The following is a 144,179-nucleotide window of genomic DNA, read 5'->3' on the forward strand; positions in this document are numbered from 1 at the left end:
TTCTGAAAAACTTTGTTTTATTGGATAGTGCTGGCAATAGAAACATTTGGATTCTGCTGATAAAAGCCTTACCTACATTTGTTCCTGTAAGTATTTACATAGTGGGAATTATGTGTATTTTCTACTGGAGAAAACACAAATCGGAGTACATCCCTGTCTCTACGTACATTACCAAATTCCTCAAGAACAGGAATATCATAAAATTACAGTCCGGCTTTAAAGAAATCAAATTACAGGATTTTAATATTCAAAGACATTTCACAGAATATCAACTATATTCTGTTCATTCTCAATGTTCATGGCAAACGGATAGAAGATGCATTTATTTATTCCAGGTTAATTTTTGGAGTTGGCGAGATGTGGAAACTTTTTTTCCAAGGCAAGCTTTTCTTCCTTTTTTGCTCTTTCCTTCCTTGTTTTCATCCGTAATGTTTTTTCTATATTTAATCTTGTGAAACTGTCCACATATGGTAAAGCAAAGAATTTTTTTTGCTTGTATCTTCTGTTAAGGAACCACGGTATTGGCCATTCACTGAATTTGTACCATGTCGTTATTTCAAAGCAGTCGCGCCTCCAGTCCCCTGGTCTTGCCTTTTCTTGGCCAGTCTGTAAGAGCCGTAAAGCTGTTTCTCGCTCCTGAAGTACGGTGTCTAATCTTTCTATAGAATCATCCACCTTGTCTAACCGTTCTGGACTTGGCATAGCAACCCTTTGTCTCTTGGATTCCTGTTCCAATGTGAGAAGCATGTTTTTTTCTTTCAGCAAAACATACCAAAGTTTATGCAAATCTTCACTGCTTTTGGCTCTTAGCTAAGCTGTACTCCATGCATCACCAGATTTGACGGTAGCCTCTCCCCAGTTCGTTGGGTCATCAAAAAACTCTTCAAGACCTTTCAGTGATTGAGATGTTTGAAGGGTTCTGCACTGGATGAAGGGTGCTGACTGTGGTGTGCTCCTGTGCATACCACAAAGGCTTGGTCCAGATTCGACTCACATGCCCCGGGCTCTTGTTCCCCAGCCCCGCAGGACAGTTGTGATTTAATATACTGTAATCTTGCTCCAGCTGTAACAAGAATCTAGGACACATTTTGGGTTTACATAACTACTAACTTGTCTCTTAGTTCACTAATGGCATTGTCATGGGGGGTGAACCAAGAATGTGTCTAAATGTTTCACTTCATATATAATATGTATATTATAAATGTCCATCTATGTAGCGATATAATCTGATGTACTAAGGTGAAAAACTTCTGCATGTTAAAGAAATACACTTTCATGGATTAAGACGAGATTGTATCATGTTTTTAAATTATGTTTGTTGCACGATGTACATGCCAAACATTTTAATGGCTCGCCTTGTTCATGGACTCTTAGAGTCAACCCAGACTCATGGCTCTGCTTGCCCTACTAATTTGCCTGCACGACCTACTCTATTTGTGACTCAGGCTTAGTACAAGGGGACATTAGTCATTTGAAAAATGTATTTGTAAAAGGCAAGGACTAGAGACATGGAGGCTGCCCACATGCACCTAATTGACAACTTTACCTTCAAGGCTTCTTGTAGCAGATACGAAGAAGAGGGGATGCAGTGAAAATATGTTTAAAATAAATTATCCCAGTGCAGGTACTCCTGGCCATTGTGCTGTACATGACCATAGCGATGAGTTAGTTCCCAGGGAGAACTACCAGGGGGAGATGGGACGGGCTGGGGCATAGCTTTAGCTGGGTTGTTTGGGGTGTGACACTCCTCAAATGCATTCTTGTTTTGGTAGATGGGTCTGGGGGACCTAAGTTTAGTCTGCTGTGTCGGTTTTTCGCGTCCTAATTTCATTAAGTGGTTTTAACATGTAAATTTTGTGATTCGGTTCTTAAAAATACATAGTGACCAGTTTACCGAAATAGTAGTAAATATGCATTCACAGAAGTACTCTTTTATTGTTTCTAACTTTACTAATTTTTGGACTTCACAAACATTGGCAGTAGTAGGCTTGGAGATTTGTGCCAGTCTCAAGTTTCCAGGCATCCTACTGGCAATCAAATGCCCAAAAAACAATGGGATGAATGCTTGAACATAGTCTAACCAGTGGCAGTCACTTGGGTTAGCATTCCAGCCCATCGTTTTTCACCTACTGTGCCACTCTAGACAGAGGCCCACCTAATAACCGTATTCCTCACAGAAATAGTCCATCCTGAACTTTGGTCATCTCAGGTCTCCACACTGCAGCCCATTACTTTTTTAGTTGGGAAATTTGGGATTCACATCCCCCGAATCTCAAAGACTAAGCTACGCCCCTGAAGGCAACTTCGTTCTTCTCTCTGTCCTGGTTGAATGCACTCTCGCCTTTTGGCACTGGCAGTAAACCACACTCCTTCACCTTTCAGTCACATCTTTCTCCTCAGCGGCTTAATTTGCATGTGCATGATTTCTAAATTTAGAGTCCAGTAATTCAAACAGGCATGTTTTCTTCTTTTATTTCTTTAGACTTCTTTCTTCTCATTGAAAAAACCAAGATAAGAACAGTAGCCAACACGTGTTTCGTCTCGGGTAAATTGCCCGGCGACTTCCTCAGGGCTACAACAACAACAATAAAGAGTATTCTATTCAGAATATTTACCACTTATAAGTTTCTCACAAAATCTGAGTACAAATAAAAACAAGCTATTAGTAAAAATGTGACTCAGATAGAGAGAAATAGGAAAACATAAGTTGAAGAGAACAAAAACTTTTTTCACCCAGTGAAAAGTAACTGAAAAATGATGGTGTTAACCCACACCAAAGATCAGGAAAAAGACACTCACAACAGAGGATCACCTTTAAAGAAGGAAGCGACTTTTTACTACGCCTCCAGTAGGTACCCATCATTGTGGAATTAAAAAGGAGGCCAAAACGTACTTAATATATCGCAGAAGGTAGCAAAGAAAATCCAATAACAGCCAGAAAGAATTCTTTCCAAACTTTTACTCACCATAAATGTAGTCACATAAAAAATGTGTATTTATATGTCCGCCACACCTATGGTATGTTATTGGTGTGAATCCATACACTTTCATTCATAAATGTACAGAAGTCTGAAAGGGAAAAGGGTACAAGGAAAAGGCATCAGTATGAGTCCTGTTCCACCCTTGTCAAGACACAACCCAGATCAGGCAACCATGATTTTCCTCAGTCCCAATGCGAAAAGAAGGACCCTTTCTGTGAAGGCATAGTACTCCCAATCACATAAAGATAATACTAAGATTGAGAACAACTTGGAATGGACATATTGTAAACATTATAAAGGAATTTACCTTAATCAACTTCACAGTCCCGATCAAAGTATCGGATGAAAGGGAAGGTCAGTATCTAAAAATAAAAGACCAAAAAATAGGTCAAGCATAGCTATCGTAAGCGCTGTCCCGACTATCTACAACGTGAATTCATAAGATGAGTATGTCAGACTTATAAGTTTCACTAACACGCAGCATCTACTATTATCTACAGTAAAGGTTCATGGGCATCAGAGTTCAGTATTAGCATGTTATTTAAGACACGCTGTTACGCGCCATTACTAGTTTAAAAACAAAACCCAATCATCGGCTACACACAAACGCAAAAAGAGCCGAGGGTTTTACAAGGTCCCACACTGTCTATAAAGTATTCTGATATACATTGACGTTTCTTTTCCAGGTTGCGGAAAAGAAATTTTAAAAAGGAAGAACTCACCTAGGTCCAAAAAGCGAGAAAGGAGAGTACACCGATCATCGTCTGTATTCAGTTAGCGTGTGAAACCGGGCGCTCCCTTGGATTCCATTTTATCTGCATACACGCCAATCAGACCTGGGACGGCTCCGACAAGTGATTAAAAGAAGGACCAGTCATTACGACCTCTATATTGGCCGCCATCTTAAAAGATGCAACCGCTCCGTATTTAACTATCAAAATATATTTAAAAGGCGAAAAGAACACTCGACAAAATCAGTATTATGTGTAAAACACAATCTTCCAAGTTCAATAATCTGATGCCTCAAACACAAAAAGACCGATCAGGTTACTAATTTCTGTGTCGGTACCGTAACCAATCAATCTGTCAGATAGACCGGGGCTCCATCATGTAATCAGAGAGGTGACCAGTCATTTAAACATCTATACTGGCCGCCATCTTGCAGTATGTAGATATCCCATGTGTAAATCCCAGTTCATTGGTACCGCATCGTGTCATCGGCAACCTAATTAGGGCCGTGTTTCAAGTTGCCAAGAATACCTGATGCATTAGGCTATTGTCCCCATTATTTATCAAACAGTACTAGAAATATTCTGATGCCCGATCAGCCGATCACGCATCAAAAGCAAAAATGCAAATTGCTGTACAGTGCCTAAGTGTGAGCAATAAATAACGGTATCAATAGTCAGGGATCGTCCTTACCGCAATAAAAAAAGTGCCAGGGGGGTCCAGGGAGAAAAGAAAGTGGAGCAAAAAAAGCACAGGAAGGTGCAGAAGATAGGTAATAGAATTTTTAATGCAAGAAACGGGAAAGGTAAAGCTGGAAGGTAATACTTGTGTTGTATAGGATCATTAGACCATAAAGCCCAAGAGATCGGTTAGTATTACAAATTCTGTTAATCAAAATAGTGCATCGGATCAATCACTGTCATCCGCAAAAACCCAATGATGCATATTGTTAAAGACAAAAAGTATATGGGAATGCAGTAATGCCCATAAGTTGTTGCATACATGTAAATACATAAATCCATACTCCCATACGAGCAAGTGTAATTAAGGCATGTTGTTATAAGCAGGAGCAAATAATACAGTACAACACAAGATATAATTAGTCGTGAAGGAAATAATGTAATTCATGGTCGACATTGATCCCACATTCCACTGCCCGCAGCTCCATGGAAACGAAAACCAAATACCAGATTTATGACCACATAGATTGTCTGACTAAATATACGGTCTATGCTATTCAGTGTAAATGTAAGAAAATATATGTTGGCAGCACCATTTGCCCACTTAAAGAACGGATGGCTGAACACCCTTGGGGTATCATGCCTCCATTTGCCCTAAACAGGATAAATCGCTTGGTTTTCGTTTCCATGGAATAGAGGTTGTTAAGTCTGACTCACGGGGCGGTAATAGGGAGTTAAGATTACGCCAATGTGAGGCCCGATGGATTCTTAAGCTGCGGGCAGTGGAATGTGGGATCAATGTCGACCATGAATTACATTATTTCCTTCACGACTAATTATATCTTGTGTTGTACTGTATTATTTGCTCCTGCTTATAACAACATGCCTTAATTACACTTGCTCGTATGGGAGTATGGATTTATGTATTTACATGTATGCAACAAATTATGGGCATTACTGCATTCCCATATACTTTTTGTCTTTAACAATATGCATCATTGGGTTTTGCAGATGACAGTGATTGATCCGATGCACTATTTTGATTAACAGAATTTGTAATACTAACCGATCTCTTGGGCTTTATGGTCTAATGATCCTATACAACACAAGTATTACCTTCCAGCTTTACCTTTCCCGTTTCTTGCATTAAAAATTCTATTACCTATCTTCTGCACCTTCCTGTGCTTTTTTTGCTCCACTTTCTTTTCTCCCTGGACCCCCCTGGCACTTTTTTTATTGCGGTAAGGACGATCCCTGACTATTGATACCGTTATTTATTGCTCACACTTAGGCACTGTACAGCAATTTGCATTTTTGCTTTTGATGCGTGATCGGCTGATCGGGCATCAGAATATTTCTAGTACTGTTTGATAAATAATGGGGACAATAGCCTAATGCATCAGGTATTCTTGGCAACTTGAAACACGGCCCTAATTAGGTTGCCGATGACACGATGCGGTACCAATGAACTGGGATTTACACAAGGGATAGCTACATACTGCAAGATGGCGGCCAGTATAGATGTTTAAATGACTGGTCACCTCTCTGATTACATGATGGAGCCCCGGTCTATCTGACAGATTGATTGGTTACGGTACCGACACAGAAATTAGTAACCTGATCGGTCTTTTTGTGTTTGAGGCATCAGATTATTGAACTTGGAAGATTGTGTTTTACACATAATACTGATTTTGTTGAGTGTTCTTTTCGCCTTTTAAATATATTTTGATAGTTAAATACGGAGCGGTTGCATCTTTTAAGATGGCGGCCAATATAGAGGTCGTAATGACTGGTCCTTCTTTTAATCACTTGTCGGAGCCGTCCCAGGTCTGATTGGCGTGTATGCAGATAAAATGGAATCCAAGGGAGCGCCCGGTTTCACACGCTAACTGAATACAGACGATGATCGGTGTACTCTCCTTTCTCGCTTTTCGGACCTAGGTGAGTTCTTCCTTTTAAAAATTTATTTTCCGCAACCTGGAAAAGAAACGTCAATGTATATCAGAATACTTTATAGACAGTGTGGGACCTTGTAAAACCCTCGGCTCTTTTTGCGTTTGTGTGTAGCCGATGATTGGGTTTTGTTTTTAATCCAGTAATGGCGCGTAACAGCGTGTCTTAAATAACATGCTAATACTGAACTCTGATGCCCATGAACCTTTACTGTAGATAATAGTAGATGCTGCGTGTTAGTGAAACTTATAAGTCTGACATACTCATCTTATGAATTCACGTTGTAGATAGTCGGGACAGCGCTTACGATAGCTATGCTTGACCTATTTTTTGGTCTTTTATTTTTAGATACTGACCTTCCCTTTCATCCGATACTTTGATCGGGACTGTGAAGTTGTTTAAGGTAAATTCCTTTATAATGTTTACATTATGTCCATTCCAAGTTGTTCTCAATCTTAGTATTATCTTTATGTGATTGGGAGTACTATGCCTTCACAGAAAGGGTCCTTCTTTTCGCATTGGGACTGAGGAAAATCATGGTTGCCTGATCTGGGTTGTGTCTTGACAAGGGTGGAACAGGACTCATACTGATGCCTTTTCCTTGTACCCTTTTCCCTTTCAGACTTCTGTACATTTATGAATGAAAGTGTATGGATTCACACCAATAACATACCATAGGTGTGGCGGACATATAAATACACATTTTTTATGTGACTACATTTATGGTGAGTAAAAGTTTGGAAAGAATTCTTTCTGGCTGTTATTGGATTTTCTTTGCTACCTTCTGCGATATATTAAGTAAGTTTTGGCCTCCTTTTTAATTCCACAATGATGGGTACCTACTGGAGGCGTAATAAAAAGTCGCTTCCTTCTTTAAAGGTGATCCTCTGTTGTGAGTGTCTTTTTCCTGATCTTTGGTGTGGGTTAACACCATAATTTTTCGGTTACTTTTCACTGGGTGAAAAAAAATTTTGTTCTCTTCAACTTATGTTTTCCTATTTCTCTCTATCTGAGTCACATTTTTACTAATAGCTTGTTTTTATTTGTACTCAGATTTTGTGAGAAACTTATAAGTGGTAAATATTCTGAATAGAATACTCTTTATTGTTGTTGTTGTAGCCCTGAGGAAGTCGCCGGGCAATTTACCCGAGACGAAACACATGTTGGCTACTGTTCTTATCTTGGTGCTTTCAATGAGAAGAAAGAAGACTAAAGAAATAAAAGAAGAAAACATGCCTGTTTGAATTACTGGACTCTAAATTACTTCTAGGATTATTGCTTACAGGCTCAACTGCCTTGCTTTTGCTCGGGAACGTCTATTTGTTTTTTCAGTTTTTCCTTTGTCACCTCTGTGACGGAGGAATATTGGGGCATAGGTGGCTGTCCCCCTTGATGTTCCCTAGAGCACTTTTCTAATAATTGAGTTATACTATTGACAGGAATTTGGATGTGCGCAAGGTTGTAACCCTGCCATGGTTCGAAGTTATATTGATTTCTAAATTTAATTAAAAGTAGTTGGCTTGTAAATATTTGTATGCTTGGGAGAATGATCAGCAGGTGGAGTCAGTAATTTTCCTGAATGATTTTATGGGGTAAACATGGCAGAGCAAATTTGATGGTGTCATTACGCCAAAACATAAAAAAGAAACAGCTTGTGTTCTGATAGTAGTGTCATGAAGCCAACTGGGCATCCAAGCACTTTGGGAAGGAATGCCTTACTTTCTAGTGCTGTGACATCATAATCTTAAGGCTCACTCGTTTACATAGTGACAGAACTTCTCCAGATCCCTGCAGTATCCGTCTAGAGTATGGCACATGGTACATTACTACATATCTAACTTTGCGCATTCAAATTAGTTTAGAGAACTCCGGCCAACTTCATCTAGAAAATGTACACATAGAAGGTTTTCTCTTCATATCCACAGCAGTGATTCACTCTTACGAGACAAACTCCTTTATATTCATGAAAATGATGCCTGCAGTAAACAAACCAGTCCTTGTGTTGTCATGCAAAATGGTTTATTTCAGTTTAAAAAGAAATTATCTAAGATTTCGTATACCTGAAGGAAATAGGAAAAATGCATCATACACAAGTGCCTTGATTTCAAACCCCAAGACTGAGAACAATCTTGCTTTAAAAACAGACATTAAAATATTCCAATTTATGGTTTGCCTGTGGTCAAGTCTTCAGAGTGTTTAAGATTTGTGGTAGTAGCAGGTGCTGCAGTGACAGTCCGTGTGATTCTCAATATTCATCCTGTCTAAGTGAGAAACCTGGAAGAGAAAGAGACCAAATTATTGCCAGAGCATTGCTAAATATGCTGTCAGCTGCGAACAATTGCAGTAAAATGGACCATTAGTTGGTGTCCAACCAATAACATTCGTGTACAATGACTCTCTACAGATAAAATGAATGAAGGCAAATGAGTACACATTTTTATTTCTCCTTTTTGTACCGAAATCAATCAATGTCAAACATATTACCAGTGTTGCATTAGAGTGCATAGTGTGTGTGTCCCTTTTGTTTAGCAGAATACATTACCATTTCCATCTAAAAGGCAAACCTTTGTATATTATTTCGGTACATTTTGTTATATGGTTCTATATGGCGTAATATCCAACACTCACATGTCCTCTTGACATTGCTGGGTACAATGTTGGTAAACCCTGACAGAATCAGACAAAGACTATCTTTATGGGGACCAGTGGGCTATGAGGACCGGTCCCTGAGATGTTTTAGGTAATTTCGAGCGAGTGAATCAAAAAATTAAAAGTGCAGGTATTTTGGCCCCGGTCCGTTTTCTAACTTGCCCATTATCAATGTCTGCAGGGAGTTAAAATAGTAAGTACAGACTATAGAATGGTCAATGGCTGGTCCTCTTAAAGGTAGGTATGAAATGTAGTGTGACTATTTCCGTGCCCCACTGTGTTCAATAGCTCCTCTGTCAGTGTGTGCATCAGTATCTCCCTTTCTCCATGTGCGATTTTCCTGTGTATCCTTGTTTCAGTGGAAGTGACAGTCTCTCCCTGTTTGCTCCAGGGTCTTTGTTTCCCTGTCCTAATATCTGTGTCCATGTTTCTCTCTCATCGAGCCATGTCATACGTCTCATGTCGCGATTTACTAGTATCTGTGTCCACATGTCCTATTCCCTGTCCCAATGCCCTTGTGCTATTGCATTCATTATCCCTTGTTTTGGTTCCTGTTTCATTCTGTTCACTTTCCTATTGTCAGTGTATTCTCTCTCAGAGTCCATGCATTGCAAACAAAGTGCTTGTGTTTTCTTTATCCGAGTGTCTGTTTATTACAGTCTGTTACTGTGTTAGAGTTTTCTCTTTGTCCCATTGTCAATGCATCCCTGTACTCAGCCACACCCCTTCAACTTTTTCAGAGAAGAAGAGTGTCTGTCAGGCTGAGCAAAGGTCAGCCTGACAGACACTCTTTTTGTTCAGGTCAGACAGCCAGGAGCTAAAACACGCACTAAATGTGCAGGCTCCTGGCTGCCTGAGCTGAACTTTTCCAGGCAGAGGATTTCACAGCCCTGTGGGCGCGACCTCCTCAGTGTGACAAAAGTACCGCCTAGCCCTCCCCCTAATGACAAGGGGATGCGTCACTGATTGCCTCGGACCTGGGAGCTTCAGTTTTAAACTATGAAGTGCCCAGGGCTGAGTGTCAATCAGTGACAGCTCCTCCCAGAGTGCGGTGGGGTCATCAGTCTCACTGACCTCATCCCACTCTTTGAGGAGTGAAGGACTGCTGCCTCTGCTTATTGGCTGATTCTCCTGGGACCTCCGAGGCGTATGAACAGTAGCACAAACAATGGTGCCAGATCTCCATAGAGTTGACAGACTTAAGACAGACTTAAGACAGTCTTAAGACAGACTTAAGACAGACTTAAGACAGTCTTAAGACAAACTTAAGACAAACTTAGGACAGACTTAAGACAGACTTAAAGCAGACTTAAAGCAGACTTAAAGCAGACTTAAGACAGACTTAAGACAAAATCCTAACTTTAATACTACTAAATTCCTTCTGTGAATACCAAAAGTAGTAAGTTTAGGATTTTGTCTTAAGTTAGTTCTGTGAATCGGGCCCTGAGTTTGTTTCACAATAATGATGTCTGGATGTGCGACATTACACTTACATTTCCACCTCATTTCTCACACCTCCCTGGTCGAGTATAACTGTGTTCCCTGTCCCACTGTTAGTGCATTCCATCCCTCACTCAGTAAATCGCATATTCCGTTGTAAGCATATTTCCTGTTTGCCCAAAGATGCTGCGATGGGCAGGGAGGCGGCAGAGGAGTTTGCAGAACTACAACCGCAACAAGCCTGACCACAAGCTATATGGACGCCATTCAGACAATACTTGATGGGTCAGGATGGAGAGGGATAGCCTGGCTCACAGACTGTCACTACAAAAGGATCCTACAGCAGAACTATACTTGTACCTATCTCCATAGACAGCCTGTCCTAAGAGCCATCAAGTTTGGTAGTTAATGCTCTCCTGTAATACTAATATGCATTTGGTAGCTGACCTCTGTGCTGTCGCTAACTGACTGCTCCTCACCAGACGTTATTGATGTGTATACTCATTAAGGTGTGTAACCTAAGGCCAAAAAGAGTGGCTTATGCAACTTGCCTATGTTCCTTGATGTAATATTATTACACTATATACAAGGAAACTAATAAACAGATTTAAAAAAAGCATATTCCCTGTCCAAAGATATGAGACTGTCTGTTTCAGTGTACGTGCCTTGTCTGTCTCAGTTAGTGCCTGAGTTACAATAACTACCAAAAACAGGGGCAGCCCAAAAAACACCAGGAACCAAGGGTGTATGAACAGTAGCACAAACAATGGTGCCAGATCTCCATAGAGTTGAGAATAACTAACAAAGGTTTTCAAATATCAAAACGGTAAAAGTGACACAAAGAACACAATTACAGCAAAACTTGGTCAGTTTACAAAAAATATACTTGTATTAAATCCATACAGTATCACAGTTTCCAAAGATAAGTGTGCAGTGCTCTTTGCTCAATTGATCCCACTGTGAGAGACCTAATGTCTGTGTATGGTGTGGTATGTAGAAGTCCTGGCAGCAATGGAACAATATTCAAAATACAGAGTTAATAATTTTCTACAAGAATGGGTCTTCAACATTCAAACTCCAATGCAACTCAAGTATTGTCCTCATAGCCTAAAGTCGATATTTACCTCAGAAAAGCATGAACATGTTGGACTGGCTGCATGTGAAGAAAAATGCAAGTAAAAAAAAGTCAATATGCCAAAGCACCAAAGTCATTTAAATATTGTGCAAAGATTACACTGAAGATAAGTGGTTGTTAGATACCTTTCATTATTGACAGTGGCAACAATAAACATTTTGCCTAAGGAGAAATATAATGAATTGTCTCCATTAACGCAACTTATGCCATCGAAAACTAAGGTGTATACATGGATTGCATGGGCGCCTTTAAAAAGTCAAGATTCATTGTAGCAACAATGAAACCATAGAAAACTAAGATACAAGCACCCATCATTGTTCTTCAAGGCACAGCGTCAAGCGACTATTTACTCAGTTTCAACACAGCTGCTGATATGGGAATGATTTCCGTAGACTACAACATGAATGCTCACCATGAAATAGTAAGTCAATTACCTTAATTGTTCCATGGTTTAGGAAAGCATAAGACTATGAAAGTAAAGTTAATGAAGATACCTGTCCTGTTGGTCAAAGACATAGAAAAACAGTTTTTCATTTATGAGAAGCTGTTGGAAAAGAACATGAATCATTACTTAAGAATGATATTGAGTATTCTACTGCTCCAACGTCATGGGTTTCTACCATAGTGGTGTGCCCAAAAAGGACAGTGAAGGAGCTATACGCATATGCATTGACATGCACTAGGCAAACAAAGCAATTGAACGAGAACGACATTCAGGTTCATACATTGTTGACATGATTACACAATTAAATTGTGCAAAGGTCTTCTCTCGCCTTGATTTGAATAAAGGTAATCATCAGTTGGAACTCAAAGAAAATTACAGGTACATTACAACTTTTCTATTTCAATACAAAACACTAAGGGCCTCATTATGATGTAAGCCAGAAAGGCTCTGAATGGCATTTGGATTTTTCACAATCTGAGTCAGAACCCATTTGTCCGACTCGCCCATAAACTTTTCTGACCGACCGATTATGATGGCAGGTAACCGTTTGGACTGTCCGACTCGGTTCCGGCCGGCATTCGGAGACTCCAAGTCTGTCAGCTCTATGGACCGTGTTTCCGACCAGTGTATTACGATGTCACATTCAGACAGCCTCTCCGACTCAGTTTGTCCGACATGAAACAGCTGACGGAAACGGACTTTGGGGCCCGTAGTAGGCCCCCCTTCACCCGTAGGAGGCCTCCGGTTGTGGCTCATGGGGGAACCCATGGGACCCCTCTTTGCAACCATGCACAGTGTGGCAGGCACCATGGGGTGCCTGCGACAGGGTGCAAGGTTTTCCGCAACCACCCTTTCTTCAATGGGAGCCTGTGTTGTCGATCGGAACACAGGCTCCCATTGAAGTCAATGGGAGTCCACCAGAACGGTGTTCGGAACCATCATAATCGTTTGGTCAGACCCCCCCGAACCCGAGTCGGTCGGAAACGATTTTGACAAGGAGTCGGTCAGAATGCTTTCTGATCGACATCATGGTGAGACATCATGGTGTGTCATTGGCTGCAGAACTGTTTCAAGACATCATTCAACATATCATACAGCCTTTCGTGAATGTGTTCAACTATAGCGATGATATATTGGTTTCAGAGCCACACAAAAACAACATGATAAAGCTCTCATACAAGTAGGTCATTTACTTGCTGATGCAGGTTTGACTTTGAATGCAGACAAGTGGAGTTCCGTAAGTCAAAGCTAAAATTATTTGGCCATATCTTTTGTGATGGGGGTATGACACCTGATCATGTTAAAGTACAAGTTCTGTCAAATGCTGATCCCCCACAAGATGTTTCTAAGGTGCATTAATTTCTTGGCATGGCCAGTTACTGTTCCAGATATATACGATACTTTGCCACTATAAGTGCTCCAATGAGAGATTTGACGAAAAAGAATGATTAATTTTATTGGTCACATGAATGTGAGAAAAGTTTTACGAAAATCAAACACGCCATTAAGAATGCTACTGAAATACTATACTTCGGTCGAAAGCTTCATAGAAATGTGGTTGTTGACGCTAGCCTGGTTGGGTTAGGCGCTATCCTTGCACAGCATAACAGACACCCAGATGCTCAAAGGCATATTGTGGCATATGCAAGTAGAAGTCTGTCACAAGCCAAACGTGCTTATTCACAGCCTGAAAACGAAAGTTTAGCTTTGGTACTGGCTTGTGAACATTTACATGTATTCCTGTATGGAAAGCCATTTACACTGGTAACTGATTATCAAGCTTTACTGACTATATATGGCAATCCAAAGATCAACATGCCTCTTCACACTGAACGATGGGGAATACGAATACAAGAGTACAATTATACCTTGGTGCATCCTCCAGGGAAGCATCAGAACCCTTCTGACTACTTTTCCAGAGTGCCTGTACAAGGTCAACTGAAGCCTATATCCATTTCATTGTAATATCAAATACACCAGCTGTAATTTCATTAGCCCAGATTATCATTGCCATGAGCCATGATAGTAACATGCTAAAATTGAAAGATATAATTACACATCAGTCATGGAGCCAACACACTCAACCTCTCACCTGTGATGGTGAATATCAAAAATACAAAAATCTCAAAGATGAACTGTCTATAACAAAGGAAGGAGTTATATTGTGAGGGTCGAGAATCGTTATTCTGGAGAGTCTGCAACAGAAAATAATTGAAGTGGCCCATGAAGGACATTGTAGAATTGCCACAAAACGAGCTCTCCAAGACAGAGTATTGTTTTCTTGTCTCAATTAGAGAGTTGAAAAGGAATTAAAGGCCTATCATCTATGCAACTGCCTCTCTACAAAAATGACTCAGCACACTTTAAACATGTCAGAACTCCCGAAGCATGCATGGGAGAGAGTAGCCATTGACTTTTTTTCAGTCCACTTGACAATGGACATCATCTGATGGTGATTGTTGATGAATACTCACATTTCCCCTTAATTAAAGATCTCTCATCTACCACTCAAGATCGAGTAATTGGCAGACTGGATGGCATCTTTGCGACATGGGGTATTCCAGTTAAAGTGAAACCTGACAATGGTCCGCCTTTCAACAGTCAAGAGTTCAGAGGTTTCTTAGATCATCTGAATATAAATCATCAGAAGAGCACACCGCTGTGGCCACAGGCCAATGGACTTGTTCAGCGCCTTATGAGTACGCTAAAGAAAGCATTTCAGCATGTTACTCTTGAAAAGCTTGATTTTAAAACTGTGTTAAACTCTACTCTGAAAGCTTCACTCGACCACAGGTAAAAAAAAAAAACTGCGGCATTGATGTTCGGGAGAGCAATGACAACCAAGTTGCCTCAATGGACCAATCTGAGAGAGAAAAATGAGAATGCAACTTGTGAGAAGGATTTGGTTCATAAGCAAAAAATGTAAAGCTTACGCTGACAAAAGACGACACGCAAAGAACATCATTTTTAAGAAAGGAGATCGAGTGCTCACCAGCCAAATGTGGAAAAGAAAATCTTATGCTCTTCATTTGATGCTGAATCTTTTTAAGTGGTGTCTACCAAGGGACACGTGGTAACTGCCCAACGCCCTGGTAAGTCTATTATCAGAGACTCTTCTAATTTTCAGCATTTAACTCATAGTTCACAAGATCTACATGTTGAAGGAGAGACTGGTTCTGAAACATTAGGGACTGCTGGCGCCTCTACACCGTTGATGCAGATCCTGGACATTGAGGGTGACAGTTCCCAGTTTCCCATGACAAGATGAGGTCGAACAATTAAAGCGTCAAAGAGACTGATTGAAGAGATTCAATTATATATATATATATATATTTTTTTTTCGGAAGAAAATGTAATTTTTCATTTAACAGCGGGGGAAATGTAGTGTCTTACTGGTTAGCAATGCCAAAACTCTTTTGAGTCCTGATTGACTCAGTGGAGCTGTGACGTAAGTATTAGAGCGGAATGGAATGAAGGCTGGTATAGAATGTTGAGTTCGCAGTTATATGCAGAAGAATAAAGGCAGGTAATACTAGGCTCCAAGTGTGGCGTAGTCATTAGCGGGTACCCAGGATGGGGAGGACGCTACACCTACAACAGACTTTTGCTTACTGTACTTCCAAATGTGTCTGTTAACGCCCAAGTGGAATCCATTTGTCCTGGCACAGGCTATCATTTGGTTCAATTGTGAATGAATCGAAAGGCTTTGCTTTAAAACTAGTCTCATAAATCAATGGCACATACATTTCTATTAAAATACAATAAGCACAATAAAAAATAAATCTGGTATAATTTAATTTTACACGTTGTTTGTTTGTAGGAATTTCTTAAACAATTGTGTTTATTGAATATAATTTAGAATGTAAAGTAAAACAAGGATATAAATGATACAATAAAAAAGCAACAGGGCTAAATAGTGTAAAACAGCTAAAGTGTCACTTGTAATAGATAGAAACATCCACATCCTCCCTTATTGCACTATAGCTCCAGCACAAAAACAAGGTTTAAGCCATAATTTCCGAAGCTGGCCTACCAGCTGGTAAAAAAGCCAAGCATGGTTAAACTGTATAGTCTGGCTCTATTGTGTTAAAGCATGCAAACATAGGCATGAACAGATGAAGTTAACATGCCTTAGCACACTAAAGTCAATATTATTGGCATAGCAGTAGTGCTGTGAGATGGGGGTGAATCAGTGTTACCCTTGTAGCTTTAAAGAACCAAAAGCAGAGCTCGCCCCCGAAGAAGATGTCTCACTAGAACAAGCACTGCAGTCCATAGGTACACTTGTTAATAAGGTACCTGAAATCAAAGAAGCAGAGAGAGAGTGTGTGTGTTTGTGAGTGCTGGCATACATCTGTGTGTGAGAGAGAGAGAGATGTACAGAAAAAGAAGACAGAGAGCGGGGTGGGTGTGATTGGGGTGGGTGTGATAGCATGTGTGTAGACGTGAAAGAGCGTACATGTGTGTGAAAATGGGAGCGAGACCGTGGGTGTGAGTTTGTTTGGGAATTGTAGAGTGCACAGTTTTAGGTATGGATTCAAATCATCATATACACTTACTGCTCAGCAAAAAGTTTCCATATGCCACTGGTCAGCCATGCGTTCTAGAGGTGGGGAAGTCAGAAAATGTATGGGAAGAACCAAGCTACGGACAAGGCATTGTTCTAATAGCCAAAACACGAGCCATTACAGGAAAAATATCACATTATAGTGGGCCGGGAAAGGCGGAGCTGGTTGTACAGACTAGGTGAAGTCCAGCCCATGGCTGGGGATGGGTGTACTCTGACTGGTGGATGCCCCTGACGGCTCGGTAGTGCAGACAGTCACAGTGAGGCATGTCACACTATTGACTCTTCCCAGACCAACTGGTCTTTCACACAGCCCTCAACCCCCTTCCTTGGGAATTCTTTCCTCTCCTGCGTTCTGTCCTATTTATCACTGCTCCCCATGCAAAAATCATCTATGTCCCACTCTGCCCTGTATCTTCCTGACAACTATCCACCTTCCTCTGACCTACCTTTCTTCTTCTCCACTGTTTCTTTCTCTCCGTTTTCTGTCTCCTCTTTCACTCAAGTCAAGTGCTGCCAAAGTAATTGGTAGCCACTTGAAAGGGGAGTGCATGGAAGCAGCAACAGCATTGGCGGGGCTTAATCGCTGAAAGGATTAGATTGGCTGAGTGTCTTGGACCGGTTGCACTTGAAGCTCAGCTTGGCTCGCTTTTGATTCAAGAGTCTAGAGGCCCTCCATGTTGAATCAGACCAGGCCATCTGGTTTGAGCAGTGGAGTAGCAAGGGTACCATGGACCCCAGTGCAAAGAAGAAAAAAAAGGGTCCCACATCAACTGGTTTGTAAGGTAAATAACATTTATAATTGGTTGCAGCGGGCTCCTCACCACCCTGGGTCTCGGTGCCACTGCACTTGTTGCATTATTGGTAGCTATGCCCCTGGGCTTGACTCAGTTCAAAGCCTACAGTGGCTTTCCGCTTTCCCTCCTCTACTGCTTACAGTGAAGGCATTATTTTTCTCCTCAACAATATCAATCACAATGATTGAACATTATTTTTAGACGAGAATGCCCTGGATACTTTTAGTTGCAATTTCAACAAGGTGATAGATGAAATGCTTGAATTAATCTCAGCCACTGTCAATCACTCTGAGCCGCATTCCAGTTTATCGTTTGTTGCCCGCAGTGCCACTCTAGACATAGACCTGCCTGATGCAAATCAATAAAGACCCTGCTCCTCATTGGAACAGTTTGTCCTGAACTACCAGGCAAGGCCCCCTCCAAAAGGAACCTCCACAATTAACCCCAGACAGGTTTTGACCTAGATAGGTCTAATCAGTGAGTTATAGGTTGAGTCCTATGGCATAGTGAGCATTAGACCCACATCCGGGCATACTCTTTGCACTTAAGGTGTCAACTACAACAACAACAACAAGATGAGGGATGGAATTCTTAAATTAATCTCAGCCACTGGCAAGTGCTCTGGCCACATTCCAGTGCATCGTTTCTCACCCACTATGTCACTAAAAACAACAGCCTGCTTATGCGAATCAGTATTGACCCTCCTACTAATGGGAACAGTCAATCTTCAACTGCCAGACAAGGTCCCCTTGAGAAAGGATCACAAGCAGCCACAGGCCATTTTCAAACTACGTAGGTCTTATCAATAAGAGATGGCTTGATTCCTATGGTACAATGAGGGGTAAACTGGAACAAAAACAAGCTGATGGGTGGAACGTTTGAAATAATCTCAGCCACTGACAATGGCTCTGGGTTGCATTCCAGGACATAGTTTTTCACACACCATGCTAGTCTAGACAAAGGCCCACTGTATGCAAATCAGTGCTGACACTGCTCCTCATGGGCAAAATCTGTCTCGAACTGCCAGGTGATGCCCCCTTCAGAAGGGACCATAAGCAGCCCCAGGTTGTTTGGTGTACTTCCCTAAGTGGCAGTGGTATGCCCAGAAGTGGGCTCCTTGCTCGCTGTGCCACTGGAACCAAGCTACACCCTACTGATGAGCCCCAGTCAGGGTAAAACTGGCCTTTGGTTGCTTGTTTTCTAGTTCAGGGAGGGCCTGATCTGGCCATTTGGACTGGATTGTTATTATTGGAGCAGGGTGGAGACGGATTTGCAAATGGCTGAGTCCAATCAGAGGTGGCATGGTGGACATAAAACAGTGGGTTGGCATGCTAACTCACAAGATTGCCAGTGGCTAGACAAAGTATTCCTCCCATAACTGTTTGTTTGTTTGATCTGGCTACTTTTTGAGCCGGTTTATAGGAAATAGTGCAGCTACTCAGAAAAAGGTTCCTGGCAATACAGAACTATTTTATGGACCACAGAGGCCTCAATGAATAAAAAGGAAGTTTGAAAAGGTAGAGGGATTATATTTGCTCACTCTGCAAATAATGTAAATGTTCACTCAGCTGTGCAAGACAGGAATCAATTTAACAACTGATTGCTTCTAATGCAGGAGTGCAATATCAACACAGATTGCCCGTCTGAGCTCTGATTGGTATAGAAATGGCAGCAGCAGTTGCTGTTGCTTTTCAAATGTTATTTTGCTTGGAAAATATGGTGACAAGCATAACCATTTACTTTTCAGATGTCTGGGATGTTATAGAAGCAAAGTTTGTAGAATGTCTTTTCTTAAGAGTTCCAAATCGATGATGTTGTTTGGTGTTAGTTTTGTTCTGACTGTTGTTTTCATCGTGGTTTGGGTGAAAGTCATGGCGTTCTGATACTGTGCCCATTCGACTGTCCCTGTGACAACTCTTTCAAAGAAGACATGAGAACCAGACATAAGGCTGAGACTGGCAGAAACATCTTGAAAGCCCTTAGGGAGATATCAGTTAGCTTACCAGGTAAAATGGGTGTGGGAAATTGGTTATTACTTGTGTGGAGTGCACAAGTAATAGGTCTACAATTTCCTCTCAATGGGAACCAAGCACCCCATTGTAGCGCTTGACTCTCTGGGCCCGATTCACAGAATTAATTTAAGACAAAATCCTAAACGTACTACTTTTGGTATTCACAGAATGCACTTACTACTTTTGGTATTCACAGAATGGATTTACGACTACTAACTGTACGTCCGCACACGGGCCGTAGATTCCAGCCCGGAGGCGGAGATTCAGGCCCGGAGGTAGGACTTCTGGCATGGAGGTGGGGATTCCGGCCCAGAGGAGGAGATTCCGGCCCAGATGTGGAGATTTCGGCAATGGCTAAATCTCCGCCACCGGCCGCAATCCCCCCCCTCCGGGCCTGAATCCCCACCTCCGGGCCGGAATCCCCACCTTTGGGCCGGAAGTCCCCCGTCCGGGCCAGAATCTCCAGCCCAAGTGCGGACGTAAAGTTAGTAGTCGTAAATCCATTCTGTGAATACCAAAAGTAGTAAGTGCAATCTGTGAATACCAAAAGTAGTACGTTTAGGATTTTGTCTTAAGTTAGTTCTGTGAATCGGGCCCTCTGAGGGTAGCGAAGCAGAGTATCCAAGGCCTACTCAGGAGAGGTGCTGTGGACTAGTAATAACCATTCACTGGCCCGCAATAATAACACTCAAAAAATTATTTTATATACATTAGGCAGTCTGAAAATACATTGGATACCATCATGAAATCACATTTGACCCCCCTAAAGGGTCATTCTAACATATAAGGTAAGTCTATTGGCATGGTCAAAGATTCAAGATCAACAAACCACATGTTAAAAACCCCATCATTGGTTGCGTAATTGCAATAATCACTAATAACCATGTGTAAATGTACTTATTAGTGTTAATAAAGTATATCCACTTTGATCAATAATCATTGTCAACATCATTACATCAACACAGCATTATAAAATTAACACAATATGTGTCTGTGTGCTTTATATACACTTTCGAACCACAAAATTGCAATGATAAAAACAACCCTGAGAGGGTGTCACTTTCTGATCACATAAAATCCAACTATAGATTCTGCCATGTATCTTTCTTATACACCTTCAGACTACATTTTAGGCAGCCATAAAACAAGCCCCTAGATGATGCTGCATGCCCAACTATAAAGTAGAAGCTAGAGTCTTGGAAGTGCTTGAAAAAGTAAGCAACATTTCTAGAAGGTCATGGATTTCTGGATCCCGCGAGCATAGTGTCAGTTGTTCAGTATTACTCCTGGGGAGTGGCTGTCACTCCTTCAGCCCTCCACAACAGTTTCTATCTCTGTTGGTGGTGCCCCTGGCCTCCTGTGGCCACCACAAAGCAATACAAATATGCAATTGTTAAGCCCTGCAGGGCATGATGGGGCCCTTCAGCCGGGAGCAGTGAAAATTAAATGAGCGGCTCTCCTGCTGTACCAGGGAGAGACACTATTTGTTTCCTTGGCATGCGGCCTTGCGCCGCATGACTCTTTTCCATTATTTCTCTTTATTTTTCATTTTGGGGGTGCCAAGTCCCACCTTGGCAACCTGCATGCCTTTTCTGTTGGGTGAAGCTTGGGGAGTGTGGCCCCAGCTGCCCAGCTCAGCGAGCAGTCTTCTGTGCTGCCACTGGAGAGGGCAGCACTTATCCCCAGCCCACTTCTGTGAGCTGGGTGTTCTCATTGTGGTGGCTGCCCCCTTCCCCCAAGACACGGGCACAGGATACCTCCTAGGTAACAGAAAAATAATTCTTTGAAACGGGCCGCCACCATTGAGGGGTGGGCTGAGGGGCTCCTCCTTTCTTTCCGCCGGCCCCTGGGGAGATGGGGTCCCCGCAGACAAAACTCAAATCCAGGAGGGCGCCCCATGCACGCCTCCTCCCTTGAGAAATTCAATAAATACATTCCAAGCAGACCCCTGGGCACCTGCCCATCCCGGGGGTAAAGTCAGGAAACACAGCAGAGCCCCACACTTCATTTTTCTCAAAAGGTCAAAGGTCATCATTCTTAAGAACTCCATAACTTGGTGCCCATTGGGTCGATTGGGATGATCTTGGGCTCATTTCCTCCTGGTGGTGAGGTCCTCACCCCCAAAGTGGTGCACTGTACAGGGAGCAGGTTCTACCCATTGAAACATGACAATCCTGGAGACCCATATGTTGTACAGATATCCTCTTAGAACTCTCAGATTTGGTTTTCTCGCTCAGGTTGCACCCCATTTTGTTATGTCACTGGACTTTGAAGGTTAAAGGGGAGAACAAAATGTACTCTAAGGGAGTTTTCCCACCATATGTAAGATAAAGTTTCACTACAGACAAAACAGTAAGTCATGCTGACTTTCCCTATGAGTGTAAATTAACATTATAAGGCCTACCCCAGGTCAATATCTAATCCTGCAGAGTCCCCTCTGCGCCAGGCTACCTGTGCGCAGTTACCAGGCTGAGCGCAACAGTAGTTTTACACACTCAGCCATTACACATGTGTTTACACATGTTCATGTGTAACGATCCAAGTGCCTGTTGGACCCGGCCTCGTGGCGTGGCCCATCCAGACCCGTAGCGACACCAGACTAACCTCTACACCCCACACACGCGTAGCCTACCCGACCCAGAACCCGGGGTTACCCACGTCCTCCCCTCCATCTTCCCGACACCGGGCATCCTTCCCCTTCCATCGGCCTCGCGGCCTCCAGTGACCCGGCCCAGCACCCCAGATGGCCGCCCTCGACTCAAGCGCAACCCCGGCCTAGTCGCGCCATGCCGGCTGGGGGGAGAGAGAGCTCCTGGCGAGCAGGAGAGGGAGGAGTGGTTTCATTCACACCTAACCTCCTCCCAAGAGATGGTTTCGATCGGCCCTCCGGCCACCCTGAGGGCTGGCTCCACGCCTGCTGCGTGTCTGGGATCCCTCCCGAAACCGCTTTGAAAGGATCAAAGGGCCGCGTGGCAGGAACCCCCAACAAACGACCCCCAGGCACTAAGACCCCTGCCCGTGAGGGCTCCGGACATCAAAGAGGAGTCACCCTATAACAAGGGGCGCTCTGGGACCCTCGGCAGTTGAATCCTGGAACGAAACGAGCCCTGCTGACGTGGTCGCGGCTGAAGAACATCCTCCCAAAATCCGACTGAACTTTTGGAACTTCGGTGAGCCCTGCAGACAGCGTCGCGGCTCCACCTGGAAGAGACGGACTTCTGCCTAAAAACATCCGAGCCCTGCTGACGTGGTCGCGGCTCACCTTGCACCCTGGAGAACTCTGAGCCCTGCTGAGCGACTCGCGGCTCCTGGAAGATTGTCCGACCTCCGACACCCGGACTCGAGTCCTGCAGATTTGGTCACACTCAAGAGACATTCCGGTCCGGCTGGGCCCCAAAGATCGTCTCATATCCCCCGGCTCGAGGATTGAGAGCCGTGCGCCGGATACGCTCCCGCATTGACCCCGATCCTAGACTGTCCCGCTACCCCTACCCTAACCGAGACTTTGTGAGCCCTTGCTCTACTTGTACATACGCCTCTGCGGATCATAAAGATCCTGATATTTCTAGATAAAGCAAACGTACTCCAGAATCTACGGTGTGGTGTCTCTGTGTTGCCTGGTGCTGAATCAGCGTGTACGATGCTAGGTACGAGACCCAGCCCTGAGGGGGTCTCCGGCCAGTGCTCGACTATTTCTCCCGGAAGGATGGGGCGCAGGGTGGTCAGGTACATATTCTGTCCTCCCCTGAGGCAAGCCCTTCTAACAGTGCCCTTTACCCAAGCTGCATCGCAGTGGCCTTACCTTAAAAGGTAGGCACTGGCAGTAAACACTTGCTGTCCATTTGACATGTGATTACTGTGGGTTTGACACATTTAATGAGACTCACCCACAGAAAAGAAGTTCAAATTTGGGTATACCAAAAATCAAAAAATCCTGCCAACTGATTGGGCACAACCCAATTGCAGCAACAGGCATCTTCCTACCATTGCTCACTTTCCTTCAGTGCAGGCGACAAATCTAGAAGTCTGCTATTCTTTCACATCACCATCATGTAACCAATTATAGCAAGATTAAAACTGAGATATATAATGGATGTAATAAGTTTATTTTTAAAGCATTATGTCAGGACTCAAATAGAAGCCTAACCTTAAAATGCTCTCCCTTATGCATAACCTTATATAGTGCCATTTTAAGGTCAGGTGCTCGCAATTGGCAAAAGTATTACGAAACATGGCCTCTTCTGTGAAAAAAGAATAAAAAATGATAACTGTGTGGGAGATAAAGGATTATATATCACCAAATTTTACATTTAACATATAATATAGTCTTTCATGCATTGTAATGCAACACTCCTTAGTAGGCGCAACGGCACTTTCAGTGGCCAGTAGCGTGACTATATTGTAAGCAAAACGTCTTTTGGCACCTAAAAAATGGGTTAAAAGTCCTAGAGAGTTGAGAGCACACAAATATATCTCCACATATAGTAGTTGATTCATTTGGCCCAATCCAATTCAGTCCCCACCTGTTAGAGGTCATGGATGACTACTCCTGGGGCCATATTATGGAAGTGCCCCAGGGGTGCATCTGGTGTTGCACTCTCAGGGCACTTTGGTATTGCGGTAGGTACCGCAAATGCTTGTGCAGCCCCTTCTGTAATACAAATAGCACTGACGCACATGTAGCGGCAGTGCTGTCTGAATGCAAATGAGGGAATCTCTTTGCCTCTGTGCTCACAACATATTATGGATGTGGGCGCAGAGGTTAACATGCATTTAGGAGGCGCACTGAAAGTGTGCTACAAAAAGGTGCCACACTTTCAGTGTGCCTCCTAAAGGCAGCCCTCTGGAGGGATGGAAGGGGTCCCGTAGACCCCCCAGGCATCCTTTTGCAGGTAGGTGCAGTCACTCACTGCACCAGCCTACAAGGGGATCTCAAAACCATCTTTAAAGTGCAGGTGGGTTGCCACATGCACAGAGGAACACAGAGTAGCTTTTAAACAGCTGCTCTGGATTTCTCTTGAATGTGCTGCCCTGTGGGCAGTGCACGTTCGCTGCTGCCCTGAGGACAGGGTATTCTACATGATAGGGAGCTCTTTTCCTCTTTGCACCCGGCATTCATGCTTACATGTGCGCCATTGCGCAAACAGGAAAAGTTTGCCCTATCTATAATAGGGCCCCAGATCTCCTGAAGTGCAGCCAGTACTCAGCAATGATACATTCCCATTATGCAGATGGGTTGTAATTCTATTACTAAAACAGAATGTTCTTGTTCTATGCTATTCTATGCACTGTCATATCTGAGAATGGACCTCCCTTCAATGAAACAAATACTTGTGATTTTGCGGATTGTTTGGGTTTCAACCCCTGCAGGGTTGCGTACCTGTGACCTCAAACTAATGGTAAGGTTGAGATCTTTATGGTCAAACAGAGATTTGAAGGGTCATTTTCAGAGATGAACAAGCTGGTCTCAAAGATCTAATGTCAAAGTTTGAAAGATTATTAGACAGCCCACATAGGACAACTTGAAGAGCCCCTACTAAGCAAATATTTAGAGGACATTATTTTACTGACTTATATAAGCCAATTAACAGATTGTAATATCTGAGGTCATAGGCAGTGCATGATGGGGTGTGAGTTATAGTTACTTCAGTTAACTATAACTGGTGAGTTTCAATTTCATTTTAGTTTAAAATGTTGCATTTTAACTGAAATTTTCACCTCAGACCCCCTGCCCCCAGCACAGCTTAATACCCTGAACCCTGATATTTTGAGGCTGTTGGTGGGACTCCTCAGTTCCTCCTTACAGGCAGGGTACATTCCTCAGCCGTGGAAACATGCCATGGTTCGGCTCCTCCTAAAGAAACCCGATCGGGATCCCTCTAATTGGTCCAACTACAGACCAATCTTCATGCTTCCTATTATGGCCAAAATCATGGCTAAGAATGTCAACAGGCAACTCTCTACTTTTGTGGAGATCTACAAATTGCTCCACCCCTCACAGTCGGGGTACAGATCAGGCCACTATATGGAATCCGCCCTTCTAGGAGTCACAGCACATCTCAGACAGCTCGTGGATTATGGTGAGATGGCAGCACTAATTATACTAGACCTCAGTGCTACTTTCGATACTGTGTCACACAACACACTGTTGGAGAGACTGGCCTGCCTAGGTGTACAAGGTGCGGCCTTGTCTTGGATGGCATCATTCACCGAACCTTCCAGGTCTCCTCAGCAAATGCCTTCACCACACGACTTCCCCTTACCTCATGGGTTCCTCAAGGCTCAGCCCTAACTCCGGCCTTTTTTAATATCTATGTCCACCCCCTGGCTGACCTGATTGAAGGCTTTGGCCTACTATGCGAATGACACACAGATTATCTTTTCTCTGTCATCCGCTCAGGTCCATAACTCTGAGACCCTGAAATCCTATCTGAGCCACGTTGAAGCGTGGATGAACACAAACTCTATGAAACCTAACGCAAAACAACTGAGGTACTGGTGTTGGTGGGAAAGGACCTGTCTCTATGGGACCTTCAGCCCTGGTCTGAAAATCTGGGTGCTTCTCTTACTCCGGCCCAAAAGGTGAAGAATCTAGGCTTCCTGTTAGAGGAAAAGCTGTCCATGAATCTCCAGGTTGTGAAGGTGCTGCTACCGGTTTTGCCATTCTTAGATGTCTGTGGAAAATACTTTGGACTTTTCCATTTCCAGCCCATAAGGAAAATTATTCAGGCACTCATCCTTTCTAGACTGGACTACGGCAATGTCCTCTGTTTGGGAGTGGATAAAGCCTCCATAAGAAGGATGCAAGTGGTCCACAACTTGGCCCTCAGACTGCTTCACAGGCTCCCAAAAAGCGCATCAGCCTCCTCTCTTCTGCAGGAGTTGCACTGGCTCATGATGGAGAAATGGATCCAATTGAAGGCCCTGTGCTTTGTGCACAGAGTTAGATAAGAAGCTGGCCCTTGATCTCTCTATGGAATAGTGAGACCTTATCAGTCAGCTCGCGCCATACCTTCCAGTGATCTCACCTTATGCTTGCTTCTGAAAGTTTAGCGGACCCATATGGGAGCCAGTCTTTTGCCTACCAGGGCCCTAAGTTTGGAATGACCTTCCACTAACCTAGAGAACCTGTACCTCTCTGACCACTTTTGAAGACCTGGATGTGTTGAGTTAGTAGCCTCTGAATACACTTATTCATATCTAAGCACCAGGAAACCCTGTGTGGGTGCTATATAAGAATTAATAATAATAACTATAACATCATTTTAACTTTTGGTTTTCTTAGTGAAGTTCTGAGGTTTTTTTTTCATGTAAAGTATATTACCAGACAGATCCATAACATCACTTTAACCTTTGTTTTTTTCAGTAAATTTCTGAGGATTTTCTTAACGTAAAGTAACAATATAAAGAGATGTTGTTTTAAGTCAGGCAGTCCTACTGGATTTGTCAAAGAGTAGAACACCACAATATAAAAAGCTGCCCTATTGACTTTAGCAAGGGGTCAGCACATCAGCTTACATAAAGCAGACCTATTGGCTTTGTCAAAAAACCCTCAAAATAGTTTATCACTATTCATATTCCAAAGTAGTCCTGTGTAATGCATAATAAATATTTTCTCAAAAAATATTTAAAATAGAGCATTTTTATTCCAAACAAATTTAAAGGTGTATATGAGTCTTTCTTCAACACTCTCATCAGGCCACAAAATGCAGCCCTAGAACTAACCACAAGAGGTCTCACACTCCAGCTGAAGAGTATACAGCTCCAGCTTGGAGTGCTTTAAAAACAATGGTAAGCTCTCCTAGGATCGTGCATTGAAAGACCCAGAAGACTCTCTTTGAACAAAAATAATTGTGGGCTTCTACTGTGCTCCTTGCAGCCCTGGCCCACCACACAAGACTTTTGTAACATGTTGCTGGTGTCCACGCCAGACAGGGGCACCACAAAAGAGAGATGAATATGTAAATAAGCCCTTGAAGGGTATTATGGGGAGCTCTTGGCCAGGACCAATGAAAAACAAATGAGCATCTTGTGCCACTCATTTATTCTTCATTATTATTCATTTGTAGAAATTATTTTTGGGTGCCTCAGTCCCACTTGGGACATCCATAGTTTATGTAAAGTTTGGGTTCATGGATGGAGCCCCTAAGTTACCATGGCCCCTGCGGCTCCCAAGCCAGCACCTGTTCTGTGCGCAGGTGGGAGTTAGTCATTTTTAGGTTGAGCCTGAGCCAGCGCACATGCGCTGCCCTGCGAGGCTTCTTATAAATACTCTAAACTACTTTGTGTGGGTCTGACTCCTCCCACACATAGGATTGGCTTATGCGTTTGTCTTTCACTAATGAAAGCACGCAAATTGCTAAAGGCGGGTGCATGTCCCACCTTCTTTTTTAATGTTCACTCCCAAAACGTTTTGCTCGCGGGAGGGAGCAACGGCGCACAGGGTGGAAGCTGCATTCCTCTTGGGTCAGGTTACACACAACGCACCATGCTTTCGCTTTTGCTTGTTTATTTAACTAGCGCGGCAAGCCTCAGTTGGATTACGGGCAGCCGTGCCTTTCGTTTGTTAGTTGTAGACAGAGGCATTCCGAGGGCGCCTGTTCCGTGCCCTTCCCCCTCCTCTCCCAGTTGTTTACGAAATGCAGAGGAGCGCCTGAGACCCGGGGCACTGTTCAACAAGTGAAGTTTCTCTTAGGTGAGCAAAATTAGCTAATATGCACCAAAAATGTCATGCCAATAACTCAAACAATTTAAATACTATTTGAAACTACTTAAATGGAATTTCCAACATTATCAGATAAAAAAAAACACGAATGCCTACTGAGATTGTTTAAAATGCTACATAAAAATAGCATCCAAGCACTGTTTGATATTGAGCACACAACTCTAGGAAATTCTTACAGCGCGTTTTTGCACATCTTTACCCATTTAATTATTACATGCCTTTTTCTGGTGGTTTTGATGTAATAATGTTACGGAGCAGAAAAATGCCTGAAAACCTAAACAATGTAATTTTTTTCGGCTTTCACGGTTCCCAGCAAGTTTTTTATTGGGGTGAAACCCATGTTTGCGTTATGCAGTTTTACTGCGCCTTAAATGAGGGCTTACATCAGCTTGAAAAGTCAAACCATTTTCCCATGTAAAATCCATGATCATAGTGAAATTTGGGGAAATTCTTTTGCCACGCGTTTATATGTTGCATGCCAATCAAAATAGTCCCTAAATGTCTGGTGAAAGACAATTTACCTCTTCTTATGTATTGTATTTGGAACGGTATGTGAGACTGGGGTCATATCAGTGGTTGCAGAATATGCGACAATAACAACGGTGATCGCCTACATGTAAAATGGATGCGCGGAACGCAGTCCTATTCAGCATTCTTAAACTGCCTTATTGGATCTATTCTGAGAAAATATTTCATTTTATTGACTCCCCAACGTTGGAACAAAAGGCTGCGCTTTTAAGCGGCTTCTGCGTGGGCTCAGTTCTTGTTGCAGTTTTAAGTAGCGCAAACTCGACCCGAAGGTATTGAGCACCAGTTACTTTACCAAGAATACATTTATACGGAGAGATTAAGGGGCTTATTAACAAGGGCCGGCGATAAATATCGCAAAGCGCGCTTAGCGCGTGCATATTTATCGCCGGCTATCTCTGGAATTTATCGCCCGGTTAGCGCGTTATCAGCAACGCGCATCGCCGAGGCGATAAAAATTCCAGAGATAGTGTGGATATCGCCGTTTTCCATGGTGGAAAATGGCGATATCCTAGATGATAGGGACTGTGGTCTCAGCCACAGAATCCACCCCCCATGTTAAGTACGCCTTCGTCAGGAATTTAACAGATGTTAAATTCCTGCGTGAAGGCATACTTAACGCGATTTAAATAATCGCTACCTTTCCTTGTTAACATCGCGAAGCTGCCTTCGCGATATTTTCCCTGGTTGGTTTCACAGCCACGCCTACTTTGCATCTGATTAGCGATGCAAAGTTAGGCGTGCTGGAAACGGGCGCTAAATCAGCAAAACACGCGACAGCGTGTCTTTGCTGATAAGGCGATAAAATTATCGCCGCTTTTCAGCCGAAAAACGGCCACAAAAGAAGCGATAATTTTATAGCGCCACCTTGTTAATATGCCCCGTAATTTGCCCAGAATCACAGGGTGCTGAGTCGACGCTGAGACTTGAACCTGTTTCAAAGTCTACAGCTCTTACCGTTAGGCCACATTATCAGGAACATAGAATTCGTGTAGCATCTAGCAGCCCCTACTAAACATTTAACACTTTTTTAGCAGGGGTGCCACTGTGTTCCACATGTCTTTGGTCCGCTGCCATGAAACCTGGGAGGGAAACGACCAGCCCGGCTGATTTGTCCCGGCAGAGACTGGGCTAATGGGCCTGTTATAATCGGCGGATGCTTCAAACAAAACGCATTTATTTGCTGACTATTAATCATATTGATTCCTAATTGACTATGAATTAACATTACACAGTACATCAAACGGCCCCTGAATTTCCGTCTTGCCTCCCGCACTGCTGTTGTGAAGTCTGGGTAGATGGAAACTTTGAACCCAGAGCATTCCAAGTTATATATTTGGTAGCAACAATGCTCATACCACTTTTTAACACGCTGCATAGCAGCCACACTGCTCTCCAGCTTAAAAACATTGGGAAAGCCAATAGCTCTGGTTAAACACTTAGGTCCCAAAGGCAAGACCTATTGGCTATGCCAATGCTTGTTATTTTTACTTGTGGGTGCCCCGGTGCCATCCAGTTCAGCCACTTTTTTAAATGCTTGGGGCTGTGGGGCTCCCCAGCCAGCACCCATCCTTTTGCTTTGTTCCCACCGAGGGGGAGCAGCTTTTGTTTCTGATCCCACTGCCCAATAGCAAAGCTATGTTCCCTGCCCAGGAAAGGGCAGACAGGGAATTAGATTTGTTTTTCGAGCCTGCACTCTCCTGGGCAGGGAACAAGACAGTGTCCCGAGGGAAGGGATGCCTGTGACACTGTGTCTCTTCGGGCCATTGGAGATGGGGTTACCGGGTCGTCGTATGCACACCCCTTCCTCATAATAATTACATCGGCCCAATGGGATGGGGTCCATGGAGACTTCTAGTAGCTCGAAGAGGGCGCCCTGACCCTCCCAAATACATCAGCCCCGGGAGACGGGGTTCCAGGGGCCTGCAAATGACTCGGGAGGGTGGCTGCATGCCCCATTACCAAATTGATGACATCAGCCCCAGTGGATGTGGTCCTTGGCGACTTCAAACGGGTTGGGAAATGGGGCGGCAGACTACATTGATTTAGACTCCATTTTAGAAGACTGTTAGCAAACTAAGTACAGATGTGCGACTTACTTGTAAAAGTACGTATACTTTTCAATTTTAGAGTAAGTGAAAGCTCCCAAAGGATTGATAATAAATTATTCCTCCATTAAACAGAAGAGGTTCTTATACAGAGTGGCATCTAGGCAATTTTGTGTCTCTTTGCTCACAAGGGTCAACAAAATGGATGAAACAAACCACACTGATCATTTTCCCATTCACTGCCTAATTTCTATCATGTTAGGATGGTCAATTAAACAGGTGGTTTGCCATCTACACTTTTCCTCTAAGGTCATTAATGACATGCTCTTGTGTTTAGTATCCATCCTTCAAGAGTGACTTCAGAAGTCATCAGAATAGAATGCCTAGGTGCACTCATGGAGGAGATTACCACAGTAATCAACACAAAGGAATACAAAATGGATAGATGTTGATGAAATCCTGTAAAAATAAATGTGATTAAAGATGGGATAGAAACAAAATATTTTTTTAAAATAAGGTTCCATATAACCCTACTTGGGAGGACAACAACTCATACGCAGTTAACATCAGATGATATGTGATCTTCATACTTGTTGCTTGACAAAGCATCGTTTTACTTTATATGTGTGCCTACACATACCATCGGCCTCCTTACAATGAGCCAGCAAACTGTGTTTGCGCTTAAGCGGTGTTGCAACTTTTTCTGTCATTCCTGCATATCTGAAATATTACCCTAGCATCAGTCGCGGCTCCTCGAGGGAATGCTGCTGGGCGGTGGGGCTGGGTGGGGTATGGGTAGGGTGGGGGGTAGTAAACTCCGGCATACGGCCGACCAGAGTTAAGTACATAAATAAATAAATAAAACGAATTACATTGCCCGCGCTGCAACGCAAATGTCGTTTTATTTATTTATTTATTTATTTATGTACTTAACTCCGGTCGGCCGCATGCAGGAGTTTACTCCCCCCTACCCTGCCCCTGCCCCACCCCACCGCCCCGCAGCACTCCCTCGAGGAGCCGCAACTGGCTAGCCTAGCATATTGTGCATGAAAACATCTGACACAATGTGCATAGGGGCAAAACGTGCACAGATTGTGGGGTACAAATTCTGAAATCAAATGCTATGTCTCATTCCAAGCAGGAACATTCAAAATGGTGTTGTAATTATGCACCCCGCAAACACCACACTGAGTGCACAACTACAACACGAGACTGTGCGGTTTAGAGTATAAGGTTGATTGTGTCTTTCACAATAGTGGAAGCTGTCTCAGGATCACACTGTGCACAAAGAGCTCTGTGGCTTCTCCTTACCCTTGTAAATGTCTTTGCTACACAACATGTGGCTTCAGATGTAATGTTTTTTGGAACCAGCATGGTCTTCTTTGATCTCATTGGAGTGGGATAGGCTCTTGAGAAACAGCATCCCATACACTGAAACACTGGAACTCCGACTAGCCTTGAGATATATGTATTTTCTTTCAGTCTGCATTCTGGGCAACCTGTCCCAAACAAGACATAAAGAGACCCTTTAAAAGTGCTTTGAATTACAGGGATCATTCCTCAAGAAGAGGGAAACAACATTCGGCAACCACATGTTACTAATCCCAACAAACTGGACAATTTGTGAGCAGAGCACTCAAATTCTAGTCACGTTTTACCTTCCATTTCATCATGGTCCTTGTCGAAACCATATGGAGTCGGGACAAAGTACTGGTAACACTCAATTACCCTTAGTTTTCTTAACTGAGGTAGCAGGGGTAGGAAGCCATTTACAATTCACTGTACATTCACTAGTGAAAGTCGTGTTTGTTGGGCAAAACTCACATTAAACAGTTAGACATTACAAAAACTTATTACAAACGTGCTACAAACGCAGTGACTTTGCCTTTTTTCCCCTCAAACTTGCCTCTATCATATCACTCTTATAGAAGACTGCTTTGGTGTTCCTGGATCTACTACCAATGAGAACCAAGGAAGCACATGCAATGATTCAGTGAAGGCCAAAAGGACCATTTTGCCACACATAAACACTGACTAGAGCATTTTCACGAAAATATAGGTCAATTGAGATTGGGGGACCACACCGTCCTCTTTTTTAAAACTGTGCATTGGTTCTCACTGAAGCAGAAAGTGCTGCTTATAGACACCCATACAAAAAGAACAATTGATGGACAGAATTCTGCACAATGTGAAACATTCTCCCCAGTACCAAGATCTCTTGACTAGGGGTGAATGTTTGATTTGCTCTGCATTCCGTCCATCATCTGTGTGTCTTTTGCTTTATAGACACTCTATGGCCCGGATTGCAAGTGGCCCGCTGATTCATTCCCTCCACAAACACCTGTTTAAAACTGGTGGATGTATATATAACCCGATACTTCTCAGATGCAATACAAAATTCACAATTCTTTAGAATTTGGCAGGTCAAACCAGCACCTGAGGATTTTAACGTGGTAAACACCCATATTTGCATATTATTTCCCAAAAATTCACAATGTGTAAAGATGATTACATCTGATAAATTCCAAACACCTCAGTATTGGATTTTTATCGGAAGCAATACTCTTGTGACACTTGTACATTCACAAATCTGTCAATGTTAGACACGCAGAATGCCTCAAACCCATACACGTTACACAACTCCTGGTGCAGAGCTGCGACCCTCCACCCATCATAGTGATCTTTCCAAAGGCCAAACTAAGCACAGAGTGAGAGCTCCAACTGTGAACGAAGTACAGGCATAGACTGAATCCCACACTAATCATGACTGATTAGTATTTCGGAGAAAGTGGTGACGTATTATTGGTCAAAATCATTAGAAGTCTGAACTAAATTGTATGGTGACACAAGACAAGCTTTACAAATCAGTTTAGTAGCCACACATATCTGCTATCCATGTATTTGCATAAGATAACATGAATTTTCATGAAAACAACACAGGCATGGGATATGGAGTTAAGAAGAACGTTGAATCTCTGGCTATTAAACTGATGTTAATTGGCCCTCTTATGTACATCCTGTGGTTTTCCATAGAATGAACACTGCCCAGTTCTTATCAGTATGTGAAATTATATTGTTGTATTATTTCACTGCTATTCCTGTTTATAGTGGCTATCTGTAAATTAGGAATGTGGATATTTGGTATATATCTGTACTCCAAGCATAAATATACACATTTTAGGGATTTCCCTTTCAGCCACGCTCCAGTTTAGCACCCACACCCAACAGATTTTACGCAGGTTAATAGATTGTGTGTCCAAGGAAGAGTCCTCTTTGTCACAGACACCACCTAAAGGACACCATCCAGGGCCAAATGTAAATGTCCACTCCTGATCAGCCTCAGCAGATTTGAACTTGGGGAACCAATGATCTAAATCATAGCGTGATGCTTTCCTTTTCTGGGTGATGGTAGCCTTTGAATTTATAAATCCTCTCAGGGTTTTAAATTGGATGAAAAAAAGTGGGGGGGTCCCTGAAAGTGGCGGGATCAATATAATTAGGGATGTGGTTTGAACATATATACTACAATTTGCATGGATTACCACCCTACCCACATATTTGCATTGAATCACAGCTGAATATGTGGCATATGTGAACAGTGCTTTGCAAAGAGGCCAAGGATTGGATGACCATGTATTCTGAACACCTTTTTGACCATGACAGGCACTCAGAGAAACTCGCACTGCCTTCTCGCACGATTCAATTGTGCCCCATTACAAACACCTGAATGCGACTCAATTCAAATTATGCACTAAACAAATGTGGTATGCTGCCTGGAAAAAAGACATAACACAACATCCTGGAAAAAGCAAACACTCATAGGGAATGCAAGATTAAGTAAAGGCATATTAAGTATAAGCAGGAACGGCATGGATTAACTGAACGCTTTGTTCACTCATTGTTCAGAAATTGATCAGTGTTTTAGCATGAACAGGTAAGAACATGAATAATGAGTCTGAAAGGGACCCGTTTCAATGTCCGTTTTAATTTTCCACTGGGTCTGAGATCCAAAGGGATCCAGCCCACTTTACAACGCCAGAAGGAGGCATGAAAGGATAATCTGTAGAGGGCGTATCTGGCTGATCTCACACAGTATAAGAGGAAAATAAGAAACACTAGATTTAAGCACTTTACCAACAGGATCAATAGTGCCGGAAGTATATCTACCGAAGAGGCTCACACATCCTCCCAAGCCTCTCTTCTAATACACATGAAGGGCACCTGCCAATCTCAGAGCTCACATACCCTGCATGGAAGCTCAAAATGAATGAGTAAATGAATGAATAAACAAAAGTACTTGTTAAGCGCATGTACACTTGAAAGCATCGCTTCACCACCCACCTAGATCTGTTAAAACGAGGGGCACTTTAACACTGAATCATGTATTTTTGAAAACTGACTCTTTCCAATCAGATAATGTTATGTTCCACACCAACGTTCCCTGACAGAGATTTTTATCCGGGCCCGCACATATCGTACATTGGAGCGCAAGGGACACTACGGGACACTACCGCTCACTTTATAGGTCGTAATACCCCATCATCATAGTCATACTTTGCTACATTGCAGTGCATCAGTGGGGCCGTTCACTGTCCATGCTTGTGTTTGTTAGTGTTTGATACCACATGCGTACAATGATAATCCTGCTTGTACAGCCTAATGCTCCATCCAACGCGGCCGGCCCGGAAGGGTTGTAGGCGGCTTGCTGTGTACTCCCCTACCCTCTCTTAATACGTTCTCTGCACACTTGCAATGTCGCATTGCCAGGCCGATTGCGGTTGTAGGCAGTATGCCGAGATGTATACTTATTGTTGGTCTATAATAAAGACTTTTTTTCCCCCCCCCAAAAAAAAAAAAATATTAAGTTCTAATTATTTCATACGGGAGATGATCAGGGTAGGACTGGGGCAGAAAATAGGCCCGGGCACCAAAATAAAACTGTCCCACAAAAGTGCATTAAAAAGCTAAAAAAAAGTGGCTAATGTTTGCAAATTGGGACACTTTTGAACTTGTAAAGACATGCTGTATAAAAGTTTTGCAAGGTTTGGAAGACTGCACAGATTTGATTTTGCTGCAGGCAATGTTTATTTTAATATTAGGGAAATCAACAGTGTAAACCAGCCCAGCAGACCATAAAACAAGCCCTCAAACAGAACAAGCATTTGCAAAGCAATAGGTCTCGTATTTGCGAGAGTTAAAGCTATTGGCATTGTAAATGACATAGCCTTTTATTTATCTGTTTTGCAAATTAACACATAAATAAAAGGCATTGTCATTTACAATGCCAATAGCTCAAACTCTTGTAAATGCGAGACCTATTCAAAGAAGCGTCTGCCATTGTCCCAGGCTGCTCAGAAAGTGAGAGCACGCATGGCCCGCTGAATGTTGCAAGAAAGCATGTTGTGCCTGCAGTAGGAAAAACTCATTAAAGAAAATAGTGCTTACAAACTCAAAAGGACGTACCGTGTAACAACCTAAGTAAATTGGCCAGTCCTCATGGGAGGTTACAAATGAAGACAAGGCGGTACTAAGGACGGACTAACAAGCCTATTAACGATTCAGAAGCCAGCATTTACGAAGAGCAATGACACAAGCCAATGACAAATATGGGTGGAGCTTCTATTCCATACTCCAATACAGCATGCCGCAGAGCAGCGCATGCGCTGCCCAGGCTCGACCTAAAAATGGGCGACACATTGATCCGTCAGACCAGCCCATGGGGCACTGCCTGATTGGTGTACAGGCAGGTCCAACCCTAGAGATGATTGTGCTCCTGGATATCGGTACCCAGAATCAGATATCAAGACACAAAATGAGAGCATATAGGAAAGTATAGATTTACTATTCCTAACTCCACATCTATGTACCTTGAAGACACGTGTACCGCGTAGGTACATATATATGATGTGAAGAATAGAAAATCTAGACTTACTTGCTTGTTGGTATCTTTTTCTATATTTTGTCCTTGATATTGTGTCCAATCAGTATTATTAGGTCGATATTAAGAGTGCACACCATGGAGAGATGCATGAAAACCTCAAAAGAGCTATGAAACTAAATAGGGCACATAAAATAGGACGGTGCCGTATTTTTATTATATTTTTATTTGTATTTTGTATTTTTGCAGCTGCAGGCAGCAATGCATGTCCCTCTGCTTATCTGTTATGGCGTACCAACATTTTAGATAAAATTGCTTCCTCATTGGTTTCGAAAGGGAATTCCAGAGTGACGCAACTTTAGATGGAAAACTACTCCCAGTCTAGTCTGGTGGTTAGACAGAATGTCAAGGACACAAATATTGTGAAGGTAAGTTTCTATAGGTAAGCAAAGTTTCACTATAACTCTACATATATGTACCTTGACAATATACATATAATATCTCCAAGGTATCTAGACGTGGAGTTAAGAATAGTAAATCCATACTTACCTATTTGAACTTAGCTTCTCTATATTTTAATCCTCAATATTTTTTAAATGATTTTCTGTCCACACAATATTTTCGTTTCTGATATTCTGTCAGTGATCTGTCTAGACGAGCATGTTTAGTAAAACATGATAAACAATAGCGGAGTGATGAGTGACTTAATAGTGCGCCTTGGTCTGAAAAAATTAAATCCTTAGGAAAAAAAGAACGGTTGTGCCTGAGAGCCAGCCATACAGCCTTATGATTGTGATTTCAGTAGACAAGGAGGGCAGTGCTGGGCTGACATGATGAATATGACCAACCTTCATGTTCCAACAGGATGATATTTGTGTTGGAGAGAAAAAGTCCCCACCATGTGAAAACATCTCTAGTGCTACCGAGAGATGACCTGTAAATACAGGGAGACAACAAAGTAATACTGCAGATTTCTCAGTAATACTCAGAGATGTCTCTTGATTTGTGGAACCACATGCAGAAACAGACGTTCTGCATTGGTAATTCACATGTTACCAACCAGGAATCTAAGCATGACTGCCCTTAATGGCTACACAAGTTCAACCCTTTCCGCCATGTTTACTGGCTAATTTAGTAATCAGAGCCCAAGTTTGATTATAATCTGAGTCTTTTGAGGGACTCAAGCAGATCTCACTGCAACAGCCATGGAGGGATGACATTTTGGTGTTTATAAAAACTGTATGGGGCAAAGGGAAGAATATTAAACGATTGCTACAGAGTTCAAAACTACAAAAATAGGATTGATTCGCTGCTCCTATCTAATGTGTCATGGTCTGGCCCAAGTCCATCTTAACTCCAAGATTCCTCGCCACAAAGCCAGGAACGGCCTAACTGCCTAACTGGGTGAACATAAAATGATTGGACCTAAGAGGGGGATTCTATTCATGAAATTTGCGACACATCCTTACACTGATGGTGAAAGGAGTTGCATGAAAGGTGTAAATGTTCAATAATACAGTAGAGAGGACAAGGACCGGAGGCTCAAGTGTTGCAAATACACATATGTTCTGAATTAGAGTCGGCTAAGAATCATCTTATTAATTGAAAAGTGCAGTGAAATTTCCTCCACCATTGAGAAGCAGGGAGGAAGAGATTTCACCAGTGAAGTCTCTTTCACATTTACTCCTCCTACTCAATCCCAGTCTGAGACGTGTGAATTTGACACATTTGACACTGACACTGGGCTGGGTTATGTTGATATAATATGTTGTTTTTGTTGATGTATAATGTTGATTGAATATATGCATGGTGTTGGTGTGTTGACTGTGTTTTGCTAATTATATATATGTATAAATAAAAAAAAACATAGTCAACACACCAACACCAAAACCACATACACACACACACACATACATATATATATATATATATGTCATGAGTGATGTATTATGTGCGGTCATAAGCAGTGCATTGCAGGGGCGCGAGTTATAGTTAACTCAGATAACTATAACGGCTGAATTTCTCTGGTTTTGTATGAGTAAAATCTGACCCTAACTATAACATCCCTGTAACCTTTGGGTTTTTTTTTAGTTAATTAAAAAAAAAAAAAATTCAATTTAACTAACCATAACGTCCTTGTAGCCTTTATTTTTTTAGTGAATTTCTAAGGTTTTTGAAATGCCAATTCCTAACTATAACGTCCCTTTAACCTTTGGTTTTTTTAGTTAATTTCTAGGTTTTTTTAAATTCAATTTGACTAACTATAACGTCCTTGTAGCCTTTGTTTTTTTTAGTGAATTTCTAAGGTTTTTTAAATGCTAATTCCTAACTATAACGTCCCTGTAACCTTTGTTTTGTTTTTTGAATTATTAAGGTTTTTTAACTAGCAGTCACGTTTACAGAATGGTGGAGAAAGGGGCTGGGCCTCCGACCAGCTCTCAGGAATTACACTGCTTAGGAGTTACAGGAGGTACGAGGAGGTCTTCTTGGCCCCCAAGGTCCCTCTGGAGCCAAGGGGACTTTATACCCCAACTAGTAGAGCATCAGAAGGTGTGTTTGAAGAGTGGTGGAGAAAGGGGCCATGGCCTCTGACAACTTCTCAGCAGTCCTGCTGTGTGGGACTTACTGGAGGTAACAGGAGGGGTAGTAGGCCTCCAAAGAAGTCCTTGGGGGCCAACTACCCCTCCTACTACCTCCAGTAAGTCCCATAGAACAGTATTGCTGAGATCTGATAGCAGGCCACGCCCCCTTTCTCCACCACTCTGCAAATGCACCATCTGATGCACTACTAGTAGGGGGATGAAGTCCCCTTGGCTATTGAGGGTCCTTAGGGGCCAACTACCCCTCCTGTTACCGCCAACAATTCCCACGCAGCGGGTTTACTGAGAGGTTTTCGGTGGCCATGCCCTCTTTCTCCTCAACTCAGCAAACTTACCTCCTGCTGCACTACTATTTGGGGGATGAAGTCCCCTTGGCTCTTGAGGGTCCTTGGGGGCCAACTAGCCCTCCTGTTACCTTTATTATATCCCACACAGCCGGATTGCTGAGAGGTGGTCAGAGGCCACGTCCCCTTTTGCCACCTCTCTGCAAACGCGCCTCCTGGCGCTCTGCTGCTTGCGGGAGGAAGCCCACTTTAGTCCTAAGGCTGTCAGGAGACAACAGGACCTCATCCCCCACTAGCAGTGTGCAGAGGGGTGCGTTTGCAGAGTGGTGGAGAAAGGGGCATGGCCTGCGGCCACCTTTCTGCAGTCCCACTGTGTGGGGCTTACTTGAGGTAACAGGTGGGCTAGTTGACCCCTAAGGACTCTTAGCAGCGAAGGGGACTTCATCCCCCAACCAAGAGCGTCCCAGAAGGTGTGTTTGAAGAGTAGTGGAGAAAGGGGGCGGGCCTCTGGCGAGTTGCCAGCTTCTGATTTTTTTTTTTATTTGAGGAAGGGGGGCTGCGTGGCACCACTTTCCTTGACCCTTTTGGGCCCCGGGTACCCCATCCCCCAGCTCCTGACCCATTGTTCCATTTTTTATTATATGAAATGGTAGGGGGATGTGCGGCCCCCCTCCCGAGGCCAATTTCGGCCCCGGGGACCCCAACCCCCCAGGGCTAAGCCTTTGTATTTATTTTATGTTTAAAGGGGAGGGGGTGTCATGTGGCCCCCTCTTCCCAGGCCGATTTCGGCCCAGGGGCCCCAATCCCCCGGGGCCCGTCCGTTTCTTTTTTTAAAGAAAAAAAAGGGAGGAGCCATTTTTAGCCCTGGTTACCCCATCCCTAGGGCATGGCCATCTCCTTGGGACCTGCTGGATTGCTTTTTACCCCTAGGGAGCTACTGACATGCAACTCCCTGGGTGTAAAAAGCAAAGTGCTCCACTTTGAACAAGTGAGAGCAAAATACTCTCGCTTTTGTTCAAACCGGAGCACTTGTTTACTATGGGATGGTGGGATTACTGCGCCCACCATCACATAGCAAACTGCAATGTCCCGTGGGTGGGTACCCCGGGACATTGCTGGTGCCAGCCCTGGAGCTGTAAATTGTCCCCAGGGCTCCAGGAGGGTGGTCACACGGCCGCACGACTCCCCGAATTTTAAACAATTACCGCCACCTCCCCGGGGCTGCATGGGGTACTGGTAATCCCCACACTTTATAATTATAATCAAATATAGCCCCGGGGAGATGGCCGTCCCCACTTCAAACTATTAGCCTGAGGAGGTGGTGGTCCCCTGCATCTTTATTTTTAATTGCCCCAGGACCTGGCCTACCAGGGGGCCTAAAGAAAAGGAAGCGCGGGAGCCCAGCTTTGTTTTTTACATTTTTGGCTGGATTCGCAGATCGAACGTGAATCCCGCCGAATTTCTTTTAAAAATATGCTTTTTTTGGCCAGGGACCCCCTGAACAGGCCTAGTGGGTCAGGGGGCTTCTACACAGCCCCCTTTTCTTTTTTTACAAACATTTTTTAACAGTTGAACTGAGTCACAAGATGGCTGCCAACACTTCCTGGTTTGAAGTGTTGGCAGCCAATCAGATCTCCTTCATGTTCTTCCTCATGTAAAGCGCTCTGATATTATGTGATAAACAGGAGAAGAGCCTTACCCTGCATGGCGAACTCACCATCGGGAAAAGAATGTAAAACATGGATGAACACAGACAGCATGGCCAACATGACAGCCAGGTATTTTCCATAGCAATCCATCTTTTTCTGCAAATACAAACAGAGCGTATGTTAAGAACTAGCCACATCGTGTATTCACTTTTATGAACTACATACAGAGAAGCTGTGGTGTACATTTCACAAGAATAATAGTTTATAAACACTTTTAGGATGATTCACAATTCACTTAGTTATGCAAAAACGCACTGTACGAATTCAAATACACAGTCTAAAGATTGCTGATAGATTACATCCAGAAAGTATTCTGGGTGGATTGGTCCAATCACAACCGCAGGACAAGGGGGGCTTGCTATTTTCTAAGTTCTCACTGGAAAGTCCAGTACCCCTCGCTAACAGGTTTCCACAAAGAAACAAAACATGCAGAGCCACCCTGAGCAGACGGAGGGGGTGTGGGGGGCTGGGGAGGAAGTTCTCTGATGCGAAAATCATTTTACCCAGGAGATAAAACAGTCCCATGTCACATTTGTGTCACATTTCTACATGCAGAACATGGTTCCATGAGTGTTACGCATTGTGTCCTCCAGGAAATCCATGGCTGTTTCAAGGTCTGTATTGTGCAATTAAAGGTGAGGAAGCCCAGCTGCGATGTGTATGTACTGCCCCTTTAAATGTATGTAAGTCCTGCTGAGAAGTACTGCTATTACCCAGAAAATGTATTGCGTTCCTGTAAAGGACTGTACTGCCTTTTATTTGCTTTGAATGTTTACTGTTAATAGAAGGTTTGATGTAAACCTGTTAATCAATTATTGCCATAACATGGTGATGACAAAACATCAAAAGAAACATGTATTGTTGCCTCTGTGCCATGTTATCTAGGCTGAGAGGTGTTGTTACTGTCCACAAGAAGTACAGAAGCAATGCTCAGAACTGCTGGCGCTAAAGTAGTGCTGCCTAGAAAGGTGTGATCCTTCTCAACAGCATGGTTGTTTCTATTCCCAGCACTGGTTGCAGGAACCCACACTTGGCAAAGTCATAATGCAGATGCATTAGTCGCAAATGAGGCCCAGCAAGTGTATGTATATCTATTCAAAGCAAAACAGGCAGCATCCAGGAAGGAACCAGCATAGGTCAAGCCTGCCCTGGGCCTGCTGCTAGTGAATGAGTAGAGGCGTTCTCCTTTAAACAATGGTAGAATGAGCACAATTTGCTATTTAAATTACATGGGATCATGGTCGAAGGGAAGCAGAGTACTTCTGTCAAGGGATAGAATCGATCTAAGACCAAATGTTTGGACCCAACCTGTGTCACCCCCTCATATTACTCTTAGAGGGACAGTAATGCTGATTCAGCTCGTAGAGCGAGATGTACCATGAATTTTACTGGGCCATTTGTGAACGGTAAAATGCCTTTTCCGATGTACCAACCCTATTTTGTGAATTGGTAACCTCGCTGAAGACAGAATTTTTTTAAACCTTCAATCTGTCCCGGGGAAAGTCAGAGAGACTGTTGGGATCTTTCTGGGGTGGGGAATTGCCCAATACATAGGCAAACCCACCACCCGTTCTTTCATTTTGGCCATTTTTCCCATGGCACCTAGTTGGTTTCTTGCCCACCTCAGAGGGCAGATTGGGGGTAAACTCCTGCAATCTCCCCCTGGAGGGGAAGAAAGAAGACTGTTGTACCAGTTTTTGGGTGGGAGCACAACAATTGGGTGGGCCACTACCACCCCCATTGCTTTTATGGCTATTTTCCCCTGATGTCTAGTTGGCTTTCTCTCCCGGGGGAGGCAAAGGGGGTTAACACTTCCTTTCTGTTCCCCAAGATAGTAGAAAGATGGATGTTTCTGTGGTGGATTGAGCATAGGTTCTTGAAACCAGAGGAACCAGGAGTTTTTTGGACAGGTCCAGCACACGTACCCCGTGATAATAATAGTTTAAATGTAAGGGTGTGCAGTTCCTAAGGAAAGTAGTGGTGGTCAGGTCTCTGGAATAACCTCCAAATGAAGGAAGTGCCCTCACACACCCCATGAGATGTCATGCTTCATCATTTGGGCGTGCTCCTCGTCGGGCCGGCCCTGCAATGCCCGACGGGCATCCGCAAAGGGGCTTTTTGGCGGAGATCTTTTGATAAAGCTGTTTGGTGAGTGAGGGTGTGTGGACTGAAGTGAGTAGTGTAGTGAGTGTGATTTTAAAATAGGTTTAGGCAGACTCCTATTAAGTAAATATTATTAATGCAGCTCGCTAACCTAAATAAAAACAGTGTAACTTGTATCAGAAATAATGGTCCTATAAAGCATGTGTGCTGTTAGACTTGGTCAACATGTCTCTTGCCTCATCAGCCACTAAGGGGTCCATTGGCAATTCGTCAGGACCGAGTAAGGATCATTTTCTAATAGTCTTCCACTACTGTAAGGCTGGTGCATCAACTTGTGCAGACTGATTAAGAAATACTGTTGTGCACTGGAGTGCAAAGCCCCATGTCCATGGGGGGCTGCTTCTCCACCCCCCCCCCCCAACCAACACAGTTCATTGGACAATTACCTGGTGCCTAGTTGGCCCAGTGGGACAAATTGGGGTAAATACCACCTATCTGCTGCCTCGGGTGCAGAAAGACTGCTGTGCTCAGGGAACGTGGGGGCAAACTCCCATGGACAAGGTGGCTCCTCCCCCCAAAACAGTAGATTGTCAATTCCTTTGTCCCCACATCAGGTGGGCAGAAAGACTGATTTTTCAGGGATTAGGGGAACACCAGCCTATGCCCACAGTGACTGCTCCCCCTTCAGGAAAATGTTCCTGGTGTTTAGTGAAATTGATCCCTGATTGCCTTTTATTTGTGATCCTTAAGCAGGGATCCACCAGGGTGAGAGAGTGCTGGGCACATTGTTCTCTTTCCAGTGCTGCCTCTCCCATGTTGACTGGTGCTTGAGGGGCAGAGTTATGCCCCCGCAACTTATCAAAGTGAAAGCAGACGTGCCTTTAGCACACTCTGCTTTCACGTTGGTTTTGTTGTGACATTAGTGCTCTACGTTTGTGCTGCTCGTCACAGGAAAACAAAGAAAAATTCACACTTGGAATGCCACAACAACTCTCCCCATGCATCCCAACTTTGATTTCAGAAAAGAAAATGTTTCTGGTGTTTTCATCAGAAACATTTTCTTTTCCAGTACAGTGGATGACCCATTGACATCCACCGCACTGTGACTGTAGTGGGGTCATCCATCGCACTAATGCTGTTAATGGTGGAGCTTGATTAATTGTTTTGTATGCCACCACTCATCGCCTAATTTGTAAAAAGTAAGTGCCAGTGCCCTTCTCAGGAGCCTACTGCAGCCTGCACCACCTATTGCCCCGGGCAGCACTGCCAATGGCAGTACCAACACACCCACTACCCATCGCACTCCTAAAAGTGTGACAATTCAGATAATTCCAGGTCACGCAAAGTAATAAGAAAGTTGTGGGAAGGAAGTATTATTAGGATTTAATGTACATTGAAATATTAAACACTGTTGTTGTGCTCATCTCTAAATTAGGCAGACAGCCCCAGAATGTGGTGGACTGTCATTAGTGTCAGTGTTGAGAATTAAGTGCTGGGGCCAAACACTGTAAACTACTTCCTCAAATTAAGCACTGCCACCACTAGTCCTTCACGGCTCTTCTTATCCTTGTGGTCCTGAAAAGGGTTAGGTACCTTAAGGCAATGTACTGGTGTGGTACAGAAGGAGTGCCATCTTCTACTCAGTTTTCAGTGCTAAAGAAGACATACAGGTTTAAATCAGGTAGCAGCTCATAACTGGGTTTGTTATGTGTGTGTAGACAATGGGCATTAACTAGTGCTCGAAATAAGCGGGTGGTGGTCTAGCAGGTTGGAAGTTTATTCCATAGATAAGCACATGATTTCAATGGATGCTCTTGGAGTTCTAGGTAGTTGGGTGATGTTGATAGCCATTCTACATCTCATGTCTCTGACAATGATTATGGGTATTTCTTTAATCTCTGAGATTACATTTTCATTGCCACCATCCTGAAAGGCAGCTAAGGGTGGAGCAATATTGTTGGAAATATCTCAAGATTTAGTTCATTACTTGACCAGAGGTCATGGACCATTGTAGCGGTTGGTCTGGTAATTGGTCTGACTTGTGTGTTGCTTGATATGATATTTATAAATGCTATACTTGGAGAGATAGTCAAAAGTGAGTAGATGATTTCCGTGGCTTATATGATAGCAGAAACAGTGGTTATTATTTTTCCTGCCGGAGAGGAGACAAAGGATGAGAGAATGATGAAGATGGAGTTACGCTATGTAGTAAGCTAGCTGACTACAGTTCAGCGAATCACTCCAATGATAGGGCCAGTGATTGCTTTGGTGATAACGCTTGTGATTGCTTGTGTGATGGCTCCATCCAGTGTGGTAGCCGAGCATGTGTGCCAGGAGTGGCAGTATGGTTGTTAAGCTGCTTTAGCAGACATAGTGATTGGATTGACTGGTTTAAGTACTGGGTTAAGATGGACAGAAGAAGCATAATTCAAAAGGTGCTACAAACTAGATTACATAGAGCAATCAAATGTTCACAACATTAAAACTTATAGTGCCATTTCCCAAAAGATTTTACTATAGCTACGCTAACAGTTCACGGAATCAGCATATGCATTTCGACTCCAGAGTAACAGTCATGGCTTGAATGATGAAATACTGTGGTGTACATTATAATGTTTACGTACCCTAAGATCACATTATGGTCCATTGGTTCAAGTACTTGTGATCTAGTACTTGATTTACATTTATATTCTCATGAGGATGATATAGGAGAATATTTTTATCCCCTGTTTCTCCCCTTTATTGGACCACAGTGTTTTATTTCTAACTAGGGTAAATCTACATAATTTCTAAATATATGTACCCTACGCATTAACTACACTCAAATGAATTATTAGACCTTTTCAGATTTGAGTCTATGTCCAATATAAGAAGATGAAAACGATACCAGTTGATGTACATTTCGAATTATTGGTTTTGATGTGGGTGCTTGGTTACTTCTAAATTCTTCCGTGCAACGATTGGTATTCATGGAAGACGCCTTAATATATGACATGGTGTACCGCTTACATTACGATACATTTTGCCGTTCTCGAGGCTGTGCAAACTACCACGGTAGACACGGTTGCCGTAGCAACGATATAAACTATGTACCTGTGCATGTGACGTCGATCACGTGGTTAGACGCTGCCCAGCCACGTCATACGTTACATCGATCTCTTCTGGGTATGAATACACTCGGAGAGACGAGGATGGTGCTCCCGCCAGAGTCAGATAGGCGGACCCAGTCGGATACTTAGGTAATCGCCTTGGCTCAGCACTAACGTGCCCCCATACACTCCTTGACTGCATTTGGATACTCACGAGCTATACGCGGGAATTCGGTTCTTAAATGCCTTATTCGTTTTATTTGAGAGTTAGCACTTTGCCACTATACTTACGAGCGTGCTGTTTTTTACTCTTTTGTTTAAGTTCCACATTCTCCGGTGTAGACAACTAACGATTAAGACAGGCACGCCGTAAGACACTGGGCATGATGGAATGCTGAGTTTGATGCATTTGTCTCTCACTTTGTTGCCCTAATAATAAGAATTGGCAATAATGATGGATATTTGTCCACGTGTTTAATACCACTACTAAACCTATGGTTATTGCACCCATTGTACAATGTTTATCCCTTCTACTAGCACTATTTAATTAAGACAGTTGATACATGATATAGAACACACTCATACTGTTAGGTTTTTATTCTTTTTAGATGTCCCTTTTAGACACGAGGGTGGTGTTTGTAGTGTATGCTGGACCATATAATTGGCTAATTTTTGCTCAGACCTATTGATTTTGTATCCCAACGACAGAAACCGACAGAGGCGAGTGACTCTGTGGACGGTTGAGTGGGAACACAAATATTGACGATTAGGTAAGAGCAATCATTTTTAATTTTTGGGCACACAAGAAGCTTTTTATGTTGTCTATTATAAATAGTCACTTATAATAAATACATTTATGTTTTTCATTTTACAGAGCCCTCTGACCAACAACCAACGATGACTTATACTATTGGTTAAGTATAGAGGCTTTAGTTATTGAAATAATCCACTTATTATTTTTGCACCTTTACTAGCAGAGTGACATAGGTCTACAGGTCCTGACGAATGCCCAGAACTTAATTGTCACTATGGCAGAAACATGTTGACCTAATTTGAACGAGGGTATATATATTTAACCCTTCTTCACTTGCTTTTTAATCACTACCACTTTCTGGGAGAAAGAATAAAGTTGTTGCCCCTAAGTAGGTAGTTTTTATTCACTTTTCACTATTGCACTCTACCCCTCCTTACCATTTTGAGTTGGTAGATTCAGCACATGCTTTGCCCTCCTGCTCCTTCCCCCTGGGGTTAAGTCGTAGCCCACATGGGGTACCTTGCGGTCCCCATGTGTTGGAGGAACCCAATGATGAAGCATGTGACCCTCGGGTGAGTGAGGGTTTTCGTCCACAACCTTGTTGTGCCCAAATTCTCTTTAACACTTTGCTACCCTATACATAGTGTGAGTTGTGAGCCGAGCATGTGTGCCAGGAGTGGTAGTATGGTTGTTAAGCTGCTTAAGCAAACATAGTGATTGGATTGACTGGTTTAAGTACTGGGTTAAGATGGACAGAAGAAGTATAATTCAAAAGGTGCAACAAATTAGATTACATAGAGCAATCAAATGTTCACAACATTTAAACTTACGGTGCGATTTCCCAAAAGATTTTACTAAAGCTACTTTAACAGTTCACGGCATCAGCATATGTCTTTCAGATTTTTTTTTATAATTCTTTTTATTAAACAGAGAAACTTCATTTCTGAATATACACAAGGGAGGAACAATACAGTATTATTTACGTTGATATTGTTTTGTTAATGAACCACAGTGGTGCTACAAGTAGACTCGGGACTCAAGGCGTTAAAGGATCTTCGGGGGCAGGGACAGTTGGTGGAATACAAATGTTCCCTCTATATGCGTTCCATTTATCCCAGATTGCGGACCACTTTTTGGGACACCCTCGCGCAATATACACTGTCTTCTCCCTAATCATGCATCAGTCCATGTCCGCCTTCCGAGCAGCCAGTGTAAGCGGTACTCCAGAACCCTACAGCCGGGCGATGTTTCTTTTGGCCACCATCAGACCCAATGTGACCCAAATATTTCCTTTGCTGTTTAAATCTGTGGGTTCCCAGATATTGAGTAGACATCGTTTGGCTTCAGGTCTAAGTCTGACTTTGAGAACTTCATACATACACTCATGTATCCCCTTCCAGTAAGCTTTAACATAAGCACAGTCCCATATTATGTGTAGGAAGGTACCTTCCTGCCCACATTGCCTCCAGCACATCCCATCAGTCACTCTCCCCATACTAACGAGCCTAGGCCCTGACACGTGGACTCTATGCAAAATCTTCAGCTGAACCAGGTGGAGCCTGGAAGAAATTGCAACTTCTCTTGGGGATGCTACTGCCTCCTACCACTCCTCGTCATCAAGTTATAATCCATCTCTCTCCCACCGCCCCCTGATCATGCCGAGAGGATCGGTGGTGTTGTTATCAATTTCTTGTATGTCAGGGAGATCGCTTTTGTGGGCATGTAGCCATCTAACAAGCTATCCTCTAGTGGCGAGGATTCTGGGAGAGAGTCCCCCTTGGACAAGTTTGACATTAGTGCATGCCGCACCTGTAAATACCTGAAATATTCGCTGTCAGCTAACTCGTGTTCTTGTTTCAGGGAAGCAAAGGACACAACCTCCCACTTCTTCCATAGATCTCCGATCTTTGAGATTCCGATCAGATCCCATTTGTCAAACCCTTTTGAGGTCCACAAGGTTCCCAACTGCTCGATGTCCCACAAAGGGGTGGCTTGTGTGAGCTTAAGGTTCCACCCCAGACTTCTGTTTACTGCCTACCAAGCTTGCAGCGAGTGTTTGGTTGGTTCGGAAAGTGGAAACTTTTGAGTTTTGGAGTAGATGGCCCTATTGAAATTACCTCCAGGAAGCAGCAATTTATGCCTTACAGTTTTTGATAACGAGCCACACTCTACTGTGCTTACACATGCAATACGTTTGATATAAAATGCATACTGGGCACATCATTTTGCCAATGTTTTCTACTTAATGTTTTCTGCTGGCTCTCTATGCTGTACAAGAGAACTATTGGGCTGTCAGGAGAAACCACCACTTGAACTTTACATTGCTGTGCTGGCCTGCTAAAAAGGACTGCCTCTTCACTTACAAAGTATCCAGTACGCTGGCCCGCTGCCTTCATTCCTGCTTGTGCGCATGTTGTCTGGCACTCTTTGGCTGTTTTGCAACTCCAGGGTCATCAAAAGTTGCTCTCAGTACACTTCTGCCATTTGACTTTTGTCTGAGAGTCCAGCAGCAGTGTGGATTGCTGCAGGAGCTGTGTTGGAGTACTACCTCCTCGTTGTGACAGCCAGAGTGTGGTGAGCACTGCATTTCTACTCCTGGTGGAATTCTAGTGCAGGTAGAGCACTTCATTGTTCGCCCCCCCCCTCTTTTGACCGATGATTGGCGCATTGTGGGCATCTTTCCCCCTGTTCTGAGTGAGTGGTCATGAGTGCATTTAGGGCACGACTCTGCTGGCTCCAGAGCTCAGTTCTTCCAGGGAGAGAGAGTGCTACAGGTGCTAAGGCACAGACGGTAGCTACACTGAAGGACCTCCCGGTTCCGGAGTATGGCTTACCCAGTGGGCGGGACTCAGTCACCAGAGGAGAATCCACCAATGAGAGCGTGGAGTGATGGAGACTTCTCTCTGTGTCACACCAGGGCCTGCCACAGTGGAAGATACCACATGGCACTGCAGCTCAAGGCTGATGGGTGGGTGATGTGCTGCCCTGTCTCCCTGGCCCAGAAGGGCCTGATCCGAGTCCTCCAGCTGGCCACCAGCCTTTTGGTTTTCGTCACAGGATGGCAGACAAGCTTCATAGGGTGAGCACGGCACCTCACGTTTGTGAGCAGACCCAACTATTAATTTGCATGTGGGTGACCCAGTGAGGTCTCCCCGCCGATGGTGGCAGTGTGTGTATGCACCCCGTCCTGACAAATATCTTGGGGCATTTGCTTGATTGTTGCGATATGGGGCAAAACCCGAAAGAGGCCCCCGCTTCTTGGATTAAGAAATTCCCAGAGATTACTGTACTCTGTGTTGTAGGCACACAGGCGTTTCTGCAGCCTACAGTTTATTCCAGTATGTACCTCCAATACCTATAGCACATATTAGGAGTGCAGGTGTGTTGCACCCAGTGCTCTTCGGGGAATATTTGGTGGCCTGCGTGGTAAGTAAGAAATATGGTGATTGATGTGTCTTTACTTTACAATCTGTTGCATCTTATGCGCTGGTAACATGATGTATGTTGTTTATGCCTTGCACAGTCAGAATAATGAGTACTAATGCAGGACTGCATAGTATAGACATCATTTATGATTCTATGTGATTTCCCTAACCTAACCACTGGATTTTTCCCCCTATTGTTATGATATGTGTCATAGTATGCCTGGCAGTGACAGGATAACGAGTATTATTTCAAGATCTGCATTATATGTACAGTGATGGTGTTTTCATGACATGTGCAACATATAAGTCTTTATATTATTGCACTGTGGTGTTATGACAACTGTCTAGTTATTATTGGTTTGAGGTGTATTTGGTCTATATTTTGTATGCAATAAAGATACGTATTTTTATATACTAATTGTGTGGTGTCTCTTTTGTGGTGTATTTATTGTGTCACTAGTGTATGTGTGTGTTGCAGGAATGCTTTACACATTGCCTCTGGGATAAGCCTGACTGCTCGTGCCAAGCTACCAAGAGGGTGAGCAGGGGTTATCTCCCTTACCCTGACTAGAGTGGTGGGTTCTGCCTGGCTTAGGTGCACACCCTAGCCAACCAGAAACCCCATTTCTAACAAGGACGGTGTCACATTGATCCACCTTCATTGTCTTACGACTACACCCCACTTATCAAATAGTGGGGGGGTAAATGTTTTGCATTATATATGTCTCCTCTGCACTTGCATTGCTTGGTTAGCAATCATTTTCTTGTGCCTGTGCACACCCACATACAATTCTTTGCTAAAAGTGAGCGCATGTGTTCTTGCATGGCTATAGGTAGTTTCCCCATTCTATACAGAAATTCATCTGCACCTGCTTCCTAGATGTCCCCCTGCTTCACTGTTCTTTGCAGGCTACCCTTGCTCGCTCTAGGCTTTCGCCTTCCCTATTTTTCCTCATTTAAAAAAGGGTTACCTATTCCGATAGTAGACATCATCCCAGTAGCCACATACCACCACTCATCTGTTCCAATCCACTGGCATCGTCACTATTCAACACACCTTCTCTCTTCATTTGAGCCCAACAGCCACAAGCTTCAAAGGGAGGCATTCCAGTCCATGTCATGTATGTCCACTGCAGTGCTTTAGGAATCACTGAGCCTTTGTAGGGCTGGTAATGTTATAAATGGAGCACCTCCAAGTCCTCTAGAAGTAGCAGGTCTCTTCAAGGCATTGGTGGAGCGTACAGATATATAAACTCTCTGTATCTCATTGTCAACTTTAGAAACTAACGATATGCTTGCATAAATTAAGAAAACCACAATCCGCTACCTAGTGGTATTGTTACCAGAAACATTCTCTCCTACCACCACACTTCATACACCAAGAGACTTGTATGCCCATGTCACACAGAGCAAACCATGTATCATGCCATTCAACACCATTATTCCATTCAACACCTTAAACAAAGGCACCAACAAGCAAACAAGGAAACATACATACAGACCAAACACTTGACTAGATGATCATTTGAAAACCTCTAGAAGATGCTCCAAAGTGATTTATTTCAGCCGGCGGCTGCCAGTGGGGGCAACCGGCACTTATTTTTGGGGACTGGCATTTATTTTTCCTCATCAGACATTTTCTGAGAGCAAGAGAGGTTGTAAAAAGGAAAAAGGGAAAGGAGGAAACAAAAGATGGGGAAAACCGTCTGCAAGGCAGAAAGCAGAAATCTTCAAAAGTGAGAGAAGGGGTCTGTGAGTGTCTGGCAGTGGATTAATGAAGCCTGAGGTGGAATGGGGAATGCACAGTCTTGATATTCAGCACGGTGATATTTAATAGCATCAGCTGTTGGCTTCTGGGCAGCGATTTGGGCACCGTCACTCATTATTTTACAAATTAGGCACTGATGCCGCTATTTATCACTGTACCTCCCTTATTCTTTAGCCCATAGTGGGCTGAGTCCCTTAGTGTCGCCATCTGAGGTTTATGCAATACATCAATGCCAGCATCCTATTTCTGAGTAACTTACAGGGTTTACAAGGCCTTTCTCAATTCAAGGTCCTAGACCAGGCCCTGGACATGATCACAGCACATCCACAAGATCTAATTTGCAAACCACCATGCTAAGGTATTCATTTTGTATTAACTGTACAGCATGGGGTGATTGGCCAAGCAAGACGGTCTCCTGGATCCCCACAATCATTCACCAGCATCCTGACTTGAAGCCGGGAAGGCCTTCAGAGATGTCCTGCGTCTGACCGGAGAAAAGTGACGGTGCATTGACTCCGCCTCCTGGAGTAAAGAGGAGAACAGGGAGGAGCAGGGCTCAGGGTCGGTCTCTGCTGGGAAGTTAGCAGACTGCAGAGCAGAGGGAACTCGGCAACGGGAGCCTTGGTCGCCTTGGGGCGACCCTGTGTGTCCTGCTCCCATGGAACACTTGGGTGGCCCAGGGCCCCAAAGGCACAGAGGGAAGGGGGGCCTCAGCAGGATGACCATAATGAGGCCTAGCTGTTGTGCTCCCAAACCACCTATAAGACCACATATGGGCTGCCACATGGAAGGAAATTAGACACACAAACAGACAGCAGGCCCCAAAGGCACAGAGGGAAGGGGGGCCTCAGCAGGAAGACCATGATGAGGACTAGCTGTTGTGCCCCCAAACCACCTATAAGACCACATATGGGCTGCCACATGGAAGGAAATTAGACACACAAACAGACAGCAGGCTTCAAGCCTGTTGGTCAGCAGAGTACATATCAAGAGGTCCAGGGGGAAGACCTCTATCTGCCAGAGGTCTTGGCATGAACCCAGTGCAGCCGAGCCTTGTGTCTTGCGCCCACGGCCTCCCCACTTGCAAAATTACAGACTGGACCGTAAATTGAAATGCAATGGACACCTAAAAAGAACTTGATGGGGGGAAATAGAGCTGAGCAGTAGTGCCTAAATGGTAGGGGGTGTCTCTCCTCTCTCCTCATCTGATACACCCATGCCCTGCTGAGGCATCTCTACTGGCCCACACACTCCCTGGAATCAGGAATAGATGGCTGGGGATACTGATGGTAAGGCTTGGTGGGGGCCCTCCTCCCAAGGGGGGTAGCAGGTGGAAGGACATGGGGAGGAATAGGCCTCCATGAACAATACAGCAAACCAGTGGTTAATCTGTAAAAGAAGAAGTACCAGGCCTCTCGTCAGGAGGCAGCTTCACCCTGCCCATATCTCCTGTTAGGGCTGCCTAACACAGAACCAACAAACCCTACAAGTAGGGCTGGGATGTAGCATAATGGCCAGAGCCGTCGACCTTGGAGCTGAGGAACTAGGTATGAGTCCTGATGTTGGCTCAACATCCTCTGATCATATGATTCTCTGTGATCACTTAATCTCCCTGTGCCTACCAAAAATTAATGTGTCCTTAACTGGTGCTTAACCGCCTTAACCACTGGCTCAAATTAAGAACTGTAGCCAACGCGCTTTCACCAGTATGCAGGGGGTCAAAAAGTCACAAAATGAACAGAAACAATGGGGGTGCCCTGAAAGCATCTGCCTCGAAGAAACAGATACGGTCACAAATACTGGCAGCTACAGAGCAATCAAAACTGACCTTAGATAGATAACAAAATTGATATTATAGCTTTTCTAGTGGGCTCCTGAGAGCTGACCTTCACAAATTAAATAAACAGTCACTCGTAAGGGAAAAGACAGTGGTATGCCGGACAGTAGAGCAATGGATATAGGAAGCACTGTGGCCAGATGGATTGTCGCCTTTCTTTGCGATAGAGAAGACTCATATAGCCTTCCCTCCCCCCCCCACCCCCCCCCCTCTGCTAGAGGCACCCTCAAGAACTTTAATTGCTGAGATCATCAACTATCATGAACAGAACATCACCCTACACACGATCGAGAAAAAAGGCCATCCAACCTACAGAATGCGAACAATAAGAATTTTCTTGGAAAATTTCTAGAAGATGCAGAAACTTCATAAAGGGCAAGATGTGCGATGGATTTTTGCATGTGCAAATGGGTTTTAGACCCGTTTGCGATGCAAAAAAACTGTGGGCCATGTACTAATCCCATTTTGCGAGTCACTAATTTAATAGCAACTCTCAAAATAGGGTTAGCGACTCGCTATTAGGAAGATGCGTTACGAGGGCATCCCTTCCTAATAGTGAGTCTGAACCCTATGTAAGAATGTTTTGAGACCGCAATTGCGGTCGCAAAACACTCACAGTTTGCCACCCTTTTCAAGAGGGTGGTAAACCATTCACAAACAGGAAGGGGTCCCCAGGGGACCCCTTCCCCTTCGTGAATGGGTGCGCAAACATTTTTTCAGAGCAGGCAGTGGTCCCAGAGACCACTACCTGCCCTTAAAACAAGCATTTGCAATGCAATCGGTCTCGCCTTTGGGACCTTATATGTATTTAGCTATGCAGCACATTTGCCTGGGTGCTGAAACATCTACTGTTCTTTAACATGGAGGGAAAGTAAGCACCAAACTGCATGACACGCCAGGTATGGGAACACATGGAGAGAAATATTGCCTTTCAGAGGGAAATGGTATAGTCCAAAGCTCTAGTTTTAATATAAAATCAGGGCCTTCGGTGGTCATATCACTGAAAATACAAGAGTTGAAAAAAATATTATTGTCTACGGGAGGCTCATGGAAGAAAATTTCTATGGACTGGAATCTAGAGAATGCTAAAGTGATTCTGGTATTTTACTGACCGCTGCTGGTCGTTTTCTATCAAGAAAGTTAAATAGAGGCAGTTGCCAGAAAATTTTTAAAAAAGAACGTCCCTCAGCAGAAAGCAATTCTGGTATTTTACTGACCTCTACTATTTGTTTTCTATCAAGACAGTTAAATAGAGGCAGTTGAACAGAAAAAAAGTCCCCAAGCAGAAGCAGACAAGTCCTAGGGCTGATCTCCAGAGCCTCAAAAGTACATACACATATAGGTATATAATAAGTATATACTAAAGTATATACAGGAGGCCTCGAATGCTCGACCTAAAAATGAAACAAAAACGTTTCATTTTTTTAAAATTAAAAGCCTCCCTGTTTTCCTCTTTAAAAAACTGCTTTATTTAAAAGCAGTCCCAGACATGGAGGTCTGCTGACCCCATCCCTGGGAGCGCCAGCCATTCTCAATGGGGTCGCAAATTGCGACAGCCTCGTTAATATGCATGAGGCATGCAATTTGCGACCCCACAGGGAATCGTAAATAGTGTCTCAGACACTGTTGTACATTGGCAATTGCAACTTGCAAACTGCGACACCCAATTGGGCGCAATTTGCGAGTGGCAAGAGCCAATGGTTAGCTAAAAGTACATGCCTTGTTCCCAGTCATACTGAGAGTCACTCATGAAAGCCCCAGACCACATGTGGGACTGACTGGAAATGGACAGCCAAACTATAATGGCCACGGCATATGTCTAGGAGGACAGGAAGACCCTGAAAGGACTCTCACTGCTCTGGTGGAAGCGAGAGAGTTTGAACCTGCTATCAACTGATGAGGGATGAATAGTGGCCCAGCATCACAGAATTCTGGGCATTGAGGTAACAGAAAAATCCTGCGTCCAGACTCCATTTTGAGCAAGCTGAGACTCAAAGTTTACCTTTGAAATGGGTACCATGTGTCCTTATCATTCCAAGAACCTGTGAAGGTGGCAACTCATCCAGAGACTTCGATAAGGAACCTAATGCCACATTAGTCTGGGACAAGCATCTTGTTATCTATATTTCTAGGTCAGCTAACAATATAATAGAAACAATGTAGTCTGAATTGTCGCATGTTGACCATATTTGTTTATACGAATGCGTCTAAGACCAGTCCTATGCTGAGAGCTCATACCATGCTAAGTCCGAGAGGAAAAGAGTTGAGCCGAGCTGATGTTTGTTTTCCCTTTGAAGAACACTCTCTCCCAGCTACTGATAACTACAGGTTCTTGCTGTAAACAAGTCTACAGTAGACTGATTTTTACAAAACTTTAGATGCAAGTTAACTTACTCCATGCTCTCAAAGTATAGCACATAAAGGTAGGCTTTTGGGTGTTAGGTTGCCATATGATATTACAACAATGGTAGAAATTTTCTTATTATTCTTGTCATTAGCAACAGGTATTAGTGTTGTTTTAATATTATTCTGTGGGGTTATTTTACATGTGCTAAGCAACAGGATGAGTGTTGACATAAAGCACTTTAAATAAAAGTGTCTTTCTCTTAGTGCAGTACTTGTGTGTGATATTATAACGAACAAAGTTGAGTTTGAATTTCCTTTCTGTAAATGACCTTTTTTAGGGACAGTTAGTTACCCAGATAGCAAGGATACTACATCAACTATGCAGTGAGTAGGGTTGTGTGGAAATACATTAACCTGTACATTCATATTCTTGAGTTGGTGCACTGAACTAAGTCTCCCGCACTTGTTTTTTCAGACCACCCCCACCCCGGCTGGTTAAGGTCTTGGGGGGGGGGAGAGGGGTTCTTTACAGTAATATGGGGCAAACATGGCCCCTCTCTCCAGGCCGACTTTGGAAAAGTGGGAGGGGGCACGGGTCAATTTCAGCCTCAGGGACCTAATTCCCTGGGGCCCAGCCATTGTTAAAAAGGGATATGGCGTAAAAAGCCCCCTTTCCAGGCTGATTTTGGCCCCTGGTACCCCATCCCCCTGGGCCTGGCTGTATTAAAAATGGAGAGGAGGTCCAGATGGCCCCCTCTCCCTAGGCTGATTTCAGCTCCGGGGAACCCACACCCCAGCATCAATAACAAAGGAGAGGGGCTGCATGGCCCCCTCCCGGCGCCAATAATGGCCCTAGGGACTGCATACCACACATAGGAAGACCTGTGTTTGGTCTCACTTGGCAGGAGCAAATTTAAAACTCCCACCAAGCGAGAGAAAACACTAAGATCGCTCCCAGCGGGAAGGAGCATGAAAAATGCTACTACCCACGGGGAGCAGGCTTTTCATTTGTTCCCTGCTCACATTAAAGAGAGCAGGGAAACATGAAAAGTTGCTCCCTCCCACAGGGAGCAGAATTTTTAGCTGCTCTTTGCGGATGGGAGCAATGCTGGCTACCGCTGGAGGCGGGGAGCTGGCTGTGTCCGCAGGGGCCTTGGGACTCTGACCACTGCCCCCAACCACAGTCTAGTGGGTGTCCTCGGGCCAAAGTTACCAGGGGGAGGGGGCCAGTACGTTGGCTGCCTTTGGTGGAGTTGGCCACAAGAAGTGGGTAGCACGGGGTTGGCTGTATGGGGGGGGTTAGCCGCAGTGCCTTGCTGCAATTGGATTAACTTATGGTAATTAAATATTACTTTACAAAACAACAGTTGCAGGGTATGAGCTCGCCAATCCTGATGGTTTACAGCTGAAAAAAATTGCATTGTATGTACGTTGCATTGGCTTCGACAATTATTGTAAAGTAGCGCTTCGTTCTATTTGCAGTGCCCCTATAGCTTTTCTCATCTGCTTGACAATCAATGTCAATAATTGACATTTAGTCTGTTCGGCACAAAATGTAAGGTTCGAACAAGGCATTACTAACATATGTACTTATAAGTCAATAACCTCGCACTTCCGATACATGCCTTTTTCATTTCAGTTTCAGCGTGTACGTCGTGTGTGTTGCCCAGTCCCTCCAATGTTCATTTCACACTCTGAACTAGTTGATGTAGATTTTGCACCTTATTAGAGTCTCGGGCCATGTGTGTCAGTATTGCTTGCTTAGTGGGTATCTATTACCCGCATCCAGTGTCCAATGTGTGCACAGACTATGTACTTGTGTCGCCTCTGGTCTCCTCCCCGCCCCTGTGAAATGTTGTCATCTGATACCTGCTCAGGGTGCTGCATCGCTATTCTTCTTGCATCCCAGTGTTGGGCGATAGGGAACTTGCGCAGTCCGGCTACCTCCTCTCTGTGCAATGCAGCGCTCTCTGCTTGGGCCCCCACCTCCAGTGAGTATTTCGAATTGTCTGTTGTGTGGGGGGGTGTTTACTTTTCCAACGTCTGGTGATCATTTTTTTGCAGCTATAAGTCCTAAGTCTATAAATCTACAGGTGACTTTGTGCTTTATAGGTCTGGACAATATATATGGCCAAAATGCACTCCTCCCATGTGTGAAGTTGTGGGCGATCAGTGTATTCAGACAAGCCTGGTGTTACTCCCTGCCAGTATAACCACAGCGAGGGGCAGGACCATGTCATGTGGAGGAAATCTGCTCCCCCCTGAGCACAGCGAGGACAAGCCGAGTTGGTAAGTTGGAAGTATTTATTTATCTAGTCAGGCGACAGATACACCCTGTGTACAATATATGTCTGTATGATTTGAAATTTAGCATTACGCATGATCTGTACCGCGCTGGCTAGGATTGTGTCCCACTCCTTCTCCATCCATGGGCCCCCTTATCTTCTTCCCACTTTGCACGTAGGGACGACAGGGGCTTCAGCGTGTGTGTTAATAACGCTTCTGTCAGCCAGTGTATGATGTGACTCTCATTTCCCGTTACATATAAGTAGTGAATCATCAGATGCTGCTGGGGTTCAGCATTCATGTCTCCCCATGCTTCTATGAGAGCCCTAACAATTGATTTATGTAGCATAAATTGGCCTGCCGGTAGGTCAGCCTCACGGGCCAGTCTGTCGAAAGATAACAGAGTGCCGTCCTCATATAAGTCACCCAGGGTATGTATCTCTGCAGCATGCCAGTGAGCTAGTTTCCCATTGGAGGTGCCTCTCTTGCATCTCGGGGTGCCGAGAAGGGGGAGTGCGGGTGCATATGGAGTTGTGTGCCTGGTGAGATATAAACTACGTCTGTGACAATGGTAAGCCAGGGCCAGGAAGATGAATGATGAGGCCAGAGACCTTGCTGTCGGATGGAATAGGTGATAAATCTGGGCTAGCATCCTATATATGTTATAGTTATGATTGTGTTTTTATAGAAAATGCATTTTTTGTGTTGCTGACAAGTTTGCCCCCATTTGACGAATCTCCACAAACGTATTCTAAAAAAGTGCTACTTTTTGACTCGTTTGTGCATGGAAAGTTTCAGGGTGATCTGCAAAACGGGGGCCAAGTTAAAGGGGGGGCCCAAAACACCTTTTCCCCGTTTACTTTTCCATATGAACTTTAGACACAGCAACAGCCTAAACTGCTGAACAGATTTACTCTAAATTTGGCAGAAAACTAAATTTTGGTCTAGTAAGAGTGCTTTATGTAATATATATATATTCTACCCTCTGATGCAATCTTCCATCTTCTCTTTGAGTGACGAAAATATGGTTCACCCTAAACCCCTGTTGTCATTATGGCCGTTTTTATTTTTTCTGACCAAGTGCCTACAAACACAATAAGCATTGGCAAAGCCAAGAGTTGTGGTACTGGCTTCTAGGCTTTTGACTTAGTCATTGCCTGTTTTGTCATGGTATTTACAAAACTTTATCTTTGGGGAAGCTGTTAATCTAAAAAAGAAAGCAACAACAACAAATGGTCTCATATACTTTGCATGGCCATGTTAGTCCTTGCCACTGAAGTGAGCTATTTTGTGTGTGAATGAACTCCTTGGAACTCCTTGAAAAAAGGCAGAAAGTCATCACACACAGTGAAATTAGCCAATTTCTGAGCTCCTAAATGGGCTAGCCATTGCCCCCTGCTGAATGCTGGAGTGGGAGGAAGGAAAACACAAATGACACAATAACAGACCAATGGATAAAACAAGCTGGTTGAAGGGTCCTATGATTATGCTATATATCATTTTAGTCAATTCAAAGATATTATACGTCCAGATCTAATAAGGCTCATCTAATAATGGAATGTCTGCAGCAAAGTGCAGCATAGGGATTATGAATTTACTTTCTATATTTGATTTTTATTGTATAGTCTTGGCTAATGCCAGTCTGTTTATCAATACTTTATGAACAGGCCCTTCTGATTACAAGATAATGTGTCAGGATAATTAGAAAAGCAAAAGGGGAGGTTGAGCTGTAATCACTCATCAGTCATTAGATCGGTAAATACTCGAGTGTTCGCTGTACCACAGAACTGATTCATTATTGATAGAGTTTTCAATGAGTAATACTTGTGTCATCCACTCATCACTAATGCAGGCTACAGGTGCTGATGTCAATCAGCTACAACCTGTTCAATGCACATTAAGACTCCACGGGGCATATCAGCAACAACCGGCGATAATTATCGCTAAGCGCACTTAGCGTTAGGATAATTATCGCCGGCTAACGTAGATTTTTATTGCTGAGATAGCGTGCTATTAGCAATGCTTATCTCAAAAGCGATAAAAATCCTAACGTGAGATTATCGCTGGAAACCCAGTGATAAACTCACGCAATGTGGCGTTAGCTTGATGATAGGGACTCACAAACTTAGCCATGATATCCACCTTCCGTAGGATATCATGGCTAAATCAGTCCTGAAGCAGGCGTAAGGAAAGTAGCGATAACAGGGGTGATCGCTACTTTCTTGCTGCTATGCTTCATAGCGTGGGGCTTGATGATAGGAGAAATGTCGCTTAGCGACATTTCTCCTGTCATCTCAGGAATGCCCACTTTGCATCTCATTAGAGATGCAAAGCTGGGCGTTGGGAATTCCTACGCTAACGCAAGTTTTCACGCGTTAGCGTGAGCTTGCTAATAAGACGATAAAATTATCGCTGCTTTTCGGCCAAAAACGGCCGCAAAAGCGGCGATAATTCTATCGCCTCGCCTTGCTGATATGGTCCCATTTTCTTTCCCTGGACGACATAGGCCTTCCTTCCACCTTCTTCATGAATAAAAAGATCAACAGCTGAGCTGCCTACCTTGGACTCTCTAAGCAGGGAATGGTAAAGTCAATGGCTGACTCCATAATTATCAAACAATCCATATGTTATATTTCCCATAACAATAGTATGACATGGAAATGAGCTTATGACACTCAGGTCTAATTTGGTAAAAGCTTCACTAATGGGGTTTACCTCAGATTTGTCATTGCTGAAACTCAAAAGGTGACAGTTGTACCCCAAGTGGGGAATCGGGTATGCTCTTGATGTTATAGACAAGTATCTATCTTTATCTTTGGAATGCGAAGAAAAAATCAAAGCAGCAATGGAAAAGCACTGTTTAGAGTGCATGACTAAATATGGAAACAGTTAGAAGCAATTGTTGACACTCTCAAAACTCATTAACTCTTCAGGACTCCATAGAGACTAAGAAAAAATCGATGGAAAATGTATATCATTTTTTTTGTGCTGCCCTTGAAAACTTTTGAACCACTTTAATATTACATTCCCCAAATGGACGTCAACTTCATTTTTGTCTGGTCAAACAATTCAGACAGCAGCACCAGCATTGGGAGTAGACCTCTGTGAAATAACTAACTGTTCCCTAAATACAGATGAATGGCTGTTAGGCAGCAGTTCAGCAGAAATCTCAACTCTATAACAGAATCCCATCTCAGACCCATGAGGCATCTGGAAATATTGCCCCACATTACAAATGTCGTAACAGAAAAACTACTGGAGCGTGCTTTCTCACTTGGTACCGATTCCAGGGAACACCTTTGAGTTGGATTCAATCCTTTCAGACCAATACCAAATATTATGATGCCCGCTGTGGAGCTTGTCAATCCCTACGTGCCAGGTTTTTATGTGCAGTGACAATACCAAGATTTTTTATCAGTTTCAAAGATATATCTGGCTGGTCAATATCTTCAACAAACAAGGGGGCATATTTACAAGGGGATGTCGCTGACAGAACGTCACTTTTGACGCCGTCTTGTAAAGAAGGCCCCTTTTCACACTTCTCTTAGCGTGAAAGGAGCATGCAATGGGTTTGGCGGTGGGCGTTCCGCCGCAACACCCATTGCTTTTTGACGCTGCTCCATCTTTACAAAGATGGGGCAGCACCAAAAACATAGGGGCGATTACGATCGCGGAATGATCGCCGCCATCGGCCTGCGGACCACGATTCTCCCACCGCCAGATTACGATGGCGGTGGGATCCAGACCGCAACCGCGGCAGAGGCAAAGCCCGTCCGCCACGGAACCGCAACAGGCAATTGTCACGATTGCCCAGTGGAGCGGTCTGCATCCATAAAATGGTGGCGGTGCCTAGCAAGCACCATCCGCCAAATTAGGATGAGGTCTCCAGCCAGCCTTTCCGTGGCGGTGCAACCGCCGTTGAAAGGCATGTGGAGTTTGGTTTGGGTGGCCCGTTGAAGTCCCCCCTTGTGTTGGGGGGAGGTGTGGGTGTACTAAGGGGGTACCCATGGTACCCCTCTTATTTCACTGCACCAAGTGCAGGCACAGTGTAGTGCCTGCCACGTAGTGCAGTGAAATGCACAACATGCTCTTTTTGACATAGCGGCAGTGCTGCTGTCAGCAGCCACCGCCGCAATGTTAAAGGTGCGGAATCCGACCGCAGCGGTGGCGGTCCCATCCTAATCGGGTATGCGGGACCGCCGCATGCATGGCGGACGCTCCCGGTTTACACCACCATTGCAGACGGAGCCCAGTCCGTCCGCCATCGTAATCGGCCCCTCAAGCCAGGTAAAAACATGGTCTTAGGATGGCGATACAAGGAGAAATTATCAATTTATTCTCATATTTTACTCTTCTATTTTGCATTCTGCAGCACACATAGAAGCAGCAAATCGCCTTTTAAGATTGTTTATGTGCAGGAAAGTGTCCCTACCACCACATAAACAATCGCAGCGCAGGCACCCTTGCAACATGGCGCAAGGGTGCCTGTGGTGGTGTTAGGCAGCTTTTTTAGCGCCAACTCTAGGGATAACGCAGGGGTGCACTGAATTTTTGTAAATATGGCATGTCCCTGCATTTAAAAAATGTCAGAGCATGGCGTTACCAATTTTGGAGTAACACTGAGCACTGACATTTTATTGCAACTATTCCCCCAGAATTCCTAGTGCGTGAAATTCAGAGAATAGACGGTGGGTGACAGCTTGGTTCAAGTAGAAAGGACATGAACTTCTTCAGCTGCCCTCCTTGGGATCCACAGCACTGTCCCAGCTTAGTCCTCCCAGCCAACCCCTTCCATTAAGTATCCTTAATTAACTATTGTTTTAAAACTGACTCCAGATAGTCAAAAAATACTGCTGTATCAAACATTTGCTTCTTACAGCTAAAAAGTATTACAAGGCATTTTCAGAAACTTGACTTTCAGAAGCAAGTAGCTCCGGGGAATGCATTTGTGCGGCCCCAATTGGACTATAGAGTTAAAATGTACCTATAGTTATCTAGTAAATACGCCTTTTCGGCTTTCACATGCGGGTTCGGCCAAAACGGTAATGAACTGTTGCCATTTGACCAAGTTTCCCCAGCAATGCTAACTCTGCTGTCTGCTTGTGGAGAAGAAAGCTATCTTCAGAGGGCATTTATTGCTGAATCAGAAAGGTTCCTGACATTTCAGTGGCATAAACCTGATCATAGTGAAGTTCTCTGTACCCCTAAATCCAGGCTAGAGAGAGTAATAAGGAAAAGCCTTCAAAGAGACACCAGCAAAACACTGGAAGTCAATTCCATGAGACCTATAAGAAGAGAACCACAGCTTCCAAATTTCAGGAAAGATGCTCAAAATATGACATTTTACTGCACAGAATCAGAATAGACACAGCTGTTCCTGCCTGAAGTAATCTATTAACAAATATAACACCAACAAACGTGGGTGAAAACGTGGACATCAAGTAAATAAATAATAACAAATCTAAAAAGTGTATGTGGTGATGATGGCGAGAGTGTCGTGAGTGACGGAAAGCGAGACACAGGTCCCAGCACCAGGATGGTGCATAGAGGGGGCCAATATTAGGCAAACTGAACACATATCGAAGAGGATTCCATAATATTAGGTGATAGCAGTGCGCCTCACATGATGCAATTGATACGGAGTCAAGACTTGATCATTTTGTAACAACAAAGATCAGAGAATTAGCAAACCAACAACGTGAAGAGGCAACTCGCGTTGTGATTAAATGCGAAATGGTGTAAATCACCAGAATTCTTTTTATATGGAGAGTTTCTGGTGAACGGGAACAGTTGTATGGCTCTTCAAACCTCAGATAAAATCAAATAAAGTTTTAGAAACTTTTAGATCATTAAATAGATGCATCGAGTGTATTTCCAGAATATAGAAAAACAATACTGATGTGCAAAAATGTGACCTAATTTTCATTATCAAAATAACATGAAGATAAGTGTGTATATATGTAAATATGTATGTGTTATTCTTAATACGTCATTGCTTTACCTTGACAATCTATATGCACGTGATTATTTACAAAAAGTAAGTGGAGGCGCCCCAGGGTTCCTTAAAAGCTGCAGAACGCCTGGGTTACTGTATACCGATGGTGCTTAGTGTTGACTCTACCTAAAAACTTTTTCTTCCCCCTACTGCTTTTTCTGTTTTCTCACTGCTGTAGGTTCTTTTTCATCATCACCACCTCGATCTCTCACTGTTTTTCTATTTTTCTTCCTCCATATTTCTCTCTCTTTTTAAAAAAAAATATTTTTATTAACATTTTTGCAACAAAATCACATCACATCTCGTTACTCTTATTTGATCGACAGTAGTAGTGCTGTCCAGTCCTCCGTATTTCTCCCTTTTATGCCTATTTCTCTATTGCTCTTTGTCAAAGTGTAAGGATGAAAAAATAAGAGCTGGTCCCCACAATGTGTGGCAGCGCCCGCCACTGTCAATCACAAGCACAAATGCAGGGCTGATTTCCACCAAACACAACACATAATACCTGTCCTCAGCTCAGTGAACCGGCTTCTGCCTGAACGTCACCCCAAAGTTGATCCAGTTTGACTTCATTAACAGTCATTTTGTTGTCATTTCTTTCCAGGATGGAACAGGGCACATAGAAGTGGCCTTTCACAAACCGCGTCACCAATAAGGTAAAATGTTTGCACCAACTTAAGCCATAATAAGAATCATGTCGAAATGGGTCCCCAGATCCTATAAAGACTACAGCATCTCAGTGTTCACTTCCACTTCCAACTTGTTGGAAGAGTAGCATTATAGTTAAAACTCACCTGAAATCTATCCTGTTTAAGACTGCCATGGCAATACTTCTGTCAGAAACTTCTGGTACCCTAAAACCAAAATCGATCAAATGTATGCTGCACTATTTTTGCTGCTTGCATAACAGTTCTGCCCCAATCTAAAGTTTTAAAGGTGCAGAAATGCAGCACAATATGGCACATAACTATGTTTGCTTTGTCTTAATAAGGAGTGGCGCAAACCCATTGGTCTCTGTTTTTCCAATGCGAAAGAATGCATCAAATTGGGCTAAAATGATGTTGTGCTGTGTTTTCGTTAAACGATTAGCAAACTCTGATGACCCCATTCTCTATTACACAACCTTCAAAGGTGCGCATAACGAATTTGCTTTATTCATGGCACCAGGGATTACATAATATGCTCCCCTGCAGGAAATGGAAACATGGTCAAAAGCACTCATTGCATGGCAGATGTTCAGCATGGCCTCAAAAAACTTTATTGCACCACAGAGAAATAGGAGTTGGAACATCTGGGAATCCATAAGCAGTCTTAGCAGGTCTGTGCTGCTGCTTGGTAATGTAAAGAACTTGACAAGGTGGACTTTGTGGCTGAAACTCAGAAACTGAGGCATAAACCACAGCCTGAATCTCGCAAGGGGTTTCAAGTAGTGCGGTATGCGATGGACTTCTATAAACCACAGCCTGCTGACAACGATGTTATGTGTATTTGTAGAGCGCACTATCACTCGCGAGGCTATCCTGGTGCTGTGCAAGTGTGTGTGTCTGCCGAGCCCTGCCTAGTATAGGTTGAGTCATTAAAAAGCCTGGTCTTCCACTTCCTGCGGAATTCGAGAAGAGAAGGCTCTCATCTGGAGTAGGAGGTTGTTTCACGCTTTAGGAGCTATGCAAGAGAATTATAATTGAATGCCCATCATATACATAGAACACGACATAGCACCTTCAGCCGTGCCACGCTTCCCAGGCCCATGCATCATGTGCTATTCCATTCCAGGCTTTTTCTTTGAATTCCGGGACTTGTGGTAGTGATTATTCCATTATAAAACAAGGCTACAAGTCCCAAAATTCAAAGAAAAAACCCTAGACTGGAGCAGCATATCACACATGGACCTGAGAAACTTGGCAGCAATGCATCATCAACAGAGCATCCCCGATTTCCAGAAGAATATCAATATTCGACAGGGTGACTCTGTGTCCCAGTGGACATGCGAATACTGCCGAAGGTTATTCAGACACTTGTTGGACTTTCAAATGTTTGTATATGATACACAGCTAGCTGTCTACTTTGAGGAGTCCACCATACGGGGATCCTACGGGATCCTACGGAGAGAGTTGTGGGAAATTCACTTCCATGCATCAGCCATGCTAATGGAAGAAGATAAAGGAGATATATACTGCATAGAGTGGTGAGTTTCCCTTTCACCCAGGGACGCCTCTACAGAAGAGACACCTAATGCCACAGAAGTAACACATGACATTACACTATCAATCGATCCCCTTCAGGGACAACCAAAATGTACTATGCCTTTACCGCATAGGCTGCAGCATAACAGGGTGAACAATGATGTGTAGTTCTCTGACACTGGACAGGAAACTCAGCCCACAAGCTTGGCCCGCCTCCTCACATTCCCTGGCCATTACAGAGAAATATAAAAGTTACTTGTTTTAAAGCTATGTTACTTACGCCCACCTCACCAAGGTGCGCCGAGAAGCAAATCTGACTACAGTGTTGTACTGTGCAGTGTTTTCTTTAACTTACTTAGGGTCGGACTGGGACAGAAAGTAGGCTGGGGCACCAAAATGAAAGTGGCCCTATTAGTGCATAAGACAGCTAAAAAAGTGGCCCACATTTGGAAACACACCCGTTTCGAACTGCAGTGTATGCCTGAATTTGTGTTTGCTATAAGCGATGTTGTGCTAACAGCAGAGGAATAAGCAGTAATAACTGGCCCACCAGACCATAAAACAGGCCCATGAACCTCCCACAAACGCCGCACACACTATCTTACCACGGGCACTGCCTGACTGCCCGATAGGCCAGTGTGACCCTGAACTTACTCTCTCGCTCCCTCACTCCATTTGCCACAACGCTGAAGGCTGAAAGAATGACCGGTGGCTAAAATATTTCAGAGCCATGAAATCTTGCTCCCAGCCTCTGGCTGACACCCTACAGTGCCCTCCACTACCTCCCCTCACACATACATTTCCTTAGACTCCTAGGGTCCGTGGAAATAGCTTTCAGGTACACTCACCACAGTCACTACAGCACTTGTCAGTCTCACTCAGCTTATCTTGCTGTAGTCACTACAGCACTACTGCCTCAATCTGCGGTCTCTCTGGTTTCCTTGCTGAAGTCTCTACAGCACCGACCACTGTCTCACTCTGTCTCTCCAGGTCTCAGCTTCTCTCACCGCAGTCACTACAGCACAGGGCATTGTCTCTCTTCCCTGTCTCTCCAGCTCGCAGCTTCTGTTGCTTCAGTCACTCAGCACCGGGCATTGTCTCACTGCTCTGTCTCTCCAGCTCCCAGGTTCTCTCACCTAACTCACTGCAGCACAGGGCATTGTCTCTCTTCCCTGTCTCTCCAGCTCGCAGCTTCTCTCGCCGCAGTCACTACAGCACAGGGCATTGTCTCTCTTCCCTGTCTCTCCAGCTCGCAGCTTCTGTTGCTTCAGTCACTCAGCACCGGGCATTGTCTCTCTTCCCTGTCTCTCCAGCTCGCAGCTTCTGTTGCTTCAGTCACTCAGCACCGGGCATTGTCTCACTGCTCTGTCTCTCCAGCTCCCAGGTTCTCTCACCTAACTCACTGCAGCACAGGGCATTGTCTCTCTTCCCTGTCTCTCCATCTCGCAGCTTCTCTCACCGCAGTCACTACAGCACAGGGCATTGTCTCTTTTCCCTGTCTCTCCATCTCGCAGCTTCTCTCGCCGCAGTCACTACAGCACAGGGCATTGTCTCTCTTCCCTGTCTCTCCAGCTCGCAGCTTCTGTTGCTTCAGTCACTCAGCACCGGGCATTGTCTCACTGCTCTGTCTCTCCAGCTCCCAGGTTCTCTCACCTAACTCACTGCAGCACCGGCAATTATTAACAGAATGAAAACAACAGTGAACTTTGAATTAAGAGGAACGCTGAGGGTCCTCTGTGTTGTGAACAGACCAACATATGAAGGGGGGCGGTTGACCGAAAAGCCCTCTATAAATGCAGTTATATTTTATTATTTTTTTGCAAAACAGGAGGCTGGCCAGACATCCAAAGCTGTCTCTAGTCTTGACTTTATAATACAACCTTATTTTTCCATGAATGCTCTTCTGTCTTTTACACTGGAGAAAATGGTGTTTGCATGTTTTCTTTTTATTTCAATAGAGGAAAAAGTGTGACCGTCCGGTCTTCTCCCTTTTAACCCTGGTGTAAGATTTTAGGATACAGCATTTCCAGTTGGTGCTCTTTACATAAGCAGAAAAGATGAACCAACCCGGATTTGCTGCTGTTACAGAGCCTATCTCAAGTGTTAGGGAAATGAAAACATTCTGATTGGTTGGACTGAAAGTTTGATTTCCTTTTTCTTTCACTGATATTGCTACTAACAGCTTTGGAATTGGAAAAAATGTCCTCAGAGAACCAATACATTGAGGTTCAAGGTGTGACTGAAGAAGTGGAATGTAGTCGCAAGAGGGGGCGTCATGATCGGCAGTCTGGAAGCCAACTTATACCTTTATTAATTGAGAAAGTGCTGAAAAGAAATTGTCAACAAAGACAAAAGTGACAGTAAATCTGTGCTATCTTATTTAACTGGTCACAAAGAGGCTGCATTTAAAATATCTTACAGGTTTAAGACAGCTGCTGCACATTGCTTGATATGAAAATATAAAAAATACAGGTACTCTTTGTTCCAGAGTACCTGTTTGCTGCTGAGAAGTACCAATACTCTCCTCTTACAAGCACTGAAGCAGTGATGAGATTTTCCAGTGGTATCCCTTCCAAAATACCAAGTGCAGGTACTGAGTACATGATTGTACCTGAGCATTTAAGACACTGCTGCTGCAGAGATATTTGTGTTCCCAGCAATTTTGAGGGCATAGTAATAACAGTAAGACAACTCTGGGGGTTAATGCCATTCCAGGAGAGTCCTCTGTTTATGCAGTCACAGTGTTGACTGATAAAGTAGCATAGAGGGCTAATGTGCCTGCTGCAAATCATACTGTGTAACATGCAGATCACAGATTTGTATTGCATGTAGGTAACTAATTGGGTTACTGCTTTTGACACAAAGATCCTTTTCTTGCTTCCAGTCCATACATTGCAATCCTAACAGAGCAAAGTGAGTTATGAACCGGCATCATGGAACTGCACACAAACTGCAAGTCGTGGGTTTAGATACATATTTGTTTCTCAATCTGTTGTTATTCTAGATTTGGAAAGAAGGTTCCTTTGGCTAGTAGTAATGTTTTGTTAGTACAGACAAACCCAGTCTCTGCTTTATATTTTAAATCCTGAGTTTGTGATTCTCTAGACACATGCGCTCTTACATATATCTACAGGTATACAGAGATACAACTGGCATTCTTACAGGGCATGCACATCTCTTATATGGGGGGGGGAGGGGGGGGAGGGAGTTAAATAAAGTCAACCAACTGCCTCCAAATCACAGTTTCTCAAAAGCACTGATGAAGTGCTAAGCGGTGTGCCTATGTTTCCTTCTATTACATTTGCAGGTGTTAGGCTCCAGATGACTGACATTAAAGAGGACTCTTGCACAAAAGAAGGGCTGATGGCCCTTTAAATCCGACAAGCTGGAAGTTAAAATAGGAAAGCACTCTCATGCCCTGCCCATTGCTGTTCCAAACAGAGAGCAGGTAACATGCGTGCACGGCTGTACTGCCCGATTCAGGAGGGTGGCTCTTGTGTTTCTTTAAGCCAAAAAATGCATTCATTTTGGCTCTGATTCCTGAAATTGACTCTCCTTCAATTGGATTCAATGGGAGAAAATCATTATTCCGATGTTTTTTTTTTTATATGTCCCACTTCCCTCTTTCAAGGCATGTAGGATTCCTGTCTCGGAAAAATACATCGGACAAATTCTGCATATTTCACAGGGCTGGTGATCCCAGATTCGGCTCAGGAATAACTTCCAGAAATGGATCCGGCGGGAATTCACTCATTTCCCACACCAACTTCTAGAACAAGGTAGCAACGAAAGAATGACGCAAGACAGTTATCTCGGGAAAGTTGGAAAACAGTAAAACAAAATAACAGCAGAGGGCGCTCGTCATCTATTTGTTAGGGAAAGTATCATTGAATAAAGATACAAAGTTTAGAAGGTACCGTAAAATGGATTGCTTTCTGTTTTATTTCAAAATAACAGTAATACATTTGAGAAAGATAGGAAGTAATTTGTGATCCTCGTGGTAAAATCCTATGGTGGCTCCTCTGCAGGCGAACCCGGAGGAAAAAGGTCAGATTGTGAAGGCAAGTAGTTTAATAAATGAAAAGCACTTCCAGTAACATATCAAAAGGACTTGACAAATATTTGACAGCAGAAATCTGCTGCTGACATTTTGTTTAGGCCACTCTGTCGGTCCTTCGAGTGGGAGTTCTGTTTGGGCTGTTAATACACCAAACTGCGTCACTGAAATATAAGTTAAGAAAGATGCATACAATGAGAATGAGTTATTTGCTATAATGGTCGTGCCCGCAATAACATGTTTGATTACTAAAACACAGAACTGAGCATGACTTCATATTTATTGTGAAAATGTCTGTAGAGCACAGGCGATACCATGTTACAAACATGGACAAGTTGCACTATGCTGAAGAAATAAACTCATAGCTGCCTGGCCAGGTGGTCCAGACTGCGTATGTGTGACATTCCCATTGTTTCAATGTACTCATGAGTGACATTCAATGACCAAATGTGTGACTCTAGAGTGACGTTTTCTCGCGAGTACAGCCAAGCAATGAATTATATGGAAAGAGATCAATATCGGAACTTACACCCCTTTATGCAATGAAAAACTCCAAAACAATCTTAAAGCTGCTGCAAAGCACCTGGAATTGTAAGTCCCTCGTGTACTGCCCCTGCACCAGGACTGACACGGGCTAAGCTCTCTTCCCCCTTCCTGCCCCTGCATTCCTGTCTTCTAACCAGCACTTCGCACATATCATCAAAGGCAGACGTGCCCTGCAGCCAGTGCTTAATTTGTAATGAAATAACTGTCTGGACTCTCATCAGGAGGCCCCTGAAGCATGAACCACCCATTACCTCTACCAACGACAGTACCTACACAGCTACTAACCATCACACTCCAACAAGTGTGACCATTCAGATTGTTTCAGGCCCCCGAAGCTCTATGATTGGCTTGGGCGGCATATGTTGGTATTTTTTTTATTGGATTAATAAACAACTGTTGTTCTGCTCATGTTTAAATTATGCCGACAGTGCCACCACCTAGCGGACTGTCATAAATACAGGTGAAACCACCCACTCAAATTAAGCACTGCCTGCAGCTCCTCAAACTCCAGTAAGGTAAAGAGGAAGCAGCTCACCATGACCTCCAGTAAATAATGTGACTGGACATTAATCACAAGTCCTGTGTTTTTTATTTTATCCAGGTGTACTGTGCTTGCTTGGATTTCTATCATGCCCATACAATATGATAAGCAAAGAGAAACCTACAAGCCCCAGAATGCATTGTCCAGGTTTAAAAAGAGAATCCAGGACAGTGTCAAACGTGAAGCAATTGGTCATCTACGGATGCTGCATCACTCGCAGTACAATCCTTGGTGCCATCTGACTGAGCCTAGCCACCCTCTGCTACTATCTCATAACGAGTAAGACCTCTCCCCACCACTGGCCACTCATCAGAGTCACAGGGCTAGGATCAAATACTGCAGGAGAGCTCAGCTCTCTACACTGCTTATAATCACGACCACCCCACCACCATAAAAACAATCTTAGTGCCTCCTGACCTAGTGCCCACTACCTACCTACCACCACTGGATATGCTTTCAAATGCCGCAGCCACTGCCACTTCTGTCTGTCAGCACTTATCATGGTTCGCTGCCATAAACTGATGGTTAGTGCTTAGGGTGCTGCAGCCTGCTGGTCCCGCCTTGGCTCGCTGGGTGGGCTCAGACTCCCTCAGGACTGTCTACTGCCTTAAGTCTGTTATTCATCAATCTCCCACCGGCACAGTTAACCCCACAGAGCTGGGGAGCCATGTCGGGTGGATTAGGGCTGCTGGCAGTGAGTGTCTCAGGCTGGACCGGTTGCTGCACTTTTACATACCAAACTCTCACCGTGTGCGGAGGGGGCAGGGCCTTGCGCAGATAAGTACCTACGAGGCACTTTTAAACGCCACGATGCCCACAAGCCCCCTCCTCCCAAAAATGTGTTTAACAAAAAGAAAAGTTTCTGAGGCTAGTGCAGATGTCCTAGGATGTTTTCACACTCCTTAATGGACGTTGGCAGCTCAAAGCCCCAGAAAACAAGTTAGATAACCACTATTTACAGTTGTTTTCAGCTCCTTTTCCCTGCCACTGTGTGATATCTGTGTTAGCAACTACAGGAGACACCTGTAGTCCCAGTAGAGACCTGGGTAAATATGGTAACATATAACAATTCACAAGCACAAAGTGTTCACTATTTCACTTTAATACTCAAACTAAAAAGCATGGTTGATGCTGCAATTTGATTTATGTAAATCTGATCTGATTGTCCTCTTTTGACAATATTACTGCATTAAATGATGTTCCTGGGACTATTCTTGTTGTCATTTAATGTATACTATAATGATGTTATTTCTTTAAGTTTATCCCCTCATTGATTCCTGCTGAGACATTGTTATATGTTACCACCGTGTGATATCAGCTCCTCACAGTGTGACCATGTGATGGAAGCCTATAGATATCGTGTGTCACACAGTGGCACCGTGTGAGTTCGCAGGTATGCTTTTAAATACTTGTGAGCACTGAGACCTGACTGTATGCCCCCTGAGCACACGAGCAAACACTCTTACCCGGAGCAGATGAGAACTTGTTGCCTTCTCATTGGGCCCCCCGGCAGGAAGGTCCCTTGCGGGGACTCTGGGATTGTCTGGCCAGGCGCTTGGGGGCTGGAGAGGCGGAAGGCCTGGCCAGCAGGAGGGGACACTTGCTGCAAGCAAAGCCTGGTCTGTTGGAGCCAGGCCTAGAAAACGACCCTCCTCCAGTGAGCATTGTGAGAGAGAAGGGTGGCATGGGTTGCAGGAATGGGCCCATGATCGACAGCAGCATGGTAAAAATAAAGTTTCTGTTGCCAGCCTAATAATCTGAAAATATTATGTCCTGCATGAGGTCACCATTGGGGGTGGGCTAGTGCAAGCATGCTGACAGAAAACAAACAAGAAGGTACATTTCGGATGACTACATACTGCAGTTTATGTAATGGCTGGTTAGTGCTTCTGAGTTCACCACCAAACTGAGACCACGTGATCGCTTAGATTCAGATGCCCAGGCTCCCAGCTTGATCTGAAGCTCATGGCGGCCCAATATGCAATGACAACACAGGGCACAAAGAGGTGTAAATCAGGGACATCTTAAGGATTTGGGGGCCATGGCCCGAATGTATTTTGGGAGCCCCGTTTCAGAACAGTTTTGAATTTTTGATCCTATTTCAGCTCTTTCATGCCCTGTTTAGCCAAGTCAATGACAGTGCACAAGCACACCCTTGCGAGAGTTTGCATCTAATATTCAGGGATAGTGCGTATGGTTTTCCATATTGTAACACAGCAGCAGCTCACTAATATTACTGCAAATAATCTCTGTGACACCCTACCATTTCTCGTATGTCAGGTCCTGTTTTGATCTAAAATAAAAAAAATTATGGATGTTGCATTAAATATTAACAACATTTCTCTTCAAAATGTCTGCAATAGACTCTCACTCATCACCCACTTAAAAAATACATTAAAGGAAAGAGGTATTTAAAACAATCTGTTAAAAAATTATTCAAGGTCATGAGGGCAAGACTCTCTGCAGAACAGAGCTGGCAGTATCAAGGGTCCCTGAAAGGCTGGGCCCAGAGCCCACTTTGGTCATGCACTAAAACGTCTCTGGCAGGGCCGGAATAGGAACCCAAAGCAGCCATGGCAATTTTGTCAGACCAGCCCCCACTCACTCAAGGGGAAACGGGAGGGAAAAGCGTGAAGCACTGCTTCGTAACAAAACCAGCCCCCAGCACTGCCGCTTTTGTTACTGGTGGCTGATATTGCAGCATTGCTGCAAAAACGCCCCCCAGTAACAAAATTGGCCCTCACCGCTCCAAAACCAGCCCCTACCACTCCAATTCCGGCCCTCACCCTTCCAGCCTCCCAGGCAAACGATTGAGGCCCGCTATGGCCAGTCTACCCCTGGTCTCTGGTCTAAATTAATAATTTACGGCACACAAACAGTAGAGAGTGACAAACATGTCAGATGTAACCAGCAAAGCAAGCCAATTTAGTGTGCTGGCAGACTGATTGGTTTTATCAAGCAGCTGAGCTCTCGTGTTAGTTCACCTTGCCTGGAGTGATCCCCTAGGGTGCCATAATGCTTAACTAATGCATTTTAGTGCAGTGATGCGCACACCAGCACTTAACAGTGATAATCTAACTAACCCCTGATACGAGGTACTTAGCAAGGCTGTAAGCATATAATTCGATTTTTTGAACATTTTGTATGCTTCTGAATCAGAATACTGCGTTTAGAGACTATGACTAGGGGGATGCTTGCCCTCTACAAAACTTAATCGAACAATGCACACTAAATTGACCTCGACTGAACAAAACCCTGGTGCAAATTCCATTTAATAAGTTCCAAATTGCTGGTAGAATGTACTATTTTGATGTGACCATATTCGGTAAATTTGCATAGGTGCGGGGCAATTTTGTATCGACGTTTCCAGGAAACAATGGAAAAAAACAAGAATGGTCCCACTACTAAAAAAACAAAAAAAATAGTATTTTACTCCACTCAGTCAGTAAAAAATTCAATTTTACAAATTCAAAACTGAGTGCAAAATTGGCCTGCAATGGTGAACACCTACGTAATGTGTCCCATTTTATACAATTGTGAAGAAAAATCCAGTTTATTTCAGGTGCATTTTGGGATTGTTTATTAGTGCCAAATTACGTATGTTGGTTTTAGTAGTTATGTTTTAGGCAGTAGAAATTTGGTCATTTACAGCCCAATACCGAAAAATACATTTGCTGCATTATACATGCAAAACTCTTCAGTCGGCATTCAACTAGCCAAGCTGTCCTGTTGGACTTCAAGCACACACAACATAAAAGTTTATTTGTAAAACACTATTTCACTGCCAAAGCAATTTGTTTTTGCTGGTTGTATAGGTTTACTTTTACCCAACTCAATGATACTCATTTTATTGACCTCAGAAGGATAAAAGACTGAGTTGACCTGCCAGGAATCAAACATTTAACCAGTTAAACACAGGCCTCATAATTGATTGTATCAGTCTACTGAGCAAACAACTATCTCTAAACATAGGGGCGCCTGAATAGAACATCTACTTTGTGAGATTCGCTTCTGTGCGCTAAGTATGAAAACAGGGGTCGCTATGACAGATTGCCATTGACAAAAAAAACACATCTTTTTCATAAACGAGATTGGAACTTACATGACTTTGAGCAGCAAGAACAGAGTGGTTGGTTTTGAGTACAAGAAAAGATGGTTGCGTGGCTTGGTGGAACTCTGCCCTCCTCTTCACTGCTGCAGGGTCAAACTTTCTCCTGCCTTTTATACCTGTAGCTATGGAAGCACCCACTCGTCTGCTTCTAAGCCAGGGGCTCAATTCTAAACTCTGCTCAGTTTCCCGGTGCTACTCTATTTAATTACAACACATCCTTTCAGCCGGATCTTCCCCTTATCCCTAACACGTAAGATATATATATATTGTTTTATGCGAAGATGGGAAGGTTAACTCGCCGGCAGAGAAGGCTCATGGAAATTTGTTATCTGGATATCCTCAATATCAATTTACAATTTGAGGTATTGCTTATATTTGCTATCAGCGGCTTAAAAAGTAGCTAATATTGAAATGTGCAATCAGAGAGCAGAAATAACCAAAACAGATAATCCTGTAAGGCAGCTGGCGACACACTAGCGCTCGTCTCCTATTTCCGCAGGTAGCGTGTCGATGAAAGAGCAAACCGTGCATGTAATCAGCATTTAACCTGCTACGAACATTGGAGCCTCTCAAATGATAGGCCTGTAGATGGGTCTGCAGGTAGAACAGAACATCTCAGGAGATGGACCTACGCAGATATTTGTTCTTACGGATAGGCCGTTCTTGGGAATGTTACATAAGATATAGAAACCATATTTCAACTCAAATCTGCATGCTCATGGCATTCTAATGAGATAAGATCAGCAATTCGCAAGTCAGAAATTTGCTCCCATGATATTCCTCCTACATTCGAGGAAAATGTCCAACTTCTATGGGTTTCACACATGATACCAGGATTATTCAAGGACGTCTGTGACAGTTGCACATTACCTTGAGGACTACAGGATATAAAACGTAAGGATTAGAATTGACAGATGGTTGAAAAATTTGCATGCATAAATAAGACACAAACGTACATTTGCGTACATATATTTTTTTTTTGTTTCTCCTGAGAAAAACAGCTTCCACGTGCGTGGAGAACCCCCTCCGGCTACAACCACTTTATGTAGTTTTCCTTCTCTTGTCGTACGTTGGTTACATACAGTGCTGCAATACAGACATGATTTGCTATCAATTTCTAGGATGGAAATTAAATGCAAGAGGAGAGTGAATACCCACACACATTAGAGCTTGTGATGTTTGCCTACATTCACAGGTTAGCCCTCCAAGAACTTCCCACAAACCCACCCATAACAATAACCAGGGCAGTTGGTTTACCACACAGTGAAGTTCAATGGCCACTGCACTCATTTCGATTGGCCATGCTCACCCCTGTGTCAGCTCTCATCCACTGCCCAAACAAATGTGCTGTGTAATAAAATTCAAGCGATTTTCCAAATATAATTGGTGCCGTTAGCGGCACGTGTTCTTCTCGAACCACAATCAGTGCAACAACACACATACGGGAGCACGAAGGGGCTGCAGTCACTGAACATGCAGATAGCGCCCGAGGGTTAACACATCCTCATTCATATGCTTGGAAAACGCCTTGATGAGCGACATGTTCAAGCACAGTGACACAAACGACTTTCCACTAAGAACCACGAGACTGCTGGTTCCTTCGCAGGTTTATGCCAAAGTCAGAAAACAGCCCCACCTTCCCCACAACGCCATACACGTGACAACACATATTGATGCTTGGATTCTAACATCCTTCCTAAACCCGGCTACAGCAAGATAACAGCACCACAGCAAAGCATCTCGCGTTACCAGGGGCGCAGTTGAACTTGCAGCCGCCATCTTGAAATCTCAACACAAACCCCTCTGCAAATCATGGGGTGCCTTACAATATACCCCAGTGGCTTGCTGAAAGATAGTTACAAAATAGGAATGTTACATAACCATTACAAGATAGGATTATGTCGAAATTCAAAACCCAAGCAGATGAGGATGACAACCTACGTGTACACAAGGAGGCGATGTCGGCCCGAGCCAGTGACGGCAGAGCAAGAAGGATGGCTCAAATGATTGTTCAGCTAATAGATGCGCAAATGCAATGAATAAAGTAAACACAATAAATGCATGCTCTGCATAACTTTATGTTTGATGGTAAAAACATGAACATCTGTAGTCCACAAACTCGAAGTCAACACCGAATGTATATACACATGCAATTATTCTGAACCCATTGGTTGTATGTCCTAATATCAGCTACAAAACTATTGTGGTTTACAACTTTTATTGATAAACTATTGATAGCAAAAATGTTGACTTTCCATACTAAAAGTAAACAAAAATACAGAGTTAAAAAATATCAACTGAAAAAAATATAATAAATACAAAAATATGCACTACAAATTTATCTACAGCGAAAATATAGTAAAATAACATTACATTATAACAAATATCTACTTACAAAATATAGCTTATTAAAAAAATGGGAAAATATTAATAAAAATTAAGCTATTCTTAAAAATACTATATGAACTTGTGAGGATTTGGCTGTATTATATGGTATGGACATGTAACCTTACTGTACAATACACTTACAAAAACTGTCTTGGGTCCAGTTAGGCTCATTTGTAAAACTTTTAGCTCAACCCTGGGTAGATGAGACTTCCAGCAGCAAGGCTTAAACAAAGGAACTAGTGTAAAACATTTAGAAGCACCAAACAGCAAAATAAGAAAGTCACACAGCACAAAATAAATCCAACACCAATTTCTAAAAATATATTATATTTTAATTAATTTTTAGAGACCAAGATGAGCAAAACTCCCTGAGGGTTCAGGAGGTATACATTTTTGAAGAAAACGCAAATCTCAGTTTAACCACAAACAAACATTGATAACCAGTTTGTAAACCTTTGAAGAGTTTGAAAGACTGGGGCAACCAAATCCAACAGGAAGAAGGTCGGGGGAGGGCACTAAGTAATATATGTACAGCTATCTTTCTGCTGCTATAATACGGATGGGTTCTTACTCTATTCAATCTAACCTTAACTGGACAATCGATTATTTTATATACTTGCCACAAGTTCCCAACATTAGTGAATACATTAGATGTTAACTTAAGTGCCCGTTAATGTCAGGATTCTATTGCAATAGCCCCTTCCGTGTTGTACCCCTCATAGAAATGATCTCACTACATTTGTGTCTTTATCATATTATGTTTTGCTCCTGTTGGTTTCATGCCTTTCGTATCTGTTGTCTATGTTTAAAAGTGTTCTGCCATCCCAGCTGGGGTCTACAAAGAGACCTATTAAAACAACCTAAAACAGTTATTTACACATCAGCAGCCTGAGTATAGCACCCACCACCCATGCAGCCTCCTTTATGCCTTGTAGGGGGTTTGTTTTTCCATGATAAAGTACAGCTTATCTGACAGAAGGCCACTCCCCAAAACCAAAAAAGTCATGCAGTGTTCCTATTGAAAATGGAGCATAGACTTCTCTAATCCACGAAGGTGACCATGGGCATGTATGCCCTCAGGTGAAATAGGTTTCAAATGTGTTTTTGGTGTCTCATTCTGAATATTGATTGTGGTGTGTTGAAGAACTCAGTGATGCCGTTGCCTGCATCCTCTTCCGGAAGTGGCTAATGAGTTTCTGGGATTGACATCAGTGGTTGTAGTGATATTTTGCATGTGCAAAGTCACTGCCTCTTCGGCCTTATCTATGCAACCAACATTATCAGGTGCATGATCTGTGAACACATGATGTGGGGTGAGTCATTATGACGTGTCTGCTTTGTACACAAAATCATGGTAACAGGCGGGTGTTGGTTGCACTTGCATGGAGGGTATGTTTAAAAAGTTACAGTTATTTTCCAGGGAGGTTGAACTGAAATAGCCATAAGCCTTTTTCTTCTATGTTTGCCCTCCTAGGACAGATGTTTTTAGCGCAATTGTGAACAGAACCATTAGTGTGCAAAGGCCAAGTGCACAAGCCCTTGGCAGTGACGGCTGCTCTATCGTCAAAGTGGGAATAATAAATGCAAGCACTTACCTGCCTCTGGGGCCACTACCTCGGTGCTCCTATCTCGCCGCTGGGCACATTCAAGGCCCCCAGCGGCCAATCATGGTGCTGCTCTCATGCCAGTAATACCTGTATGTGAGCAGCGCCATGGTTGGCCTGAGCGGGCTGACTTGACGCGCGCTCAGGCACAGGAAGCCTGTGCCATTTCTCCACCCAGCTGTGCAACACAGCTGGGTTGAGGAAATGTAAGTGTGCATGTCGGTTTAGCTGTCCTAAGATTGCCAGCCAAACTGACATGCGCACTTACAGTGCCCTCCACTCCTCCTCCCTGCAGCTGAGTGATACTCCGTCAGGGTGGCCCTGCCCCTCCCTAGTCGGGAGTGGGGAGATCTTGTTTGTGAGGGGCCAGTAACATCTGTGAATTTTTATGCCCCACTCTCAGATCTAAACGGTTTGAATTGACTTGTAGAGGGTGTGGCATATAGCACTACGCAGATAACTCCAACTGAATCGTTAAATCAGGACATCACGCCTAGGGATGTTGAGAAGAGTGCCATCTTAGTTCAACCGATTTATAACATCATTCCTTTCTGCCAGTTAGACCACCGGGGGGCAGAGATAGCTCCTGCCAAATCATTTAGTTGCTATAGGAGTGGGGAACATTAGTTTTATATCATGGAATGTGGCAGAGCTAGCCTCCAAATTCGGAGACGAGAGATGGATTAAGTTTATAACCTCATGCAAGATCATATGTTTACAGGAGACCTGGGAGACAGAAAACACATTTTTCTGGAAGGTTATAAGACATTTTTCCACCCAGCAGAAGGGTCGCCCTCTGGCCTTGCAAAACGGGGTCTAATTATTTTTATAGCACTGGACTGTGGTGCTTCAATAAACCAGCTGAAAAGAGATTCTAGAGTGGTACAAGGGCTTAAGATAACAGTGGGGAGAAGTCTGCAGTTTACACTTATACATTTTTATAACGCAAAAAAATAAGACACAAGGTTCCTCAGGGTTTGATGGATCTCTCTGGGTTACTTGAGTCGTTACAGGCTGATGACTTTCCTCAGGAAAATCTTATGCTGCTTGGTGACTTTATTTGTCATCTATGCCCAGACATCGGTCAAAGTACCGGGGACACCCCGATGTGCCAGGCTTCAGAAGTATGGCACTTGGAGCACCCCTCAGATGGCCGTGAGTTAAATGCCCTTTTATACATGTATGACTCATCTCCCCCAGACAAGGACGTAATTAGTTCCTTTGTCGCTATTGCACAGACAGTGGTGGGTTTATTAACTGTGCCGGCTGGCCTGGTCTATTCGGATAGCCTGAGATGGTTTGACAGTGGGTATTCTAAGGCGCTAAGGAATCTAAAACTAGCATTGAAAGAGTTACCGCGCAAAAAAATCAGGGTAGCTACTTGCCGTAAAAATTATAAATGCGCGCTAAAAGATCGGAGGTTATTATTACAGAACCAAGCCTGGGAAGAGCTGGTTCAAGCAAGTGAATAGAAGGATAGCACCCTGTTCCGGAAGGTCATTAACAGTTCTTGTTTTTCAGATCCAGATAAACCAAGAATTGTTCATCATATAACCCAGGATAATTGGAAGGCACACTTTCAGATGGTTTATATTCATAAAGAAGGAGAACGAGACACTGATGATCTGGTGCTTTTTAAATGTGACAATCAGATTAACTTCCTCTTGGTTGAGGTTATATTAGCTATTGAGGGATTGTCACGGAACAAGGCCCCTGGCCCAGATGGGATCCCTCCTGACCTGCTACGTAACAATGTAGACGTTTGGGCCCCGATTCTGACTAGGGTTTTAAATGCAGCAGCACGGACAGATATGCCTGAGTCGTGGTCTTTCGCTATTATTGTCCCCATCTTTAAGAAGGGTGACAGAGACGTTTTGGCCCTCTTTTGTGTCGGTCATGCAACAAATGTGCATGCCGATGGGTTTCATTACCACCACCTCCTTGCTCTATTGCCGCCCCACTGCATGACTCCGACTGAATGGCACGCTCTCTCTCACATTCTCCCTCTCTCGGGGTACATGGCAGGGCTGCCCCCTCTCGCCTTTATTATTCATCCTAGCTATGGACCCTTTAATTTGCCATTTTCAAGAAAAGCATATACAGCGTGGCTTACAATTTAACACCGGCCCGCTCTTGGTTTCGCTTTATGCGGATGACACAGTTCTTTATGTAAGGGAGCCTCAGGTCAATTTAGAACCTCTCATACGGGAAATAATCCGATTTGGTCGGTACTCAGGCCTTGGCATTAACTGGCATAAGTGGTTTATTTTCCCCTTGACTCCCAGCACCAAGCCCTGGGAGTGTGAATTCCCCTTGAGTGGTGCATGGACTCCGTAAAATACGTATCCACTTAGACACAGCTTTAATCATACGCCTCAATTACGGGCGAGCAATCAGCTCCCTCAAAACGCAAATAGAGCGCTGGCTGAGGTTGCCATTGTCCATTGCGGGTAGAGTTGCGATTCTTAAGATGGGGTCCTACCCAAGTTTTAATATCTTTTTAACAACATCCCGATCCCCCTCCCCAACCGCTTTTTTCTGACACTAGGATCCCTCCTTATTAGATTAGTATGGGGGGGTAAACATGCTCGCATTCGGTGGCAGGTACTTACACTTCCCTACGAGAGAGGGGGTTACGGAGTCCCAGATCTCCACTTAGATTTTCTTGTAGCCCAAGCAGCTACGCCTATGCTTGGTACCACCCTGATGCTAGGATCCCATTTCTTTGACCGGAATCTGACTTTGTCATGCCCGAGACACTATCCATGGTGCTTCCCAAGGGCGTTCCCAGGGACCCAAATGGCATTCAAACTGTGTCCACCACCAGCTGGGCTTGGGAGAAGCTGAGGCGAGTTACCGGCTCTGCCACATTGTATTCCACTCTACTACCGTTTCCAAATGTCCGGTGGCTCCCAATAACAGGGGAGAAAGTGGTGCAGCGTACATTAACTAAATTTGAGATTACAGAACTGGGAGATCTATATCCTGATGGCCAATCCTTCCTGGTCCAGGACATTGACCGCTTCACCGAGGCCACGTTTATGGACAGCTTCCTACTGAATCGGGTGCGTTCAGCTCTGCGCGCCACGCTGCCTGGTTTCCTGATTGAGCCCGAATCGTTTTCCCCTCTGTCTCTGATCATAGACAGCGAACAAGGAATTCACCTCATCTCTAAACTATATTAAGCCTGTTCAGAGATGTTCATGATGAAGAGATTCGTAGAGACTGGGAGGGCGACCTTGGCCGCCCAATCACGGATAATCAATGGACTGCATGCTGCACGGTCACGAAGGAAGTCTTCCTCAACAGCAGACACAAGCTACTACATTTTAATTTTTTGCGCAGAATGTACATTACCCCGGCCAAATCCATTAACCTGGACTAATCCCGGACCCATTCCTGTTGCAAATGCATGGCCCCTCATGCAGACTTTACACATCTTTCATGGACCTGCCCACTCCTACAGTCATATTGGGAAGCAGTACATAAGACTCTAGGCGAAATGATCGATCTGCCCCTAGTTCCCACCCCAGAAGTAGCTCTGCTGGGCTATGTGGTCAATTTTCCCAAAAAGGGGAGGAAGTTTGCAGCCCTCAGTCTATTATTGGCCAAAAGAGAGGTGGCTATTCATTGGGGCCGCAAGTCAGTCCCCACATCGAAGAGCTGGATGTGCAGTGTTAGAAGGCGACCTCAGAGGAGCCCGGAGGGGGCCCTGACTGTCCTGAGACCCACCCTCAAAGTATCGTAGCCGGGCACTGGCGGGAGATTCCGCAGGGGAGGAATCTCTTATCTAGGATCGTACACTTGGCACCACACGACAAAGAGACACCACACCGAGGGTTCTTAGGATTCAAGCTTTATCAAATCGAAGTGGTAGGATCTTTATGATCAGCAAGGCAGATATTTACAAGCAGAGCGTGGGCTCCCAGAGTCTTGGCGGGGGTAGGAGGTAGCGGGACAGTCTTTGGGGGGATATGGATCAAATGCAGGAGCGTACCCGGTGCACAGCTCACAATCCTCGAGCTGGGGGATACGCTTGTCGTCGTGGGGTCCGGCGGGACCAAAGAGAGTCTGGGGGAGCCGCGAGTCACTCAGCAGGCTCAAGCACAAGTTCGGAGGTCTTACGATCTTCAGAGAGCCGCGAGTCACTCAGCAGGGCTCAAGCACAAGTTCGGAGGTCTTACGATCTTCAGGGAGCCGCGAGTCACTCAGCAGGGCTCAAGCACAAGTTCGGAGGTCTTACGATCTTCAGGGAGCCGCGAGTCACTCAGCAGGGCTCAAGCACAAGTTCGGAGGTCTTACGATCTTCGGGGAGCCGCGAGTCACTCAGCAGGGCTCAGATGTTCCAAGGCGAATCTGCCGGACAGTCCCAGAGCACACCTTGTTATAGGTCGACCCCTCTTTGATGTCCGGAGTCTGTGCAGGCAGGGGTCTTGTCACCTGGGGGTCGCTTGTCGAGGTTTCCTGCCATTGTCTTTTGATCCTTTCAGGGCCGGGTCGGGAGGAGTCCCAGACACCCAGCAGGCGTGGAGCCAGCCTTCAGGGAGGCCGGAGGGCCGATCGAAACCCATCATCCCAGGGGAGTTCAGAGGTGCGATAGAAACTGCTCCTCCCTCTCTCATCCCCTGGAAGCGTGATGTCCTCCAGCCGGAGTGGCGCCTCTAGGCCCGGGTTGTGCTGGGGTCGGGCGGCCATCTTGGTGCACGAAGTGGGCACGCGTGCCTGGGGTGGCCGAAAGGAGAGAGGCCATGGACGGGGAGGCCCGGGTCGCGTGTGTGTGTTCTGGTGGGAAGGATCGGCTGGGCCGTGTGCTTGGGGTCCCTGGTACCAGGTTAGGTAGTGCGAGGACAGGAAGAGCCATGCTACGAGGCCGGGTCTAACACGCGTCCCCCCCAGCTGAAAGCCGGAGAGAACTACCCATCATCTTGGGGGGTTCTCTTCGCTGAGGCGGAAGAACCGGGAGAGGCCGTCAGCGTTGGCGTGGTCCGTACCAGGGCGATGTTCTACGGTGAAATCCATCCCCTGGAGGGAGATTGACCACCGCAGTAGCTTGGGGTTTTCTCCTCGCATCTGCATGAGCCATCGCAAGGGCCGATGGTCGGTTTGTACTTTGAAATGGGTGCCAAACAGGTAAGGGCGCAGCTTCTTAAGGGCCCAGACTACGGCAAATGCTTCGCGCTCAATGGTGCTCCACCTCTGTTCTCTGGGCAACAGCCGCCGGCTGAGGAAGGCGATGGGCTGGTCTAGGCCTTGGTCATTCACCTGGGACAGGACGGCTCCAATGCCATGCTCGGAGGCATCGGTCTGGACTACAAACTCCTTGGAGTAGTCGGGAGCCTGGAGGACGGGGGCCGTGCACATGGCCTTCTTTAGGGCATCGAACGCTTCCTGGCAGGCAGTCGTCCACTGCACCCTCTTGGGCTGTTTTTTTGATGTGAGTTCGGTGAGGGGGCCAACCAGGCTGCCATACCCCCGGATGAATCTTCGGTAGTAGCCAGTGAGGCCCAGGAAGGCTCGGACCTCCGTTTGGGTGGTGGGTGGTTCCCAGGCTAGGATGGCGTCGATCTTTGGCTGTAGAGGGGCGACCTGACCGCTCCCGACCTGGTGCCCCAGGTAGACTACTGATCCTTGCCCAATCTGGCACTTGCTGGCTTTTACTGTGAGGCCTGCCTGGCGCAGGGCGGTTAGCACTCTCCGGAGGTGCTGGAGGTGCTCCCTCCATCCGGAACTAAAAACGGCGATGTCGTCTAGATAGGCCGTACTGAACTGTTCCATCCCGGCCAGGACCCTATTCACCAGTCGCTGGAAGGTGGCCGGGGCATTTTTCATTCCGAAGGGCATTACGCGGAAGCGATAATGCCCATCTGGGGTGGAGAAGGCGGACCGCTCCTTGGCTTCCTCTGTGAGCGCAATCTGCCAGTATCCGCAGGTGAGGTCGAATGTGCTGAGGAACCGGGCCGCCCCGAGTCGGTCAATGAGCTCGTCGGCTCGGGGGATGGGGTGGGCATCAGCCCGGGTGACGTCATTGAGCCCCCGGTAGTCCACGCAGAATCGGAGCTCGGGGGCGACACCGGGGGCCGCTGCCTTCGGAACTAGGACTACGGGGCTGGCCCAGGGACTATCGGATGGCTCGATCACCCCCAGGGTCAACATCTTCGAGACTTCAGCTTGAATGCAGGACCGGACTCGGTCAGGGACTCGGTAGGCTCGGTGTCTTACTGGCGGGCTGTCCCCGGTGTCCACGTCATGGACACACCAGTCGGTGACTCGGGGGATCAGGGAGAAGAGGTCGGAGAATTGTCCTAGGAGCTGGCGACAGTCCGCTTGTTGCTGGTCAGTGAGGGATGGGGAGAGGTTCACTCCTTCCACGGAGCCATCCTTCTCCTTGACACACAGGAGGTCCGGGAGGGGATCGGACTCATCTTCGGCCCCGTCATCGGTGGCCAGCAGGAGGCTCAGTTCTGTCTGTACGAAGTGAGGCTTGAGGCGGTTCACGTGTAGGACCCGCAGGGGATCCCGGGGCGACTGGACGTCCACCAAGTACGTGACTGGACTCTTCCGCTCAATCACTTTGAAGGGCCCGGTCCACTTGTCCTGGAGGGCGGCAGGCTTCACGGGGGCCATGACCCATACCTGCTGGCCCGGCTGGAACTCGACCAGAGTGGCATTCTGGTCGTACCAGCGCTTCATCTCTTCTTGGCTTGCCTCCAGGTTGGCCTCCGCCAGCTCTCGGAACTTCCTGGTCTGGTTCCGGAGGGCCAGAACGTATTGGAACACATCTCGTGGGGTGGTCTGGGGTGCTGCCTCCCACCCTTCCTTAACCAAGCTGAGGGGACCTCGGACGGGGTGCCCATATAGTAATTCAAACGGGCTGAACCCCAAGGACTTCTGTGGGACTTCCGGGTAAGCGAACAGGAGGCAGGGGAGCAGGACGTCCCACTTACGCCGGAGGGGTTCTTCTAGGCCGTTGATCATCCCTTTCAGAGTCCGGTTAAACCTTTCTACTAGGCCGTTCCCTTGGGGATGGTACGGGGTGGTGAACTTATAGGACACCCCACATTGTTGCCACAGGGACGTCATGTATTTTGAGATAAAATTAGTGCCGCGATCGCTCACGACCTCGCGGGGAAAACCCACCCGGGAAAAGATCCCCATCAGGGCTCGGCCCACCACGGGAGCCGTGACGGTGCGTAGGGGGATCGCCTCAGGGTATCGGGTGGCGTGATCCACTAGGACCAAAATGAAACGGTGACCTTGGGAGGTGGGGGGATCCAGGGGCCCCACGATGTCGATTCCGACTCTTTCGAATGGGGTACTGACGACCGGGAAGGGTTGGAGGGGAGCCTTGCGCTTCCCCCCACTCTTCCCACTAGCCTGGCACGTGGGACAGGACTTGCAGTGGGCTTCTACAGCTACTCTCATCCTAGGCCAGTAAAAGTGAGTCACGAGACGGCTGTAGGTTTTGTCTTGACCCAGGTGGCCGGCGAGGGGGACGTCGTGGGCCAAGCCCAGGAGGAAGTCTCGGAAGCGTAGGGGTACCACCAGCACCCGGCCGGATCCTAGCTCCACTGACTTCTGCTCACTGTACAAGAGGTTATTCTCCCAATAAACTCGGTGCGTTCCGGTTTGGTCGCCTGCGGCTTGGCCCTCGGCCTGGTGCCGCAGTCCGACCAGGGAAGGACAGGTGGCTTGCTCCCGGCAGAACTCCTCCCGGGTGGGCCCGCACTCGTGGCGCCACGGGGCCAATTCGGCCAGATCGCCTAACTCGGGGACCGGGGTGGTGTCGGACGGTGAGGGTTCGTCGCTGGCGACTGACCCTCCCGATGGGGGGACGGGAGGGCCCTCGGCGGGGACTGCTCTGACTCCCTCGGTCGGGGGGTCCTCGACTTCCCCCAGGGGGGTGAGTCGGGTGGACATAGATCGGGTGGTGGCGCACACCCACTCGGGGAGTCCCATCATCCCTAGGTGGGCCTTGCGCTCGATGTACTTCCAGGGAGAGCTCTCCAGGTCGTTCCCTAAGAGGCAGTCGACCGGCTGGGAGGTTCTTACGGCAACCCTTAGTTTACCTATCACCCCTCCCCACTCAAACGGCACCAGGGCTACCTGACACATACTCTCTCTATTATCTGCGGAAATTACGGGGCAAAAGACGTTGGGTAGGATCTGCTCCTCGGGGACTAAGTGCCTGAGGACACCGGTGATGCTGGCCCCGGTGTCTCGCAGGGCTTCTATTTGGTGGCCATTGATCTTGACGAGCTGCCCGTACTTCTTCGTGTTGGAGGGCAGGAGGCTACCAGGGACCATCTCTCTATCTCCCAGGGATACTAGGGCCATAGCTGCGGGTTCCCACTCCCCGGTGTCCTCAACCTCCTCCCCCAGGGCTACGTTGGCTATCTGTCTAGCAGGGTTTGCAGCAGGGGGACCTGGGGGGCCATGGGGCACTCCGGGTCATTGGCGTAGTGCCCGGGCCTCTGACAACGGAAACAAGTGATGGTTACCCGGTGCCCCCGTCTCCCGGGGGGTCCGGAGACTGGTGGGGGGGGCGCCGGGAAAGGTGGAGGTTGGGCCTTCGGGGGACTCGACTGGGACTCTCTCTGCCCTCCCTGGTTCCCTCCCCCTCTCTGGCGGGGTGGTCCCTGACTGGCTCGGGGGTATTCTCCTACACTGTTCCGGGGGACCCGGGTGTTGGTCCAGCGGTCTGCTTCCACAGCCAGCTTCCGGGGATCGGTGAGTTTGCTGTCGAGCAGATGCTGGCGTAGTTCCACAAAGCAGTTCGCCGCCAGGTGTTCCCACAACATGAGGTCGGTGAGTTCCTCGAGGGTGGTGACCTTGCTGCCCTTGATCCACCCATCGAAGGCCCGACTGAAAAAGTTTACATACTCCACCAGGTGGTGCCCGGGATCTTCCTGCAGTCCCGGAATCGCTGACGGTACATCTCTGGGGTGAGGCCGTACCTAGTGAGGAGAGCCTCTTTCATGTGGCTGTAGGAGGTCTGCAGGGAGAGGGGTAGGTCGAGCAGGGTGTCCCTTCCTTCGCTCAGAAACTGTCCCCACAGCCCTGCCCCCCAGTCCTTCTGCGGGACCCGATGAGAGGTCATGGCGACCTCGTAGGCCCTGAACCATTGTTGAATGTCATCATTTTTATAATATTCTTTGACCACGTCCTTGGGGATGTGGACCTTTTGTTCCGCCGGGGAGGCCGCCTCTCGGTTCCCCGGGGGCCTCCCTTCCTCGTTTCTGGCTTTGAGCTCGATCTCCTTCAAGCTGCGTTCGTGCTCTAGTTGGAGCTTCCTTCCTTCGTGCTCCCGTTGGAGCTTCTTCTCTTCCAATTCGCCTTGTACGCGCATTTGTTCTACTGCTAGCTTTTTTTCCGCTAATTTCAATTCGCCTTCGATTTTGAGTTTGGCTAACTCGAGTTCGTGATTGCGACTTCTCTCTCTGTCTGCGAGCTCTTCCGGGGAAAGGCCCCCGTCTGGCACGAAGCCTCGCACCTGATTGCTGCTGCTTTCGCCTTGGGTGGGTTCTGCTTCGTCGTGTCGCTCCCCCATGCCTTCTGGGCGGGAGGCCCCGGCATCCACCCAAGCTTTCAGTGCTTTCTGCAAATCTTCTTTGGTGTTGAGACCGGTGGTAGCGATTTTAAGTTCTTTGCAGAATTGCTTCAGTTCTTTGTGCGTGTATTCTTCTAGTTGTTCCACCTGGAACACCCTGTTGGTGTTGGTTTCTGCGGGGCTCATGGCGCTTCCTTCTGCCATCTTTGTCGGTAGTGTGTCAGTCGTTCACGGTACGATCTCTAGGTTATGGGCCCGAATCCCGTCGCTTGCCACCAATGTTAGAAGGCGACCTGAGAGGAGCCCGGAGGGGGCCCTGACTGTCCTGAGACCCACCCTCAAAGTATCGTAGCCGGGCACTGGCGGGAGATTCCGCAGGAGAGGAATCTCGTATCTAGGATCGTACACTTGGCACCACACGACAAAGAGACACCACACCGAGGGTTCTTAGGATTCAAGCTTTATCAAATCGAAGTGGTAGGATCTTTATGATCAGCAAGGCAGATATTTACAAGCAGAGCGTGGGCTCCCAGAGTCTTGGTGGGGGTAGGAGGTAGCGGGACAGTCTTTGGGGGGATATGGATCAAATGCAGGAGCGTACCCGGCGCACAGCTCACAATCCTCGAGCTGGGGGATACGCTTGTCGTCGTGGGGTCCGGCGGGACCAAAGAGAGTCTGGGGGAGCCGCGAGTCACTCAGCAGGCTCAAGCACAAGTTCGGAGGTCTTACGATCTTCAGAGAGCCGCGAGTCACTCAGCAGGGCTCAAGCACAAGTTCGGAGGTCTTACGATCTTCAGGGAGCCGCGAGTCACTCAGCAGGGCTCAAGCACAAGTTCGGAGGTCTTACGATCTTCAGGGAGCCGCGAGTCACTCAGCAGGGCTCAAGCACAAGTTCGGAGGTCTTACGATCTTCGGGGAGCCGCGAGTCACTCAGCAGGGCTCAGATGTTCCAAGGCGAATCTGCCGGACAGTCCCAGAGCACCCCTTGTTATAGGTCGACCCCTCTTTGATGTCCGGAGTCTGTGCAGGCAGGGGTCTTGTCACCTGGGGGTCGCTTGTCGAGGTTTCCTGCCATTGTCTTTTGATCCTTTCAGGGCCGGGTCGGGAGGAGTCCCAGACACCCAGCAGGCGTGGAGCCAGCCTTCAGGGAGGCCGGAGGGCCGATCGAAACCCATCGTCCCAGGGGAGTTCAGAGGTGCGATAGAAACTGCTCCTCCCTCTCTCATCCCCTGAAAGCGTGATGTCCTCCAGCCGGAGTGGCGCCTCTAGGCCCGGGTTGTGCTGGGGTCGGGCGGCCATCTTGGTGCACGAAGTGGGCACGCGTGCCTGGGGTGGCCGAAAGGAGAGAGGCCATGGACGGGGAGGCCCGGGTCGCGTGTGTGTGTTCTGGTGGGAAGGATCGGCTGGGCCGTGTGCTTGGGGTCCCTGGTACCAGGTTAGGTAGTGCGAGGACAGGAAGAGCCATGCTACGAGGCCGGGTCTAACATGCAGTCTGGCATCATGCCACACAAATAGCGAGATATACGCTACCACTCTACCCTCCTCATCTCGCCCCAGGGACATCTGGTGTCCATTCAGGGCATACGTAGAGTCACATCGGCAACCCCCTGTCACCCAACTAGAACAAGGCATAGTCCGTCTGGGGTGGGCCAACCGGTCTGTTGATTTACAACACATTTGATACATGGTATAGTGAATGTTTTAGTGATGATGATTTATTTGCTACTATTCTGCTTTTGTATCCATAGAACATTGGGTGTGATGGGTGACAACTGGTCAGGTGGGCAAATCTCCTACATTGTGGGGTTTGTCATGAATATGGGACTTTGTTTTTCTTCACTGTCGGATGGGACTCTTTGATATGAAAGTGCATGATTTGTTTATACCTCCTCGTTTAAGTACTACTCGCGAGTGTGAACTGTGACAGTGACTGATCATATTCATATTGTTTACATGTGAAAATGCATAAATAAAGTATTAAAAAAAAAGAAAGGTGACAGAGATGACCCACAGTGCTACCGTCCCATATCCCTGTTAGATTCTATTGTCAAGGATATGGGTAGGGTTTTATTAAATAGGTTATCAGATTGGGCGGAGAGGATTGGTATCCTCTCTGATGTCCAATATGGTTCAGAACAGGCAAATCAACAGTTGTTCAATGTCTGAATCTTTACCTGTTGATCTCAAAATACAAAATCGCCAAAGCAGGTTCTATCTATTTGGGATTTATGGACCTTACCGCGGCGTTTGACAGAGTTAACTGGAGTAAACTGTGGGATAGGCATAGAGAGTGTAATTATAAATGTACTAATGTCCTTAAATACCAGTACATCAGCTGTAGATCGCTATACACAGGAGGGGGGACTAACTGACAATTTTAGATGCTCAAGAGGAGTGCGTCAAGGGTGCATCCTCGCCCCCTTTTTATTTACACTGTACATAAATGGGTTAGATTCTCATCTGATTTCATTGCACGCAGATACCCCAAGAGTAGGCTCCAGACCAATACCAGTCCTGGTATATGTGAACGGTGCGGTACTTATTGCACAAACACCCAGGGCATTGCAGGCGTTAATCGATGGGTTTGTCGCCTTCATGAATACTTTGGATTTATCACCCAATTTTAATAAGTCATATGTTATGGAATTAGGGTGCCGGGGGACTAGCACAAAATCCTATAATGCAGGCACTGCTAGCCTAGCTAAAGTCCTGACTTTTACTTATATGGGTGTTTTATTTGACAACAAAATACATTGGAATAACCAGAAGGAGGAAAAGGAAAAGGTCATGAATAAAGCCCTGGGAGCCATCGCAAATTACGCCCATAGGTTAGGCGCATGGTCCCAGGGGGTGATTTTAAAATTATATCAGTCATTTTGTATATCCAAGGCCTTGTATGGGAGTGAGATTTGGGGCTATAAGACAGTTGATACTATAAATCATTCAAAAGAAATTTTTAAGATGTATTTTAAAAGTGCCGCAGGGGACATCCGTCTACTCCGTACATAGGGAGCTGGGGGTCAAATATATTAGCAATTTAGCTGCAGTCAAGCCCCTGCTCCGCTGGATGAATGTATGGTCCAACAAAGAGGCTTCTTTTAATCAAGAAGCAATTCTGGACTGTCTTGCAGTGGACCATGCTCTGAAAATTCCATGGTTTAAATTTATCAAAGAATCATTCAGTGCCCTGGGAAGAACTGATATTTTTAAAAATTATGAATTATTAAAGAAGGTGGACAAAAAGTTAATCAAAGACGTATTTTTTAAAACAAGTAGTGCCGAGCGGGAATGAAAGGTGCTTAACGGTAAGAGCCCATGCTCTAGTTAAATCAGTGTTGGGCATGGAACCATTGCTTTCCATTTTAACCAGCCCCCATGAGCGTTTTTTATTCACATGTTTTAGAATGAATATATTTCACCATTTGGTTGCCTCTCCTCCTGGTTTTATAGTACGAACCGAGGATAGAGATCCCTGTGGCTGCGACAATAGGTCTCCACAGGATATTTTACACTTTGTCTTTGTATGTAAATATTTTACGCATACAGACGGCAATTTCTTAAACCTTATTTAAAAGAAAACGGCTTTAGACAGGTACATGGGGAGTATGTATTAGAACACATCAAAGTACATAGACTTCCTCTTAAGACCCTTTGTACAGTCACTTCCATCATATATAAGGGGTACAGTGGATTTTTTTAGGTTAATAAATAACATAGTGTGGGAGAAGAATTTCCTATTAATGGTTTTGGATGTAAATTGCCGTTACACCTGTGTACTCCATGATTTAGGAATCTCTGCAGATCGACATTTTCTGAGGGCCCCACCATTGTCATATTTATTGCACACAGAGATGCTGTTAGTGATGATGTTTATTTATGTGAAAAACAATTTCTTTATTTTTGATCAAATTATATACAGGCAAACCCAGGGGAAGGCGATGGGGACCTGCTTCGCCCTTAGTTATGCCAGTTCATACCTAGGCTGGTGGGAGGAACAGGTTGTCAGTAACATCAGACAATTTGACGAACACTTCGTCCTCTGGGAACGGTATATCGATGAGATCTTTTGTATTTGGAATGGGAGCAGTGAAGAAGCTCATATGTTTGTGGATGTCCTAAATGAGAACCATTTAAATCTTAGGTTTTCAAGTGTAGTGCATTCAGAACAAATTGAATTTTTGGATGTTAAAGTGAAAGTCTGTGAAAAGAAGTTGGAAAGTAACTTATTTCACAAAACAATTGCAGAGAACAGTTTATTGCATGCAGGTAGCTGTCATCCAAGACTTTGATTGACAGTATACAATATGGAGAACTACTTAGAGCTAGAAGGAATTGTAGCTCAAAAGGAGCATTTAGTAAGGAAATGACAACTGTGGAAGAGATATTTAAGGAACGAGGACACTCTTTGAAGGTGATTAAACAGGCATGCACAGAGAAAAGTCAAAAGGAATAATTTATTAGTCCTTTAAGTAAAAGATAAGACTGAAGAACAAACAGTAAGATTTATTACTACATTTAGTAACTAAGCGTCGGATATTAAAAAGAGTATCAGAAAATTCTGGTACATTCTTAGAACGGATGAGACCCTATAAAAATATACAGGAGTAATAGGTGTACATCAATGAAAGATTTTTTAAGTAACAGTATGGTATAGTCAAAAAGTAATGTCAATAAGATACAAGTATGTGGTGAATGTAAAGCCTGTAATTACTGTACGAGCAGTAAACAAATAAAATTATCGAAGGCAAAAAAAACTTACACTAATATAAAACATCTTAAGTGTAATTCTGATTTTAGTGTATATGCATTGATCTGTCCATGTTCCCTGTTTAACAGTGGTAGCACTATTCATAAAGCGAAGAAGAGGGTTCTTGAACATGTACGAGCAATTAAAAGGGAGGACAAACAGCATCCAATAGCAAGGCATTTCAAAGAATACCATGATAAAGATGTACGACTCTTGAAATATTTTGTACTTGACAGAATCCCTACATCAGAAAGAGGGGGAATAGAGTTGGAGAATTATGGCGTTTGGAGTCCAGGTTGAATATTAAGTATGATACTATGCACCCTAGGAGTGTGAATAAAGATGAAGAATTGGCAATCCACTTGGGTTAAATCTCAGGATAGAATTAGCTGTCTTTAGTAAGAAAACAATTTTATATTGTTGATTAAACAAATCTCTAAATGTTAGTTTGCTGTTTTTAAAATGGAGTATAAGGATTATAACTAACATTGCACTGTATGTATCTTGTAATAAATTATTCCTTTATGTAAAAGATAAGACTGAACAACAACCAGTAAGATTTATGACTACATTTAGTAACTAAGCATCGGATATTAAAAAGAGTCTCAGAAAATTCTGGCACACTCTTAGAACGGATGAGATCATATATAAATATATAGGAGTAATAGGTGTACATCAAAGAAAGATGTTTTAAGTAACAGTATGGTATAGTCAAAAAGTAATGTCAATAACATACACGTATGTGGTGAATGTAAAGCCTGTAATTACAGTACGAGCAGTAAACAAATACAATTATCGAAGGCAAAAAAAACTTACACTAATATAAAACATCTTAAGTGTAATTCTGATTTTAGTGTATATGCATTGATCTGTCCATGTTCCCGTTCAACAGTGGTAGCACTATTCATAAAGCAAAGAAGAGGGTTCTTGAACATTTACGAACAATTACAAGGGAGGACAAACAGCATCCAATAGCAAGGCATTTCAAAGAATACCATGATAAAGATGTACAACTCTTGAAATTTGGTGTACTTGTCAGAATCTTGTAGGTAACATGGACATCATTTGATGAAGAAGACTAATGCAGAAGAGACAGTTTATATCTGGGTCATTTCAGGATAGCTGGGTGACCTTTTGATAATTGTTGACAATTTCTGTGTCCTTTGGTTATATGAGCATGAATATTGTTTAAAACAGAAATTTATGGTAGTCCACTGGGGCAGAATTTGGTATTTGAAGGTTGGTGTGTGCCAGGGTATTGAACAAATGACTTGAAAAATAGGTTAAATTGCCCACTGGGGCAGAATTGTTGGATAATGACAAATAGTGATGAATACAGAGTAAAGAAAGAGTTACAACAAGTAGGCACTATAAGATCATTTTGTATAATTGATATGATTCATAACTATTTCAAATTGTTGTCATGCATTCCCTAAGTTGGATCAATTTGTTAGGTTGAACTGAAATACGTTTTGAAATGTACTTACACAAACTATAATGTTCCCACGTTAGTACGAAGAACAATGCTATAAGATGGCTGCCTTGAGTATTCACATATACTTCTGATAATGCCATGTAGTCCTACTTTTATGATGTTGGTATCAGCACTTGTATTTGTGTAACGAGAAAGCAAATGTAACTGACATGTGAACAAGGAGCGGCTGCTCCGAAACGCTTCAAACATTTTCACTGTCAAGAATAAATGAATCACGCTGGAGGAATTAAGGTGCGGCATGTCTTTTTTCTGTGCGAAAGGATTAATATACTGAAAGAGGTGACAATCGGATGTTTATGTATATGTGTGCGTGTATATCTATATATATATATATATATATATATTCACTAAAAAAACACAGGTTTCAGGGACGTTATAGTTAGTTGTACATTTCACTCATACAAAACCAGTGAAATTCGGCCGTTATAGTTAGTTCAGCTAACTATAACTTGCGCCCCCGCAATGCACTGCTGATGACGTCACATATTACAGCACTCATGATATGGTCAGTGACATCACTGATGACATCACAGATGACATCTCAAATGACATCACTGATTACATCATCCAGTGACTGTGTGTTTCTGTAAAGTTTATATATGTTTAATACATATAGGCCAAGTTGTATTGCAGAATGAGTGAGTATATGAGTGTCTGAATGGATGAGTTACTAGGTGTGTGACTAACTCTATAAGTGAGTGATTAAACGTATATTACTGAATGCATGGGTTAGTGACTAAACTGTGTGAATGTCTATATCAGTCTGTCTGTTGGTGTGTAAGCGGCTGCATGGGTTGGTGAATAGCTACATGAGTGCCTATATGGGTTATTGATTGGTTGTCTGAGTATCTGTGTGGGTGCCTGAGTGTTTGAGTGGGTGGGGGGTGTGTGACTCTGTGCATAGATGTGTGAGTGGGTGATTCACTGGGTGTATGGATTCAAGAGTGCATCTGTGATGAACTGTATGGGTGGGTGAGTGTGTCTATGGGTGTGTTGGTGAGTGAATGGATGTCTCAGTGGTACATGTGTGAGTAACTACATATGTGAAAGGCAGTATATGTGAGTTTTGGAGTATATAAATGACTATATGCGAGAGTGATTGTGAGAGCGGTTGTATAGATGAGTGTGTGCTTGTATGAGTGATTGTATAAGAGCGTAAGTATGTGTTAGTATCTGTATGAGTAAGTGAGGTGGTGTGTGTATAACTGTATAGGTGAGTAAATGGGAGTGTAATTAAGTCTTTGCATGACTGACTAGGTGTGTGAGTAACTCTATGGATGCGTGTGGCAGTGTGTAAGTGTCTATATAGGTGTATGAGTGCATATTGTAGTCCTGTACTGATGAGTGACCGAAAGTATGAGTGACTGTATGGGTGGGTGAGTGGATGGGTGCATAGACCTAAGAATCAGTGAGTTGGTATGTAGTTATTGGTGTTGGAGTGTCTATGGCTTTGAGAATGGCAGTCTGTAATTTAGAGTGGGTGTATCAAATGTTATATTAGGGTGCGAGAAGATGCATCAAATTATCATGTGGATGATGTCATCAGTGATGTCATCACTGATGTCATTTGAGATGTCATCAGTGATGTCATCAGTGATGTCACTGACCATGTCATGAGTGATGTAATATGTGACGTCATCAGCAGTGCACTGCGGGGGCGCGAGTTATAGTTAGCTGAACTAACTATAACAGACAAATTTCATTGGTTTTGTATGAGTGAAATGTCCAACTAACTATAACGTCCCTGAAACGTGTTTTTTTAGTGAATTTCTAAGGTCTTTTAAATGCTAATTTCTAACAACGTCCCTAAACCTATGGTTTTTTCAGTGAATTTCAAAGGTTTTTTAAATGCTAATTTTGAACTATAACGTCCCTGAAACCTGTGGTTTTCTCAGTTAATTTCAAAGAATTTTTAAATGCTAATTTCTAACTATGCCTACAGAGGTGGGACATGTGCATAAAGAGGAAAAAAGGCACAGAAAGAAGCAACAGAAATACAGAAAGAGGCTACAGAAGTCCAGAAAGACGAAGAAAGATGTAGAAAGAAGCAAGAGATGTGCACAAAGAACCGACAGAGGAGCAGAAAGAGGCCTTGTTGCAAAGTCATCCTGTGCCCTGAACCTTTTGCTCACGTGTACTGGTGGTAACTGACTCTGGCTAACCAGGCCAAAAGCCAGTGCTATGCTAAAAGACACTTAGAATACAGTGAAAACACCTACATACACTAGGGAACACTATGCATTGGGGTACCCCAGTGATTGGCATGACCTCCTCTGTGGAGAAAGGGTGCTGGGCCTCTGACCAGAGCTCAGGAATTCCGCTGCATAGAACTTAGAGGAGGTACCAACAGGGCTTTTTGGCCCCCAAAGTCCCTCCAGTGTAAATTGGACTTCATCCCCCATCCCGTAGTCTGCCAGGAGGCGCGTTTGCAGAGTTTTGGAGAAAGGGTGGGTGTGTCCTCCTTAGACGTCTTAGCAATCCCACTGTGTGGGACTTACTGCAGGTGACAAGAGGGGTAGTTGGCCCCAACAACAACCTTGGGGGCCAACTACCCCTCATATTTCCTCCAGTAAGTCTCACACAGCAGGATTGCTAAGTTCTCATAGCAGGCCACACCCCCTTTCCCCACCACTCTGCAAACGCGTTCCCTGGCACGCTCTTGGATGGGGATTGAAGTCCCCTTCACTGCTGGTGGTCCTTTAGGGGCCAACTAGCCTACGTCTTACCGCCAGTAAGCCCCACACAGTGGGATTGCTGAGAGGTGGATAAAGGCCACGCACCCTTTCACCACCACTCCGCAAACGTGCCTCCTGGTGCGTTCTAAGTTGGGGTATTAAGTCCCCTTCATTCCTGAGGGTCCCTGGGGGCCAACCAGCCCACCAGGTACCTCCAGTATGCGCCACAGAGCTGCGTTGATCCAAGGTCATGCCCCCTTTCTACACCACTTTGCAAACGCAGGTCCTGGTGCACTGCTGGTGGGGCGATGATGTCCACTTGTGTCCTGAGGTCCTCAGTTGGCCCCCAGGGACCCTCAGGAATGAAGGGGACTTTAATACCACAACTTAGAACGCACCAGGGGGCGAGTTTGCAGAGTGCTGCATTGAGGGGGTGGGGCCTCCGGCGAGATGCCGCCTTTTTATTTTATTTAATTTTTTTAGAAGGGGGCTGTGTGGCCCCCACTTCTTTTACAATATTTGGGGCTGACCCGTTTTTATAAGAAAAAAATGGGAAAGGAGGCCATGTGGCCCCCTCCCGAGGCTAATTTCGGCCTCGGGGAGCCATGCTCCCGTTCTGTCATAGCAAACAGCAATGTCCTAGGGGTGGGTACCCCGGGACATTGCAGGAGCGGGCCCTGGGGGGTGGTGGTCCCCAGGGCCATCAAGGGCTCCAAGAGGGGGGCCTCACTCCATTTTCAAAGCCCCGTGGATGTGGTGGACCCCAGGGCTGGGGACCGTAACGGACCCCCGAATTTGAATATTAAGTGCCCCAGGGAGGTGGTGGTCCCCGGGACAGTGTGGGGTGGCTTGAGACCCCCTCACACTAATTATTATTTATAGCCCTGGGGAGGTGGTGGTCCCTGGGGCTTGGGGGGGCCCGCAAGGCCCCCCGCCCATTTCCATAAATGCCCCTGGGAGGTGGCAGACCCCGGGGCACGTGGGGGGGTTGGGATCCCCCACACATTTATTAAGGAAGCCCCGGGGAGGTGGAGGTCCCCCTGCATTCAAATTAATAAGCCTAACAGAGGTGGCGGTCCCCGGGGCTGTGGGATTCCCCACAGGCCCCCACATCCTAATTTTATATTGCCCCCAGGACATGGACCACCCGTGGGCTTTTTTAGTAACGAGGCACGAGAGACCCGCGCTTTGTTTTTTGTACTTTTCGGCAGGATTGGCGCACCCAGCGCGAATTCTGCAGATTTTTTTTTAAATGCTTTTTTGGGCCCTGGGATTCCCTGTGGGACCCCCTGAGCAGGCTTAGGGGGTCAGGGTCTTTCTACCTTGCCCCCTTTTCTTGTTTTTTACCTTTGTTTTTACTCTTCTCTTGTGACTCGGTTACCGAGTCACAAGATGGCTGCCAACACATTCTGGTTTGGAGTGTTGGCAGCCAATCAGAGTGAAGTTCGTGCCAGGGAGGAGTCGCGACTCTTCCTCGGTGCTCAGGTATCGATATTTTTCTTTTTCTAATTTCTCAGGAACTACTGAACGGATTTACACCATTTAAAAAAAAGGGCTCATTCTGAACAAAGACCTACCTTTTTGACAAATTTGGTGTAATTCCGTTCAGCAGTTCGGGCTTTAGCTTTGGAAATTAACATGGGGAACAAGTGTTTTGGAACCCCCCCTTTTTTCTCGGCCCCTGCTTGACGAATCGCACCGAAACTTTAAAGACAGAAGCTGACCGGAGCGCCCCACTAGTTTTGAAAATTTCGCGACGATTCGTCAAACAGCGCTAAAGATATTGGCAAAAGAAAAAATGCTATTTGAATAGAAATGAGGTCCTAACTATAACTACCTACTGGCGACCGCCAGTAGGTAATATATATATATATATATATATATATATATATATATATATATATATTACCTACTGGCGGTCGCCAGTAGGTAGTTATAGTTAGGACCACGTTTCCATAGGAAAACCTCAACATTCTATTTTGAATAACTTTGGCGCCGGTCGACGAATCCTCGCGAATTTCTCAAAATAGGTGGGGCGCTACGCTCCGCTCCTACCCTGAAAGTCTCGGGGGGATCCGTCAAGCGGGGGCTGAGATAAAAGGGGGGTCCCAAAACGCGTTTTTCCCATGCATTTTTCCATAGGACCTTTAGAACGAGCTACAGCCCGAACGGCTGAACAGAATTACTCAAAATTTGGCAGAGAGGTAGTCCCTAGGTCAAGGAAGTGCCTTTTGTAGGTTTGGTGTAAATCTGTTCAGTAGATTCTGAGAAAATAGCGTTTAAATCAATATATATATCTGAGCCCGCTTACCGTACGCTTACCGTACGCTTACCGTAAGCGTACGGTGGCATGCGCGAGCGCGATTCTGATTGGCTCTTAGATCTTAGTAAACATTCGAATCGGCCGAAACCAGGAAGCGGCGGCCGCCATTTTCTGTGTTTCACTCTGAAAAAAAAAGAGTGAAAACAAGAAAAGGGGGCAAGGAGGAGAGTTACAGACCCCCTAACATTTGTAAGGGGGTCAAAGAAGGACAGAAAAGTACAAAAAAAACATTTATTGATTTTTTAAAAAATCACGGGGTACGCGTACGGTAAGCTTACGGTAAGCGTACGGTTAAAAAAAATAAAAATGAATAAATGAAATGACGAATTAAGAGTTTAGAAATTAGGGAGCTCTAAAAAGAGCTGTTGTGTTTATGAAGTCATTTTTTTAGTGGTACCTACAAGTAAGTACCGATGCAGAGTCTAAGGTTCAAGAGGAAGACTCTGTTCCCTTCATCATTGAAGTGCACACCATCTCCTCTATAAATGTCTTGCATGTCATAACGCAAGTTGTTGTGGTAAATGGCACCCATACCATAGTCACGGAGGAAAGCAGAAACAGATTTGTTGACGTGCTTTCTTGCTTTGTCAATCTGCGGACAGAAATGATTGGACCAGTTCCATTTTTGCCTTTGGCATATGTTGGAAAACACAAAGGCAGTTTTAGGGAAAAGTGTAAACAGTTGTGCAAAGGTGTCCTTCATAAGCATTTCCAGACCTACCCCAGTCAAAGTGCCTAGGTCATTGCCACCACAGTGCACTATTATGAGGTCAGGGTGTTGGATTTGAATGAAGGATTTCACCAATGGCATCAATTGGTGCCACTTTAACCCTCTCTGACCAATCCATTTAATGTCTACATTTGGCAAAGCAAGGTCTCTCACCATACCTGTTTTCTCTGCAAACTTTTCACTCCAGAAGACATAGCTGTGCCCTACAATCCACACTGTGAACATCTTCAAAGGAGAACTGGATGCACTCAGGAGGTGTCTTTCAGTAGAATGGCAATATGAAAAGAAAGACAGTTTGGAAATGGAGGCATACATATTTTTAACAAAACAAAAAGAACTGATTGGCTGTTTCATACCATTCTAGAAAAAAAACTAGGCTGTATGTGTAAATTAATAGAAGCATGTTTTGTATTGGTACAAAAAAATGTGTAACCAAAGAACAGTACTATGGATTTGCTGTAAGGTTTGAAAAGTCAAGCACTCTTGCTCTGTGGAATTGAAACATTGTGTGGCGAACTTCTGACCTAACTCCACACAGCAGTGTTCCATGAGCTGTTGCTATGGTAGCAGGCAGAAGTCAAGTTGGGGGAAGGGTACTAGGCAGAAGTCAAGTTGGGGGAAGGGTACTTTTGGAAAAGGGTTGGTTTTCAACCAATAGAAATGTGTGATTACATTTGAAAAAAAGGGGGAAGCACTGAGATTTGAAACTTACAAGTATATGTGTGGAAAAAAAGAGGGAAAGTTTGCCATTATCTGGTTCTGCTGAGAGGAGAGAGGTGAACACAACAGAGATCCTGGCTCTGATAATCTGCTGTTTGAGTGTCACATTTCTTTCACAACTAACTAATTTTAAAGGTGAGTTTACAGTTTGAGAGGGGATGTATGTGGTAACTTAAGAAATGAATAATAGAAATGGGAATTGTTTTTGTTGTAGTTACACATGGTGGTTTCATAATGTGTCAGTCTGTAAAAGTGATTTACACTTGCCCCGAAAAAAAAAAAGAGCAGTAAGTGTGCTTTCAAATTGGCAAAGAAATTTCGTTTTGGGACTAATGTGAAAACATGACTCTGTGTGCATAGAGGAATTATAGGCAGAGATTTATTGCGTCTTGCTCTGGTGATTTCACAGTTGCATTAGATGGAAAGGGGGAGCGAATTTTTGGGGGAAGAAGCAGAGTCTTAGCACACACCCATGTGCTTGCCATGTATAGTCATGCACAGTATTTACAAGCGAGTGGGGTTTTCAGGTTTCAGTCTGTAATGCAAATACTTTCAGCATCACTAAGGCTGGTTGCCCTTGCTGGAGTGTAGGCAGTCACCGAGAATACACATGGTGGTGGTCTGAAAAAACAGCTTGGACATGTTCATTTAAATAAATCAAAAAAAAAGGTTTCATAATGTGTCAGTCTGTAAAAGTGATTTCCAATTGTAAAAAGTGATTTTCACTTGCCCCGAAAAAAAAAAGAGCAGTAAGTGTGCTTTCAAATTGGCAAAGAAATTTCGTTTTGTGACTAATGTGAAAACATGACTCTGTGTGCATAGAGGAATTATAGGCAGAGATTTATTGCGTCTTGCTCTGGTGATTTCACAGTTGCATTAGATGGAAAGGGGGAGCGAATTTTTGGGGGAAGAAGCAGAGTCTTAGCACACACCCATGTGCTTGCCATGTATAGTCATGCACAGTATTTACAAGCGAGTGGGGTTTTCAGGTTTCAGTCTGTAATGCAAATACATTCAGCATCACTAAGGCTGGTTGCCCTTGCTGGAGTGTAGGCAGTCACCGAGAATACACATGGTGGTGGTCTGAAAAAACAGTTTGGACATGTGCATTTAAATAAATTAAAAAAAAAGGTTTCATAATGTGTCAGTCTGTAAAAGTGATTTTCACTTGGCCCGGAAAAAAAAAGAGCAGTAAGTGTGCTTTCAAATTGGCAAAGAAATTTCGTTTTGGGACTAATGTGAAAACATGACTCTGTGTGCAGAGAGGAATTATAGGCAGAGATTTATTGCGTCTTGCTCTGGTGATTTCACAGTTGCATTAGATGGAAAGGGGGAGCGAATTTTTGGGGGAAGAAGCAGAGTCTTAGCACACACCCATGTGCTTGCCATGTATAGTCATGCACAGTATTTACAAGCGAGTGGGGTTTTCAGGTTTCAGTCTGTAATGCAAATACATTCAGCATCACTAAGGCTGGTTGCCCTTGCTGGAGTGTAGGCAGTCACCGAGAATACACATGGTGGTGGTCTGAAAAAACAGCTTGGACATGTGCATTTAAATAAATCAAAAAAAGTGGTTTCATAATGTGTCAGTCTGTAAAAGTGATTTCCAATTGTAAAAAGTGATTTTCACTTGCGCCGAAAAAAAAAAGAGCAGTAAGTGTGCTTTCAAATTGGCAAAGAAATTTCGTTTTGGGACTAATGTGAAAACATGACTCTGTGTGCATAGAGGAATTATAGGCAGAGATTTATTGCGTCTTGCTCTGGTGATTTCACAGTTGCATTAGATGGAAAGGGGGAGCGAATTTTTGGGGGAAGAAGCAGAGTCTTAGCACACACCCATGTGCTTGCCATGTATAGTCATGCACAGTATTTACAAGCGAGTGGGGTTTTCAGGTTTCAGTCTGTAATGCAAATACATTCAGCATCACTAAGGCTGGTTGCATTAGATGGAAAGGGGGAGCGAATTTTTGGGGGAAGAAGCAGAGTCTTAGCACACACCCATGTGCTTGCCATGTATAGTCATGCACAGTATTTACAAGCGAGTGGGGTTTTCAGGTTTCAGTCTGTAATGCAAATACATTCAGCATCACTAAGGCTGGTTGCCCTTGCTGGAGTGTAGGCAGTCACCGAGAATACACATGGTGGTGGTCTGAAAAAACAGCTTGGACATGTGCATTTAAATAAATTAAAAAAAAAGGTTTCATAATGTGTCAGTCTGTAAAAGTGATTTTCACTTGGCCCGGAAAAAAAAAGAGCAGTAAGTGTGCTTTCAAATTGGCAAAGAAATTTCGTTTTGGGACTAATGTGAAAACATGACTCTGTGTGCAGAGAGGAATTATAGGCAGAGATTTATTGCGTCTTGCTCTGGTGATTTCACAGTTGCATTAGATGGAAAGGGGGAGCGAATTTTTGGGGGAAGAAGCAGAGTCTTAGCACACACCCATGTGCTTGCCATGTATAGTCATGCACAGTATTTACAAGCGAGTGGGGTTTTCAGGTTTCAGTCTGTAATGCAAATACATTCAGCATCACTAAGGCTGGTTGCCCTTGCTGGAGTGTAGGCAGTCACCGAAATACACATGGTGGTGGTCTGAAAAAACAGCTTGGACATGTGCATTTAAATAAATCAAAAAAAGTGGTTTCATAATGTGTCAGTCTGTAAAAGTGATTTCCAATTGTAAAAAGTGATTTTCACTTGCGCCGAAAAAAAAAGAGCAGTAAGTGTGCTTTCAAATTGGCAAAGAAATTTCGTTTTGGGACTAATGTGAAAACATGACTCTGTGTGCATAGAGGAATTATAGGCAGAGATTTATTGCGTCTTGCTCTGGTGATTTCACAGTTGCATTAGATGGAAAGGGGGAGCGAATTTTTGGGGGAAGAAGCAGAGTCTTAGCACACACCCATGTGCTTGCCATGTATAGTCATGCACAGTATTTACAAGCGAGTGGGGTTTTCAGGTTTCAGTCTGTAATGCAAATACATTCAGCATCACTAAGGCTGGTTGCCCTTGCTGGAGTGTAGGCAGTCACCGAGAATACACATGGTGGTGGTCTAAAAAAACAGCTTGGACATGTGCATTTAAATAAATCAAAAAAAGTGGTTTCATAATGTGTCAGTCTGTAAAAGTGATTTCCAATTGTAAAAAGTGATTTTCACTTGCGCCGAAAAAAAAAAGAGCAGTAAGTGTGCTTTCAAATTGGCAAAGAAATTTCGTTTTGGGACTAATGTGAAAACATGACTCTGTGTGCATAGAGGAATTATAGGCAGAGATTTATTGCGTCTTGCTCTGGTGATTTCACAGTTGCATTAGATGGAAAGGGGGAGCGAATTTTTGGGGGAAGAAGCAGAGTCTTAGCACACACCCATGTGCTTGCCATGTATAGTCATGCACAGTATTTACAAGCGAGTGGGGTTTTCAGGTTTCAGTCTGTAATGCAAATACATTCAGCTTCACTAAGGCTGGTTGCCCTTGCTGGAGTGTAGCACTCTGGACATGGGCTTTTTAAAAAATCTGAAAAGTGGTTTCATAATGTGACAGTTTGTAAAAGTGATTTTCACTTGCCCAAAAAAAAGAGCAGTTTGTGTGCATTCAAATTGGCAAAGAAATTTCGTTTTGTGACTATTGTGAAAAGAAATGTAGTAATATATTTAAATACAATAAAGGATTTTTTTTTAGTTTTTTTCAGGTATTGCTGAAGAACAGTGAACAAAATTTAAGATGCCTACAAAATCTAGAGTTCAAAAAACGCTAAAAAAAAAACTATATTTGAAGACAACTGGAGGACCAAAGTTAGTAGAAGATGCTCATGTTGGGAAAAAGAAAAAATCTTCTGGTAAGCAGAAAAAACAATTTCTTAAAAAAATATTCAAAACAAAGAAAAATGTACAAAATGTCTGTCCTGGAAAGAATGTAACAAAACGAAGAGAACAGCAAAAAATTGAGAATTTAGTTAATGCAAATATACCTTCTGCAACTGAAAAGTTTTACATAAACAGAAAAACAGCGTTTAAAGAGATACGTAGAAAAATGTTTCAGAGAAGAGTTATGTCCAATTTGATAAAGGATGTGAAGAAATATAAGCAAAAGGCTAAATTTTATAAGAGAAAAAAAGAAATTGAAGCCATTGCAGCAAAAGCATTAGAATTAAAAAGGAAACTATTCATTTTAATTTTGAATAGGATGCGTACATTAGATAAAATGGTTAATGTACTGAAATCACAAAGCAAAAGCAAAAGAGTAGTGAACAGAACAAACTTTTGTAAAGTGTTTTTAGGAAAGTGGATGCATAGTTCAAGTAGTGAACCTTTTTTTAATGAAGAGAGCTATTTTCAAAGTAATAGTTTGCTGCATGCAGTTGACACCAGAGGTCGTTCATACGAAGTAAAAAATGGTTGCATAATGGAGAAGGAGATAATGGTTCCAAGAGATGAGGTACAAGTGATGGCAGATGAGGCAATGGGGAGACGTCCTAAAGCCCCAGTGTACACTTGGAATTGTAGTAGTATTTGCACTGTGCGTCAGGAATCTATTGACAGATTTCGAGAGTTTCTAAGAGAATATAGCAAAAAAAGTGTAAAACAGAAGATTAAGGTGCTTCAAAGTCTGGATCCATGCAGAGTGAGAGAGAATACTGGTTTGCAGGGTCATTCTCTGGCTTGTCTATCTAGAAAAGTGTGCAATAGTGTTTTCCATCATTTTAGGATGCTGGCTGTTCATCATACTGAAATGAGAAAGTTTGTGAGACGGTTGTATTTTGCCAAAAGTCCAGCAATAAAGTTAAATGAATTGAATAGGGCTCTGTTCCGAGGAACGGTATCAGATGTAGAGAAGGTTGTTGATGAAATTCAGTTTTGTTACTTTGGTCCTGAACAAAACAGTGCAGAGAAGGACACAGTAAATGAGGAAGAAGTGGAAGAGAATGTAGAACCTTCTGTAAGTAAGACATTTAATGATCACATAACAAAATTTGCAATAGTCTCTAATGAAAGACCAAATGTTACTTGTATTTGTTGCCGCAGAACTCATTATAGAAAACAAACTAGGAATGTTGATCTCTACAGAAAGAGTGAAAATGAAGATAATTATAAGTGGAAGGATTTTGCCACATATATATTTCTTGAAAATTGTTTTGAATTGGGTGAAGATCAGCGTATTTGTAAATACTGTTACAACAAGTTAGAGGAAAATAGAATGCCGACCAGAGCTGTACATAATAATTTAGAATTGGATGCTATTCCTGCTGAACTTTCTGAATTAAATACATATGAGTCTATACTCATTCAATGTGTTCATCCGTTCCAGACCATAGTACGTATGGAGCCCAAAACTGGTAAATTACCTCCTTCAGATTTACTGAGAGGTTTAAAAGGTAGAGTGGTGTATTTGCCCTTGGATTTGAAAAAAAATATGGAAACTATTGATGCGGATACTTTGGAAACTGAACCATTAATTATTCTGGTTAATGGTGTACCTACAAAGAATAAGAAGATTTGGCAGGAGCTGGTAGATGTGCGGAAAGTACAAAGAGCAAATTTGTATTTGAAAAAAAATAACAAATGGTATGAATCAATTTATATAGAAGAAGAAGAAGAAGACGAAGATTTTCAAGAAGACACAGAAACACCAACTGGACAAATTGAAAAAGTGGACAAGACAAAGGAAGAAGAAATTTATGAACATTTTAGCATACATCCTCTTCATTCGAAAGAAGTTATGGGAGACAATATTGATCTCTTTCAGATGAAGAAAGCAAAAGGAACTCCCGTGAGTGTATGGGAGGAGAGCTTGGAAGCTCAATGTTTTCCCCAGCTGTTTCCTACGGGAAAAGGAGGACGATACGATGAACGTCCAGAACAGATTCCAGCTTCAGAGTATCGGACTACAAGACTATATGCTGAAGATCCCAGATTTCGACAAAGTATTCCTTATTTGTTCCATCTTTTATTTGAAAGCGACTTGTCTGCACTGTCTTATGCAGTAAATCACATTTTAAAAAGTGGAGTACATTTACAAAATGTGTCTGCTAAGGATTTTATGGAGAAAGTGCAGCACCGAGATGATCATTTGGAAACACAACTGATCAATCTGATGGCTTGTCAGCGTGGGACAAATGAATATTGGTACCGACGCCATGGTGAACTAAAATGCATGTTACGCAATTTAGGAACACCAACATGGTTCCTTACCCTAAGCTGTGCCGAGTACGCTTGGGATGATTTACTGGATTTTCTACGAGAGGCCAATTCAAACATTAAAAACATCGAATACAAGACAGCAGGAGAACTGTGCTCATTGGATCCGGTTAATGTTTGCAGATATTTCAATCATAGATTTGAGGCTATGATGTCCTTCATCTGCAATAAAAAAAATCCACCCCTTGGAGAAGTAGTGGATTTCTTTTGGAGAAAAGAGTACCAGGCAAGAGGTGCTCCTCATATTCATATGCTGTTGTGGATCAAGGATGCCCCAAAGTTTGGAACAGATACTGATGAAGCAGTGTTATCTTACATTGAAGAATATGCAACATGTGCTATACCAAAAAGCACAGAAGAGAAAAAGTTAAAGGAGCAAGTTTTACGTTTCCAAAGTCATCGGTGTGGAAAATACTGTCGACGGAAATACAAGAGCAAAGAAAAATACTACTCTAAATGTCGATTTGGATTTCCTAGACCTGTTCTTTCAAATGGAAGAGTAAACAGTTTTATGTCAGCTGTGAGACATACTATCACAAGAAAATCACCTAAGAATACCTACAACCTTAAAAGAAAAGAAGAATCAAAAAATATAAATGACTACAACCCAGTCATTTTATCCATGTGGAACGCTAACATGGATATACAGTATGTAGCTGACAATTCCATTGCTGTTGCACGATATGTAACGTCTTACATTACGAAATCAGAAAAAACAGAATTGAAGGAAATGTGGGAAGAGATTTCTCACGAGAAGACTGTCAGTAAGAAGCTGTACAGTTTCAGTTTGAAGATGTTATCGCATCGAGAAATTGGATCCTACGAATGTTCAGATAGGTTATCTTCTGCAAGTCTCTACTCGAAGTCAAGAAGAATAATTTGGGCAAGTTTAGGCCTTGCAGCAATGAGAAATCGGGTACTGAAATCTGTTGGAGAAATTGAATATTTGGCCGAGAATGACCCAGAAAGTACAGATATATTGAAAACAAACATGTTGGACACATATTATCCCAAGAGAAGTCATCATCTGGAGAACATGTGTCTCTATGAAGTGTTGCAGAACTACATTTATTCACGGAAAGCTGCAGAAGACATTAATAATGGAAAATATAAAGTTGTTGGTGAAGAAGGATGTTTGGTGAAGCAAACCAAAGGAAGTTTGATAAATCACCGGAAGCTGAGTTGCGACACTACCGACAAGAAAGAATTTTACTACTTGGCTCTTTTACAGTTGTTTAAACCATGGCGTACAGAGGATGAACTACTGGGAGAATTTCAAAGCTATGAGGATTCATTTAATGCTTGCAAAGACAGCATACAATGCAATACATTCACAACTTATCTGCAAATGTTAAATGAAGAAATTGAACAGGAAACTACAATTGCAGCAGAAATAGCTAGAGACAGTTCTCAGGACAGCCAAAGTTCAGGAACACACAGTCAAGATCCCCTAGGACAACCAATCGTTGAAAATGAAGCATCAATAGCCATGAATGAAGTGGAAACGGCTATGAATCAAGCTCAAGAAGAATTTATAGACTTAGAAAATTTGGAAAGACAACTGAATCAAGAGCAGCAACAAATTTATGAAGAGATCAAAAACAAAATTGATCACGGATTTCTACATGTAAAAAAAGAGTGCTCATGCACATCATTTCATCCAATCAGGATGTATGTAAGCGGACAAGCTGGCACTGGAAAAAGTTTCCTAATTAAAGTTATCAGAAGCTACCTAAAGCAAAAAACGGATTCTACTTTGTCTTGTGTGGTTACTGCTCCAACTGGGTTAGCAGCATATAACATAAAAGGAATCACCTTACATCGTTTGCTAATGTTACCAGTGGAGCATGAGAACAAAATACAATTCAACAAGCTAACTGGAGAAGCATCCTTGGAAGTTTCACGAGTATTGAAGAAGATGCAAGTTCTCATTATTGATGAGGTGAGCATGGTATCAAACTTAATGCTTGCCTTTGTGCATTTAAGAATGCAGCAAATTTTGAAGACAGACTATGACGTGTTATTTGGTGGAAAACACGTCATAGTTTTTGGAGATCTTTTGCAACTTACTCCAGTTAAAGGACAACCAGTGTTTAATACTGTGACACATGAAGACACGAAGAAGTCATTGGGAAGCATCGGAAATACAAATATTTGGTCCTTCTTTGAGTACAAGGAACTTACAACTAATATGAGGCAAGCAAACGATGAAGAATATGGAAGTATTCTGAAAGATATCAGAATTGGACTACTCACAGAAGTTGGCAAAAAAGCATTACAGAGTCGGCTGCTACATAATTTATTTCCAAAGGAAGAAATAGTTGCAGAGAAAATATACAAGAATATTGCAGAAAACAAAAGTGTCATCTGCTTAATGCCAACTCTACGTGAATGCTCAATATTTAATGAGGAGCTTTTGAAATTGGAAAAGGAAGAGATCAGGAAATTGGAAGCAGTGGACAAAATTGAGGATGGAAGAATTACTGTCACAGTAACAGGCAAACTGAAAAATAAATTGGACTCACTAGAGAAGAACATCTCCAAAACAGCTGGATTAGAAAAAAATCTATATGTTTGCATGAACTGTAGAGTGTTTTTAAGGAGAAATTTGGATGTTGAGAAAGGTTTAGTTAATGGAGCGATGGGAAGAGTTGTGGGTTTTATTAATTATCAGAAAAAAGAAGGAATTGAATGTTTAAAAATAAAATTTGATCAGATAGATGAAGTTAAAGATATTTGTCGTTGTACAGTTCGTTTTATGCTTGTGAAAGACTTATATGTACGTAGGAAGCAGTTTCCGTTTTCTCTAGCATATGCTGTAACTATTCACAAGTCTCAAGGATTGACTGTAGATTGTGCATTTGTGAACATTGGTTCAACTGTGTTCAAAGAAGGTATGGCATATGTTGCTTTGTCACGAGTCAAAACATTATCAGGTTTATTCATGATAGACTTTGAAGAATCAAAAGTTAGTGCTGATACAAATTGTGTAAAGGAGTATAATAGATTAAGAAGAAGCTATGCTCCTCATTTAGGTCAGTATCCTGTGTTGGAGAAACGTGTAGTTTCTCGTAAAAGGAAAAATGACAATATCTGTAGTGAAGATGTAGAGAAGAGGAAAAAAAAGAGGAGTGATGTAATTGCAAGCAAAAAGAAAAAGGAAAATGAAGAACAGGTTGTAGGATGTCATTTTGAAAATAGCTCTGGTGTCAACTGCTACGCAAATGTAGTGCTGAATGTTGCATTTTATCTGGAAAGTTTGCAAGAGCAGATAATAGTAAATCAGGGAAAAAGATTCTGTTCAGAGCTGAGTCTCCTTTTTCAAAAGCTGAGTAAAGATAAAACTCAAATAGAAAGTGCTACTGACATTAGAAAACTTTTAGATGTATGTTCAGGACGAACACAGTTTTCTCAAAATGAACAGCAAGATGCACATGAATTTTTGATGTATTTTCTTCAGGTAGTGGAAGAAGAAGGAGTTCCCATTGACATTTTTTTTGGTCTCTCTTATAAATGGGAACATAGTTGTGATAATTGTTATAATATAAGTGGCTCTATTGTTGATAATGAAAGGTTTATTTATTTGACATTGCCAGAGAGTAAAACAGTCACTTTTGAAAAATTAGTTAAAGATGCTAATCATAGCATGAAATGTGGTGAGTGTAATTCTGACATGTTTTCAACATTAATTTTAAAGGAATACGGACAGTATGTAATTTTAATGATGCAACGATGTAGAGCTGATGGTTCAAAATTGGATACTTTAATAAAGAAGTTTACAGGACAGCAATTATCAATTTCAGGAAAAACTTTTGTAACTGTTGCAATAATTTTCCATGATGGACCTACTGTTACTTCTGGACATTACACAGTTTATCTTAAATGTGAAAAAGGCTGGACACTGTGTAATGATTCTCAATTGATTTTCAAACAACGTTTGCCTTTTGATTTAGCAAATTCATATCTAATCTTCCTGAAACCTAAATTTTAGAGAGACTTGGCAAGATCTGGACAAAACAATTTTACCATTTTACTGGATTACCATTGCAATTTTGTAAAAAAAAAATTTTTTAAATTATCATTTGGCCTAATGGAAAGATAACCAATTGTAATGTGGACTTTTTTAATTTTTAATGAAATTTTGAAAAACCAATAATTTTGAGATTATCGGTAACTTCTGCACATTTTATATTTTGGAATGTTATTGGACTGCCATTGGAAATTTTTTCAAAAATGATTTAAAAAATTACTATTTGGCCATGTGGAAAAGTAACCAATTCTATTGTGGACTAAATAAATTAATCAAAAAATTTTCATGAACCAAAATGTTACAGAGAATCTGTGAGATCTGGACAAATTAAACTTTAGAATTTTATTGGATTACCGTTGGTAATTTAATCCAAACAAAAATTTAAAATTACTATTTGGCCTAAAGGAAATGAAATCAGATGTTTTTTGGAGTTATTTGAGATATAATATTGTGATTATACTTCTGAAACAAACATATCAGACGGTATTTTAAAGGAATAAGTATTGGTATTAGATGATATTTTTTTACAATATTATGCATTTCTATAATGTTAAGTTTAAGTAAAAAAAGAATCAGGGCTTTTTTAATACAATCTTTGTGATTGGTATTTTTTTTTGCCCGCTGTAAAATGATGAATGCAATTGCTTTCACAATTTATAGTGAAATGCAATATATTCTGAAAACAGCAAAAATAAGGCAAAAATATTTTTTGGGAAAAAATGTAAATATGTGTACTGTATTATAAAAAGTTTTTAAAATATTAATACTTTTTCCTTTTTTTCCAGATAGATATAGAAAATTTACGAAAACTACAAACATTTTTAAAACTATTTTTAAAAAAAAGAAATGAATAAATATTTTTTCAGTGAGTATGGTAAGTCAATAATAATAATTGTAGTCTCTCAAGGTCAATGTAATGTCATAAATGATTTTTAGTGTTTTTAAAAAAAAAAAAAAAAAAAGTACGCGCACCGTACGCGTACGGTAAAAAAAAATAAAAAAAAGTTTTTAAAAACATATGTAAAAAAAAGATGAAAGATAAGGTTGGCTCTTAAAAGAACCGTTGTGTTCATGCAGGGACAGAGGAAAGAAAGATTGGGAATATTAGACGGTACGACAACTGTGCTGATCTATTTTACTGTTCACCAGGGAAACACTGGTCTCCCTATAAGTAATTAGATCGTGACAAGTGGCGCACCGTACTTCAACCCTCGCAAACCGAGGGTTAATTTCCAGAGGGCCAGCAAAAGGAGATTCTCCCCCCACAGATGAAGGGCTCACCTGACCTGCAGAAGAAGGAGTCAGCCCTGCAGATGATGGTCCAGGCTGAGCTGCTGTGGATGTACTGGCTCGTCTTTCTGAAGAGTTACCTCCAAAAAGATGACCATGTGTCCTTCTGTGTACATCCTGGAGGTGTCTCTTCATGGTGTGATTCCCAAAGGAATACTTCCTGTCAGGATTACCTCTAGAAAGTACACGCTGACACAGCCTGCAAGTAACTAAGGGTGCATTCACCTTTTGCTGGCCTTCAGGAAAAGTAAAATAATCCCAAACATAAGAAGGCTTTTGTTTCCTCGCTCTCTGCCTCAAGACAGTGCTGCTGGTGCTAGCCTCACTCTCAGAAAGGCTCTGCTGTTCTGCCATCGTATCCCAAAGACAAACCAGCTCCTTCTCCCAAGGGATCACAAGCAGAAATGAGGGGAATGGGTGTGGTGTAGGAGAGTTCTAGAACTGAAAGTAGTTTCAACCAATCAAAAGTTGTGTTTCATGATCACATGACCTACCGTACGCTTACGGTACGCTTACGGTACGCTTACGGCAAAAAGTACGCATGCGCGTAAAAAAGACACGCGCTTGCGCGCATGCGCATAACAGTCACTCCCCGACACTTCCGCGTAACGTGCGCGCGTGGCGTAAGCGCGCACGCGTCCCACGCGCAGTACGCGCGGCTACGCAAAGTGCGTAACTATACGCAAGCAGCGTAGAAAGATTACGGACGTTGCGTAAACCGTACGCTTACCGTGAGCTTACGGTACGCGTACTAAAAAAAAATTAAAAAAAAAAAAAAACTGGAAATAAATTTTACATGTTTATTTTAAAAAATATATAAAAAAAACATATTAAAGAATTTTAAAAATTTAAGCATAGTCTTTATAAAAGGTAAGAAAATTAAATTAAAAATATGTTAGAAAAAATTGAAGAATAAAAAAAAAATTTGCATTTTAAAAACCTTGCAAATTCACTGAAAAAACCATGGGTTTCAAACACGTTATAGTTAGGAATTAGCATTTAAAAAACCGTACAAATTCACTGAAAAAACCATGGGTTTCACACACGTTATAGTTAGGAATTAGCATTTAAAAAACCTTAGAAATTCAGTGAAAAAACCATAGGTTTCACACATGTTATAGTTAGCTGGACATTTTACTCGTAAAAAACCAATGAAATTGCCCCGTTATAGTTAGTTCAGCTAACTATAACTCGCGCGCCCGCAATGCACTGCTGATGACGTCACATATTACATCACTCATGACATGGTCAGTGACATCACTCATGACATCACTGATGACATCTCAAATGACATCACTGATGACCTCACTGATGACATCATCCTTGTGATAGAGTGGCAGACCTCCTCTCACCCTAATATAACCTATGATACACACATTCAAAAATAGAGACTAAAATTTTCAAAACAATGGACATACCAATACCAGTTACAACAACCTATTCAGTAATTCTAAGATCCACATAAACATCCACTCATTCACCAACAGTCCAATACAGTCACTCATACATGTACTCACTCATCATATGTACTCATACACCTATACATCCTGTTACACAATGCCACTCATCCACAGAGTTACTCACACACATAGTCACTCATGCTAATAAAGAATCAAACATACATTTACTAGCATATACAGTTATACACACACCACCACACTTACTTCTACAGAAACTTACACATACTTAGTCTTTTAAACAATCACTTATAGAAACACATACTTATTCATACAGGAACTCTTTCAATCTCTCACATATACTCACATATATACACCAATAGTCACATATACTAGTTTTAAACATATGTAGTTACTCATAAAAACACTATTGAGACAGTCATTCACTCAGTAACACACCCATACACACACTCATCCACCCATACAGTCCTGCACACATGCTGTGTTCAACACACACAAAGAGTGAATCATTCATTCATGCACCTATGCACTACATAATACCCCCCACCGAACCATACAGACACTCAGACTGATACTCAAAAAACAACTAATAACCTATATAGACACCCATGTAGCTACTCACCAACCCATGCAACCACTTATACACAAAGTGAGAGACTGATACAGATATTTTCATATTTAAACATTACACAGTAAGCCATGTATTCACTATGATACACTTAATCAGTCAGTTACACAATACATTTTTCAAAAACAAAGCATCCATTTAGACACTTATATACCCATTTATTCTTCCATTGACCTTGAGATATACATATATAAAACATATTTAATTTACAGAAAAACACACATTCACTGGATGATGTCATCAGTGAGGTCATCAGTGATGTCATTTGAGATGTCATCAGTGATGTCATGAGTGATGTCACTGACCATGTCATGAGTGATGTAATATGTGACGTCATCAGCAGTGCATTGCGGGCGCGCGAGTTATAGTTAGCTGAACTAACTATAACGGGGCAATTTAATTGGTTTTTTACGAGTAAAATGTCCAGCTAACTATAACATGTGTGAAACCTATGGTTTTTTCACTGAATTTCTAAGGTTTTTTAAATGCTAATTCCTAACTATAACGTGTGTGAAACCCATGGTTTTTTCAGTGAATATATATATATATATATATATATATATATATATATATATATATATATATATATATATATATATAGGAAAGGATTTTCCTGTGTTCAACCCCCAAGAGTGTCCACCAAGTTTCAAGGGTCACAGAAAGGCAGCACACCAAAGCAGCAAATCCAGGTCAGTTTTAGTCAGTTTGCTCAATTCATTTATTTTGGTTTCCTTCTTTCTTTTCTTATTTACAAAAAACAAAGTGTAGGATGCATCAGGTAACAAGAAAAGCGACCTACGCGTTTCGGCCAAGGGCCTTCGTCCGGGTCATGTATATATATATATTTTCACTGAAAAAACCATAGGTTTCAAGGAGGTTATAGTTAGTAATTAGCATTTAAGAAACCTTTGAAATTCACTGGAGAAACCACAGGTTTCAGAGACGTTATAGTTAGTTGTACATTTCACTCGTACAAAATCAGAGAAATTAGGTCGCTATAGTTAGTTGAGCTAACTATAACTCGCGCCCCTGCAATGCACTGCTGATGACATCACATATTACATCACTCATGACATGGTCAGTGACATCACTGATGACATCTCAAATGACATCACTAACGACATCATCCACGCGATAATCTGATGCACCTCCTCACACCTAATATAACCTTTGATACACCCACTCTAAATTACAGACTGCCATCCTCAAAACCATAGACACACCAACACCAATAACTACATACCCACTCACTGATTCTTAGATTTACACACAAATCCACTCACTCACCCATATAGTCACTCATACATGCATTCACTCATCAATACAGCCACTATCATATGCTCTCATACACCTATACAGACAGTCACACACCGCTACTCACCTATAGAGTTACAAACACAGCTACTCAGTCATGCAAAGAATCAATCACACTTACATTTACTCACCTACAGTTATACACACACCACCTTACTTATTATACAGATACTAACAAATACTTACTCTCTTATACAATCATTGACACAAGCGCACACTCATCCATACAGCCACTCTCACAATCACTCACTCTCACATATAGTCATTTTTATGGTCCAACACTCACATATACTGTCTTTCACATATATAGTTACTCACACGTACCACTGAGACATCCATTCACTCACCAACACACCCATACACATACTCACCCCCATACACCCTTCTCAGATGCACTCTTGAACCCATACTTCCAGTGAATCGCTCACTCACACATCTATGCACAGTCACACACCTCCTCCCTCTTGAGAGTCATTCTGTCAGCTTTTGCTGCTCCCAGATCGTCCCTTAACTCGCCCACTGTGTTCTCTAAAGTGTCTGTTCTTGAATTGAGGAGGTCGATTTTCTTCTCCAATGACTCGCAAAAGTTCCTGATCTCGCCTTGATTGGCTTCAGACATTGAGAACCCCTTTTTGATGTCCTCCAAAAGGGTGGAAAAGAGAACCTCCAGGGAAGCTACTGAAGCCCCCCTCGTTTCATGATCTTTAGAGACTTTATCCACCTCTGCGCTACAGCTAGCTTCCATACCTTGAGAAGCCAAGGCCTTCTGCCCTTCAATATCCTTTCCTTTATCCGGGACCTCTGTTGGGATACTTCCAGTAGTTAAAGTTAGAGTTGATACTGTAGGCAGGGGGTTGACGGCAGACTCCATCCTCTCCAAGATGTGTCTTAATTCCAGCTGACTTACTGGCTCCCTTCTGAGGGCCTCACTCTGCTTTACAACATCTAGAACAAGTGGTTGTACTTTAAAATATGACCTTAATGAGGGGGTAATCCTGACCTTCAGATCCAGGGGATTACTTTTTGCTCTACCTGCCTTTATGCTCCTGCCCTTGACCTCACACTGCTGAAAGGTAGAGCAACCACTGTCTGTGTCCACAACGGTGGTGGTACTATCTTTTCCCTGGCACTTCCCACTGCTCCCTATAGCAGATTTCTCCTCGGGGGCTGCTTGGTATTTTTGCCTTCCAATTTTTATTTTGCTGGCCCCTGAGTTGCCCTCCATGTTTTTTACCTTTCCTTATACTCTTGATTGGAAGCGTGGTGCCTGAGCTCGCCCGTACCACCTGGGCCCCCTGTACCTGCTCCTGCTGCTGTGGCTGCGAGGGAGACCACAGAGGATTGTTACAACCTGAATTCAGGTCCTCTTTGATCTCCCCTCCAGTGGCACCCTTCTCCAGGTTGATTGAAGCTCGACTAGTGCTGCTGCTGCAGACCCGGAGGAGCCCACGAACTGCTGCTCTGCGGCCCCTCCTCAGCTCCAGGGCAGCAGCAACCCACCGAAATGAGTGGAAAGAAACTGAGGGCATTGGAGCTCCAACACACATCCCCGCAAAAATGCAGCCGAGGCAAAAAAGGAAAGAGAGCGGGTTTAATCCGTACGCCCGGGATGGCTCCAACACGGGTAAGACAGGTAGGACGGGTCTAATCTTCGCCTACTCGTTAGGCGAGTACCTCCAGAGGCAAGCGGCTGCTCAGCTAGAGGCCGTCATGTTCTCCGTCAAAAGCTCTTCTTGCATGGAATATACAATGAGCTGTGGATGACAGGGCTATCTACATATCCATAACATCGCTAATCTATTCGCACATCGCAAGGCTGCTTTCTATTATAAATAAAGAGCATCCCAAAAGATTAGTTGATGAGGCACTTCAGCTGACACTGAGGGTCCCTGTATGCTGAGACTTCACCATGCAGTGGTCTGACATCTCCGTGAGGGGTGTCCAGTTCAGGACCATGACGGGCTCCTACATCCTCTCCCGCCAGGCAATGGGGTTGGATTGTCCCTTGGTGGGATTCTTGACTGTATACATACACACAATCTAGGTACACACAGAGTAGGGCTTTGCATAGTAGGGGTACGACTGATTACAGCCTATATGCCTGCATATATTCACTGTTTTAGCACCATGATAGAACTGTTTCTACTATTTATTTTGGTGCTTGTAATCACTTTCATCTGCTCCTATATACTGATTATCGCAGCACATGAATTCCATACAAGAATAACATTGGTTCCAAAAATATATATAAAAACGTCCCACTGTGTATTCTGCATATTTTTCTGAGCACAAGTAAGCACAAGTGAATGAGCAAAAGGTTCTGCTCTGTTGTTCCCAGGAACCATTCGCTCCCTGGTAAGGTTAGTGTAAGACCGGCCTCGTGGCGTGGGCCCTCCCGACCAGCAAGTCACACTACAAACACGCCGAACCTCGTAGGCACGGCCTTCCGGCCTCCGTGGACCAACATCCCGAGGGCCGACCAGATCCCCAACACGCATGCCCGGCCGAGGGAGAACGAAACCCCCCCCCCAAACCAGACCGAGAGGCGCCGACTCTGTCACACCTCTGGACTCTTCCCCGAGGGAGGTTTCGATCGGCCACCAGGCCCCCGGTGAGCGGGCGCCTCTCCTGCTGGGCGTCTGGGGTCCCTCCCGGACACATCTGAACAGATCAAGGGGCTGAGCGACAGAAAACCCCGACACATCGCCCCCCAGGCACGAGACCCCTCTCCGCGAGGACTCCGGACTTCAAAGAGGAGGGGGAGTATAACAAGGGGTGCTGAAGGGACGAGAGGCAGAGAAGACCTGGACTGACGAGAGCCTGCGGACCTGGTCGCGGCTCGATCGCTCACCGAACAGAAGAAACGCTATCCGAACTCTGAACCAACTGAGCCCTGCTGACGCCGTCGCGGCTCCTCAAATTCTGAACCATCTGAGCCCTGCTGACGCCGTCACGGCTCCCCGAACGCTGAACCATCTCAGCCCTGCTGACGCCGTCGCGGCTCCTCGAATTCTGAACCATCTGAGCCCTGCTGACGCCGTCGCGGCTCCCCGAACGCTGAACCATCTGAGCCCTGCTGACGCCGTCGCGGCTTCCTGAACTACGACTCTCCGGTGCCTGCTGAGTGACTCGCGGCCCGCTCCTCCAAGAGAATCGGCAGAGATTGTCGAGAGAAGCAACATCCCCTCAGCTCGAGGATTGAGAGCTGTGCGCCGGATACCTCGCAGAGACACTGATTGAAAGACTGTCCCGCTACCCCTTTTCCCATCATCACAAGATCGCTGCCGCTTGTGGCATTAATTCTGCACCTGCCTGCCGGATCATAAAGATCCCTGACAACTACCGATAAAAGCTTATTGCCTTATAACGAACTACTGTGTGGTGTCCCTCTATCCGAAGAGAGAGTAAGCGCAGCGCGTGCGATCCTAGGTGCGAGACCCTTCCAGGAAGGGCCTCCCTGCTCTTGCTCGGCCTAATTCTGGGAAAGGTGGGCCTCAGGGTGGTCAGGAACCCATTCCGCAGCCTCCCCGGGGAACGCCTTCCAACATTTGGTGGCAGGCGACGGGATCCGAGCCAACACCTAGAGATCGTGCAGTAGACGGCTTACGCACCACCAAGAAGAATGGAAGGAGAAACTTCCCTAGGTGCCGCAGGCACCAACCCAAGCACGGCATTTCAAAAGGACCAGTTAGAATCATATACGCACCGAGAACTGAAACAATTTTGCAAAGACTTTGGAATCGCTACCTCCGGGCTAAGCACGAAAGAGGACTTCCAGGGGGCATTAAAAACCTGGGTCGAGCTAGAAACTCCCCGGTCACAAGCAGAAGGAGAGCATCCCAACGAACCACGAAGCAGCCCGGGGAGGAACGGCGCCCCCGAGGGGGGCCTATCCCCAGAGGAACTAGCGGACCGAGAAAGAAGTCGCAACCATGAACTGGAACTAGCAAAACTAAAAATCGAAGGAGAGATAAAACTGGCTGAGAAAAAACTGGCAGTAGAACAGTTACGCCTACACGGAGAACTAGAGGAAAAGAAACGACAGAGAGAACACGAAGAAAAGAAACTCCAACTAGAGCACGAACGTAGCCTAAAAGAAATCGAGCTCAAGGCCAAGAGGGCGGAGGCCCGACCCTCGGAAACACAACCCATCTCCTCCACCGTGGAACCGAAGGTCCACATCCCCAAGGATGTGGTGAAAGAATACTATAAGAACGACAACATTCAGCAATGGTTCAAGGCCTACGAAGTCGCCATGACCTCCCACCGAGTCCCGCAGAAAGACTGGGGGGCTGGGCTGTGGGGCCGGTTCCTGAGTGAGGGGAGAGATACCCTGCTGGACCTGCCCTCCACCGTGATGAACTCCTACAGTCACATGAAAGAGGCCCTGGTAGCCAGATATGGGCTCACCCCTGAAATGTACCGGCAACGGTTTAGAGACTGCAAAAAGATACCCGGTACTACATGGGTGGAGTACGTGAACTTTTACAGCCGGGCCTTGGACGGATGGATCAAGGGCAGCAAGGTCTCCACTTTTGAGGAGCTGTTCGACCTAATCGCATGGGAACACTTGGCCGCTAATTGCTTCGTAGAGCTGCGCCAGCACCTCCTGGACAGCAAACTCACAGACCCTCGGAAACTGGCCGTCGAGGCTGACCGGTGGGTGAACACCCGGACCTCCCGGGGCCCCGTGGGAGACTACGGTCGCCACAATCAGGGACCCCCCCGCCAGAGGGGCGGAGGGAACCAAGGCCGGCAAAGGGAGCTCCCGGGGGGATCCCCGCTCAGCCCTCCCAGAGGACAATCTCCGCCCTTTCCAGCTCCGCCTCCAGCCAGCACCGGGCCCCCAGGGAGGCCGGGACCCCGAGGGAGAATCACATGTTTCCGCTGCCAGCAGACCGGACACTATGCCAGTGACCCTCAGTGTCCCCTGTACCAGCGGACCACCACCACAACCCCGCCGGCTCGACAGATGGCCTCTGTAGCCCTGGGGGAAGAGATGGAAGACTCCGAAGAATGGGAACCAGCCGCCATGGCCTTGGTCTCCCTAGGGGACCGGGAGATGGTCTCCGGAACGCCCCTGCCCGCCAACACGAAGAAGTACCGACAGCAGGTGACGGTCAACGGTCACCGCATCGAGGGGCTCCGGGACACGGGGGCGAGTGTCACGGCGGTCCACTGTCACCTGATTTCCGAGGATCAGATCCTGCCTGACGCCTTTTGCCCCGTCATCTCATCAGACAATTCCGAGAGCCTCTGCCGGATGGCCCTAGTCCCCTTCGAATGGGGGGGAGTCACCGGCAAGTTAAAAGTAGCGGTCCGAACCTCCCAGCCCGTGGACTGCCTCCTGGGCAACGACCTGGAGAACTCCCCGTGGGGACAAGTGGAACGAAGGGCCCACCTCGAGATGATGGGCCTACCCGAGTGGGTATGCGCCACCACGCGCTCGATGACTCTCCGGGCGCCTTCCTCAGAGGGGGGAGAGGCCATGCCCCTGAACACCGCCACCATCCCCGAGAGCCAGGATACACCACCAGAGGCCAAAGACCCCCTTCTGGACGAACCAACCGCTCCCGGCGAAGAATCCGGGCCTTCCGACCCCGCAACCCTGACCAAACTCGGGGACTTGCCAGAACTGGCCCCGTGGCCCTGCGAAGGGGGCCCCTCCCGTGAAGAGTTCTGCCAAGAACAATCCACCTGCCCGTCCCTCATTGGACCCCGACAACAGGCCGAGGCCCAAGCAGCAGGCGACCAGACTGGCACCCACTGGGTATACTGGGAGAACGGACTGCTGTACAGTGAACAGAAGTCGGCCGAGTTGGGATCGGCCCGAGTACTAGTAGTACCCCTACGCTTCCGAAGTCTTCTCCTGGGCCTGGCCCATGATGTACCCCTGGCCGGACACTTAGGCCAAGATAAGACATACCAGCGACTCGTCACCCACTTCTACTGGCCCAAGATGCGAGCAAATGTGGAGGCCCACTGCAAGTCCTGCCCCACGTGCCAGGCCAGCGGAAAGAGTGGGGGCAAGCGCAAGGCTCCGCTCCAACCCTTCCCCGTCGTCAGTACCCCTTTTGAGCGGGTAGGAATCGACATTGTCGGACCACTGGACCCTAAGACCGCCCAGGGCCACCGGTTCATCCTCGTCCTGGTGCACCATGCCACCCGTTACCCCGAAGCCATCCCTCTCCGCACCGTGACGGCCCCCGTGGTGGGCCGGGCCTTGATGGGGATCTTCTCCCGCATGGGGTTCCCCCGCGACGTCGGGAGTGACCGGGGTACGAACTTTATCTTCCGATATATGAAGTCCCTCTGGCAGCAGTGCGGAGTATCGTACAAATTCACCACCCCGTACCACCCCCAAGGAAACGGCCTAGTCGAGCGCTTTAACAAGACACTGAAAGGGATGATCATGGGCCTCGAGGAACCCCTACGCCGGAGGTGGGACGTCCTCCTCCCATGTCTCCTGTTCGCCTACCGGGAGGTCCCCCAAAAATCCCTGGGGTTCAGCCCATTCGAACTGTTATATGGACACCCCGTCCGAGGACCCCTGAGCCTGGTAAAGTCGGGGTGACAAGCAACCCCCCGGGGGACCCCTCCAGACGTGTTCCGACACATCCTGGCGCTCCGCAACCAGACCCGAAAATTCAGGGAACTCGCAGAAGCAAACCTCGAGGCCAGTCAAGAAGAGATGAAGCGCTGGTATGACCAGAATGCTACGCTGGTCGAGTTTCAGCCAGGCCAACAAGTCTGGGTCATGGCCCCGGTGAGACCCTGCGCTCTCCAGGATAAATGGACTGGACCCTTCAAGGTGATCGAGCGGAAGAGCCAAGTCACCTATCTCATCGATGTGCAGTCCCCGCGGAACCCCCTCCGGGTTCTCCACGTGAACCGCCTCAAGCCCCACTTTGTGTGGACCGAATTAAGTCTACTCCTGGCCACCGACGATGGGACCGAAGAAGACACCGAGCCCCTCCCAGACCCCCTGGGGGCGAAGGAAACCGATGGATCCGTGGAGGGAGTGAGACTGTCGACCGCCCTCACAGCCCAACAGACCGACGACTGCCGCCAGCTACTTGGGCAGTTCGCGGATCTCTTCTCCCTGACCCCCGGGGTCACCAGCTGGTGTGTCCACGACGTGGACACCGGAGACAGCCCGCCAGTGAGACATCGGGCCTACCGGGTCCCTGATCGGGTCCGGACCTGCATCCAGACCAAGGTGGCAAAGATGTTAGACCTTGGGGTGATTGAACCCTCCGACAGCCCCTGGGCCAGCCCGGTAGTCCTGGTTCCGAAAGCGACTACCCCGGGTGTTGCCCCCGAGCTGAGATTCTACGTGGACTACCGAGGCCTCAATGCGGTCACCCGAGCAGACTCTCACCCTATCCCCCGTGCCGACGAACTCATTGACCGCCTTGGGGCCGCCTGCTACCTCAGCACCTTCGACCTGACCAGTGGGTACTGGCAGATTGCCCTCACCGAGGGAGCCAAGGAGCGCTCCGCCTTCTCCACCCCGGATGGGCACTACCGCTTTAGGGTGATGCCGTTCGGAATGAAAAATGCGCCGGCCACCTTCCAGCGGCTGGTGAACAGGGTCCTGGCCGGACTAGAGGGGTTCAGCGCAGCATACCTTGACGACATAGCGGTCTTCAGCTCCCAATGGACCGAGCACCTCCAGCACCTCCGTCAAGTCCTGCTGGCTCTACGCCGGGCCGGCCTCACCATCAAAGCTAGCAAATGTCAAATTGGGCACGGCTCCGTAACTTATCTGGGGCACCAGGTGGGGAGTGGGCAGGTCGCCCCCCTCCAGCCGAAGATCGACGCCATCTTGTCCTGGGAACCCCCTACAACCCAAACGGAAGTCCGAGCCTTCCTGGGCCTCACCGGCTACTACCGAAGGTTCATTAAAAACTATGGCAGCATCGCAGGCCCTCTCACAGAACTAACCTCCAAAAAACACCCCAAGAAAATACACTGGACTCCCGCCTGCCAGAAGGCGTTCGACACCCTAAAGGCCGCAATGTGCGCGGCTCCAGTACTCAAAGCACCCGACTACGCCCAGGAGTTTGTGGTCCAGACGGACGCCTCGGAACACGGCATCGGGGCAGTCCTCTCACAATACGACGACAAAGGCATAGATCAGCCCATAGCCTTCATCAGCCGAAGGTTACTGCCCCGGGAACAGCGGTGGAGCACGATTGAACGTGAGACGTTCGCCGTAGTCTGGGCTCTCAAAAAGCTACGGCCCTACCTGTTCGGAACACACTTCCGAGTGCAAACAGATCATCGACCCCTGCGGTGGTTGATGCAGATGCGAGGGGAAAACCCCAAGCTGCTACGCTGGTCCATCTCTCTCCAGGGGATGGATTTCACTGTGGAACATCGCCCCGGGACTGACCACGCCAACGCGGACGGCCTGTCCCGATTCTTCCGCTTCAGCGAGGAGAACTCCCAAGTGGATGGGTAGTTCTCCCCGCCCTTCAGCTGGGGGGGGCACGTGTGAGACCGGCCTCGTGGCGTGGGCCCTCCCGACCAGCAAGTCACACTACAAACACGCCGAACCTCGTGGGCACGGCCTTCCGGCCTCCGTGCACCAACATCCCGAGGGCCGACCAGATCCCCAACACGCATGCCCGGCCGAGGGAGAACGAAACCCCCCCCCCAAACCAGACCGAGAGGCGCCGACTCTGTCACACCTCTGGTCTCTTCCCCGAGGGAGGTTTCGATCGGCCACCAGGCCCCCGGTGAGCGGGCGCCTCTCCTGCTGGGCGTCTGGAGTCCCTCCCGGACACATCTGAACAGATCAAGGGGCTGAGCGACAGGAAACCCCGACACACCGCCCCCCAGGCACGAGACCCCTCTCCGCGAGGACTCCGGACTTCAAAGAGGAGGGGGAGTATAACAAGGGGTGCTGAAGGGACGAGAGGCAGAGAAGACCTGGACTGACGAGAGCCTGCAGACCTGGTCGCGGCTCGATCGCTCACCGAACAGAAGAAACGCTATCTGAACTCTGAACCAACTGAGCCCTGCTGACGCCGTCGCGGCTCCTCGAATTCTGAACCATCTGAGCCCTGCTGACGCCGTCACGGCTCCCCGAACACTGAACCATCTGAGCCCTGCTGACGCCGTCGCGGCTCCTCGAATTCTGAACCATCTGAGCCCTGCTGACGCCGTCGCGGCTCCCCGAACGCTGAACCATCTGAGCCCTGCTGACGCCGTCGCGGCTCCCTGAACTACGACTCTCCGGTGCCTGCTGAGTGACTCGCGGCCCGCTCCTCCAAGAGAATCGGCAGAGATTGCCGAGAGAAGCAACATCCCCTCAGCTCGAGGATTGAGAGCTGTGCGCCGGATACCTCGCAGAGACACTGATTGAAAGACTGTCCCGCTACCCCTTTTCCCATCATCACAAGATCGCTGCCGCTTGTGGCATTAATTTTGCACCTGCCTGCCGGATCATAAAGATCCCTGACAACTACCGATAAAAGCTTATTGCCTTATAACGAACTACTGTGTGGTGTCCCTCTATCCGAAGAGAGAGTAAGCGCAGCGCGTGCGATCCTAGGTGCGAGACCCTTCCAGGAAGGGCCTCCCTGCTCTTGCTCGGCCTAATTCTGGGAAAGGTGGGCCTCAGGGTGGTCAGGAACCCATTCCGCAGCCTCCCCGGGGAACGCCTTCCAACAGTTAGGGGGGCTTTTGGAGACACTGTGAGATAGCTAGTCTGTAGGTCAACATATCCTACCGTGGTTCCCGGAATTAGTCTAAGGCACCTCGCCCAAAGTTTATGTTGTCCAACAATCGCACAGGTCCTATGGAATAGTAGGAACTACATGACAAGGTGATTTCCTCTTTCTTCTCCAAGGTTGGATAGGGCCCAGTCCACTTGTCCTAGAGGGCCCTGGGAGCCACAGGCTCCAATACCCACACCAACTAACCTGGTTGATATTCCACCAGTGCTGATGTTTGGTCATACTAGTGATTGATAAGCTCCTGGCTGGCCTCTAGATGCTTATTTGCCCTCTTTATGTACTTAGCCATACATGAACACAAGCCCAGTATACAGTCCACTACTTGTGAGAGGTTGCTCCCATTCTTCACTCACTAGACTCAAAGGACCCCTAACAGGATGGCTAATCAAAAGTTCAAAAGAGCTCAATCCAACCCCATTTTGTGGCACCTCTTTGTAGGCAAACAGCAGGCAAGGTAACAGGACATCCCATCTCCTTCTTAGTTTTCAGAGAGGACCGTTAGCTTGCCTTTCATGGTTTTGTTGAACATTCTAACCAAACCATTTGTCTGAGGGTGATAAGGGGTGGTGAACTTGCAGCTTGCTCCACATTTATCCCACATAGCTTTAAGATATGCAGAAATGAAATGAGTCCCTCTATTAGAGACCATCTCTTTAGGAAACCCAACCCGGGTGAAGATGCCAAGGAGGCCCTTTGTCACTGCAGGGACAGTGACAGTCCTGAGACGAATTGTCTCTGGGTACCTAGAGGCATGGTCCACTACCACTAGGTTAAACCTGTTCCTATATGCAGTTTGAGGCTCAAGGGGACAAACAATGTCAATCCCTACCCTATCAAAGGGAGTCCTAACCACTGGAAGTGGAATCAAAGGAGCCTTTGGTTGTGTGCCTGTGTTATCACTGGCTTGACAAGTCACACAGGAGCAACAAAACTCCTTCCCCTTTTCAGATATCTGGGGCCGATAAAAATGAGCAATCCAGGTTTTTGGTTGTCCCAGATGTCTAGCTAAGGTAGTGTCATGGGCCATTGTCAGAATTAAATAGCAGTACATTTGGGGGACCACCATTAACCTGGCTGCCAATGGTTTGGGGACCCTGGCCTCAGTGTAGAGAAGCCCATCTTCCCAGTAGACCCGGTGGGTACTACTGACATCACCCTCCTCTTGCCCTGCAGCTTGATGCCTAAGGCCTTCAAGAGTTGGGCACTGAGTTTGCCCTTAGTATAGGCCTTCTCTGGAGGATCCCCCTGCACTTGGGAGCAGTGGCAGGTCAGGTCAGACTCTATTAGTTGCAGTTCCTTCCTCGGGCACCAGGATATCTACCTCAAGAGAACTCTCCTCCTGGTCCTGTGTATTCTTAGAATTTGCCCTAGCAGACTTATTCTGCTTCCTCCTGCTTTCAGTGACTTGGTCCACTATTTCAGGATTCAATCTCCCATGACTTCCCTGACATGCTGCCTGTACTCTCAGTGAGATCCTGCATTTCTGCATGAGCCTTCCTTTCCACTTCTGCCCATGCAGAAGTCTCCAGATAATTTCCTAAATATTATACATATTTTGTACACCACATGGCTACCTAGAAAAGGTTTCCCAGTGCCGAAAAAAAGGTTTCCCAACAGACACTCTTCTGGAATGACAGGGGACACAACTACTTTCTTTGGACTAGTAACCCCTTCCCAATCTAAGCGTACCAATGCCCATGAATGGTGATTAGTCTCATTGTCAGCACTGGCCACCTGATGACTAACACCAGACATTTGCCCTGAGGAAACCAGTCTAGCATCCACCATAGTGACAGTGGCACCTGTATTCCTCAGAGCCTGTGCATCAGTTCCATTGATTTTAGGCCTTTGTCTATACTTCTCCAAGCTTGGAGGTAAGACAGCCAGGGCTTCAATATCCACTCCACCCAGGACAACTAAACTAGCCTCTGTGTATCCTCTAGCCTCTGCGGAGAACACTTCGACCCTCACTCCTAAGCTAGTCAATCCCTTGGATTGTCCACCACTGGGGGACTTTTTGGAGCATGCTGCATCATCTTTCTTATGGCCAGCCTGATGATAGTTGTGACACAACCCAGAAGCCTTTCCTGGATCCTAGTTTTTACCCTGATACCCTTTGGTCTGGGATTAGTCTTGGGGTCCACCCTCCTAAAAAGAATTTTGGGGGCCTTTAAAGAACTCCTTCTTTTTATCCTGTTTGTCGTTCACCTCCTTCCCCTGCTGGTAAGTCTGAGCACCTTTCTTGTGGTCACTCCCACCATGGGTCTTCCTGGACACCCTCACTCTGACCCAGTTGTCAGCTAACCTCCTCAGCTCTCTGGGAGAAGACAACTCACCAAATGCTGATGCAATTTCTTTGTGGTACAATAAGTTAGAATGTACCCCTTCATAATTAAATTATAGAGCCCATCATAAGTTTCCACCCTATTGGCCTCCATTGTGCCTAACGTTTTAATTGGAAAACATGTAAACCTTTTCCTAACTTACCTAGACCTTTTAAATGTACTATTTGAATGTGGGGTCTATGCATGGCCCTCACAATCCAATTTAAAAATAGAAAATATTTTTGAAAAAATATTTTTGAGTCTAAAGTCAATTCAATGGATTTCTCGTGCAAACTCACTTATGACCACATGGTACTGCAAAGCACATGTGCAGCAGTCCCACTGCTATAACACCAATGTAGGAAAGTGGAGTATTATGTGGTGATGCTGGTTAGGCTTCACCTGGCAATACTCTCACAGACCCCAAAGATAATCTATGGATTGACAAAAATAAATCCTTAGCTCAGCCCTGGTAGAATGGCACAGAGTAATCAGGTTTTACTAGAGGAACATGTGTTAAATATTTCAGAGTACCAACATGGACAATACGTAATTGACAAGACTTAATACAAATCTGACACCAATTTATAAAAATAAAGTGTATTTTAACTTAATTTAGACACTAATACAAATGTTATCAAATACAGCTAACAGGAGTTTTGGATTTTAGAAGAAAATATAAATCACAGCAATTCAATACTGCAGAACTTTTGCATCAATGGAAAAAAGTGGTAGTGATAATCAGTCACTTGCAGGTTGAGTTGCACGGACCCAAGGAGGGTTAAGGTGATGACGGTCCCAGGACCAAGTCATAACAGTCAGTTAATTTCTACCTGTCCCGCAGAGCCCAGGTGCAGAGTTGTCCTGGCTGTCCTTGGTGCTGAATGAGAGCCGCGGGAGAATTGCTTACATGGTGTTACAGGAAACAAGATGCAAAAACACAACATTATCATTGTTGATGTTGGTTGAATGTAGGGGTCGGATGCCGGACTGGTGACCAACAAGCCTTGGCAGTGGTAAACTTAGTAAAAGGGTACTTTGACGTCTGGTGATCCCTGAGTACAAGGTAGCTGTCTTTAACTTTGCGGAAGGCAGAACTACAGTTCCCACAATGAACTAGACAAACTGAATTTGGGCAATCCCTTGGAGGACTCAATTGCCAGCAATTCTTAGGATCTGGAGCGCTATTTTACATGCAGTTTGTAGGGGACTGGCGCCACTAGTCCAGGGGAGTCTAAGGGTGCTTCAGGCTCTAACAGGGGTCCCTCTGTCTGGGGGAACCGAGAGTTAGCTCAGGACGAGTCTGGATCAGGCTTTCAGCATTGGAGCAAAAAGTGGGGGCATGACCATACAAAAAGGGCACTTTCCTACAATGTCCATTACAAGGCAAACCAATTGTCGTACAACGTGGTCATTGAACAAGCAGCCCCTTGATAATGTGGATGCATACAAATACCTGGGCGTCCTGATAGATTACAAAGTAAACTTTCTTCCCCAAAGGCTGCTACAAATAAGAACAGGTATTGCAGCCTTTTGCACCCTTTCAAACAATCTAAAAGGCCAGAGTTTTCAGCCGTTGCTAACTGTCATGGCAGGGAAACGTCTCCCGGCACTCACTTATGGTAGTGAGGTCCTCTTAGGATGTGACTCAGCCTTCCTTGAGAGTTTAGCTGTCAAGGTGAACAGACACGTTTTTAAGATTCCAAACAAACACATCACCGGCACAAACTTTTCTAGAATTTGGCCTTTCACTGTAAACAATTGCCAGACAGTGTGCTTTTATAAGGTCTTGTTATCGGTCGAAGTATTCCTGTAAAAAACTCCCTCAACAAAATATTCTGCTCCATAATAACTAGCTCCTCTGTGTCGTCATACAAGTCTTTCCTTAAAAGTACCATAGCAACACTTCAGGTGAAAGCCTTATGAGACCAGTCACTACCATCTGTGACCTTTAAAGGGCTTTTAAACAAGTGCATGAAGGGAAAATCTTTGATTGAAGACAAACTAGCTATGACAAAAAGATCACACACATGGTTGCTGGTCAATAGTAACAAGCAGCTTAAACCGGCCTCATAACTTAGCTAAACATACTCAGCCTTCATGAAACAAAAATGTTTTCCCTCCGACAAGGCACTCTTTCATCTTTGGCAGAGAAACCATCACGGCAAGCAAAAGCGGGAACACATCACATGTTTTTTACGTGGTTCACCCAGCAAGGATCTACCCCACCTAAGCTGCATCTATCCAGGCCTAAAGGAAGCAAGGAGAGACTTATTGATAAAAGCAGTTAATTCTAGAGGGATCTGAAGCTGTAAACAGGCCATCATTGCCCAATTACCCAACACTGAACTGTCGAATTGATCAAATTCCTCACCAAATTCCAACGAGACCTGAATGTAGCATGCAGAATGGAGAGTTCTTGCTCATAGGTTCCAGCAGCAATGAAGAGTGCCTCGAGTACCGAGAAACATTTACATTTTTAATAACTTATTTATTGTTATTTATTCTTTTTGCTATGGTTTTAATTAACTGGTGCAAATAAAAATAAAAGTTGTAAGTATGCTTGTGAACTAAAGCCTAAGACATAGTTGTCAGAGACTGTGACTTCAGACACCTATGTGGCTATGCTTTTCACCAGCAGAAGTTTCATTCAATTCAATTGTTAAGAATTGAGATGTAATAACCACACAAGAGTGATGGATAGTTCAGCAGATACGATCATCCACCAACAAGATGCAGCCATTCTGCTAACTTGCTTCAACTGCCCAGAACTTTCCATCTAAAATAGCTCTGGAGGGGGCGTGTTCAAGATGGCAGCCAAGTGAGACACCCTTCTTTGTCTCTCCGGCCTGCCGCTCAATCTACTTCCAAACACAGCATACCTACCGCTCTCTGGAGTCCTCGGGACAGCTGTGGAGCAAGACATGGTGCTCCAGTGCAGTCGGCGCTGAAGCAGAAAGATACCGTGGCCCATACTGGGCAGCCGGCGGGACAGAATCGGTCCCCAATACAGATGCGCTGGATCGGTGTTGGAAGGCGGACCTCGGGGGAGTCAGAGAGACCACCCAGAGGGGCCCCCACACTGCACGAAGTAGCCGAGCGCTGCTGAGAAGCCTCCTAGGAGAGGTCCTTCTCCTATAACGTACTAGCACAGTAACACCACCACACAGGACTCGAGGATGTTTATCAAGACGAGCAGTTCTTCATCAGCATCTAAGAAGTTACGGTTATCGATATGTACAAGGGGGATCGAGGGATCCACAAGAGTCTCAAAGTCTTGGGTAGGGACGGGGTAGCGGGACAGTCTTTAGTAGCAGCTTGGTACGAGGGTACCTTGGGCCCAGTTCTTGATCCTCAAGCTGGAGGGACTCCGGATCTCGGAGTGGTCGAGCCGCGACGGCGTCAGCAGGGCTCTGGCGATCAGTTCGTGGAGTTCGAGCCGCGACCAGGTCAGCAGGGCTCTTAAGGTGTTTCAGTTTTGCTCGAGCCGCGATGACGTCAGCAGGGCTCCGAGGGAGGTTTCAGCGTGGTTGGGCCGCGACAGCGTCAGCAGGACACCGATGTTCCGTGAGGTTCTTTGTCTCAATAAGGTGGAGTCGCGACGCAGTCAGCAGGGCTCGTGGTATAGTCTCAAGCAAGAGTTCTTCTCCGTAGGGTCAGCCGCGATTCCATCAGCAGGGCTCTTGACTCCGGGAGACAACTACTGTCCCATTGCGGGGTTGCCCCAGATATCGGTCTGGAGCCCTTTGATGTCCGGACCCTTGCGCCTGGGGGGGCGGAGAGGCCGGGCTGGGAGTGGCCAGACGCCCAGCGGGAGAGGCGCCAGGCCCGGGGAGGCCGGAGGTCGATCGCACCTAGGTGTTGAGGGATGGTGGGGGTCCCATCGAAACTCCCCTCCTCCGGGAGTGGTGAAGTGGCCATGTGGTGCCCCCTGGCCAGATCTTGGTGCCTCGATGTCGGGGCTTCGCTGGGGCCGAGGCCGGAGGGAGCCGGGCTGCGTGGGCTGGTGCGTGGAGCAAGCATGATCCAAGAGGGTTAAGACCACACCACGAGGCCGGGTCCAACAGGTGTCCCCCCCAGCCGAAGGCAGGGAGAGTCACCCATCTCCTTGGGGATTCTCCTCGTCAAGGCGGAAGAAGCGGGACAGGCCGTCGGCGTTGGCGTGGTCATTGCCGGGCCGGTGTTCAACGGAAAAGTCCATCCCTTGCAGCGAGATGGACCATCGCAGCAGCTTGGGGTTCTCGCCTCTCATTTGCATTAACCACCGCAAGGGCCGGTGGTCGGTCTGGACCCGGAAGTGGGTGCCGAAGAGATAGGGCCGGAGCTTTTTGAGGGCCCACACTACAGCGAAGGCCTCCCGCTCGATAGTGCTCCACCGCTGCTCCCGGGTCAGCAGCCGTCGGTTGATGAAGGCCACGGGTCTGTCGAGTCCCTCCGAATCTACCTGGGACAGGACGGCCCCAATTCCATATTCGGAGGCGTCCGTCTGCACCACGAACTCCTTGCTGTAGTCAGGGGCCTGTAGCACGGGGGCAGTGCACATCGCCGTTTTGAGAGTCTCGAAGGCCGTCTGGCAGCGGGGGGTCCAGTGCACCTTCTTGGGCTGCTTTTTTGACGTGAGCTCTGTGAGGGGGCCGACAATGCTCCCATAGTCTTTGATGAATCGCCGGTAGTACCCGGTGAGGCCCAGGAAGGCCCGGACAGCTGTCTGGGTGGTGGGGGGTTCCCATGCCTGGATGGCATCAACTTTCGGTTGGAGAGGAGCCACCTGACCGCTCCCTACTTGATGGCCCAGATAGGTCACCGATCCTTGGCCTATCTGGCATTTGCTGGCCTTGATCGTGAGCCCGGCCCTTTGGAGGGCGGCCAGGACTGCATTGAGGTGCCCCAGGTGCTCAGCCCAGTGGCTGCTGTATACGGCAATGTCATCTAAATAAGCCGCGCTGAAGGCCTCTAGCCCGGCCAGGACCTTGTTCACCAGTCTCTGGAAGGTGGCCGGGGCGTTCTTCATGCCGAAGGGCATCACCCGAAAGTGGTAGTGCCCATCAGGGGTGGAGAAAGCGGATCTCTCTTGGGCGCCGGGGGTGAGCTGGATCTGCCAGTACCCGGCGGTGAGGTCAAAAGTACTCAGGTAGAGGGCTGCTCCTAAGCGGTCGATGAGCTCGTCGGCCCGAGGAAGGGGATGGGCATCGGTCTTGGTAACAGCATTCAGACCCCGGTAGTCCACACAAAATCGTAGCTCCGGGGGGGTGCCTTGTGCGGTGGCCTTTGGCACCAGGACGACGGGACTGGCCCACGGGCTGTCGGAGAGCTCGATGACCCCGAGGGCCAGCATCTTCGCCACCTCGGCCTGAATGCAGGCCCGCACCCGGTCGGGTACTCGGTAGGCTCTGTGTCGCATGGGGGGACTGTCCCCAGTGTCGATGTCGTGGACACACCATGAAGTCACCCCCGGAGTGAGGGAGAAGAGGGCCGCAAAGGGCTGCAACAGTTGCCGACAGTCGTGGCGCTGTTCCGGGGTCAGGGAGGGGGCCAGTTGGACGCCTTCGATGGAACCGTCGTGGTCGCTGATCCGCAGGAGGTCGGGTAGGGGCTCGGAGTCGCCTTCGCCCCCATCGTCGGTCGCTAGCAGTAGGCTTAGTTCGGTCCGGGCAAAGTGGGGTTTGAGCCGGTTAGCGTGTAGAACCCGGAGGGGGTTCCGGGGAGACTCCATGTCGATCAGGTAGGTGACGGGGCTCTTCTTTTCCACCACCTTGAAGGGCCCGGTCCATTTGTCCTGGAGGGCGCAGGGGTCAACCGGTGACATGACCCAGACTTGCTGGCCTGGCTCAAACTCAATGGTAGAGGCGTTTTGATCATACCATCGTTTCATGTCCTCTTGGCTGGCCTCGAGGTTGGCTTCGGCCAGGGCTCGGAACCTTCGTGTCTGGTTTCGTAGGGTCAGGACGTATCTCTAGACGTCGGGAGGCGCATCTCGGGGCTTCGTCTCCCAGCCCTCCTTGACCAGGCTGAGGGGTCCTCGGACCGGATCCCCGTACAACAATTCGAAAGGGCTGAACCCCAGGGACTTCTGCGGGACCTCCCGATAGGCAAACAGGAGGCACGGCAGCAGGACATCCCATCTCCGCCTTAGGGGTTCTTCCAGGCCCTTGATCATTCCTTTTAAGGTTCTGTTGAACCGCTCGACCAGTCCGTTCCCCTGAGGGTGGTATGGGGTGGTGAATTTGTACGTGACCCCGCACTGCTGCCACAGGGACCGCATGTATTTAGAGATGAAGTTCGTACCTCGGTCGCTCACCACTTCTCGGGGGAACCCCACTCTCGAGAAGATCCCCATTAAGGCCCGGCCCACTACGGGGGCCGTCACAGTTCGAAGCAGGATGGCCTCAGGGTATCTGGTTGCGTGGTCTACGAGGACCAGGATGAAGCGGTGACCCAGGGCGGTCCGGGGGTCCAGGGGCCCTACGATGTCTATCCCGGCCCGTTCGAACGGGGTGTTGACTGCTGGGAAGGGCTGGAGAGGGGCTTTGACCCGTCCCCCCGTCTTCCCGCTGGCACGGCAGGTCCGGCAGGACCGGCAGTGGTTTTCCACGTCCCTCCGCATCCTGGGCCAGTAGAAGTGGGTCACCAGGCGGCTGTAGGTTTTGTCCTGCCCCAGGTGCCCGGCGAGGGGCACATCATGTGCCAGGTTAAGGAGGAACTCCCGGAATCGGAGGGGGACCACCAGCACTCGACTGGCCCCCAGTTCCGCAATCTTCTGCTCGCTGTACAGTAGTCCCTCGGCCCAATAGACCCAGTGTGTTCCGGCCTGGTCACCGTTGGCCTGCGAGGCCGCCTGCTGTCGGACCCCTTCGAGGGAGGGGCAGGTCTTCTGTTCCTGCTGGAACTGTTCTCTGGTGGGACCCCCGTCGTGGCGCCATTGGGCAAGCTCCGGGAGGGCGCCGAGAGAGGCGATCTCGCCCGGGGAGGGTTCCATGGGCCTGGCATCGGTGCCCGCTTCTTCCTCGCTGGAGGCAGGTGGTGGCACGGGCCCCTCGGGCTCAACGGTGTCGGCTGTCATGGACGAGCGGGGGGCCTGGGCGGCCATGGACCGGGTGGTGGCGCAGGCCCATTCGGGTAGTCCCAACATTCGGATATGCTCTCGCCGCTCCACTTGAGCCCAGGGGGAACTCTCTAGGTCGTTCCCCAGGAGGCAGTCCACTGGAGCGTCGTCGCGGACAGTCACCTTCAGCATGCCTGTCACCCCTCCCCATTCGAAGGGGATCTGGGCCATCTGGCACATGCTTTCGCTGTTGTCGGCCGTCCGGACGGGGCATAGCACATTTGGCAGGATCTGTTCGGGGGTCACCAGGTGGCAGCGGACAGCGGTGACACTGGCTCCGGTGTCACGGAGGGCTTCGGCCCGTCGTCCATTGATAGTGACCCACTGTTGGTACTTCTGGGTGTTGCTCGGGATGGGTGTTCGGGGCACCATTTCTCGGCTGCCCAGGCAGACCAGGGACATGCCCGCCGCTCCCACTCAGTGGACCCCCCGTCGAGGGGTTCTTCCTCTTCCTCCCCTTCTCCCAGGGCGGCAGCCGCCAGTTGTCGGGGCGGGGGCCCGCTGGTCCCACCTCGTCGGTTCATGGGGCAGGCGGGGTCGCTGGCATAGTGTCCTGTTTGTTGGCAGCCGTAGCAGGTTATCGGGGGCCGGGGTCCGGTTTTGGCTGGCGTCGTCCCTCTTCGGGCTAGGCTCGGGGAGGGGTGTTGCTGATGCGGCCCCCGAGGCGGACTCCGGGCCGGCCCGGCTGGGATGTCCCGATTCCGGTTCGACCCTCCTCCTCCGCCGCGCTGGCGGGGGGGTCCGGTGGGGTTTCGCTGGTACTCCCCCATTGGGTTCCGGGGGACTCGGGTGTTGACCCATCGATCGGCCTCGGCGGCGAGCTTCCACGGCTCGGTCAGCTTGCTGTCGAAGAGGTGTTGTCTTAGCTCCACGAAGCAGTTGTTGGAGAGGTGTTCCCAAATAATGAGGTCGACCAGCTGCCCGTAGGTGGTGACCTTGCTACCCTTGATCCAACCTTCTAGGGCCCTGCTGAAGAAGTCAACATACTCTACCCACGTGGTACCGGGGATTTTCTTGCAGTCTCTGAAACGCTGGCGGTACATTTCCGCGGTTAGTCCGTAGCGGGTGAGCAGGGCCTCCTTCATATGGTCGTACGAGGTCATCACCTCTTCCGGGAGCTGGAGCAGGGTGTCTCGGCCCTCGCTAAGGAACCGACCCCATAGGCCGGCACCCCAATCCTTCCGGGGTACCCGATGGGAGGTCATGGCCACCTCGTACGCCTTGAACCACTGCTGGATGACGTCGTTTTTATAGTACTCCTTGACGACATCCTTGGGAATATGGACCTTGGCTTCGGTGGGCGGCAGAGCGTCTCTATTGCTGGGGGTGCCGGTCTCCCCCTTCTGGGCCTTGAGTTCGAGTTCTTTGAGGCCCCGCTCGTGTTCGAGGTTCAGCCTTTTTTCCTCCAGGTCTCGATGCCGCTTCTTCTCCTCTATCTCCTCCTGTAGCCGTAGCTGTTCTATGGCCAATTTCTTTTCGGCCAGCAGGAGTTCGCCGTCCAGCCGAAGTCGTGCGAGCTCTAGCTCATGGGTCCGGACCTTCTCCCGCTCTCGTATTTCCTCCGCGGAGAGGCCGGTTTCTAGGCTGTTTCTCCCTCCGTTCGCTGGGGTCGGTGCTGGTGGCGTGGCTGCATTTAGGGGCAGGGTACCTTCACTCTGGGAGGGGCCAGCCTCGGACTCTATCCAGGTTCTCAGGGCTTTCTGTATCTCCTCCTTGGTACCTAGGCCGGTGGTTGCAATGCTCTTCTCCTTGCAGAACTGCTTTAACTCTTTGTGTGTATAATCTTCCAATCGTTCTGGTTGGAACTCCATGGTCGCGGTGGTTTCCTGGTTGCTCATCGTCTCTGTTCGTCTGGATGGATAGCGAGTGGGTTACTTGCTTGTACGATCTGCGTTCGGCTCGGATCCCGTCGCTGGCCACCAAATGTTGGAAGGCGGACCTCGGGGGAGTCAGAGAGACCACCCAGAGGGGCCCCCACACTGCACGAAGTAGCCGAGCGCTGCTGAGAAGCCTCCTAGGAGAGGTCCTTCTCCTATAACGTACTAGCACAGTAACACCACCACACAGGACTCGAGGATGTTTATCAAGACGAGCAGTTCTTCATCAGCATCTAAGAAGTTACGGTTATCGATATGTACAAGGGGGATCGAGGGATCCACAAGAGTCTCAAAGTCTTGGGTAGGGACGGGGTAGCGGGACAGTCTTTAGTAGCAGCTTGGTACGAGGGTACCTTGGGCCCAGTTCTTGATCCTCAAGCTGGAGGGACTCCGGATCTCGGAGTGGATCGAGCCGCGACGGCGTCAGCAGGGCTCTGGCGATCAGTTCGTGGAGTTCGAGCCGCGACCAGGTCAGCAGGGCTCTTAAGGTGTTTCAGTTCAGCTCGAGCCGCGACGACATCAGCAGGGCTCCGAGGGAGGTTTCAGCGAGGTTGGGCCGCGTCAGCAGGGCCCCGATGTTCCGTGAGGTTCTTTGTCTCAATAAGGTGGAGCCGCGACGCAGTCAGCAGGGCTCGTGGTATAGTCTCAAGCAAGAGTTCTTCTCCGTAGGGTCAGCCGCGATTCCATCAGCAGGGCTCTTGACTCCGGGATACAACTAATGTCCCATTGCGGGGTTGCCCCAGATTTAGGTCTGGAGCCCTTTGATGTCCGGACCCTTGCGCCTGGGGGGGCGGAGAGGCCGGGCTGGGAGAGGCCAGATGCCCAGCGGGAGAGGCGCCAGGCCCGGGGAGGCCGGAGGATGATCGCACCTAGGTGTTGAGGGACGGTGGGGGTCCCATCGAAACTCCCCTCCTCCGGGAGTGGTGAAGTGGCCATGTGGTGCCCCCTGGCCAGATCTTGGTGCCTCGATGTCGGGGCTTCGCTGGGGCCGAGGCCGGAGGGAGCCGGGCTGCGTGGGCTGGTGCGTGGAGCAAGCATGATCCAAGAGGGTTAAGACCACGCCACGAGGCCGGGTCCAACAATCGGGCAGACCTGTTTGCCGCAGCCGTGACTTAAGGAGTCCAGCGACACAAGGGGCCGTAGCCCCGAAGGCACGATCGGGGACCCTGGTCTTTGTACCCCTCTCTAGCTTGAGGGGTGATCTGGCATGAGGTGCAGGAGAAGGACTGTTCTGGCCCGAAGGGGCCTAAAATCAGCAGTTCTTTTATTCTGGGCATACTAAAACAGCAGGGGTGGCTATCTTGGTGGCCGACACTTTTAAAGGGCAAACTGGTCCCAAAGTGGCGGTAGTGAAAGGCCGCCTTCTGGCAAGGACAAGCACCAATGTAGCTCATACCACCAATATCCCTCCTGAACTTGGACCTCAAACTGTTCACCAGCATCTTGGCGTATCGACGTGTCCACATATGCCGTCCATTGTGGACCCGGGTCAAGCAGGCTTTATCCCTCAATGCCAGACCAGTGACAATACAAAGCGGGTGTTGCATCTCATGGAAAAGGCCTCACAATCGCAGGGAAATTATATGCTTCAGGCACTCGACGCAGAGAAAGCCTTTGACAGGGTTCACTGGCTCCTCTTGAAACAGGTTTTGGCCTCATATTGGCATTTAACACCAGAAAGCCTACATAAGATCGATCCAAACAAAAATGTGACCTGCTGGAAGGGGTGTGGAGCTGGGGAGACTCTAGCGCATCTTTTGTGGGATTGCCCACACATCCAGACATACTGGGCACAAGGGCTAGACGGCATTGACAAACACTTAGACACACAAATACCCTAATTCCCCTCATACCTACTTCTGGAATTACCTTATCCGATTACTTACCCCCTGAAATTTAAATGAGGACGGCAGATATGTTTGGCATTGTGTACGGCGATTCAGAACCTAGTGTTACACTGGGGAACATCACATTTACCTACACAACTGGGCTAGCTTCACCGCCTTTGCCTTATATTTGGCATGGAAAAGATCACTCTCCATTGCTGATCAGGGGGAATCCTTTGGAAAACCATGGTGCCCCAATCAATCTCTCCTTTCACAAGACCTCTACAAATTAAACTGGCCCAAATACCTCCATATCTTAAGATGTCTGAATTGGCCCCCACCACCAGAACGGACCCCATCTCTTCCACTGAGAAATGATAACACTGCCAAAGCAATTTATTGGTAACATTCTGAGCATTTGAGAGGTGGGGGGTGAAAGTTGTTTTGTTAAGCTTGTTGAACACTTAAACCAAGAATTGCGGCCTCACACCTAGGTGACACATTGTATGTCAGTCTATACATGTAGTTCTTGGTATAACTGAAAAAAAAGTTTTAACCAATAAATAGCTCTGGAGAGGTTCAGGCATTCCAATACCACTGACATACAAGGGTGTTGACAAATACAGAAGCGAGTCCTCAACATCTACTTGCCCTTTTGCTAACCAAGAAGACTTCATTTTGATATTGGTGGCATTTCTTTCGGCAACTGTTATCCCATTGGCTGTGCTTCCCATTCATTTGTGGCAGGAATATTGGGCCAGATGTATGACCATTTTTGCATGCGCAAACGGGTTTGCGAACCCGTTTGCTAATGCAAAAACAGCATGCCATGTACAAAGCCTATTTAGTGAGTCACAATTTATTTGCGACTCGCTAAATATGTTTTGAGACTCGCTATGAGGAAGGGGCGTTCCCTTTCTAATAGCGAGCGCAAGCCCATGTATGAATGTTTTGCGACCGCAATTGCGGTGGCAAAACACTCGCAAATTACCACCCTCTTCAAGAGGGTGGTAATGCACTCGCAAAAGGGAAAGGGTTCCCAGGGTGTCCCTTCCCTTTGCAAATGCAGGGGAAAATATTTTTTAAGGGCAGGCAGTAGTCCCAGGGACCACTACTGGCCCTTAAAAAATTAAACGAAAACGTTTCAGTTTTTTCTTTTTTAAATGCATCCCATTTTCCTTTCAGGAAAACGGGCTGCATTAAAAAAAATGCTTTATCTAAAAGCAGTCCCAGACATGGTGGTCTGCTGAGCCCAGCAGGCCACCATACCTGGGAGGACCTGCCATTCCCAATGGGGTCGCAAATTGCGAGAGGCTCATTAATATTCATGAGCCTCTCAATATGTGACCCCATTGGGAATTGCAAACAGTGTGATACACACTGTTGTATATTGAAAAATAGCACCTCGCAAATTGCGAGTCGCAAAAAACTCGCAATTTGCAAGGCGCTAATTTGCGCGTCGTACATCTGGCCCATTGTGTCTATGAGAATGCATCTTCTAGGGCTACCACTTTCCTGATAGGTGTGTTTTCTCTCTCTCTCTCTGTCTCTCCTACCCCTCCCCCCCACATTACAGCATCTTGCAACTGGAACAGTTATAAGTAAACTTCTCAGTTTTCCATTTTAACAGGTACAGGAAACCGTCTAGTCACTGTGACCTGTCTGTATTTATTTTTAATCAGGAACACATTTTGAGTGATTCTTGATGATGTCAGACAGGCCCTTAGCTGTGTAGATTGACAAGTTTCTCAGTTAACAGAAAAGAGAGAAAGTTTCCTAACGGTACTCCCATATTAAAAATAGGTAAACACGGACAAAGTAAAAACAAAATAAATATGGATGAATATAGATGAAAAGATCAGAAAACATAAATACCATAAAACCGAAAGCCCTAATTACAAAAGGAAGGGGGGGGGGGGGTCTGCGCTTAGAAACCAGACACTGCATGTGCAATTTCTGTTTGGACCCATTCTTCTCATTTCACTGAACACTAAATACACTCAGAATTTTGCTTCATACTGCTTATGTATTGAAGCTTCTCTTTATGTCTATCACTTGTACGCATTGTTTCACCACATCCTGAAACTAAAATAAGTAAAATAATGTGTTTTTTACCTTAACAACATGTACAACTCTTGTCAAGGGTGAAGACATGCTAAATCATGTTTACGGCATAATTACAAAGTAAAAAAATAAAAAGAAGGGACTCGCCTTTCAAGGAGATGCTGTAGGGGCTATGTGCTTAAAAGGAATTATAGCGCTGGTAGGGAAGAGATGCGGCGCAGTGGCCAGTGCGGCTGACTCTGGAACCCGGGGCAGGTCAGCCCAGCACCATCTGACTCTGGACAATAGCTCGCTTAATCTTCCCGACGGCCCCCAGCGCCTTGACGCCCTTGGGTACTTGTTTGTGCTTTACAAATACTGGACATTTACATCTCGGCAGCCACCTTTCATTCATGGCGACGTTTAGCTGGGCCTAAGATTCACGGCTCATTATTTTCTCTAAGTGGCGGAATCTGTTCACCTGAGAAGTGTACTACCCATAAATAGTGTATACGGATTCTGGCAACAAACCTGAGATTTCTGAACTAGAGAGTAGAACAACGTGTACCATTTTGAATTAATATTCACTAACTTTTGGGAGCTTGATTGTCGAGAGTAGTAGGAACAATTGTTTCTAAGGTTCTACTGCACTGGTCTTCAACCTGTGAGTATCTCGTGGAGCTATGGAAAGGGGGGCTCGATGCCAAAAGAAACAATAAAACTGTGAGGGCTTCAAGCAGCGTCTCCTGCAGCTTTATCTGGTGTGTTTCCTGTAGAGCAAAGCTTAGGAAAACTAAAGGCAAACTCCAGCCCCGCTCCACCGCCTGCTCTGAAACTGCACCCGTGAATGCTCCGAAGTACGTGTTAGCAAGCTTTGGCATAGCCAATAGGTCTCGCTTTTGGGACCTTAGAAGTATTTAGTTATGCAGCACAATATCCTTGGTGCAACCACATCAACTGTTGTGTGGCTAAACACTTATAAGGTCCCAAAGGCGAGACCGATTGGCTATGCCAATGCTTGGTGTGGTTGTGTGTGTGGTTGTGTGTGTGTGGTTGTGTGTGTGTGGTTGTGGTTGTCTGTGCGTGGTTGTGTATGTGGTTGTGTGTATGGTTGTGTGTGTGGTTGTGTGTGTGGTTGTGTGGTTGTTTGTGTGTGATTGTGTGTGTGTGGTTGTTTGTGTGTGGTTGTGTGTGAGTGGTTGTGTGTGTGTGGTTGTGTGTGTGTGGTTGTGGTTGTCTGTGTGTGGTTGTGTATGTGGTTGTGTGTATGGTTGAGTGTGTGGTTGTATGTGTGTTTTTGTGTGTGTGTGTGTTTTGTTGTGTGTGGTTGTGTGTGTGGTTGTGTGTGTGGGTGTGGTTGTATGGGTGTGGTTGTGTGTGTGGGTGTAGTTGTGGGTGTGTGTGTGGATGTGTAGTTGGGTGTGGTTGTGTGTGTGTGGTTGTGTGTGGGTGTGGCTGTGGGTGTGGGTGTGGTTGTGTGTGTGGTTGTGTGTGGTTGTGCGTGGTTGGTGTGTGGTTGTGTGTGGTTGTGTGTGGTTGTGTGTGTGTGGTTGTGTGTGTGTGGTTGTGTGTGTGGTTGTGTGTGTGTGTGTGGTTGTGTGTGGTTGTTTATGTGGTTGTGTGTGTGGTTGTTTATGTGGTTGTGTGTGTGATTGTATGTGTGGTTGTGTGTGTGGGTGTGGTTGTGTGGGTGTGGTTGTGTGTGTGGGTGTGGGTGTGGGTGTGGATGTGTAGTTGGGTGTGGTTGTGTGTGTGGTTGTGTGTGGGTGCGTCTATGGGTGCGGGTGTGGTTGTGTGTGTGGTTGTGTGTGGTTGTGTGTGTGGCTGAGTGTGGTTGTGGTTGTGTGTGGTTGTGTGTGTGGTTGTGTGTGTGTGTGTGTGTGTGTGTGGTTGTGTGTGTGGTTGTGTGTGGTTGTGTGTGGTTGTGTGTGGGTGTGTGTGGTTGTGTGTGGTTGTGTG

The 144,179-nt window shown here is 45.6% G+C and overlaps 1 protein-coding gene and 1 pseudogene across 4 annotated transcripts; both read right to left on the bottom strand.

Annotated features, from left to right (window-relative positions):
- Positions 1-20: 20 nt before the first annotated feature.
- Positions 21-1,029, bottom strand: LOC146817625 (large ribosomal subunit protein uL29m-like; annotated as a pseudogene).
- A 7,385-nt stretch (positions 1,030-8,414) lies between these two features.
- On the bottom strand, positions 8,415-76,270 carry CGA (glycoprotein hormones, alpha polypeptide). Of its 4 annotated transcripts, none has more exons than XM_085609217.1 (4): positions 76,193-76,270; positions 41,169-41,256; positions 32,001-32,188; positions 8,415-8,617 (listed from the first exon to the last, which is right to left on the bottom strand). In XM_085609217.1, the coding sequence occupies exons 2-4, from the start codon at positions 41,248-41,250 to the stop codon at positions 8,540-8,542; spliced, it is 348 nt and encodes a 115-aa protein (XP_085465343.1). In that variant the 5' UTR covers positions 41,251-41,256; positions 76,193-76,270; the 3' UTR covers positions 8,415-8,539. The 4 variants fall into 4 exon arrangements, with proteins under 4 accessions (XP_085465343.1, XP_085465341.1, XP_085465344.1 ...); XM_085609215.1 differs by having other exon boundaries at positions 41,151-41,256; XM_085609218.1 differs by lacking the exon at positions 76,193-76,270 and adding an exon at positions 68,083-68,189.
- Between the last annotated feature and the right edge of the window lie 67,909 nt (positions 76,271-144,179).

The sequence above is a fragment of the Triturus cristatus genome, chromosome 6 (assembly GCF_964204655.1).
Source record: "Triturus cristatus chromosome 6, aTriCri1.1, whole genome shotgun sequence".
NCBI lineage: Eukaryota > Metazoa > Chordata > Amphibia > Caudata > Salamandridae > Triturus > Triturus cristatus.

Bases quoted from the DNA above. Each gene is read 5' to 3' on its own strand.
- CGA (XM_085609215.1), bottom strand. From the start codon at position 41,250: ATGGATTGCTATGGAAAATACCTGGCTGTCATGTTGGCCATGCTGTCT. The intron at 32,189-41,150 runs GTAAGGCTCTTC...TGTTTGGGACAG, and splicing joins TGGTGAGTTCGCCATGCAGG to GTTGCCCAGAATGCAGACTG. The intron at 8,618-32,000 runs GTAAGGAGAAGC...TTTCTCTTCCAG, and splicing joins TAGCAAAGACATTTACAAGG to GTTTCTCACTTAGACAGGAT.